This window comes from Corvus kubaryi, unplaced genomic scaffold (genome assembly GCF_017639235.1).
Source record: "Corvus kubaryi isolate FWS band 111438036 unplaced genomic scaffold, C.kubaryi_AGA036_p1.0 37300, whole genome shotgun sequence".
Taxonomy (NCBI): domain Eukaryota; kingdom Metazoa; phylum Chordata; class Aves; order Passeriformes; family Corvidae; genus Corvus; species Corvus kubaryi.
In genome coordinates, this window is record NW_024581093.1 from 12,712,323 (window position 1) to 12,852,525 (window position 140,203).

The 140,203-nt window shown below is 42.4% G+C and overlaps 7 protein-coding genes and 1 long non-coding RNA gene across 16 annotated transcripts in view; 4 read left to right on the forward strand and 4 right to left on the reverse strand.

The window, feature by feature from the left end:
• The window catches only part of GPT2 (glutamic--pyruvic transaminase 2), a 26,906-nt gene extending 23,223 nt beyond the window's left edge, over positions 1 to 3,683 (reverse strand). The window contains exon 1 of the mRNA XM_042027564.1: positions 2,952 to 3,683. Within this exon, the coding sequence (XP_041883498.1) occupies positions 2,952 to 3,278 (327 nt within the window). The 5' untranslated portion in view covers positions 3,279 to 3,683. The remainder of the gene's footprint in view (positions 1 to 2,951) is intronic.
• LOC121664325 lies at positions 802 to 2,932 on the reverse strand. The gene is made up of 2 exons (XR_006015954.1): positions 2,300 to 2,932; positions 802 to 2,195 (listed from the first exon to the last, which is right to left on the reverse strand). It is a non-coding gene; the product is annotated as an uncharacterized LOC121664325 (long non-coding RNA).
• A 6,637-nt stretch (positions 3,684 to 10,320) lies between the features above and the next one.
• Positions 10,321 to 22,539, forward strand: CUNH16orf87 (chromosome unknown C16orf87 homolog). 2 transcript variants are annotated; one of them, XM_042027566.1, is made up of 4 exons: positions 10,321 to 10,508; positions 14,053 to 14,149; positions 16,330 to 16,512; positions 21,981 to 22,539. In XM_042027566.1, exons 1-4 carry the CDS (start codon positions 10,443 to 10,445, stop codon positions 22,097 to 22,099), a joined length of 465 nt encoding a protein of 154 aa, XP_041883500.1. In that variant the 5' UTR covers positions 10,321 to 10,442; the 3' UTR covers positions 22,100 to 22,539. The 2 variants fall into 2 exon arrangements, with proteins under 2 accessions (XP_041883500.1, XP_041883501.1); XM_042027567.1 differs by lacking the exon at positions 10,321 to 10,508 and adding an exon at positions 11,326 to 11,525.
• An 11,732-nt stretch (positions 22,540 to 34,271) lies between these two features.
• Positions 34,272 to 67,711, forward strand: MYLK3 (myosin light chain kinase 3). 3 transcript variants are annotated; one of them, XM_042027560.1, is made up of 14 exons: positions 45,373 to 48,639; positions 50,721 to 50,786; positions 51,766 to 51,856; positions 53,054 to 53,492; positions 55,521 to 56,080; positions 57,294 to 57,399; positions 58,470 to 58,563; positions 58,850 to 58,959; positions 59,586 to 59,727; positions 60,468 to 60,538; positions 61,885 to 62,013; positions 63,059 to 63,211; positions 64,956 to 65,088; positions 66,047 to 67,711. In XM_042027560.1, the coding sequence occupies exons 1-14, from the start codon at positions 48,082 to 48,084 to the stop codon at positions 66,116 to 66,118; spliced, it is 2,724 nt and encodes a 907-aa protein (XP_041883494.1). In that variant the 5' UTR covers positions 45,373 to 48,081; the 3' UTR covers positions 66,119 to 67,711. The 3 variants fall into 3 exon arrangements, with proteins under 3 accessions (XP_041883496.1, XP_041883494.1, XP_041883495.1); XM_042027562.1 differs by lacking the exons at positions 45,373 to 48,639; positions 50,721 to 50,786 and adding an exon at positions 34,272 to 35,580; XM_042027561.1 differs by lacking the exon at positions 50,721 to 50,786 and having other exon boundaries at positions 45,374 to 48,639.
• A 271-nt stretch (positions 67,712 to 67,982) lies between these two features.
• Positions 67,983 to 74,067, reverse strand: ORC6 (origin recognition complex subunit 6). Of its 2 annotated transcripts, none has more exons than XM_042027577.1 (7): positions 73,988 to 74,067; positions 73,426 to 73,555; positions 72,478 to 72,641; positions 71,294 to 71,383; positions 70,381 to 70,493; positions 69,042 to 69,110; positions 67,983 to 68,652 (listed from the first exon to the last, which is right to left on the reverse strand). In XM_042027577.1, exons 1-7 carry the CDS (start codon positions 74,050 to 74,052, stop codon positions 68,486 to 68,488), a joined length of 798 nt encoding a protein of 265 aa, XP_041883511.1. In that variant the 5' UTR covers positions 74,053 to 74,067; the 3' UTR covers positions 67,983 to 68,485. The 2 variants fall into 2 exon arrangements, with proteins under 2 accessions (XP_041883511.1, XP_041883510.1); XM_042027576.1 differs by having other exon boundaries at positions 69,042 to 69,113.
• VPS35 (VPS35 retromer complex component) lies at positions 73,733 to 101,029 on the forward strand. Of its 5 annotated transcripts, none has more exons than XM_042027569.1 (17): positions 73,733 to 73,825; positions 81,125 to 81,223; positions 82,570 to 82,666; positions 83,154 to 83,277; positions 84,682 to 84,864; positions 85,182 to 85,395; positions 86,141 to 86,224; positions 86,667 to 86,776; positions 89,803 to 89,899; positions 89,991 to 90,139; positions 90,638 to 90,845; positions 91,476 to 91,631; positions 93,333 to 93,455; positions 94,951 to 95,130; positions 96,270 to 96,509; positions 97,196 to 97,339; positions 98,634 to 101,029. In XM_042027569.1, the coding sequence occupies exons 1-17, from the start codon at positions 73,748 to 73,750 to the stop codon at positions 98,811 to 98,813; spliced, it is 2,466 nt and encodes an 821-aa protein (XP_041883503.1). In that variant the 5' UTR covers positions 73,733 to 73,747; the 3' UTR covers positions 98,814 to 101,029. The 5 variants fall into 5 exon arrangements, with proteins under 5 accessions (XP_041883503.1, XP_041883504.1, XP_041883508.1 ...); XM_042027570.1 differs by lacking the exon at positions 73,733 to 73,825 and adding an exon at positions 74,199 to 74,255; XM_042027574.1 differs by lacking the exon at positions 73,733 to 73,825 and adding an exon at positions 74,782 to 74,803.
• LOC121664327 (histamine H3 receptor-like) lies at positions 100,558 to 105,703 on the reverse strand. The gene is made up of 3 exons (XM_042027575.1): positions 105,330 to 105,703; positions 105,095 to 105,261; positions 100,558 to 102,878 (listed from the first exon to the last, which is right to left on the reverse strand). The coding sequence occupies exons 1-3, from the start codon at positions 105,553 to 105,555 to the stop codon at positions 101,991 to 101,993; spliced, it is 1,281 nt and encodes a 426-aa protein (XP_041883509.1). The 5' UTR covers positions 105,556 to 105,703; the 3' UTR covers positions 100,558 to 101,990.
• Positions 105,704 to 123,981: 18,278 nt separating this feature from the next.
• Positions 123,982 to 136,780, forward strand: SHCBP1 (SHC binding and spindle associated 1). Its single transcript, XM_042027578.1, has 13 exons — positions 123,982 to 124,112; positions 124,703 to 124,891; positions 125,495 to 125,610; positions 126,260 to 126,468; positions 127,242 to 127,334; positions 128,068 to 128,301; positions 128,408 to 128,573; positions 129,852 to 129,972; positions 133,676 to 133,807; positions 134,677 to 134,795; positions 135,521 to 135,607; positions 135,947 to 136,088; positions 136,325 to 136,780. The coding sequence occupies exons 1-13, from the start codon at positions 124,004 to 124,006 to the stop codon at positions 136,642 to 136,644; spliced, it is 2,037 nt and encodes a 678-aa protein (XP_041883512.1). The 5' UTR covers positions 123,982 to 124,003; the 3' UTR covers positions 136,645 to 136,780.
• Positions 136,781 to 140,203: the final 3,423 nt, after the last annotated feature.

The following is a 140,203-nucleotide window of genomic DNA, read 5'->3' on the forward strand; positions in this document are numbered from 1 at the left end:
TTTTTATTTATTTTTTAAGGAATATCCCTTCAGTTGCCCAGTCAAAGACTTCTTGAGTAACATTTTAGTCCTTATTTCTGTGTTCACTGTGGAGTTAACAGCTCCTGTTGTGATCATTTCGACTTAATATAGAGAAGCAGCAAGTGCCAGATAGAATAATAGAGAAGCTGCTATTTGGGATCTGAACACTAACAAACCTCAAGGTAGATGAAAGCTTACACTGTGCAAACAGCTTCAAGTAGCTGTTTTACAATCTCCATAACAGCTGTGTAAGTTACGCAAGTATGAAGAGTAACCAAATGGAACCAAGTTTAAACAGGGAGAGCCTCTATCACATCTGATTAGACAATGGCTGCATTTAGGGTGCTTTCAGTTTAGAAACAAATTACCTAAAGGCATCTGGGCAGAACAGGATAAATGCAGATTTATTGCCCTTGCTTCACCTCTGCCTGTTCTTATTACCCCCAGTCACTGCAGTGCTTCCACTTCATACTGGGGAACCTCTGCTCTCCAGCCTGTGCAAAGCTCCTTCCCCATCAGAGGCAGAAGAGCTGCTATGGGGCAACTCTTGCTGTTAGTGAAGAGTAGCTGTGGATCTAGAGATACTGTGGGGCATCCCCTTCCTCTGCCAACCACTTCAGCCTCTTCTCTTCATCCAGCAGCGTTAATTCTGCTGGCAGTTGTTGGCCTAACTCTGTGAGCTAAGATTGAGAGGGATGGAAAAAGCTGTCCAACTTAATAAAAAGAAGTGCCACTGACGTGTGAGCACACATAATTAAATTTCAGACACGCACACGCAAAAAATAGACAATTAGATAACCTATATTTCACTTATAAGGAACTTGGGTATTACTCAACACTGTATCCTTTAGCAGACAGCTTGATTAAACAAGGGAATGAATAGCAGTATTTTTATCAGAAGGGCAAAGACGAATGAATAACTTGAGCAGTGTGGAAGAAAGTAAAGTCTTTCTGCTTGCTTGAGTTGATTAGTGTTCTTTGCAGATACACTGTCTCAACTTTTGCAGTAATTCTTCTCCTCTTTCCCTGCCAGCTGGGAGGTTTGTTTGCGTTACTCGTGTTAAAGCATAGTCACCTCTAGGAATGCTGGTAGCCATTATCAATGGCAAACATTATTTCGTGAGTGTGGTTCCTGGGAAAAAAAAAATTAATGGAAAATGCCACATAAGTAGGCACAACGCAAAACTGACATAAAAATCTTTTAATATAGTAATTGGCAGTGACTTGCTCTTAGATTTTTTCATAAGTGCACAGCAGATTATTCTCTCTGCCAGTGACTCAGCTGGTAACTGGAGTAAGCAGGGGAGCTGGGAGGAGTTAGTGAAGGGCCTTTTATATTTGTTTTGTCAAGTAATATCTCCTGCTCTGCGATGTTAACTTGAAAAGAAACATACTCAGTGAGAACACTGGAAGATTTTATACTCTGGAAAATGCACCCACTAGGGAACCTAGTTGCGTAAACACAATGACACCTTTATAAACAAGTTTTAAGGCAAAAATCAAAACAGATGTTCTGAAATTAATTCCCCATCACCACTCTGAAGTTTTTAAGCGAAATTCTAAAAAAAGATGCTGTTTTTAATAATTATTGAATGAGACAAATAGTTGATGTATATACTATAGTGAGCTGAAAACGTTTCACCTTCTAAAACAAGGGGAACCAAGTAACACGAAGACCAGAGAATTAATCTGTTATGGTTAGAACTGCTGTAGCACTTTTTTGTTCAAAGCACTTTTCATTAACTAATGAAAATGGTCTTGCAGTACCTGTAATAAGATATTAGAAAGACTCTCTAAAGCAGCAAAGGCAGTGAATAATAGCTGAAATTACAGAAAAACTACTCTGCCAGATGCTTTATTCAAAACAAAAATAAGCAAGTCCTTGTGATGAGAGGGGAAGCTGTGGTTTGAACAGTAGAAGCAAAAAGACATGTCTGTATTGCTGAGGATTTCTCTTTTTAATCTTTTTTTCAATACTCAAGGAATAAGAAAGAAATTTGAAGAACAAAATGTAAGCGATGACTGATTTGGATGCTTTATTTAGCACATATTGGCCCAGACTCTTAGGATCTGCTTTATTATCTGATCCTCCAAAGAGTACCAACCACCTACAACTTTGGGCAGCGTTACTGAGCGTTTGTGCTCTGAAGTCTTGTCCTCAGGCACCTCAACTTCTGCAATAAAAAAGGAGCACATTATCGGTGATCTCCTTGGACGACCCAGAGCAGTGTTGGATGAGGCTGCGGAGCAGTGCCTGGGATAGCCGGGTCTAGCTCACCTGTCAGAAGGCCGCCGCCGGTTTTGAAGGTGCCTCCCTGCCCCGGCCAAGGCAGTATAGCTAAAATCCTCATGAACGACTTAAACGCTCTATCAGTATGATGAAAGCTGGTCACTCACCTCCTTGTATAACACAAAGGACACGGGATTGCAGCAAAGGGTCAAAGTGGCCGGAGAAATGTAAACACTGCTTTATGGGGGTGTCCCGTATCTGCCTCAGGCAGCCAGTGACACCAGATAAACAGTAGCCGGCCAGCGGCTTCCTTTGTTCCGTGCCTCTGCCGCCTCCCGTGGGAAGGGGCGCGGGGCCGGGGCTGCCGCAGCGGAGCGGGGCCGGGGGCGGCCCGGGCAGGGGCGGGAGACGCAGAGCGCGTCCGGCCACGGCTCGGGGCAGCGAGGGATGAGAGACAGGCTGCTGTACTCCGAGAGTTTTTAACTTGGTAGGAGGCACTGCAGCGGCACTCGCGGTACCTCCCGCTTTCCCGAGGCTTCCACAGGGTCGCGTCTCAGCCCCGCAGGGTGTCATGTCCCCGCCGAGCCCTGCGACATCCCAACCGGGAGCGGCGGCGGAGGAGCGCCCGGGGCAAAGCTGGTACGGGCTGCGGAGAGCGCGCCCTGCCCTGCCCTGCCCCGCCCCGCCGCCTCTGCCTCACCTTCCGCAGCTCCTTTTCGATCTCCCCGGCTTTCAGAACGATGGGGCCCCGCACCGCGTATTCCACCGCCTTCACTTGCGGGTTCATGGACTCCAGCGTCAGGATCTTCTCCCTGCTCGCCTTCTCGTTGATCTTCACGGCGGAGGCCTTGGCAGCGCTGCTCCAGCGCACCGTCCCCTCCCGCCGGGGACCCCGCGGCTGCTGCCCGGCCGCCAGCGAAGCGGCGCAACGCAGAGCCATGTCCGTCCTTCCGCCCCGGCAGACCCCTGGCCCGCGGCCGCACAGCCTTGCCGCAGCTTGCCTGGCAACCAAGACAAACCGATGCATGGTTGCTCGGGTAGTTCCCAAAGCCAAATTAAGGATACAAGTGCTGGGGATCGGTGTATTTTGTAATCGGAACCAGGAGCTAGTCAGATGCACGCGAGCAGGAGATGCAGTCAGAAGAAATGCCGAAGAGCTGGCACAGTTACTCGTATACGCTCGATCCTCTCATGTCCAGATCCCACAAACTTAATTGCAATGGATACAACTGATCTTGCAATGTTGCGATGCCACCACAGGAGCAATAGATCCCACCATTGCATCCGAATAGCGCTGCAGCCCCCTGTCCCCAACAGAAGTGCCCCCGCTAGTGCTCTGGAAGAGTCCCGGGCAAACCCATCCTTCTCCCAGCCGGCGCTGGCCCCGGCCCCGGGACGTGCTAAGGTGTGATTGCACCAGCCAGGCTGCGGGCGCGCTGCCTGATGGGGGATGTAGTCCCGGCTACGCCTGCCCACGGCATCAGGTCGTGGGCAGGGAACTACCGCACCCAGAGGCCTCCCTGGGCCGCTCCCGCATTGTCTGCAGGGCGGGGCGCGCTCCTGCTGCTGGAGATGCTGGGGGAACCGGGGTCAGGGCAAGTGCGCGGGATTTTCCTAAGGGAACGGCAAAGCCAAGTGTTCTCGGTGCCACGGAGGCGTCGCTGCCGCTCAGAGCCCGCGGTGCCGCCGCCTGCCCGCGCACAGAGCGCTCCCTTTGTCTGAGTGTGCTTTTCTGCTCTGGGTGTGGGAAGTGCGGCGTTCCCCACGCCGACTCTCCTCTGTCCGTGGGGAAAAGGCCGCCTGCGCTGGTTTCGCAGCCTGGCGTGGCTCTGGGAATGCGGCGCGGGGTGCGCGGTGGGGTCTGCGGGTGGGTCACCTGTTGCGGGGCTGCTGGAGAGCGGCTCTAGAGTCGGGCAGACAGCGAGGCTGAACGAGCGCCAGAGCCTCGTCCCTCACCCTGTCACTCTGCCAGGGGAGCATTTGCTCCTGATCCTTCCCTCCCGCAGGAACAAGCCGGTCCTCTTTCACAGTTTCCTCATTGTTTCCAGATGATGAAAATGTTTTTATCTCTCGGGTTCAGTTCAGCTTTCATAGCAAATCACTGGAGGTCTGCCATGAAATACAACAGCAGCAGAATTCAGGGAAGAGAGAGGTAAATGCTCTCTCCTTCTTGCTGCCCGTGGGGACGAGAAGGCCCTTTTTACCCGTCCTGCGTGCCCAGAAGAGCCTCCTTGTTTGTGCTCAGAGAGTGGAATAAGGGATCATTCAGTCAGGAATATTCCTATGACCTAATGTTACCTCCCTGAGTAAGAGCCTGGGCTGTAAATCAACCTTATTTGTGAATTGTTTTTGTAGAAGCTTCTTTTTACTTTCTTTTTCGTCACTTAGAGAGACTATGGCAAACCAGCTTCCTAAGTTTAGGTGCCTAAATTAGATGGTTTGAGACTTGGGTTCTGTTCTGTTTTGGTATTTTCCTCGGCTGATGAAGAGCAAGGAAGCTGCTTTTGCTGTGTTTGATTTTATTTCATTACATACAATTATGTCTTGAGCCTTTTTTTGTCTTTACTATTTCTTCTTTCTAACAAGCTTCTGCTTGCCAGAGTGTTTAGTTTCACTAGTAATTTGCTCCAGTCCTTATTCTATTTCAAGTGCAATATTTCTCAGCACTTGCTCTGTGCTAATTTAAAAATAATTGCTGCTTGAGGATTTTAGTCAATTCATAGTTAACAAAATAACAGAGATGGGATGGTTTTTTGTGCTGAAGGAACATTCTTGAGGTAGTGCAGAAAACTCATTTGTTTTTGTTTCCAGTCATTGTACTGATTGTACTAAGAGCTTTTTCTTGTTTACTGTTCAGTTTGTGAAGGCCATGTGGAGTGTTTCTGACCCTGCTTGTCCTCCCTCCAAAATTCTGCCCACAGAATGACCCAATAGAGTGCTCTGTTAGAAATTCAAGTTCCAAGAAGTCCATTTTTGTTTACTTGAAGCTGCAGTAACTGTTGCAGGACATTGTATCTGATTTTTTTTTTCCCATATTTTAAACTTTTTTAACTTTTGAAATGTCAGGTTTTGGAGCCTGTATGTTTTGTCACATTACTTTTAAAGTTGTCATCAGTCATGTACCTGGAAAGCTGAGTGCTCTCTGAATCTGGCAGTTTGATTGATAATTAACAAACAGTGTCTTGGTGCCTTTTCTCTAGGTTTGATAAAAAGTGGTTCAGAAGAAAATATTTCAAGCTGTGGTAAGACATGTCAAGGTTGGATTTACCACAAAACCAGCCTAGATTTTATAGTAAGCTTTAATCAGATTACCTGAAATGTTCAAATTTTAAATTCTAATATTTACATTCAGTGTATACAAGTAGCCTTCCCAGGTATCTTAATTCAAGTGTATTTCATGATTCCTTAGAAATCAAGGTTGAAATGCTACCCAGATTATTAAAAGCAAAGTTTGGATTGTAATTTGGAAACACTAATTTTGCTGGGGGAAGAACACAAGTTAACCTTTGCTCCTGGTCCACACACTGCTGTTCCACCCCCAATCCATCCCCCAGAAACAGCTGGTGTAGCAGAAAGTGTCCAGCTAGCACTGCCCCCGTGTCTCTGATTGATCCCCCACAAGTAAAGGTACAGATCCCCTGACATCTCTGTTTCTGCACTGGTGACAATCCAAGCAAGCCCTCAGACCTTGCTTGCAAATTTTATAAGGCTGCTGGTTAGTGTGTAACACAGGGCAGCCTTGGAATGAGGCTTGACACCTGCAAATGCACTTTGCACAAGCCAAAATGGTTTTAGTAAAACATTGGAATAAATATATGCAAAACTGGAATTCAATAGTCTGGTTAATTTCTTAAGGTTAGAAATGCACACAGGAAACAAATAGGATGAAATAAAGCCTTTCCATGGTAAATGCAATATGAAGTGGTGTTAGAGAAAATTATTTCTCTCTTTACACATGGTAAATGTATCTCCAAAGGTTATTTTAATACAGATGCTTTCCTGAAAGTAAATAGTGTAGGATGAACTTGCAATGTTGAGGCAAAGTTGTTCCTAAACAAATGTGCAAATCGTATGAACCCAAGTTTCAGACAAACCAGACATAGGAGGTGGAGAGTGCTGCTTACCAAGATCCTTTGATCTCCATGTTGCATTCCATCTTTAGTCATAAAGACACAGGCTGGTTTTTTTGCAGTTATAAGAAGCTAAAAGAATGAATTTCATATTGATGGTGCCCGGCTAGAGAACAACAGCAAATGTATAAATACATGGAAAGATAGATGGAGACTTGGAGAAATAAAGGTGATAAACAGACTAACAGCTACTCTCACATGTTTCCATTCTAACAGACCTTCAGCAAGCTGCTTTGCCATGAATAGTTGCATGGTTTAAACCCCATGATTACAATAATGACATGTGGTAACTGAGCATTCATTCTGCTGCTGCTGTTTCATTGAAATAAAGACACTAGATAGAAAACTGCTCTCAATAGCTTAAAATGCCAAAGTATTGTTAATGATATTTAGGAATCTTTGAGCACACTAAGTAGATGGAAACCACATAATGAAAACTAGATTTGTATAGACAAAAAGAGCAAGGTTTTCTGTATTCTGTGTTGTACGAGTAGAGAGGATGTTTTTTTCCTGTGGAGTACTGCTCATGGTAGCAGTTCAGAGTACAAGCAGCATTTTCAGAGAAATTACTGTTCCTACTGTTCTTCAAACTGAACATAAATCTTTAAGATTTGGTGCAAAGCTCAATGCAGTCCACTGCAAAAGTGCCAGTTAAGTGACTTCATATCTTAACGTTTAGCAACTCTCATTATCTCATGATAAGCAAAAAACAAAACAAAATAAAAGCTCAACCTCCTACCCCAAAACCAAATTCAGATGGAATGTTTAAAATAGTCTATTGAATTCTCTTCATAAGAACCAATTGAAAAGACGCTCTATGAAAATGTAAGATTTTTGGTGAAAATAAATTATTTTGTAGAAACCAAATGGTTCTGAACACCATGTGGATTTTAAAAGTTTCCCACAAAAAAGGCCTGATACGTGAGAATAAAATGCTGGAAGCCTTTTTTGGGGGAACAGTAGGTGCTACTGCCATTAAATAGTTTAAGTTATTGGTATTTTAAGAAAAGCTTTTTTTAAAAATCTGGGGCAGTGGCCCTTTATTCTCAGGCAAGCTTTAATATGCTCAGCTGAGCTGGAGGCAGGAGCCAGCCTAAGCCTGGACTTTCTGAAACCAAGAGGCATCAATGCTTAACAACATTTTGTATTAAAAATTGCTTTGTAGCTGGGAAACACTCAATATTTAGCTGTACTTGGACAGCGAAGCCAACATTTGTGCTGCTTAAATGTTGTTCTTACCCAAGTTCAGAGTAATGAAATCTCAAAGGACTTTTTAGGCACGACTTTGATTCCTTATGAAAGGACTCAGAGGGGACTCAGATTACAGCTGCCCTGAAATCTACTGGTGAGAAGCACAGTAACATTATTAAGTATTACAAACTATTGTTATTATCAAAATTACCAAAATCAGAGTAATAAAATAGGATTAAAGCTTGTTTGTATAATCAATGTATTTTTTATATAGTACTTTCTTCTTGCCAGTTGAATATTATCACATTACAACTTCAATGCCTTCATGGTAACATTGCAAATATTATCATCTACCTCTTCCTATTATTTGTAATTTTGCTCTCATACATCCTATTCTTGTATTTTAGCTATAACTTAAGAATTCTCTAGATAGTACTTTGGCCGTGGAAAGAATAAAACCCCTGCTGATTATGGCTTCCTAATTAGGAAGTTGTAACTTAACCAGGATGTGTTTTATAACCTTTTTGACACAAGGTTGCACAGCACTTTAGGAATTTAATTTCTCAGTTTGCTGTCAAAATTTTGTCAGCACTTTGAGGCTGACAGAGCCCAAGGCTGTCAGCTGTCCCAGGGGACACTGCAGGAGAGTAGGATGCTTCCAAATTGCTTGGAGTGGTGAGCAGAAATACAACTCAGGAGTGCATCTCTCTCCCACTCTAAAGTGGATTATATATGTGAATTGTTCCTACTTTTTGTTTCCTTGTAAAATTATAATTGCACACCAAAATACTGCGATGTGCAGGCAGTTGATGTGTCAGGCAGTGACGGGCGAAACATCTCAGGCCGTTCAGCTTAGCTGGAGTCTGTGGTGAAAACAGCCAAGAAAATAAGCCATCAGGTACTTACAAAGTCGTGTGTAGCTTTTGATGGGATAGAGAAATCGCATAATTTTCTTTATTTTCTATTTTAAATTGGTGTAAAACACATTTTGAGTGAGGCTTGGTCTTGCAAAGTGCCTCTCATTGACTCTGTTAAGAGAGAAGGTACCTGTACCCTTAAAAAGGTATTTGTTGTTTTTATCTCAGTGCTGGATTAAACCTCTGAAATTGTGTAAAAGAAATAGTCCTGGACTTTCAGAACTCAAAACTAACGTGTTAAAAAATTAGAGTAACATGAAAAATACGTGTCTGGTAAATCAGTTTTCTAGCTGGGAACTATCTTGTTCGCATTCAATAAGGAAAACATTTTTGTTTGTATGGAGTTGTTGAACAGCTGTTACTGACTATAAAGAAAAACAGGGTATTGTCACAGATCTCTGTGAGCTCTCTTGTATATTGATTGATTTATTTACTAGATATTGTTACTATACTCAGCAGAGCCCCCTGCTGTTTTAAATCCTCCTCAAATACCTTTCTATGTTTTGCTATGTCTGGGGCCTATCAGTTAAGGAAAAAAAATTAAAAATCCAAATGTAAACTCAAGGTCCTGGTTGCATGGATTTGGTGTGGATTCAGGAGTGAAATCTGGATGTTGTGCCTGCATAGAACACATCTGCATTTTGGCGGCAGTCGGAGTTTATATGGAAAATAAACCTGTCTTGTCTTTGTGTATCTCTGGAGAAAGACCTACGCCACTGGACTGGTATAGGCTGGAACCAATATGCAGGGAGAACAGGGAAACAAATCCACCCTCTGAGTCATAACTTAAATACTGAGGAGGAAAGGAAAAGGGCAAATAAGCCAGTCTAGTAACTGTGTACACAGCCAGAAACCACCACACACATGGGGAGCCTCAGCGCTCACAAGGACAGAGCAGGACGTTCTCATGCCCTGTGTGGGAACCAGGCTCAAGGCAGAGACTGGTGGAAGGGGAAGACAAAAAAAACAGGTTGTACTGGCACAGGAGAGGACATTGCAAACGATGTTTGATTCTTTATTCCTCATACTATATGGGAAGTAAGGATGGAGAGTGCTGGCATGACAATCTGGGGGATATTCACTAGGACATAAATGCATCGATGTGTCAGAAATTCAGGCCCTGCTGAGATAGCTGCTCCTGTTGCTCTGGTCCTGATAGTGGTTTGGCAGTAGCATACTGCTGTCTGAGGGCATTGTACTCGAAAACATCCCATTTGTGAGCGTGACCCCACTCAGAGGCATGGCCACACACCCTGTTCTTGGACCACCAGGCTCCCAAAGGCACCAGTGCAGCAGGTGATAAACATTCCCCTCTGCTGCAGCTTGTCTTTTTCTGAATTGAGATGGAGACTAGAGAAATGGTGTTTGGTGCTTCCTGACGGCACGGACATTTCAGTCAGGCTCCCGCCAATGCCGGGCTCCCACATTCCGGCTCCCCTCATCATTCCGGCTCCCCTCATCATTCCGGCTCCCCTCATCATTCGGGGTCCCCTCATCATTGCGGCTCCCCTCATCATTCCGGCTCCCCTCATCGTTCGGGGTCCCCTCATCATTGCGGCTCCCTTCAACCCCCGGGCCGTTCCCAGCGCGGCCGCCAGGGGGCCCCCAGCGCCACCCGCGCGCAGCCAATCCGGCGGCGCGGGCGGGGTCGGCCGCTCGCGCGCGCGGGGATGGGCGGGGCTTGTCTTCTGTCGGGGGCGCGCGGGGCTCCTCAGGCTCCTCCCGCCGCCTCCTGCTCTGGCCGCCTCCTCCTGTTCGCTCCTCCCGCTCCTCTCGGCGGCTCCTCACTCCGCCTCCTTCCCTCCCGCTCCGCTCGCCGGCTTCTCACTCCGCCTCCTTCCTCCCGCTCCTCTCGGCGGCTCCTCACTCCGCCTCCTTCTTCCCGCCGGCTCCTCCCGGGGCGGGCGGTGCTCCGGCCGCGGCCGTGTCAGCCCAGCCACGGCAGCAGCGAGCATGTCCTCCAGTAGGGCCAAGAAAGTGAAGATGGCCACCAAGTCCTGCCCGGAGTGCGACCAGCAGGTGAGCGGCTGCCGGCGGAGCGCTGGGCTGCGGAGGGCGGAGCGGGCAGACCGGCTCCGTGCGGCTGCGAGTCGATGTTTGTGTGAACTAGATGGTTGTTGCCTTTGCAGCTTTTGCATGGAATGTGTGTTGAACACCGCGTCCCTCTGGCAGGGTAGTGGAGTAGTTGTATTGTGCTGAGAGGTTTCTGCGAGGCTGCAGAACCGCTTGTTTATGTGCTGGTGTTGTTTAGTAACTGTGCGATTTGTTAAAAATACAATGAACTGGGGGATTTATATAATGCAGTTTCCCCTTTGGATGACTAATGTGCCCAGGGATGGGCGGGAGGGGGCTCGGAGGTTTTGTTTTCTCATGGGGTGGTTCGGAAGCAGCGAAATCGAGACCTCTGGTGCAATTTGTGCCCTGTTCCCGAGTGCCCGCGTGAGCTGTTGGTGTCCCACTGCGGGTTCCTTGTGGGCACAAAATGGAGCTACTCACACGAGCGGCAGCTGCTTTGCACCGCTGCCGTGTCAGGAGCTTGTCTCCATTTACTGGGAATGATGTGAGTATTAAAAGCAGGCGAGTTCGTTCCAGCGGAGCTCCGAACAATGGCCCGGCGCTGCAGCGGCGGCTGTGGGGCTCGGCCGAGGGGCAGCGCCTGTCACATGCGCTCCTGGGAACCTCGGCTCTGTTATGTGACCCTGGAAAGTCAACCCTATTCACTGGTTTAGCCATACTTAAAAAAAAATTAGAAGTCTCATATAATTTTTCTCTACTTGCATAACTTTTAAAAAAATCACATTATTTGTTCTGACTTGCATAGTTTTTACAGTGTTCCTACTCATCCTGGCACAGTTGGGAGTGCTGAGCTGTGTGTGGGCGTCCTTTCATGTTTTAACCAACAGATCAACCACTGCAAATGCACGTTAAGCACGTCACTGAAATACTATTTCTGAGAAAGAAATCGTGTGCCAAGTTCTGGTTATTCAGTTGATGAAAGGAGAAACGAAAATGAGTGAGAAGTCATATATGAGAGCGGTGGTGTTTTTGTTTGTTTTGGATTTTTTTAATAAGTGTAGTGAATGTCAAACTACTAACAATAAGTAAGCAAACATTGCAGGCTTTTTAAGCTGACGTGAAAACTTTCACTTTGTTCTGCACTTACATGCATATCATGTGTTTTAGTTTTTGTCAATGTAGATTTTCTGTTAGCAACTCTTCTGTGGCTTACATGGATTTAATGTGCATATATGTTCTGCCTTGGCACACATTGCTCATAGGACCTTGTTTTCCACTGCCAAATACTTGAGAGGGAGCAAGGAACTAAAGCCTACAGTACAAATGAATCCTTTGCAGAATGTAAGGAAATTCTCATATAATTCTTAAGTGACTGTGTCCTGTACTGGTGTTTCTTAAATTCCTCCTTAAGCAAGGGCTTAGTATTTGTTAGTGATTTTTTTCACTAGAAGTGGCATGCATGGAAATATTTAGACAGCCACAATTTTGGAGCGAAATATTGAGTAACACTTCTTAGACTTTAAAATATTTTTCTGTTGTAATTTAGATAAAATGCCATATTTCAATATTTTAGCAACCAAAGCATAGCCCCGTTAAACTAGAGAGCTTGAAGTACTTGCAGTCAATCTGAGGAAATAATTATCACTTCTTAATTTAGCATCAGGTAAAATGTCTTGTATGAGAAAATTTCCTTTTTGTTAGGAAAACGTTAAACAGCGTGAAATAGTGTTTACTACGTTAATTATGTTACAGGATGTTACCAGTGTGGGTCTTCAAAGGATAACCGATAGGTTTCAGTGATAAACCCCTTCCCCCAGACCCCCACCCTCAAATGGTGCACACCCCTCCCTACATGCTAAACCTGTAACACTAGAACAGTATTGTTCTGTTAAACACAGCTGAGTTCGTTGAAAAATACTGACTCTGTTCCAATCCCCTGGGGTGGCTTTGCCAAAGTTTTTTTTTACAACAAGCCTGGAAACGTCATTATTGGAGAGACCCAAGTGTTCAAAAACGGATTTAGCTGGAACTCTCTATCACCTTAAGAACACACACAAATTATCTTCTGGATAGTAGGACTTTAGTACTGTTACACTGACGTATGAACAAGGAAACAAGCGTGCACGTGAGTCTGCTAAATTCTGACCTTTAAGGTTCAATAAACCTCTGTTGGACTTGTTTTTATTATGTCAGTGTCTCCATAAAGGGAATTAAAATCTCTAGTTCTGTAAAACCTGTATCAAAAAGTCTATCTGTAAGCTTTTTGTAGGGTGAAGTGCAGGAGTTCAGATGTGCTACAGAAAGCAAAATAATTTATTTATTCTGAGTAGCAGTTAAGTTCCCCTTTACAAATTCACATACAAATTTGGCAGGGTTTTTTGAATCAGTAGAACTTTGGAACTTGGTGCTTCTCCATGTCTGGTTAAATTGAGGAGGCAGTTGTGGTTCTGTGCTCCTGTTTGTTTCAGTGGACATTGGCAAACTTGTAGTGACCTGTCTTAAAGAATTGCATTTGTGAAATTACCTCCTGCCTTTTTTTCCCCCCACTGTCATGCTTCAGCATGACTCCACTTTAATGTGTGTTATTTAATCTCTTCCAGATCTCTGCCTAAACTTGCTTTGATTTGTGTTTTCAGTCTTAAACCTAATCAAAGCAACATGGTGTATTCCTTAATACTCTAAAAGATCTCAAAAGATCTTGGTACTAAGGTAATGACGTTTGTAGTTTATCAGTGTTGCTTTTTTAAAATTGCTAAGTGGATTTTTGTTATTTTTCATACTAAAAGTGGGATTTCTTGTTTTACATTGTCATTTTCTGGGGGAGCATGCTGCTGCTGTCTGCTTAGCTGATCAGAGGCACTGTATTCTCTGAAACTCCTGGGCCTGCAGTCAGTTCTTGTCTGGCTGGGCTGAGTTATTTGCATTTTGAATTAACGAGGTTCTTCTGTACCCACCCGGCCTTATCTGCAGCGCTGTGGCAGTGTGCTACAAATGCATCTGTTTTGCTTCAGGCTCTATTGTGCCTCTAAAGCTTCTCCTGCTCTCTAAAGGAGCTGCTTTCAAATGCTTCTGAAAGTGAATGCATTCACAACGTAGGGTTTAACTCATAATTTTTTTTTTTTCCAAGTAAATAGAGGAAGCAAAACTGGAAATGTCTGACTGATTTGACTGCTGATATTTGAGAGCTCTGAAGAGAAATCGTAATTCTATTTTAATTCAACCTTCCTTTAATGCTCTCTACTTTCCCCCACCCCCTTCCTGCCAGTCTGGGGAAAAGTAGTGCAAAGCAATCACAACAGCTGTACATTTCAAGCTTGATTTTTAACAACTGCATAAAGAAAAAGCTTGGTGAGTGATTTACAGCCAACTCTGGTTTTACTATGTTTAAATACAGTAACAGTACAGGCCATAGTTTGCAGTACAGACTGAGTTTGAAGAGTTATCTCTGAGGACAAAATGTGAGTTACTAAGTGTGTTTTTTCTTCATGGGACAGGAGTTTTGTCATAATTTGCAATTATCTGAAAAATCTGTCTTTTGTTTTCCCAGGTTCCTGTTGCATGTAAGTCATGTCCCTGTGGCTACATATTTATCAGTCGAAAACTCTTGCATGCTAAACGTGCTGAGAGATCACCACCCATCACAGGTAATACTTACAGAGTGGGGGAGAAGGGGGGGCAACAGTTCTTTCCTGGAGGCAGAAGATAGTGTTTTACTTCTCTGTGTAAATTGACTGTTGTCAGTTCACTTTCCCATAAATTTGTGCATGGTAGACTTCGAATATGTTAATTTTTCTTGAATCTTGAGGAGGGGGAAAGCTGGTATTTTCAATCTTCCTTTGTACTTGTGATGTTGGCATTTATTCTGTGTATGTTCTAGGGGCACACATTGATCACTATGCAAAATAACCCCTTAGAGAATGGTTTGTGTTAATCCTGTTTTGAAACTAAATGTGTAGAGGTCCCAAAAGGATCTGATTTCAGAGTACATGCTGATTGAAGCTGGGTTTTCAGAAAATAAAAAATCAGTCATAATGTTTAATCTAAAACTGGGTGGGTCTTGCTTCTCTCTCCATGATTAAATTAAATAGTGCTTTTTTTGTGCCTAACTTGTGTGTCTTTTGTTGATGGACTCAGTAAGAAGTCAGTTGAATGTGCATTGTGGCATGAATAGCATTCTCTTTGTGTTCGTTTTTATCACTTTCTCCAGTAGTAGGAATTAGTCAGAACAAGAGCCTGACAGGGAAGATATATATATTTTAAAAAACCCAAAACAAACAAAAAAAGACAACAAGAAAACCCCCACAAAACCCAACCAAAAAACAAAAAAACAAACAACCAAAAAAAACCCTGACCCAAACCCAACAAATATCTGATCTATAATATCTACTTTTTAAAATCATGTATCAGACCTACAAAATGGAAGTCAGCTATTTGATGTTTTGTATCAATGTTTGGAAGGATAGTTGTAGATTACCACTCGTAGGAATTAGGTGACATTGTGCTGACAACTTTCAAGGTAGAGGAGGTTAAGAAATGTCTGTGGTAGGTTGGAAGTGTTGGTCAATTTTCTTTCCTCTTCCCCCTTTTTTGGTAAAGTAGTTACCAAATAAAGCTGGAGGCCATAATCTGGTTGTATAATTCAACTTTGTACAGAGGAAATGCACCAGTTGAGGCAAAATGAATATATGCTGGGGGCCATCCTGCTGGAAAGCAGCTCTAGAAAGTGCTTTTTACTGTGAGTGTGACCAAGCACTGGCACAGGTTGTCCAAGAGGTTGTGGAGTCTCCATCCTTGGAGGTACTCAAAAGCCTTCTGGATGTGGTCCTGGGCAACTGGCTCTTGGTGTCCTTGTGTGAGTAGGGGTTGGACAGGTTGGTCTGCAGAGGTTTCCCCCTTCTACCTCACCCTGGCTGTGACACTGTGAAATGCAGGTTCTGTATTAGCATTAGTGACTGGACCTTGCTGTCCAGCTTGTACAAGATTAATGGGACAGCTGCAGCCAGAAGAAATCAGTTCCCCAGAGAGATACAGTAGGAGACTGTGTATGTCTATATTGTGCTCCTAAGGTAACCACAAATTCTAGAAAATGTTGTTTCTGTATTTTCAGCAGTATGGCTACTGCAGAGTGGTGCTGCAGCCTTGCAAATGTGCAGCTAATCCATGAGTGTGCTGTGGTGACTGTACTATTTTTGGCACCCAAGCTCATTAATTCATACTTAACTTCAGATAAAACTCATGTAAATACTCTTTTCTTTTAATGACTTTGGTGTTTAGGAAAACAATACACCTGTTCTGCATTGACCATGAGAAGGCCTTGTCATAGGCTGGGTGTGGTGGGACACGTACACTGTGTTTTGTGGCATTTACTGGCAGCACCGTTGACTCACCATTTGATTTGTCTGAGCAGCAGCAATGATTTCATTGTTAGTGTCAAAAGAAGCCCAGGTGCTGTAGTGTTTGCTGTATGATAAACTTTTCCTAGTGGAACAGATACAATGGGCTGTCTTAAAGGCTGTGATGTGTGCAGTTTGTGTTCCCATCTTATTTGGGAAACAGCTTCTTGTGTACCAGCAAACATCTCATGCTGCAAAATGCATTTGAAGTAATTAAAGGCTTGATCCTTGTAACTAAGAAGTGAAGCGTCCTTCTGGATCTGACACCTTAATTTCTGCATGGATATCATGCAGATGCAATTGTTCTGTAAAGGTATAGGCATCTGACCACTTTAAAGGAAAAAGTTAATTTGTGGGGTAAGCATTAAGAATAAATTAAGAACAAAGGTGAAAACAACCCTGGATCATGCCATTTCTGTTCATTTGCACAGAAAACAAGAGTGAGGCCAAAAGGAGGCGGACAGAGAGAGTTAAGCGAGAGAAGATAAATTCTGCAGTAAATAAAGATTTAGAAAACCGAAAAAGATCCAGGTCTAACAGCCATTCAGATCATAGCAGACGAGGAAGAGGAAGACCTAAGAGTGCCTCAGCCAAAAAGCACGAGGAGGAAAGAGGTATGAATGCTGGAGAAATGTTTGTTGGATTTTCTATTTGTATCTTTTTAAAATCAGTAAACCTTTATACCATTCAAACCATTTAACTAGACTAGTTCAGCCAGTACCTGATACCTTAATGTGGGGAAGGAACTGTTTTGCATCTGTAGAGACCTCTGGTTTTATGTTTCAGTGTCTGATAAAACTAACTACAAAGATCTAAATCTGTATTTTTAGCCACTGTATCAAGTTTCAACATGTAGGTTAAAAGCCATTGGATAAGTAGGTTTTTTATTTTGTGTTGGTTTGTTTTTTTTTTTTTTTTTTGTTGAGGTGCTCCTGCTCTATATCACAAGGACAAACCATATAATGGTATCTGTTGTCAGAAAGGGGATTAGGATAACTGGATTACTTTAAAAGTTTCTTGAAACCTTTTGGAGGGTCAAAGTAAAAAAGGCATCTTGAATCACTACTATGACCTGAATTTTGGTCCTGTGTTTCTAGAGGAAAGAATGCCTCCTTGCCTATATAGGGTTCCTTGGTGACCTGCTGTTTTTAATCATTATACACTAAAGAGGCTGTTACATGACTAGAGTAATTCTAGAACCACTCAAGAGTGTGACTGTCGCTTAGGGTTCCTCTTGTTTTAAGAGCCTATTGACATTGCATTTTCTAGCTGTGTTTTTGGAGATAGTAATTTTAGATGTGAATTATGAATCCAAAACTTAGCATGGACTTAAAAAGGAAGACAGATAAAAGGGGAATAACAAGACTTCATACAAATATTCAAAAGATACTGTTCGTAAAAACTCCTGAAGCCTTGAAGTATATGTTAGGGCATACCTCAGAAATGCAATTATTTTTTCCCTTCCACCTTACAAAAAAAAGGGTGTTGATCCATGTTGAAAATTCCTTTAATTTCTGACTTTTCAAAACCAATTTTGTTATCTCTGCTGTTTAATGTAAAACTTCCTTAATGTTTCTTTAATGTAAAAACCAAGTATAAATTTGGATTTGTTGGAGGTTTTTAAGTGTTTTCAATGTGGGAAGAGGAGGTGGAATTTCATTTCTGTATATTGTCCAGATGGCAATTGTTTTACTGTAATAGAAATGTACTTGTAGTACCTAATCTCTTCACTATTGCACAGAATTCAATGATGTGTATAGCTTCCCTATTCGTTACTGACCCAAGCTGGACTTTGTCTGGTAGCTTTAGGATCCTATCTAGGCATTTAATTTCCAGTCTAGTTCACAAACAGCATTGGTTTTAAAATTCCAGCAAGCTTGGGTTGCCCTATAAAAGTGAATGTTCCTTTCTGTCCCCTGACAAAGACCAAAGCAACCTAAGCAACCAAAGGAAAAGATTAATTCTCTTTAGACATGTTTTATAGTTTCCAAAAAGCAAGAGTTTGACAGCAGGAGGGATATTTAGAGAACATATTTTCCTATCCAAAACTAGGCTGAATGTTTCTAACCTCTTGCTGCAGACTCTGAAGTGTGAGCATACACCAATGCTTTGAGGTAGAAAACTCAGGTAGAGATATGGATATAGTGGGATCTTTGCATAAGAGTGTGCGTGGTGTGCCTCTTCTTGGTGTTTTTTTAAAGTTGAATCTCACTTGATAAGGTTGCCTTCCTCTTCTTGTGCTGTTTTTACCATCTCCTTTACTTGATCTTGTGATGGCTGTTTCTTCCTCAGCCTCTTGTGCAGAGCTGGTGCAGGGATTGGCCTCACACCTGTTTGTCATAGTCTTTGCTCCAGTACAGCACATCTTATTGTTCAGGAGAAAGTAGGCTTACAATATTTTCTTACTTCTGAGTTCTGGTTATGTCAGACTATAGTGTGTTTAGACCACCATAGCAATTATCAGGCAGAATTAAAAAAAAATTATATATAAGGCTGTCATGGCTATAAAAACAAATTCAGCAGGGAACTCATCCTTTTGTAAGTAGTTACTAAAATAGGTTTACACTGACCTCTCCCTTTTCAAGTTGCATACAAAATTGATACTACTATGTGTGGAGTAATTAGTGGGAATTGTAGAAATATTATTCCTTTACCACACCTGCTGCTTGATAGCGTTGTGTATATTAAGCAACTGTAATTCTACTAGAGTTAAGGTGGTTTTTGTGTGAGTGGTTGCTAGTCCTTGTAGCAGCGTGTCTAGTGTTGAAAGCCAGCTCTGGAGTGCAAGATGTCAGCTTAGTGTGTTAGACTTTAAGTATCTTATTTCCTTGCCTGTTGTATGTCTCTAGGATATTTTGGGTACATGTTACTTGCCACAGAGGTTGTGCTGTCCTTTTGCCCCAAAGACTTGAAAAGAAGCCACTGCTTGCATGGGTGTTTAAATAGTTGGTTCCTAATGTATTTGTAAATGGAAAAACAGGCAGACAGAAAACACCTCAGTTGTAATAACATGTAAGAACAGATTATCTGTACATTTGAAGACCATCTAGCTCTGAAAATTTCCTTCCTGAAGACCCTCATGACATCTGTAGCTTTGCTTGTCATGCTCCTCCATACACAGTGTGCTTGTTCCCAGTTATGTCTGTGCCTTTGAGTGGTTCTTTTGTGTCCTTTGTGACTGGCTCATATTAGAGCAAAGAGCTGCAGCAATTAAGAAGAATAGAATAATCAAAAAGGCTTTTTTAAACAAGCTGTTTTCCCTGCTATTGCAGATTTAGCAAGAAGGAATGGAGGGGGAGGAAAGAGGAAGCAGATGTAGATTGAGGGGATATGGCAGTACTGGGACCAGAAAATCATCCTGTCATACGTTTCAGAGCCATGTGATGACCCTGGGATGTAGGAACTTCTTCCTTTAGGCTTGGCTTGTCAAAATTGTCACTCAATTTCTTTGTCAGATGTACTACGATGTATTTTGAAAATACAAACACTCCATAATAATTTGACTCTGATTTTGTTGTGGGGGTGTGTTCTTTGTTTTACTGTATGGGACTGTGACACACAGCTAGATTGGTTCCCAGACTGCCTTGTTATCTGGGTAATACCCCTGATTGTATTAAAGCAAACAAAAACACTTGTATGCTGGAGGAAGTGGTCTTGGTTATTCTGAAAGAGGTTACCAGCAAGCAAGTCTCAGTAAGTGTAGTCTGTAGACTTGCTGAAGCAGACTTGTTACTTAGCAAGACAAATCTTCATAAAGGTATATACATACATTTCAGTATCCTGATAAAACTTAAGATGAATACATTTTCTTGATGCAAGTTTTCTTTTTCCAGTAATTTTCAGCTGGATTACTCGAACATTTGCTTGCCCAGTGTGCATATTTGAAGTAACTTGCTATCTTGAAAAATGAATCCATACAAAATTTGTGAAGGGGGAGGTCCATATGTGATTTACACATAGTCACTGTTCTAAGGGCTGTGGTATAAGTGGGTTGCAGGAGATCTGGGGGTGCAAGAGATGTGCTCCAGAAAAACTATTTTTGCCTAAATAGCCTCTCAGTTGTATAACAAACCCCTTAGTATTCAATGTCTTACTATCTTACAGAAACACAATACCATTTTTCTTTTGCTCATAATAGAAAAATGAGTCAGAACTCCTCTCAGATAAGACTAAAGTGGAAAGTTTTCAGAGTGTGTGTCTAAGTTGTGGTATCCTATGACTAGTGTGTGATAAAATGTTATGCAGCTGTGAGCTCTTCACTTGTTACTGATGAGAACTACAATTGTCCTGAGAGTGCATGAAGCTTGCACACCTGTTAATCCCTGATACCAAGATTTGAGTAAACTGAAGTCTCTCAGGATAAGGCTGATCTGAGAGGACAGGGAGGAAGGGAAACTGAGAAGTCCACAGTCTGTTAACAGCAACCAGGGCGTGGTACAGGGGGAGTATTTTTAATTTTGCTGGGTGCTGATATATTCAAGTTGTGGCTGGATTCGTTTGGATCAGGAAGCATGAAACAAGGGGTGGGGCTTAGATATGAAAATAGAAGAGGTTAATGTGGAATAAACAGTGTGTGTAGTGTCTGTGCTCTGAAAACTCCCTGCACTGTTAATTTTTAAATGGTGAGAGGGAGGAAGTGGAGCAACCCAGAGTGTACATACAGAAACTGATTTGTCTTAAACTGTGGGGTAGGACTTGCAGCGAAATTCGGTTTCAAACTCATTTCAAACTCAGTACACTAGAGGATATTGTCTTGCATAGCCAGGAAGTCAGCAAAAAGCTGGTTTCTGCTATTTCTGTATCAGTATTATGTCAGAACACAGTGGCAAAGGATTTTTGAGGTTTTACCACATAGTTGATTAGTACAAGCACTTGTGGAAGGCAGTCTGCTCGAATTCTCTCCATAGCTGTAACACAAATGTTGCCTACTCTAAAACCATTGTTATGAATGTGAGCATTGAAGGCTGTGTGGGTAGGTGGAGATAGGAGATGCTGGTGTCTTTTTTCCTCATGGTGCTTTCCATTATTTTCCGGCACTGCCTTTTCTTTGGCTTTCCCATGCTAGTTTAGGTGTCTTGGTGGAGCAGTTGCCCGAGTGAACATGTGTGACTCTGTGTTAGTGAGACAGGGGGGTAATGAGTCCAGGCCACTGTGGAACCTGGATTGGAGATGGAGTTCCGCAGCTGAAAGCTCTGAACATACTTCTCTCTTCCTTGTGTTTGCAAGTCTGGTATTCTGTTGACAAAACTGTTTCTTTGTTGGCTTTATTTTCTTAACAATGTGTGTCAGCAACTTGTGGCTAGCTAAACTGGGATAGAACTACTCATGATCTGGAGGAGGTGGTATTTATGAAAGTGGCATTTCTCAAATTGTACTATTTTATGAATTTTTGTAGTGCAACGTAGTTTATTTGAGCACTGCAGTATGTAAACTTTTTGATGGCTTCCTGTTGTGTGTCTGTGGCATTGAAGCAAGCCAACATCAGCAGAGGGAACTCACGGGCTTTTACTTGCTCAGTGCGGTGTTAGCATTGTTCTACAGCTGGGATAAGATGGAAAGTCTGTAGTGTAGAAAGTACAGAAATGTGCATGATGATAAATTTGGAGCCTGACTTCGTCCAAGTATCTGCTCTTTGGCCTTTGACACTGCCATTAAACTCTCAGGTTTCTTTCATGTAGTTGTAAAGTAAGGGGGCAAATGTTGTGTTTATTGAGGATATTGTAAAATAACTTTGTTTCTTGGATGGAAGGTGTTCATGTGAAAGAAAAAAACCCAAACCACTAAAACCAAAAAAACCTGAAGGAACACTTGAATACGTGTTTATCTTTATGTTAGCGACTCATTCTTCCTTCATCGTTAAAGAAAAGAAATTAATTCATGGTTGGCTGACTCATTCTGTGGCTCTTCCAGCACCTTTGTGTGCGTCCATTACTTCCTCCTCTTTCTCACTCCCTTTGTGCATAGGAGTTGATTGTCTAACTTCTATTCCACTACTTCACATGATTTATTAATTTCTGTGTAACTTGCATTAACGTCAAATAATGGTAAAAGCTTCTAATAGTGACTTTTTTTTCTTCTACAGAGAAACAAGAAAAAGAAGTTGACATGTATGCTAACCTTTCAGATGAAAAGGCCTTCGTATTTTCTGTGGCCTTGGCGGAAATAAACAGAAAAATTATCAATCAAAGACTTATTCTGTAACTTGTGAGCACAATCTGGTGCAGTTTTATGCAGGATGGCTAGCAGATTTCCAAGGTGCCGTGGACTCTCGGAAAGTGTGTTGTCTGCACCAACAACGACCACAGCATTTCCTGTTAAAATTCTACTCCTGGTCTTGGAAATCAAATTCTGTCTCTACAAGTCAGAAAGAAAGTGGTCACAAGATTGTGCTGTGAAAAATCAGAAAGCAGATATGTTTTACGCCTTGAAGACAAATGCTAGACAAATGCACAGAGAGACTGCACCCATTCCAGAGCACTTCTTTTGAATTCGCTGCCAGAAATGCAATATTTTAAATATTTTCAGAAATAAATGATTTTCCTTTAAAATTATATATTTCAGATTTTTCAACTATATTGCAGTTTACATATGTACAGTTCACATAACTTTTTAATAAATTGATATTCCAATATTTTATTGAACTGAGAATTAAGTGTATTTGTGATACTCAGGGTGTGTTGGTTTTAATCCTCTTACAAATCTGGTATTCATGCTAGGTATGACTTCAGTTTTACATTTTTTAATAGGTGTGATATAATTCTGGTAGGAAGAAAGTTAAAGTGGTTTAATGTGGGGGGATTATTTTGTTAGACAAGTTCATATTATTTATGAATTATCTCTAGAAAATAATTTCTTGCTACATAGAGCTGTTTTTTAAAAATCATATACTTCGGGGGGGTCAGACTCCTGAAGTTTGAGAGCCAAGCACTTGTTTTGTAACAATTACTTGCTGAATGTCTGCCTTGTCCGGCTGGTGTGTTCTTGTCCCATACTCTTTCTTGGCCCATTATTTACTGGAGAGGGAGAGAAGGAGACACCAGAAATGTAGATCTGCAGTTGGCATCTTGTGACGGGTATTTCCAAAACACGAGGATGTGGTGACTCCTTTTATTCCCCATAGCTTTTTATGTCTGTGTTTGAAAAGCGTAGTTCTTATTGGTATTGTGTTTGGATTGCTGACTGTAAATACCAAAGCAAAGTCTACCTGAGTGTGCAAAAATGAGCTGTTTTGATAGAAATAGTTCTGCAGAAGACATTCAACAAAGTAATCTTTCTTAAAGTGGTATAGTGCAATTGGAGCCAAAACTCTTCCTTTAGTAACTATGTGGGGGCTTTGTTATACCGAGAAAAAAACCCAAAGCCTCAAGCTATGTAAACTCCTGAGCTAGGAGGTAATTACATTAATAAAATCTGACACCCTGGGGTTTTGTCACCTTTCATTTGCTCTTTTCTAGGAGGGAGAGTGCAACTAAATGTCTTTTTCTTCAGTATTACTGGTGCTTTTTCAGTATCACATTGAGTAGTGAGAATTGTCTAATGAGGTTCTGCTGCAGAACTGATCTCTGGGTGGAGGCCAAGATGTTTATTAATAAAGCTGGAGTATCAAATACTGGCTATTTATTAGTTAATGATTAACAGAAGGAGCCGTGATAGCTTCAAGTTAAGCCACAAGGCACTGATCACATGCAAACTGTGTGAATAAAAGCAGGAAACATGGAAAGTGGTTTTTCTTTCTTAACTCCTAAGGAATAATTTGCATCCTTATTAACACTGGGTGAGAGAGATGGTGTGGAAATGTGCTTAAGCCATTAATACACATTTGTCTTTATTCCAGTAAATGAGAAATTACAAACACAAGACCTACTTCTCTGCATCATTAAACTTCTGCTTCCCAGAGCTGTAGTCTGTCACAGAAACCAGTAGTAAGGACAGATGAGTGGATCTTAAGGACAGAGAATATGTTTGCATGGTGAGTTGTTAAAGTCACAGTGACAAAAGGGAAGTTCTGACTTAAGGATATGATCAGGCTGGTGTTGCTTCTGTTGCTGGAATGAGATGTGCTGTGTTAGGAAGGGACAGAGGGAGCTGCCAATGCAGTCTCTTTGGTGCTCTGACCTGCTTTCTACAGGTTTCTATCTCTTTATGTTCCTGCATATGGAATTTGTTACCGTCACAGGACCGAAGTTAATGCTGTTGGATGTGACAAAATTGTAAGTTAATTTCTGCATTTAGATTGGTGCTAATCAGTACTTTTGAAAAACATGTTTGTACCTCTCAAACATGCAAGGCCATATTTTCTCCTTCACTGGTGGAGGCTCTCCTGAAACAGTTCCCTTTGTATTCTGCAGGTCTCTTCTGTCAGCTCTTTCCCACATATCGTCATGTTACTTCTCCTGATGGCTTCCAGTTTCTTCGAGAAAGCTGTGGTGGAAGCAGGTGGCCTTGAAAGCACCCTAGGGAGAGAGTGGGTCTTTGCCAGGGGATCTGGCAAAGCAAGAAACGTGACTTTCTCTTCCCACCAACCAGAAACAAGCAATTTTTTCCTATATAGACAGGACATTTCGGCCTCTTCCAAAATCCCTGGTAACTATAGTGTGCCAAGACATAGATTTCTTGGAACATAGTAAGTGAACTGGAAAGTATCTGCTTTGTACAAAATAGGCATCAACATGATGGATCTCAAGAGCTCTTTCTTTGTGTGTTAGAGATGAGCCATGGATGAAACACTGGCAAATCACTGTAGATTATAATTGTAAATTGTATTTGTTCTTGGTCTATGAAACTAAAATAAAGCCAGTGACAGCTGAATGAGGAAAGAGTAAAATTCTATGTACTGCAGCTCTGACTTGCTCGGAAACTGCATAGTTTCTGAGAAGCAAGAATAAATATGGTAAGGCTTCAGGAAGTTGCTTACGTGAAGCTTTTTTTTGTTACTCTAGTTTCAGTGTAAGATTTTAGGCTCTGCCTTTGACTGTCATTGTGGTTCAGGCTGACTTCATTTGTTTCACTGCATTTTTTTGTACCCTGCAACCTTGCACAGAAAAATAGTCTTTCAGAAAAAGTGAATTAGGCTGCAGTTTTTTAATGAACAAAAGATCAAGTGAAATACCACTGCACCTCTGTACATGTTGACTTGCCTGACTGGATAAACTTTTTGTTGTGAACTGAATAGTTTGGGATTTTACTGGGGACTGCCTCTTTGTAAACCACCAGTTAATGAGTGGCTTTCTGCTGCTTCTTTTCCTTTTTTTTCCCCTGAAGATCTGTGCTTCCAGTGTTTATAGCTTTGTGTAATAGCATGTCTGGCCATCAAGTGGGCTCACAGTTCAAATTTTGGCTTGAGATTTCTCTGCATTTCCTCTCCTCTGCTCCTAGGTGGCAGCCGTATTCTAAACAGCTCACTGTTGTTCAGGCATTCTCACCATGGAGACCCGGAAGAGGGTAGCGTTTAATTTTCAGTGAAAGCAACCTGAAAGATTATTTTTCTTTGGAACATCAACTCCTACCTAACACGGGAAATTAAAATGAGTGTTACTGGCTGTCTGCACTGAAACACTGCTTCATCACTTGTGTGGGACATCAGTTCTTAAGGTGTGAGGACTGGTAGAGTTGGATAATTTGTCAGGACCAGAGAATTCTGACCTTTAAATTAGTAATCAAATAGAAAATAGTTTAAGGAAACGCTTCACCTCCCCTGGAAGTCCCATATATGTAAGTTTTCTTTGGTCAAATTTTACGAACATTTTTTAATTTTCCAGTTATTTTTGTTCTGATACTGTTACAGTTGATTAAAAGAAGCTGAAATTGGGACAAGGTATTGGGGAATACTTTGCAGATTATCACTGCCCTGTGGTTGGACGGGATTTATTGAGAGAGAGACTAAAAATGAGATACTGGCTTTGAATATCAGTTCCCAAACAAGGTCTTTAGGTTGGTTTTACATAGTGCTTTTTGATTTTAGTTTTTCTAGGTTTTGGGGTGTTTGAAGCACTGATCATGTAGGCTGTTAGCAGCACTGTGTCTGTTCCTTGTATCTTGGACTCTTGGACTGTACTACCAAGGATATTTAGTATCTTACTGCCTAACAGGACATGGTGCTTCACTTCTGAGAACCTTTAAGGTATTGCCAACCTGTGATTAAACAATGTAACCAGAAAGCTGGGTTAAGCCACAGTTTAGTTTGGGCCTGTTTGAGTTGCTGTTTCTGGGAAGGATCCCTGTTTGTACATGAACACGTGCAGGTGTGTTGTAAGCTCTGGGTGCATCTGTGCAAGTGCATTTGTTTGGGTGGGGAGTGTGTTCCAAGCAAATCCCATGGTACTCTGTACTTCCAGTGCTTAGATTTGCATCATGGAGTAGTCTTGGGGAGCAGGATGGAAATGACTTTTACAGGAAAATTGACCTGGAAGGTTCTTAGCTGTCAGTGGGTGTTTGGTCTGCAGGACCAGGACTACTTGTAGCACATGTTGGGCTCTCAGTACCAACTGTTTAACTCCACAGATCTCCTTTTGTGCCTCACTTCTTGCTTATGGAAATACAGCAGAGCCAGTGTACAGACAACCTTTCAGGTGAGTCTAAAAGCATTTTTTCCTTCAAAGTATTGACAGTGCTGTCAGATTTTTTTTTTGTAGTAGGCTTCTTGCTAATTTTACTGTGGATTCTGGCAAATAACATCTAGCAAATCTAACTGCAGCATTCCAAGGCATTGCTTTCCCCAGTTATTTGCCTATCCTTTATGGAGGTTGCCAGTTTGGTTGCAGTGGTGGTAGGACAGCTCTGTATAATAATGGAATAATTTTATTTCCTCTTTTTTTATGTTATCACTTTTAAAACAAACTATTAGTTACAGAATTTTAAGTCTGGTCGCCCTAGAGTTGTAAATGATTAAGGAGGGTTTTTGGTTGAGATGAAGATGATAGAATTTTCTGTATTATGGCAGATCAGACACTGCATGATTTCTACAGATATTATGAGTTCATAATGAGCTGAAAATATCTGTGGATCAATGTACTAAAGTGTTTGGTTTTTTTTTTTCCCTGCACTTACTTTAAAAGGGTTTCTGACAGCTGCCAGCTGTTGGTTGGGATGTGCCATCTACGTGAGAGGCAAGGAATTGATTAGGATGGAGGCAATGAAAATGGACAAATCTCTGTATTTCCTTTTTTCTGCAGAAGAAAACTTAAACCTGCTTTCATCAAAGTTGTTTAAAATTTCAAGCCCAGAACATGGTTCACAGGAATCATTTGGTGTCATCATGTGGCATTTCCCCAGGAAAAGGTCAGGCACCTCTTCTTCATCTTCCCCTCACTCCACCCCATAAGCTGCTTTTCTTGGTGGTACTTAATTGTACGTCAAACCTGAGCTCTATCTTCGTTTACTGCCTTTGGTCTCCTACTATGTGTTATTTCTCTCAATTAAAACTTACTAATTTTGTTAATTAGAGTTAAGAATTAAATACTATTTTTAATCCTGGACAATGTTGAGGACCATAAAATGCTGTTAAGAACAGTGAGTGTTCCAGATACCAGAAGTACAAATATTAATAGACTGGCAGTTTACCAAGTTTCAGTGGTTTCCCTTTTGTCTTGGAACAAACAACTTTTGAATATTTAATGGCAAATATCCTGCTAATAAAGAGAAATCTTCGGACTGAGGTCAGAGTTGCTTTATATGGAGAAGTTGTGGAGCAAAACGTGTGTGTGTGTGCGTGTGTGTGGCCATGAGGGCAGGTGTAGTGATGAGAGGTTGGAGTCTCTGCTGTGAAGGTGCTCTGGGTCCCAGGTCCTGGTTCTCAGCAACACCAAAGATGCATTTCAGGGTCAGTGAACTTGCTGGGGCAAGAGGTGACCCAGGAGTTCTGGTTTTCAGTAAAATGAATAAATTATTTTACTGGTACAGTTGTGTATTTGAAAGTAGCGTTTATTGGTGACTTCTTCAGCAAATAAAAAATTCTGATGTGTTAAAGGACATTTTTAAGGAATGGCATACAGTTTATTAACAGCAGAGTTCAGAAATCTTTAGATCTAGACTTGTCATAACTTGCATAAAAGTGCACTAGGTATTAAATCTATCTGTGAAACCACACACAGTGTCCTGGAGGTGATACAGGTTTTGTTGTACAGAGTCAGAGGAAAGGCACGAGTGTGAGAAGCTCTGGAAAAGGACAGCTGTTTATTTTGCATGAGCCTTTCGGCTGGGGACTGTTAAAACTGAAATGTTAGTGTGTAACCTCAGGTGAATGAAATTGTAATAAGGCTCAATTTGTATAAGCTCACCAGGGAACTGTGGACTGAGACTTAAGGTATAAGTCCCTTTTACTGTAGCTTTCTGAAACTGTGGAGGATAAAGATTGCTTCCTGTCATCTTGGAAAACTAACAAAGCTCTCTGTTCTTTAGGACAGAGCAATTCCAAAGAAGGAAAAATGGTGCAGTAAGTTAGGAAATGCTTAAGAAAGAGATATAATGAGTCTTGGCCAAGTACTGATTCAGAGCCTGGTCCTGGGGTAGTTTTACCTCTGATTATGTTGACAACGTGCAGTGAAAAAAAAATTTTTTTAAGGTTTTAACTTAGTTTCTTAAGTAGAATTCCCTACCAAACTGTGTGGACAAATCTATCTTAAGATTAGAAGATGAGCATTAGAATTTACTCTTAAGATTTTTTTCCAGTGGCAGGTCTTGACATCCAGTGAAAGGTTTTCAAAAAGGCACTTTTAAAACAAACTTTTTATTTAGCTGAATGATCACAATTATTATTTCTAACACTTACATAGAGCAGTGTTTTGAAAATAATACCTCAAAGCAGTGTATAATGGGCTGAGTGGAAATTGAGCAAGGAGCCTAATTTAGACAAATACTAATAGCTGCATTCTGAAATACAGCCTAAGTGTTCTGATAGGGAAACATTAGGATTACTCATGAATCTGGTCATCTCAAGATCTATTTTTCTTTCATTGTTGCTCACACCCATTTTAAGAAGATTGGGAGTCTCATCCAAAATACTTAGCTTACATTTCTTGATGCTGACTGGATTCCAAACTTGGCAGCTGCCGTGCTGTTGCTTACAACAGTGGCACGGCTGGCTCTGACACAGTTACTTAGCAACAGGGAAGCTCACGTTTGCTTACAGCTCATGCGTGTGCATCTAAATGTAGTTCTAGAAAAAAATAAAAGGTTAAAGGAGTTTGGAAGGGGAAACAGATACTTGAACAATTTGTACTGTTCAGTGGTTGAGACTGATGGCAATAGTACATAGGAAAATGAGTCTCCAAATATTTTGTCTTTTAAAATCTTTAGTAGACTGTTAATGTGTTACAAGAATTTGAAATCCAGATGAACAGGACCCTATTCCTACCAACTACAGAATGATCAAAAATAAAAATACAGCAAATGGTTAAGATCAGGGGACATGTTCTATTTTGAATACCTGTGTTACAAATGGCATTCCTTAAAAACAGGAAGATTCATTATTTGAACATTGGGAATCTGAGAAAGCCATAAAAATTATGCTTTGTGAGACTAAAAAATGGGTTGAGATTATATTAATTAGTTCTGATTGTAGATTGCTGCTTGTCAGTTTACCAGTTCTTTTTTTGCTGATCAAGCTGTGATAGATTAATGGGTTTTTGACAGCTTGCACTCTGTGACTGCAGTAATACTCAAAAGCACAGTGACTTAAAAGGCCACTGTCAGACTGTTACTGTATTATGATTACAGTAATCTCAGTTTCTGGGGTTTCAGGCATGCAGTTTTCCTTATTAGCCAGCATTGGAGCTGCTGTGGGGTTTCCTTATATAGCAAAGGCAGGAAGGTGATTGCGGCTTGCTCCAGACACGAGCGGGAGGCAGGGAGCAGAGAGAGTAAGCCAGGAATGGAGAGGGTAGGAAAAAGACAAGCTGGACTTCGCTAGAGAATGGAGAAAGGTCTGATGATTAGTGTTAACAATGAGTGTGTTCAGGCTGTTTGGGAGAGTGACATGGAAACCTGCAGGGTATCACTGAAGGAAGCAGTGCATTGTATCAGCCCTTGGGAGCTGTGAGGAGCAGCAGGGCAGTTTGGAGAACAAGGAGAGTGGAGAGGTGCTGCATCTGTAGAGGAGTAAGGATACTGCTATTCCAGCTGTTCCCAGAGTTGAGCAGTTCCTTTATACTTAGAAATTAAGTGGTTTGAAAAAGGAGTTCTCCAGAGGCTGTGTTCTTTTGTTCCTGTGTTGGGTCTTCCCCGTCTGTATCCTTAGTTGAGAATTTACTGGGCTTTTCTGTGGGGAACAGATTCAGACATGATAAGGAAGGTGAACAAGATCCCTCCCCCACTGGGGGTGGGATTGAGAGTGTTAATCTGTGTTTTTCAGGACTAAGTCAAAATGGGGAAATATCTTGTGAAGAAGGTTTTTGAGGGCTAGAATGAATCTAGTTAGGGGACACTGATTTAAAGATAGGGGGGGAAAAGTCATCAATCCAGGCTGCCAAAGTTAAAATACAGCTAAAATATTTACCTTTGAATTTCAAATTCAGAATAGAGGATTCTGTAATTCTGATTTCAACATGTATATTCATGTGCTGCATGTGTACTTTATGGGGCTTGCTCACTTAAATGATGTCTCCTCTAGTTAACGAACCATTAAATGAGAGGCTGTAATTACCAACTCTGTGACCGCCTCAGAGTGGGCAAGAGGATATGTGTTAATTCTTTATGAAAACGACAGGATAGTGCATCTACAGGGTAGGAACTTGATAAAAATCTATCATCCCATGCAAGTGACAACCTATTCATCCCATGCTGGGAAACATGCCCGGTCTGCTCCTCTCCCTGCTGAAGGCTTTTCAGAAGGCAAGTAGAAGAATGATGTCAAATAATTTTGGTTCCAGTTACCTGTCCGTGTTTTAAACTAATAGGCTCTTGAACATGAAATCTGCACTACAGCAACTTTTTGTAAAGGTAAAATGAGAAAAGTTTGTCCTTCCTTTTGCTTTTGCTGTTCATTCCTTCACTAGTGGAGACTAGAAGGGTACAGGTGCTGTCAGGTTGACCTGTGTAACAAGGCTCAGTGTTTCACAGAAGGAAGAGAATGCTACCCAAAAATTGGCCCCATCCTTACAATGAAGACTTCAATGTGTTCTCCTTTGGACATTTTTTCTGACCATCAAATCCAGGTTTGCTGTGTAATGTGGTAGTTCTCAATGCAAAATCATCTAAATCACCCACCCGTATTTGCCGGGAGACAAAGTACATGTTGAGTCACTTTGCCTCTTAATCTGGTTTCTTTTTTTGGTGGTTGTAGCTATTTTCAAGTCTTCCCTTGGTAAGTTGTCTTTTGTGAGTTTATTCAGCTGCAAACATTATACACACTTGCTTTGGCAGCTGGAACAAAAGCAGAATAATGAAAGAATAAAAATTTGCTGGCAATTGTATTTGTGCTTTGTAGGCAGGATTCGTTGTAGTGCAAATCTTTGTGGGCTAATGAAGTTAAAGTAGGGCCTTAGATAGTATTCTTTTAAACAAAAGCAGCCTGCCCAAAGCTGTCTCTGCTAGTGTTTTCCTTCTGAAACAATGAGAGCGAATACTGCAGGTTTAAAAATGGAATATAATTTATGAGGCTCCTAGCCTTGGGCATGAGTCCTTCTGTAACTGGAATTTAAAACATAAAATGAATATTAATGAGGTGGGGAGGCTTTCAGACCTGTCCTTTAATACTAATCCATTGTGAGTGGAGTGGCTCTAGAAATGAGCTGATACTGGCACAGAGACAACCAGGAATTGACTGCTCTTAGGAAATGCCTCATCAGTCAAAGTCTTCACAGGCTCCTGAATACTTGTCCTGATCAGACACAGAAGGGCACCTGAACATTTCTGGTATCAATACCCTGCCTGCTGATTCTGTGTGCATTTCCCTGGGGATACTCCTGTATGCTGGCTTCCAGCTCTAGCTTGTTGCATGGATGGAAGCGTAATGAAAGGGTAAGTTATCAGTGCAGTTTGGAAGTGCCTTTGGAAGAGAACTGGGAACCTTCAGTTAGATGTTTAGGGCATAGTCACAGTGACTTAGGCTGGGTGACATCAGTATTAGTAGCTCCCTGTCCCTGATTATTAATGAAAAAAGGTTCTAAAATACTTAAGTGATTTCATAACCCTTAAGTGTGTGTAAAAGAAATGTGCCAAGTGATTAAAGCTTCCCCTCATTTTCAGGAAGAAAGATACTTTGTATTAACCATTTGATCTAAGGAATGTTGTTTAGATTATAAATTTCCTGGAAATGGGATGTTTGTGGGCCAGCACACCTCCTCCTAATTCACAGAGGCTGGTGCTGGGAGATGAGAGAGGTCACCTCAAAAATGCTGAGCCGCTTCGCTTTACTCTGTAGTTAGTGCAGGAATTGGCAAATGTGTCAGCAGCTGGCTGGGAAATCCAGTTCTGATAACCTCTTTACCTCTTCCCTTGTCTTGGTCTGTGCTCCAAATGCACTGATGGGCTGCTAACTTCTCTCGTTTGGAAGAGGAGTTCTGGAGTGTAAGAATAGCAGACTTGAAGAATTCCTCTAAAAGCCAAAGTACTAACCTTGATCTTGATTTCATTTGTTGGATGTTAACGTGCATGATTTTTGGTAAAGTTCTGCATTTATTCTATAAGTAAATGGTGTCTTGTGACACCTACAAAGCCTATACTCAGTGATCACTTTCCTTGCCTCGAGCTCACAGTATTTTAGGTCAAGGCACCAAGCTCTGTATTTCCCTATATGTAAAATGCATTAGACTTTACCCAGGTACTAGAAGAAACTGTAGCTGTGTCCATTGTCACAGCAATACATTTAACTTCGTGAAAAATGGACTATTTCCTCGTGGATTAAAAGTTCTATAGTTGCTACTAATTTGTTGCCTTTAATACTCACAGAATCACGCAGTCCAGAACTGACATTGTGGGACTGGAAATTACACTGGGGGAGAGAGAAGCTCCAAGTTATTTTTCGGAAACTAAATGGGAAAAAAAGCAGTCAGTGAAACTCATCATAATAATTATATTCTTAATATTAATTAATGAAAATACTGCAGGAAGGTGTTGTTTTACACTATGCTTCTGTATTTAGATCTGCTAATGGAAGGTTGCAGGCTGAGCATTGCTCGTTCCAGAGTTCTTGCCAAAGTTTCTAAAGGATTCTCTTTGTCATGCAAGCTTTCCCCCATGGCACAGTGCTTGCATGCTGTACGTGCCTTTGCTGCCACATTAAGTAATACTGTCTCTTTACTAAATCTACACTAACTGCATGGTTATTTGTGCTATTGGAATAAGTCACAAATATATAAAAATACTTCTTTCCCTCCCTTGGGTCTAGGGTCATTGTTAAGTCCTGCACCTCTTGAAAAGCTCTAATATTTGTTCTTTTCTTAGGTACTGGAATGGGGGTGTTTAATTCCCACAGTTATGTGTTAGTAAAAAAGCTGAAGGCCATGTTCAAGAGCTTGATGCCCATGTGGATGGTCTCCTGTTCCACTGAGAGTGGCTGGGTGGTGTTCCCAGTACCAGGAATGCTGCTTCAGGTGCTGCCACAAGGCTGGCAGCATTTGTGCCCTTTCCATGTGGAACGGCTCGGCAGCAGGGGCAGGGCTTTCAACTCAGAGGGCACCAGTGTTCCTGTGCCACTGCATACACCAAGCTCATGTGTCTTAAAAATTTTGGGGCAGTTTTGACCTAGAATTTATGGTTTAGTTTTGCCCTTTTAAAGGGCAGAATGGTAATAATAAATATTAAAGCTATGAAAATATTCTATGAGCTAGGAAAGGTTTAACTCTGTTTTACAGGTGGGAAAGCCAAGGCACAAAAAAGGAGTTAGGAATTATGCAGGGGTCTGACAGTTGAGACTGGTCTCACATTTCTGGAGGTTTAAGTCCAGCATCTGGGGCAGCCTCAGGTTGCCTATATCCCTTAAGCAGAATGTTACACTTTCAGCATCTTGGTAGAACTATCTCGCCTGTATGAGCTGTGCTCAAGTCATCCTGTACTCCAGGCAACCCCTGTTCACTTGTTTGTTGATTAGCCTGAAAAACATTCCCTGCCTGGCAGTAAAAAATGCAGCAGAGCAAGCATGGCCATGTACTCCATGGCTTTGGCCCTGCAAGAGTTCCTCACCTGTTTCTAGTTTTGTCTGTACTTATGTTGGTTTCATTCTGTTTTTTAACAGCATATTTGTTATTTTGCTATACAAACCCAGCTGGAAACACAACACTTGTTTTTGCTGTGAGAGGGGCAGCCAGCTCTGTACCCACACCTCTGGACCTGACATCTCTTAGATCATAATGATTAAGGTACAGTATCTTATCTCCATTGCTCACCTGATTGTTTCAGGGGAGAGTGCACGTGCACCCATCCTGTGGTAGAACGCACTTCTGTTGTGATTGAAGCAGTGAAGCCGTGGCCCATGGCAGGCCCTGGGCCGGCTGCCTGAGGTGCTTGTCCACCTGCTCAAAGGCAGGGCCATAGTGAGAGGCTGTCATTTTGTGTACCCATGCCTCATGGATTCAGCTTAATGTTAGATGGCTTGCAGCTTGTAATCAGAGATAATTCTATTACAGCTTGTTGGCTAAGTGGGAAAGGAAGGCACAGATTAAAACTGAAAACAGATTTGCTTCTACTTCTCTAGAACTTATTTCCTTCTTAGGTCATCCAGCATCTTGGTATCTGTTCTCTTTGTATATTTGTCCTCCATGGACACAAACTTACGGGTCAGAACTCTATTAAAAGAAAATGTATTTTACACAGGGCAAAATAAAAAGGAATTCATTAGCTGAGGACCAAATGCACGAGAAACATAATTTGGGTGCATTGTGGCTGTATATTTAACTGTGTAGGTAGAAAAAAATTAAAAGATCCTAGATCTAGGGCTTCACAAATATGCCTACATGGACTTCATGGCAATGTACACTTGTGTAAGTAGGTAAGGTGTTTTACAGACTGAAGTGAATGGCTCTGTGTGCATAGCATCAGATGTAGAAACAGCGCTTAAGGCATAAATAGGTATGTGAATTCTGATGGAGGATGAACCCTCCTGAATGGTCCTTTTGTGTCCATCCACTGTTCCCTCAATTCCTGTGCTAAAGAAATTGGAAACACAAGAAATTCCCAATGTGTAATATTCCCGTTGTGTTGAAGCAAATAACTTGCAGCAGTTATCAGTGTCACTGAAAAATAGAATAGCACTTGGATAAATGGCAGTCTTGTCATTGCTTGGCTGAAGCCAAGGTGCTGTCCTTAAGTTACAGCTAAAGCAAAGTAAAATTGGATGAAAATCAGCGAAGGAACAAAGAAATGCAAAGAAGGGACTGTTCAGTGATGCCAGAGGTCTGGCTGTCATCTTGTATTGTTTCCGTGCCCTGGAGTATCTGTTATCGGTGATTCAGGAAGTGAACTGCTGGGATATGGATAGAACTTAGTACTGCTGATAAGGCAGTGAAATGATTGAAATGCCTGGTGTAGTGTCAGATAAGATGAAATGCCTGGTTTATCATGCAAGCAGAATTCTAGCAAGATCCAGGGAGACTCTGCAGCTTTATTCAGTAAAAGGCTGCAGGCTACCAGGGTGACCACCAGACAAGCCAAACAGAATGGGGACTTTATATCAAGAATCTGCCCTGCACAGATCCCTACGTTTGAGCATGGGAGGATTTTGTGTTTCTGATTACATAAAGAGATTTACGGTAAGGGACTCCTTAGTGCTTTATTGTAAACCTGGTTTGAAAGTGAAAACTTTCTGGATGGCACAGATTTGGTTTCTGTGCCTTTTATAACATGCTCTGTGTGTCTGACATTCTTGGCCAGGTTGTGCAGCCTGTTGGCTTGCAGAACACCTGCCAGTGTCAAGGAGGTGTTTCTGAAATGATGACTGCGGCTTTGCCTTCGTAAATAAATTTACTTTTCGTGAGAGCCTTGGCATATTAAAACTTTAATTCTGACTGGAATATTTGTTGTATAGGATGGCAGACTGACATTCACGTGATGTGGAGGTTGGTTGTTACAGCTTTTTGCTTTGGTTGTCATATATGTGACATACGTGAGTTTTAAGACAACGACTCTGTTGGGCAGGCTGACACTGAGGTGATTTAATGAGCAGCCAAATTCTGCATTAGCCCATTTGACCTGTGGTAAAAGCAGTGCAATCACCTTGAGCGGTGGGCACTCAGTGCTTCAAAGGGTGCTCTGGGGTAGTCCTGGAAAGCTGTGAGATCAGAACCCCACTGTGCAAAGGTCTGAGGGAACAAAGCAAAAGAGAGCTGTGTCCAAAGCTTTCAGCTGATGGGCAGAGCACAGACCCTGTAAGCGCAGAGAGACGTGCAGACGCCACTGGTGGAAGAGAGAATGGGAATCTGCTTTTCTACCTTTGTAAGCTACTCGTTAAAACCCACTGTATTTTCAAGCTACCTGTGAAGTTCAGTTTTAGTTGCTACCATGGTAGGAAGTCTAGGTTTCAGCAGCTTGTTTGCATTTACCTACTTTTTGAGCTGCTGAAAAGATCAGTAGCAGAAAATGTACTTAAGCAACTTTAAAAAGAATTCCATGTACATATAATAATTTTCAAGAAATTAAAAAAAAATAATTGTAGTAGTTGCATTTTAAATTAGAATAGATCAAATTGCTGTGGGGTTTTTAAAACTGTTCTCTTTCAAAATTTTGAAGAAAGGATTTCTTCATGTATTTTGTTCAATAACAGCTGTAATGGGTTTTCTTAAAGAGCTTGTATTTGTAATTATCTTTGTGTTTTAAAGAGCCAGTGGAGTAAATGAACTAAATCAACAGCAATAAACCAAATTCTGGCTCGGTTGAAGAAAGGACAAAATTTCTACTAATTTCAAAAAGTAAGATATTGTTTCAAAGTCTTAAATTCCTCTAAGGTAATGACATGTAGTGGATTTAATAGCCAAGAGTATAATATGATTTTTTTTTATCATATATTACATAAGAAACAGAATGGCTCAGAAGACCAGACACCTTTCATATCCCAGTGACTGCATGTTTTGTTGTCTATTTATGGCAACATAGCAGAAAAACATTTTGGTCTATTAATTTGAATATACTACTCATCTGTTCCTCATGTTGAAGAGATAATGATGTGTTTAAATTGTTTGTGTTCAGCTTTTTGTTGAAGGTAATAAACAGCCTGAAATACATGCAATTTTCTCTTGCTTTTTTCTGAAGGAGTGCAAATGGAAGATATTTTCAGAAGGACTACAGAAGGTGGCCCTAGAACCATAAAAACAAATGAGCCAGGGTTTTTTGGACTAGTCGTGTCTTGGGGGAAAATAAGTCAGTACTGCAGTTATCTGTCTCCATAGCATTCTCTGGCTTGGCTCTGTGCAGATCAGAGTTAGTGTTTTGCAATGAAGACTATAATGAGATTCAGAATGTCTTGTTTCTCTGTAATTGATCTGTTGGGTGACTGAGTAATTCTTTGATACTCATTACTTCAATTTCCTTTTCCGTAAAATTAGTGATAATGGTGCTTGTCTTCTGGAAGCACATTAAGGTAAAAGTTATCCACAGGTAAAAGTTGTCTTAGATTTAGTTTGATTCATTGGTTTTCCTTGTTCTCAGTGCACTAACAATCAGAACCAACTTTGTTTTGGATGTCTCACATTGGATTACATCGCTCTGGCCAATTTACCGAACTCATTATGTTTATCTCTTGGAAAATCATTCTTTGTTTTGTTCACAAAGCTAGTACTCAAATTCATGGAACATTGCAAAGGGAAGGATGCTTTTGGAGGATGTGACCAGCAGAGAACATATAAGGATGAATAGTCTTGGACCACATGTGCAATTCTCAGTAAAGCTGGTGAGAACTGCTCTAATGTGTAAGTTTAATATTAACCCTAGTGAGAGCTCTCTTCTCCCAGTGCCAGCCTACAGATCAGGTTTGAGACTGTCCCAGCAGGATCTGCTGGGTGTGTGTACAGTTTTGATGTCAGTAGTTGCAGGGGGGAACCTGTTGTTTGCATGTTTGTGGGCTGGAGTCTCCTGGTGCAGTACCTGGGGATCTGCCTGCTGCTGCTCCAACAAGTGGCTGGCTCAGCTGACTGGGCTGTTGTGGAAGGATCACAACCCCAGGCAGCTCTGTAACAGTGCCCTGCATGTTTTTACAGATTGATTGCAACTCTGTTATTGCTCAGAGGTACAGTGGAGGGGGAAATCGGTGCTCAAGCAATAAGATGAGGCATTTTTTGTCTCTGAAATTAATTGGGCTCTTAGGAGAGGCAGTGATAGGAGTGTTCTAACATGTGCCTGAAGATCAAGTCGCCTGTACTTCCTCAAGGCTTTTCCTTTCAGAACTGAACAGCTTTGATGTTCACCTACATCAATCCTTTTAGCCTTGGTGGCAATGCTGTCTTTCTTCTGCTGACTTGCTGGACCTAACTCTTCTTTTAGGACACAGACACTTAATGAGATATTTGAAGTTACCTAGTCATTCACATAAGTTAATCTTGATGCTCCTTTCCTCAGTCATGTTTATGGGGGGGGGGGTATGCATCCCACTCTGTGGGGGTTTTTTGGAGGGGCTAATATCTTGCTGCTTTTCATACTCAGAGTTGTTTTTTCTGAGTCATGTGTAGAATTATTTGGAACTCCTCAGGTAGTGTTGGTTCACATCTTGAACTTCGTGTGATTGTTTTCAAATGTCTTGCACTGTGCAACAATTACCTTTGCTTTAATCTCTTTAAACAGTTGTCTCCCATTTTGTGGATGCTTGGACAGCAGAGCTGCTGATGGAGACCAGGCCTTGGTACCTGCAGTTCAGGCTCCTGTTTACCTGGGAAGTCACTCCTCTCTCTCCTCAGCAGAGCAGCTCTGGGATCCAGGCTCTGGACAGTTCATGTACTGCAGGGCCCAAACAGCCCTCCCAGGGTCCAGATTCTTGGCAGGCTATGTGCACACTGCTGTGGAGAGCTCACAGACAGGCAGACAGACTGAAAGAAATGAATGGAAGAAGGAAGCCATTCTGAAGGTTTGGGACTTTTAGAAAAATACATGATTGAAAACTTTCTGACCAGCTCAGTTGTTAACGCTGTTTCCCCAAGCTTTGTGGGAACTCAAGAGGAAGATGTCACGTGCTCCAATTTAAATTTTGCACCATAGTGGTCTGCAGTCTAAATATACTCTATTGAGTATCCTTTCAGACAGTTCATATCCCAGAAACTAAAGTAGTAAACTATATATAGTCTCTGACATTACAATCCAGGTTTGTTTTCACCTTCTCCATGGCTGAATTGAGACAGCAGGAGCTAACAGGTCCTCCTGCTGTTGTCTTCTATATTTGTGGCTCACCTTTCACTCTCTCATTTGTGTCCTTGTTTTGTTGTTCAGGCTTGAGCAGTCCATATGCTTTCTGACTGACCCATCTTAGGCATACTTCTGATTTCAGGTCCCCAATGCTTCCCTTCAGAGACCTGATTCCTGCCAGCACTGTCATTGCGTGTTCACTGGTATTGTATGGGGCTGGGTAGAGTTGAAAAGAACTGCCCTTTTTCTATAAATGACTCTGTTCTGGAAGTTTTCTTGGTGGGTTCCTGTTCCCAGTTTCAGCTGAAGTCCCCAGGAGCCCAGTGTAGGAAGCTTCAGGGTTCTGGTTAATTCTCAGCACCTCTTTAGGAATCAGCACAGCTTGAATCACATCTTCCTTGACCTGTCTTGCTATAAAAAGAAAACAGTTTGCTACAGATTTGATGACTGACCGACTTTCTTGTTTCTGGGTTTGCTTTATGCAGAATTATCAGGTTTAGGGCCAGAAAACACTGGCACAAGCTACCAAATGGTTGTGGGTCATCCCACTGCATGAGGCAGTTGTCACCATGGCCAGCAGGGATGGCTTGTCTTGGTAAGGCAGGTAGAAAGCTGCCAGTCATTGCTGTGGGCCTCGGAGCTTGTTTTTGTGGGCACTTTTATCTGTGTTATGGTCAGCACAGAATCCACGTTTCACTGGATTCAGTTTAGACAAACTTTGTCAGAATTTTCCCTTTTCTTCTTTTGTGGTGGAACAAGAGCAAGAGGCCCCTGTATTTCACTGTTTTCAGGGACTGTATGAAGAGACTCTTGCCAGCTGTAACTTGCTTAACCTCTCTGCGGAATATTGCTGCAGTATTTTCCAGCATCCAGCCCCGTGTTTTAACTCCTCTCCTAATTTCTTGCACTGAGAGGATCTTGTGCTGTAACTGGATTTCTGGCTGGCACTGCCCTACTACCTGTTAGTGACAAATACTCATGGTATCAACTAATATGAAATCCAAACAATTTATATCCTGGATCTTTTATCAGCACTGTTATTTGCTTGCTTTCCTCTGAGTGATTTTTGGCTTTATGGTGCCAGGACTTGGGGCTGTTTTTGTAGTCTAGCACTGATAATCAGTGTGTCTGCGTTTACACTACAGCTGTCTCTGCAATGCAGCTGGAGATCTAATAGCAGAATTCCAAAATCGATGATTTATTAGTTTTAATTCAGGAGCCTCCTATGAGTGCAGAGAAATGTCTGTGTGGCTGAGGAAAATTCATACTCTGGAGTCTGTAGACAGCTGATTTAAGGTAACAAGGTGATTCAGAAGCAAAACTTCCTGAGTCCTGATAGAAGCCTTGCAGAGAGGCACTGGGGGGGTACTTAGTGTTTTGGGAGTGGAAATGGCTGTACCAAATGTGCTCTGGATTTCTGTTTTTACTGGATATTTGTACTGAGATACTAACCTCAGATGTAAAAATAGATCACTGTGCTAATCATACCCCTGGAGCCCTAATTCAAGGCTTCTCATTCACACCCAGCTGTTCTTAAGCTATCTGCTTTACAGAGATAAACTTTAAAAATTGCTTTCTCATTCCTTGCTCTGAGAAGCTTGATTCCTGTTGTTAGTTGCTTTCTGCAATTCCACTGGCATGTGATATAATGCTCTTATAGGCAAGCTTTTCTGTAGATCACATTCTTTTGTTTGTTTCCTGTATACTTCTTCCAACCTGGTGAAAACTACTGTTAAGTTTAGCTGGAGATGTTTTTGACAGATGGATGCAGCAATTTCTCTGCTTTTTGCCAGACATTGAAACATTCACCTAAAGGAGAGCAAGTGGCTTCTATCTGAGCTTTTAATTACTGAGAAGAGTTTGCAAAACCACTGCTTTTTGTACACAAACTCTTTTATTCTGAATCTTTTTCAAAGTAGTTTGTGTCTAGACTAAGCCTGAACTGATGGTTATTCCTGTCTTTGTGAATGATGTCAAAGCAAAATATCAGCCAGATCTAAATCAGCAGGTGAATACAGCACATAACAGACTTCATTATAGGGCAGATAAGTATTTACTTGATCTAGAATTTCCTTAACATCGTGTTTTGGTTTTTAGTGGGGAGTAGAAATGTCAAAGAGTGTTCTTACTTAAAAAAATCCCTGTGCTGTTAAGGTCCTGTAAAGACCATTATTAGCAAGGAGCAGTGACCACAGTGCTTGGTGCTTGTTGTACCACAGTTGGGAACGTGAGTGAGGGAAAAAATTCAGTGACTGAGGCTCCAGCTTGCACAAGGCCCGACATGATGGCAGCAACTGCTTTTGTAAGCGCCACCTGGGAGGAGTTTCCAAGGGTGTGGGGCAGTAGCCAAGGCATGCTGGAGTCCAGTCGGATGGTTTGGGAGGCTGGAGGCTGCCTATTGCAAGGCTGCCTGTGAACACTTCCATCACTTAATTCCAGTGCAATCCAGCATGATTTGAGGTGCTTGTGTGTTTTACCTGTCAAAGAGCTAAACCACTGCAGTGTAAAATTGTGCTCGAGGTGATGATACCTCAGTCAGTATCCATGAAGGATGGGGGGGGGGGGGCTGGAGGACAGAGTTCTTGCCTTTTAACCATGGGAATTTAAGTGGAGAAGCAAATAAAGTAGTGTAATATATTCTTGCAACAATTGTCAGTCATGGTGGTGGGAAAGGTGAAGTTGGAAATGATGGTTACAACATGGAAATGATTAACAAGTTAGTACAGCTCTGAGTGTGCATTCTTGTTGGTTTTTTTCAGATTTGAAGCTAAAAAGATCTCCTGAAGTAGGAAGGGAGCAGAAGTGCAGAAAGCACAGTGCAGTTAGGGGATTTTCATCTTCTCAAACAAAAGCATGTTGCTGGCAAAGCAGAGGCTTTTCTGAGGGATTTGATTTGAAGCCAGTCAAATTTCAAGTCAGCAAGAACAATTGTACTGGTTTTAATGTGTTTTGGAGCAAACTCTGGATTATGTAAGTTTGTTTTCCAGAAAAGTTGACTGTCTAGTAATAACCCCTTCTTATGCAACAGGTATGTTCCCTATATGTCTATCATGAGAGCCCTATCCCATTGCTTCAGTGACAAGAATTTCCTTTTACTGATTTTATTCCTGTTGGCATTACTGCACAGCCAGGGCTACTCTTCTGTGTTGTGGCAGATCCCTACTGACTTAGAATTACTTGTACCTGAGCAAACTGCCATTGACACAAGAGCATTTGGCAGGTGTCAAGTGGGCCTCAGGGCTCTCTGCTGAGCTCCCAGTAGTACTGAGAAAGCATTTTGTAAATAAGATGCTTCTTGAATCCTAGGGAAGCTTTTGTGGCTTTAAATCAGCAGGCTTTATGAGGAACTGACTGCATTAGATATAAAACTGCTGAAATTCAGAGAAAGCAGGAACAGCATGACTTTTTTGTTCAGTTTTCAGAGGAGAGGTCGTTGTTGGAGGGTGTGGAGGAGTGGGAGCATGAATCCTTACCACTATCCCAGGGAAACATTCTCAGTTGCCACTCTTCTGCTCCAAGTTAGTTAAATAGTTTAATAGCTGCTTAAAAAGAAAATAAATTGAAAGGATGAAAATTCAAAGTAATGAGCTTCTTAATGTAGTTTCTGTGAGTAACAGACTTGGTGGTGAGAATAAGCTCTGGGGTCAAGTGAGTGAATGTGGATGGACAACAGGTGCACTTTTGGCCTCCTGAGAGGCAGAGTAACCTGGTGGAAGGACTGCAGGCAAATGGTAAACAGTGTTATCTAGAAATCTCATCACTTTGATGTAAATGAAATGTCATAATTGATCTGTTCAGCTCTCTGCTGTCAGCTGCCTGACTGAGATGCATTACAGTAGTGCACATGATCTGGGGTTCAGTAACCTATCCTTAGCTGTGCTGCTGCCTGGAGATTTTTCCTTAGATTCAGTTGTCTGAAAAATAATGAAATGGAAGTGGGGGAGGAAGTCAGGACTTGCAAGGGTATTTCCTAATCTACTGTGTTATCAGCTTTCTGTCATTAAATACATAGAAACCCCAAGTTTCTACAGTGGTGGCTAAGATTGAGTGTACCTGGCACCACAGTCATGTTGTGACAGAGATAATATTGAATTGTATCATGCCAGGGTCACTTGGGGATACCAATAGTGTTCCACAGATCCTTTTACTCGGCAGGTGGATTTCAACCAACAGTGACATGAGTGGTACATTAAACGTGGGTTTCTTGGCCTTCTAAAGCTGGTATGGCCCAGTTCCCGGGGTGATCTGGTCCCAGCAGGAAAGCCAACCATTGGACTAGATGGATTTATCCAGGCTGTATGGCATATCCTGCCTTTGGAAGTTATTCCTCTGAGTTAGAGCCAATGCCTCTTTTGTATTTGCCATTGTGAGAACTGGTCTGTTGCTGCACCATTACCCTGTGGATATAAAAAGTTTACCTTCTGTGCTGTTCATGAGAAACTAGGTTTAATGTTTCAAAAATTTAGGTACCCTAGAAAGGTTCAGTTACCCTTTCATCTGCTGGGGGGAAAAGTAGGAAATTTATGTTAATGAGCTGCAGCAATTAGATGTAGATTAAGTAGATTTTCATTATAACTTGAAAAAGCTGAAATCTGGTTTCTAAATATGTAAAAGATATTTGCTAGGTTTTTTGTTGTGTTTTTTTTTTTTTTTTCTGCCTGAGCAGTGTTTATCAGATGTAGCCAGATTGCTCTGAGCTTATTTGCTTTGGCTATTCCTTTTGTGAGCTCCTGATGTTTTGCCACATTGAGTTCTCCATCTTCTTAGAACTCTGTTGCACTGCAAACTTTCCCCAAAGCCTTTAAGTTCTCTATTAAGTTTTGGCTTTTTATAGGCCATATAAAAAGTTATTTTTTCATTTTCCTATGTATTGTCAGCCATCTCCAGTTTTACAATGTTGTTGGAAGCAATGCAACAATCTAATGAGATGATCTGTTTGAGCAGCTGGTTTTAACCTCTGTGACATTTCTTGTTTGGGGTATAAGTCTCTGCTGTCACTTCAGTACATGGTGTAGATTTTTTTTTTTTTTTTACTTCTTGTTTTCTATTCACTCCATGTCTGAGGATTTTTTCCTTCCTTTGGGTCAGACTTAGCAGGGAGGAACTGTAACTAAACCGCCATATGATAGATTTTCTATGGTTAAATGTGACTTTTTCTCTTGTTTTCTGACACCTCTCTCTCACAACTGGGAGAGTGTGTGTGAGGTGAGAGCCAAAGAGGAATAAACTCTTCTCCCCCTTGAGAATAGAAGTCTCTTTGGCATCATTGGTTCAAGGTCACTTGTAGTTCTGTTTCTCCAGCATGTGTGTTCCTTTTCTCTGCATTCCTGAGATACCTGATACCTTGGAGGTGTTCTAAAGGGATCAGAGTTCAGTTCAGCAGACAATGGAATCAAGGCAGTTGCCTGCGCACTTCAGATCCCAGAGCTCGTTTTTTGTTACCTGGAAGAAATGAACAGGAAGCCTCAGGAGACCAATGGTCACCAGAAACTTTGTTCAAGTTACATCCAGACTGGGATGGAGTCTTGTGGGTCACCAACCAGTTTTGGCAATGCCAGCTGGGGTGACTGAGCATAGCTCTGCTCTCTGCAGAAGTCCTGCAGCATTCCCTGGTATTTGTTGTTTATACAACACACTGTGAAATTTGGGGGTTGAAGATGAAGCACCGTGTGTTGTGGTATCTAAGTGCAAAATGTCATTATAAGCAGTAGCTCCTCACAAAGAAAAAGTGAGTTTAATAGGCTGTGGCACTTGTCACAACAGCTGTGCTTTTTTGTGATGTCGGGCATTTTAGGATTTTTCCCTTATTTTTTGGTAACTGTTGAAAGGCTTGGGACTGGCAATGGAAATAAATACTCTCTCCAGGCTGCTCAAGCAAGATCTGAACACTGGGCACTAAATCAATGTTCTGAACAACAATTGCCTGCTATTGTAATTCAAAGCAAAAGGAATAAAAGGGTTTTTGCCAGTATTTGAGCATATTATTGTTACAGTGGGGATACTGCCAACACGTGTATCAGACAACGAGCCCCGTGGAAAAGAAATATCTATGGACAGATTCTTGCTAGATGTTTCAGAGATGTTTATTTCCCCAGCCGCATGGCTGAGGATCTGCTGAGGAACTGCTGCAATCCCGGGACTGAGGGTCCTTGCCCACGCAGGGGAACACAAAAAACCAATGGGGAACGAGGCTGAGCGGGGGCAGGGAAACACCGTGCCTCCCCCCAGGGCCCCTCTCCCCGGACCACATGGCAGGGGGGGAGACCCCAACATATTATCGTCCTGAAGGCAAGACAAACTGTTAGACCTGCCAGAGCCGTTTTTTCTGTTTGTGTTTGCCAGCAGTGCAAAAGGGGAGAGTGTGGAGGAGAAAATGAAAACAAAAAAGAAAAGCTGACCTTAACTTTGTGACAGATGTTTAAAACTTTTCACTTTGGTCCAAATGAGGTTTCTTTCTCTGTCCTTCACCCATCTGTAATTTTGCAGTTGTTTATGGATGTACAGTTTGATGTAAGTAGTGTAATAAGTCAAACAGCTGTATCTGAGTAGGAGGCAGTTGTGGCAGGATATTCCCTGTTCCTCAGACAACACTGGCAAGGAATATTTGCTGCATATTTTTAGCAAGAATTCTCTGTAGAGCATTATCTCAAACATCTCTAAGTGCGCTGTGTGAGCAGTTATTGGGTGGTGACATCTGGTCCATGTAGCTGGAATACACAGTGCGTGTGGCTGAATCCAGAGGAGAAAGGGATGGGATTTTTTTTTTGAAGCCCCATTTTTTGCTTTACACAACATTTACCACTAGTCCATTGCATGTGAGGAGGATTAAATCAGCAGTTACATGAATAATAACACTAGTTAATAACAATTGGGCAGCATTCATGCTTTTTGCTCTCAATTGTTAAATAACTAAGAAGGCAGTTCCAGGTTTTGAAGGAGTCCTGTTTGCCCCCAAGCATGCCCAGAGGCCAGTTGTGCTCGATGGTTGTACTTGCATTGTTTCCTGGCCGTGAGCTGTGCCTGGAATAGCACATTGGTGGTGGCAAGTTGAGTTCTGAGTGTGCAGTTGGGGATGACTTTCTGTGGCTGTTTCCTTGTTGAAGTATTTGCTCTGCATTGTCTGACTTTAAATACAACACTCTAATGACTCTACCACTTTCTTTTTGTTCCTAAGAGGACAACATTCAACAGGTACTCTAGATTTAGTGAATTATATTGGTTGTTTCTATCTTTTGTCATCAAGCATGTTTATAGGCTTGAAAGAATTAATTACTTGGAGGTATTTGGCTAAAAACTCTGATTATTTAAACGCAGTAGTAGAGTTGCAAGGCATTCATTGCCAGTGTCCTTCAAGATAGAGCTGTATATTTTACTGTGTTGTATGGGATATCACAAAACTTACACCATTCTATCCCCACCACCAGTGACTTTAAAATACCTTTTTGGTCAGGAGAAGTGATATGGCATGAAATGCCAATTTTTCTTCTAAAGTCATTGCTTGGTATTCAAACTTTCCCGTGAAGGTGATGAATAGTCCAAGTCTCACAGCTTTTGCTGTGTTTGGTAAAGCTGGTTATTGGCCTCTAAATGTCACAGAACCACCAGGTTGGCTATAATTATATGATGGCCTTGGTAGATTTAACACTTTTTTTACTGTAAAGGTAAAAATTCTTGTCTTATGGAAGTGGCAAGGACTCAGCATTGTCTTGAGAGGGTAATTTTAATGCTGCTGCTACTCTGTGGGAAGGATTTTAATGTCTAGGATGTCCTATCTCATACAGGAAATTCACTTTAAGAGTGACATTTTCTTTCCATATGCCCCTTACAAAAAATGAGGAAGGGACTGGAGACAGAGGGATGCTCAGTATCCCAAAGGCCGGGGCTTTGCTGTTGTTTGCTGTCAGACTCCTGTGGCAGCAGGGTTTCCCCACTGTTCTCCTCCCTGCTCTACAAACGGACCCGGGAAAACCAGACATTGTCGTGTTACAGTGTCACATCTGGCATGGGACAGACTGCTCTCTCTTGATGCCACAGTTCATCCTCTGTGGCAGGGAACTGACTCCCCTTCTGTGTGGTATTGTAAGGGTGCATTCATTAATGTTTCTAAAGCATTCAGAGCTGTGGCAGTCGAGCCTGTGCAGTGTGAAGTGACTCTTTCTGTTCTCTAGGGAATGTAATTTGTGTAGCAGATATGTTGTGATTCAGAAGTGAAAAGCAAGTCAGTAACAAATCGTTTAAGATTTATGATTTAATGATTTCATTGCTAATAGTTTGACTAATTCTGCTGTGCCTTCATAATGATTTTTTTTTTTTAACTTGGTTCATTTTTATAACCGGGGAGAAAGATTTAATTTTAGAAGTTTCAGTTGACAAAGACATGCTGGTGCTAGATACGTATTTCAGATCATTGTCATTGTACTCTATTTTTAAATTCAACTGCCAGCCAACTGAAAGAGCACCCTGTGTTGATGCTGGGTGTTCTGCATCCATGCTACAAAGCTGAATTCTTCTAAGCTGAAGCACAAGGCCAGCCAATTTACTTTTATGTTTTTCCTGTTTAATGAAGGGAAATGTTCTAGCACCTTTTCATTATCACAGAACTAAAATCGGTCATGAAAACAATTCCCCTCCCTCCAGAGGCCTGTGCAGGCATTGGCCGTTGTTAAGATGCTTGCCTATCAACAGCCACTCGAGAAAGAATTTTAAATGGTTTTGTGACGTCAAGGAGGCACAAGAAAACATAGTCTGGTGCCAAGTTGCCTCCATCATTGAAAGCCCACAGTAAGAAATAGATAACACAGAAATAAATCTTTTGTGCAGTAGCTATCTCATGATACGTTCTAGTGACTCCAGTAAGTGAGCTTGTCTGGTATAGGAATAGCTGAAGAAGATGAACTTTCAGAGCCTCATTTTCTAATTTATGCTTAATGAAAACCAGCCTAATCTGTTTGACTTCCTGCTGTCTGGACACAATGTCTGCGGGGAGCTTGGACCTCGCAGAGGGAAACGCCCTGACAAAGTTTCAGCCTACAAAAGTGAGCAGTTTAAGTACGGTGGACAAAAAACTGTATCTCTTGAATGAAAAGATGGACAAACTGTTGCATTTCCAAGAAGACCTGACAGGCAAACTGCAGCAAGTTGACAGAAGCATTGCTGATGTAGGAAATGGCAGTAACAAGTTCACAGTATCCCGAGCAGCTCCTGATGACACAGATGCAATGCAAAAGGGCCTGAAGGTACCGGACAGTGCTGCCCAAGCTGACGTCCAGAGCATATGCTCAGAAGTGTTGAATTTGATGAAAGCTGCCCAGCTAGATGCCTCCAAGCATAAGGAGAGGCTGGCAAAGATAGAGAAAAGGGTTGATACCCTGGATAAAGTTATTACATTTGTGGGAGAAGTATTAAAAAATTCTAAAGTAGTGGATTTCATTCTCAAAGGCATTGTGCCCTGGAAGAAGGGGAGTCTGCTGGAAATCCCTGTTGAGGTTGGTTTAGTTTTACTGTTCTTCATTTCACTTTATGACATAGCAGGGCTTTAGGCTCTCCTGTCAATCTCTTGCATGATGTTTAATTCAAGATTTCCTTTCTGTGTTGCTGCTACAGGTTACTGCTGGGACCTTCAAATTGCAAGGCTCTTAAGGCAGGGAGCAAGCTCAAAACATTGTCTGAGGTTCCTGAAGGGTGCTGGGCAGTCCTGTAATGAGTGTGAGAAGGAGATTGCTACTGTAAAGGAAAATTCAGCTTCTACCAGTGCTCAGAGCTCAGCAATGTCACCCAAATTAGTGACTGAATTGAGGCCCCAGAGAAAAGAATGAGTAACATACTAGAAGTTTGGGTTGTTTTTTTTTTTTTTTGAGAGAAGCTTCTATTTCTTTGTTCATTCACAAATTCTGAATCCACACCAGTTCCTGAAACCTGTGCTGACTTATGGTCATGTTACTGAGAAATTTATGTTGTCCTTAGACATCTTAGTTGTCCTTAGCTACATTTTTTTGATGCAGCTGTGACTTCGTCAACTCCATTGACATCGTTCACTCCTGAAAACAAGTAGTTCTTGTGTTTGCAAGTTCCCAGACATCCGTTCCTAAGCATTTCTTAATTATTGAGGACAGGGAGGGAGAAACAGCAAGGCCAATACTTAACTGATACGGTATTTTGAAATAGATTAGCCTTGTTTTTTAAAAGTTACAGGCATCTGGAATTAGTTCTTTATAATGGGAGTTTCCATTTTTCACTATGGCTTCTATCCCACCATGGGGACAAAAGGGAGGAAAACTGCAAGAGCTGGAATATTTTTATTGATTCCAAGAATCTGGTTGTATGTAGAGATGTGATTACAGTAAGGAGAATTTAGCTCAAATGAAAATGTCCATTTCTATCTTAATCCAAATATTTTTTACCAAAACTAAAATGTTTTGATGGGAAGGTACATCTAACCCTTTAGAAGAACAGGGCAGTGCTTGATGCCAGTGTAACTTTTCAGGGTTTCAGTGCTCTCCCTTTTTTAAGTGCCAGCGGCTAAAGTGAGCTGGCTGTTAGGAGACAGAAGAACTTATAAAGTGCTTCAATGAGTGTTGAGAGCAATAAATCATGCATTAGTTATCAACCTTAAATCTGGATAAAGCTCATACTTCCAGTTCCAACTTCAGTTCTACAGGTTTTTGGAGAAATGGAAAAGTCTCATATGTTTTGGGTAAAGCTGTGTTGTTACAGTCACTGTCTGCAGTCACTGCAAAATGCCTGGAGACAGATACTGTCCTTTGCTTGATTTTGTGCATGGGCAGATAGAAATTGAGAGGTGAGATGACCTGCTGGTGACAACCTGGTGGGCTGGGATGGGGTGGAGGTCTGTGTCCCAGGCTCTAACCTGTGCCTTGGTTGGAGAACAGTCAGGGTGTACTGGGTGAGCAGTTTTATGGCAAACTGCAATATGACCATCATTGTCCTCCTTTTTTGTTTCTGGTCATGAACACTTTTTGAAATTGGAGCGTAAGGTCAGTTATAAGACCTTAAGATAAGTCTGTGCTTTGATCACAGACTGCTGAGTGATATCTGAACTAGGCTCGAATTAGTGAAGCTCTGTGTGTGTGTACGTGACCTGGCTGGAAAATGTGGAGCAAAGCATAGGTGAACTTAAGAACAAATTACCTTGTGCTGAGCCATGTGCTAACTTGGGTCTGGTTTTTGCAGCCTGCTGTGTGGTAGCAGCACAGACATGGCCAAAGAGCTCCACAGTTGCAGGGGGAGCACAGAAAAAGAACTTGCTGCCTGCTTGTTCCTGCTTTCCAGCCTTTGCTGTTTGTAACAGGGCGCTGCTTATCACAGGCTGGCTTGGGATGGGCTGGGAGTGGGGAGGCTGTGTTTGCATTTCTGGGTGAAGCTGTTTGTTGACAGCATTCCAGGGATGCCGTGGGAATGCTTATGGAAAAGTTTTATGGGGTTGGAGTTAACAAAAGACTATGAATTGAGCTTCTTATGTTCCAAACCTCTAACTTCTTACTTAAAAACCAGAGAAAAACACACTGGCATTAAACTGTCACTTACCCAAGGCTTTCTTTGCATGTAGGATTGTGCAAGAATAATGTTCACCCTGGTCATTGTTGCAGGTTTGCTTAGAGCTGTAATAAAAAGGGTAATGATTTTTTCCTACTTTTACTCTTTGGGTGTTTTGAGGTTTTTTTGGGAAGGGGGAGATGGGGAGGCTCTGTGCAATTTGTAGGGTTGGTGCATGAAATCCTTAACTGCTTTTACTAACAGGTGAAGGGCTGATGTGCAGCTGTCTTGTAATCAGTTACCTGCAGAAATACTTTACATGGTGCTTATTTGCTTGTACAAATCAGGATAGGAGGCTGCTCATCACTAGATTTTTTAACTATATGCCAACCACAGGAAATACTATGCCTTTTCCTAATTTTGTGGAATGCTTTTTGCTAAATAGTGTTCGGTTGTAATTTGATTTCACATGTATTCCTGTGTGAAGTCTTTAGTGGTCCTATAACAAAATACCTCTCAAACTAATTGGGGGAAAAACACTGCTTAAAAATAAAAATCTGCTTCCGTTTTTAATCTGTTTTTAATCATTCTAAAGGTGACATGTGAAATGTCAAGTACATACACAAGAGTTACCATAAAGCTAGAGGCTCTTTTTTGGTATCACCTCTATCAGGTCAAATAATAAATTTTTAGATACCTTGAGACAAATATGTTTTGACAAATACATTCAGAAACATTACTTTTCATCCTGTCTCTAGCTAAAAAGCTACAGAAATACAGTGTCATTTCTTTTTCTACTGTGTCAGTTTCACATGTCATACTTGTTAATCAATAGGAATAAAGATGACAGGAGGCAAAAACTACGACAGTGAAAATTTTGGAAGGCAGTGAGCTAATGTATTAATCTGTGTTATGTTGTCTTAAAAGGATGCCTGCCTGCAAGGGCAGGGGGAGATTGGAAGAAGGAAGTGAACACAGCAGTGACTAATAATTCATAAGTTAAGAGATGTTACTTTCCAAGTTACAGAGTCTGAATGCCTACATAGTTGGAGGAACCTGGTGGGAAATAGACACTCTCGGCTGTAACTGTTATTTCTGTGTTCCCCTGTCATTTTTAGGCCAAAGATAAGTCTGAGGAGAGTGGTGCAAAACCTAAGCATGTGCTTAGTAACAGAGGAACCCAGACTGAAAGCAAGAAGCCTCTGGAAGGTATGTATCCCTCCAGGCATGCTACAAGCTTTGACTCTAGAATGTACAGCAGACAAACTGGAAATTAATAGCCTACTATTTCCCACTACCTGAATTACTCAAATGGAACTGAGTAACTTTGCCCCTCAGTACTGGGAAAATAGAATTGTTCTCACCACCTTCACATGATGATTTATCCCCAGGATCAGGCACCACAAAAAGCTAGAAGACACAGAAATTAAAAGGAGCACCTTTGTTTAGCTGAAGAGGTGGGGGTTTTTGAGTTGGGTTTTGGTGAGCTGAATTCAGAGAGCAGAGCTTGTTTGGAGATACTGTGAAGATAGTGGCCATATCACATAGCAAACCTAGTAAGTTCTTTTCCATTAATATATCTGAAGCAGCCCCCCTCTTCACCCTCTCTGTAAAAGGGACGTGTTGACACTGGGAATATCTTTTTTTGATCAGCAAGTTTCATTGGCATGTCAGGGCCAGGTTCCTATTTAGGGTGCATCTCTCAGGGCATTGCCCTGTTGCATCCATTATTAATGCCTGTGGAGTTGCAACAGGGGTGAATGTGATGTTGAGCAGGCCCTGTCATGCCGTTGTCTTCACAAATTGTCAGTGAATCCTTTGCATTATGGGCAATCTCCTTTTTAGCTTCATCGCTTTGGAAGTGACAAAAACAAAGCAAATGGTCACAATTCTGACTCAAAAGCTACACAGAGTTGTGAGCAAACCTTGGTTGCTGGTGGTCTGGGCATGCTGAATGTTAATAGTCACAGCCATTGTCATGGGAAGGTGATGAATGCTGGGTGTGTCTCTACCCCTCTAAAAGGGTAGAGGGTGTATTGGAATCAGGAGGGGTCCTGCAGGATCTACAATGCCTTAACTACCCGTTATATTTGCCCATGGAGTGATTTCAGATTTTAGATACAAGGAGCTTGAGCCTTGCAGGTTTTCGTTTGCTTTAAGGAATCCAAGTTCAATCTGTGACACTGCTGGAAAGCCACAGAGCAGGTAAATCTCTGGTTTTAAGCCATGAGCATTAGTAGTATCTCGAGCTTGAGGGTGTAAGGATTTTAAACCTTTTGGAGGGTTTCTTGCTATCTTTTCAGGTGTAACTCTGTAGATTATTTTGAGACGTGTGTTGCTTTATTCTTTCTATGTTTTACCATCACATTTGCCAAGGATAGTTTAGTAATGGATTATTTTATTCAGAGACAAAAAGCGTGCAAAAGCTGGATGAAAACAAGGGAGCATGTGAGAAGGTGAACTCTTCTAGTGCTATAGCCCACAAAGCTGATTCCAAACCACAGCTTAAAGAGAGGGCAGCACAGCAGCAAGGAGTAGAAAGTGCTGGCAACATACAGAGCTCTAAGAGCTCTCCACAGCAAAAGGACGTCGGTGTCAAAGCTTTGAATCAACGCAATGGTCTTCCCTTCGTACATCAAGATCATGCAGGCAGCCAAAATGCTCCTGCTAAAGCACAGAACGTGGATAGAGCCCCACGCCTTGATGAGTGCCACAGGCAGCTTGTTCATCAGAAACCGGGGAAGAATGAAAACAAACCTCCAGCACCGAGTGCGGCATCCCGGGAAGCTGTGCCCTCCACATCCCGGGCCATATCTGACACGGGGTGTGAAGTGACACATACCAGGTAATGGCCTTGTTGGTAGCTTTCTGTGTGACCTGAAACCTTTTCATGTGTTAGAAGGGAAAGAAGGAAAGCCAGGCCATTAAAGGAGGCAGCTCCTGCATGAGGGGATAGGAGTGGGGAGACTTTACGAGGATTAAGGCAGAAGGCTCAAGGGGCCCTGTGTAAAGTTCTGTGCAACCCAGGAGTCAGATGGGAGGGAGGGGTTTGACGTATCAGCATTCTGTGTACTGACATAGAAAGGTGACCACAACAGAGGAGCTCAAGTAGTTATAAACCACTTAGTCCTTCCTTTATTGCTGGGGGTGAAAGGAATTTGAGATATTTATTAGTATATGACAAAACCAAAGAACTTGTGTTTGTTGTCCTCAGTGTTTTCAGTGTCTTGGTCATCTAAAGATTGTTCATTTTTTCATATAGGTGTTTCATAGTCCATTTTCCTTGGAATTCTTTATCTAGAATTTTATTTTAATCCCATTTATTTAAATTTTTAAAAACCCACACAACATAAAACAACAAAACCCCTCAACCAAAAGACTCCTGCCAACTAAACCCCAATAAATGTAACTTCTGTAGCAGATTGTAACTGCCAATGCCTTCTCTGTCTGGGTGGGTGGCTATAAAGTGGTTTATATATGTGTGTGGGGGGGTGATAGACACACTCATCCGTACACACCTACGTGTGTATGTATGATGTTGGGTGGGGAATTTCTCTGTGTTTCATGTGTACAAATTTGGTGTCTGAGCCCCAGATTTTGGCTGGGGGATGAGGGAGGTCAGCAGGTAACTGGAAGGCAGAAGCTGGAGTAAACCCCAGGGGCAGCTGCAGCCATCCTGCCCAGGGTACTGTCACGGTTTGGAGTGTGAAGTCACATGAGAATGGTAAACGCCTCTCTAAAATGGATGCAACTTCTAATGAAGTTTGTAAGCCCACACAGAGGCGTCAAAGGAACATTGTGTTCCCCAGCTTGGAGAAATGCCCGAGAGTCCCACTGAGTTCAGGCTTGTCTAGATAGCAGAGGAAGTGTTTGCTCAGAGCTGCGTTCAGCTGCTCTCATAGCTCACACCAGAGCAGCTTAGATCCACAGCACAGCGCAAGGGTGTTAAAGGTGCAGAAAATGAGACATTTCAGACTCTTGTTTTACGAAAGCAGAAACATTTTCTTTTATAACGTCTTTTGTAGTGAGGTTGCTCCACTGAAAGAGGCAATAACAACCTCTGTGAAAATGAGATACATTCTCTCCCAGACATCAGAAACTGTCTTCATTTGCCATTGTATAAAATCTACTTTACAACTTCAAAAGTTTCAATTCAGCCTCGGTAAAATCAGACTGTTCATGACGGTTGGAGCAGTAGCAGTTGACTCAAACATTATCACACAAATGCCTTTGATGGACTTTAGGAGCACAGAGAATTGGTTCTAACACAAGAGGGAAAAAAATCATTAAACTTTTCCAATAGTTAAAATGCCAAGGAAAATTGTATTGATAGAGTTAGAAAGTTTATCAAAGTTAGATTTTTAAGAGAAAGCTGTGGAAAGAATGCTATCACATCAGAAGACCCAAACCCAGCTGGCTGAGTGTGCAGGTCAGCCAGCTGGAAGGGGATGCAAACCATCAGATTTGTAGAGCCATATGAGCAGCCAGCTATTTAGATAATCAGCCTGTAATTTGGGAAGGCAATCACTATCTCTGCCCAGATGAGTGGTGTTTTATTAGACCAACTGTAATAATTGCAAAAAGTGCTAAGTTTTCAAATGTGGGATTAACCCTTTGCAGGGTGAGACATTTTGTTCAGCAGAAGGGCAGACATGTAGAGAGATGAGGACACAGAAGAAGAATCAGTATGCTTTTTGGTGCTCTCCCCTTAGTGTTTGTGAGTCTTTCCCAGCAAGACTGGTACAGTTAGGTTTTATCAATGCTGTAGAAATTTGTGGGTTTGGAAACTTACAGATTTTTCTTCCTCCACAAAGTTACAAAAACCAGGCTGGCCACCTGCATCAATATCAAATTTCTCCTGTTTGTTCTGCAGGATATCCATCAGTGTACATATGACTGACATGAAAGAAAAGATTGAGATGGCCAAGGAGGGAAACATAAGTGACAACAAAGGTAAAGGTCCCAAAGTGAAATCCACAGCAGCAGACTTGAAAGGAGTCAAACAGATGCCTGACAAATTAAAACTTCAACAGAGCCCTAAAAACATCAGCTCCGAGCCAAATTCAGAAGTTAAAGGGGACAATAAGCAAAATGAACTTGCACCTCAAACAGGGAAGCAACAGCCATTCCTGAGCAAGCCCAAACCAGGTAAAAAGGCTGAAGAGAAATCGGAATTAAAATGCAAGCCCATAACCTCACAGAATACCTCTGCAAAGGAGCCTGTGAAAGGTGCAGGGGTAGAAGTGAAAATCCATCAAGAAACAGCAAAAGCAGAAAAATCTTCAACAGATACCAAGCCTGAGAGGAGAGAATCTGAGTCTGCATCTCCGGGGGGAAGCGGGCACGATACTCAGCAGTGTACAGGAGAGGCACCGGGGAAGACCAAAGCTCTGGAAGCTGGCAGAGCTCTTCCCACTCAGGGAGAAATTATCGGTGAGTTGTTCACAGTTACTCTTGAAACTTGTACATTGAGGATTTTGTGCTATATATTTTGTGCCTGTTGTATAGACAATAAGAGCAGGAGTATTGCTCAGTAGAGCCCCCATGTCTTACACTTCAAGAGCATTTTCCCTTGGGTACCTTTGACTATGTAAATAACAATTCACAGATTCTTTAAATAGTAACTTTCCTTTTAAAGTGTGTTTTGGGGAAAAAAATTTAAAATAAAATAGGGTGAAGTGTATGTGTGATCAGAAGATGAGAATTTTGAAATTTTGAATTTTGAAAAAATCCGTTTTCTTTAGATGAAGCGTTTTTTCCTTCAGATAGAGTGTGCAAACCAGGCGCATGTTAGCAACTCTGGACTGGAGATCCAGAGCACCGAAAAGTACTGCAGGAAATGTTTCTTACCATGGCCTATTTTGTTATTGGCCATGGATCTCTTGGTTCCTGAGGGACACTTGGTTGCAGTGTCTCAGGGAGTGCTCTCTCCTGGCAGCATATACATGTGTATGTTCCAGAATGTACAGACATGGGCAGATGACCTGACTGCTCTGGCGTTCTGAACAGTGGCTGCAGATGAGTTGAAAACATGTTAACTTGTAGCCTGACATACCTGGAGATTAATTATAAAATTGCTTTCAATGGGGGACATCAAAAATTGGTTTAATGAAGATTTATCCTAGAAAATCTTGGACATTAAGTAATCGCAGTTAACTAATTTAGCTTACCACAAACAGACTAAACTTAATAGTTGTAATGCTAATAATTGCAGCTTTAATTTGGAAATTGTCTCCAAAATTCTTGCTGCTAAGAGGAACCTCATGATTTTATCAGTCACTGTCCCCATTCCTCAGTGCTGTGTATTTTTGCTGGTTTTTCTGGCTGTCATGTAACGATTAAAAGATGATCGAGTATAATTTTTTCAAGCTTTCAGATAATTTTTTCAAGTGATCCTTTCTGTTAATGCATAAACTAAGATGCTGGTCTCCTAAGGGTGTCCAGTGGGTTTACTGTGTTAAAAGCAGAGAGGAGATTCAGGAGGTGGGATCCTGATCTCAGTTCTGGGACTTTATTCCTCATTTGTAAAAGGGAGTTAGCAGTGAAAGCCCCTCACATCCAGTGGGGTGAAATCCGTGGTGTGAGGAGGTGACACAGGGCAGTGATGTGTGCAGAGGTGTCAGTGACCAGCCTGTCCCCTGTGCAGATGACAGCCCCTCTCCTCCGGCTCCTTTCGAGCACCGCATCGTGAGCGTCAAGCAAGCAGAGGTGACCGCGTGCTACTCCGTGTGTCGTCACGAGGTCCTGGGGGGGTAAGTGTGGCTGTCCCCATGCTGTGCTGCTGCTGCTGCTGGGGAAATGCAGGGAGCTGCAGAGCTCCACAGCTGCCCCCAGGGTGTGCGTGTGAGCGGCACAGACAGCTCCCTGCAGCCAGAGGGAGGGGGTTCATCCTGGAGCCCTTCGGGCCATCACAGCTGCTCCTACATCAAGGGTGTGCCCTAGATGGCTGGTTTCTGCCCCAGCTCCATTTTCAGATGCCTGACTGCCATCTTGGATGACTGTTTTTTTCATTTGTTACAATAATCCTGGCCTCAGTGTTGTGAGAAAAACCTGTACCCTTAAGGCAGACAGATTCAGAGCATCTGATATCAACAAAGCCCATTAAGTCAGGCAACTTCCAAAATCTTTTTTTTTTTTTTTGCTATGCTGAGCTGCATATTAAAGAAAACTGAGGAAGAGTTATAATTATTTTGACCTTATGTTTAGTTTTCACTCATAGGAAGTCTGCAGCTGCTTCAGCTTTTGTATTCTTGTATCCTTACTTATGTGACAAGAAGGCTTGATTTACACATTGATCCACATACAAATATGGCTTAATAAGTGTAAGCAATGTGATGCAACAGCAGGGAAGATGGTGTTTAGAAATCATCCCAAGGGGCATTAACGTATCTGCGTGACATGGGGTAGAATTTACAGCACGCCAGAAATGCAGTCTGCGGAGTGGCTACAGTTACTGGTCTTATGCTCATTTAAAAAGTTCTGAGATCAGGACAGAAATATCCTTGTTAATATACCCACTACCACATCCCTGAAGGACAGCGAGGGGGTCCAGTTACAGAAGGGAGCCAGAGCATGGCCAGGCCATCATACCTCAGCAGGACCAAGGGGGCTTAATATTTTAATGTAAGCACTGAACAACTGGCTGGAAAGATAAAACTAATCCTTCATAAGCTGAGAGAAAGAGGAGCTCCATGCTGCTGGCCACCCGACTCCGTTCACTTTGTACCGGGCTATTTTTGCTCATGATAAGAATAGTCGTAGGAGAGGTTTCTGTGCTGAGCTCTGCTGAGCTGGTTTCCCATCTTTTCCTTGGCATCCACAGGGGGCGTTTTGGGCAAGTTCACAAGTGCACGGAAATATCGACGGGGCTCAACCTGGCAGCCAAAATCATAAAAGTGAAAGGAGCCAAGGAGAAGGTAACCACACTGCTGGGAGCCCTGACCCTGCCCTCCCTGCCAGACCCAACGCCACTGCCCCAAGCTGCCCTGGGAGGGGCAGCTCATCCTTGAGTACCATCAAATACTGCAAAATCTTGGGCTTGGTGTCAATCTTCATCATCTCCTGTATTCATGATGAAACGTCCAATCCCTGTGAGATCTGTGATGTAGCTGTTGTTGGACTTTACAAATAATTCTGTTTTGGTATGTTGAAATTTAAGGAGTGCATTTTGCTCATTTTTTGTCCCTTTGTTATTTTTTTCAGGAGGAAGTAAAAAATGAAATTAACATCATGAACCAGTTAAATCACGTGAATCTGATCCAGCTTTATGATGCTTTTGAAGCCAAAAATAATATCACTTTGATCATGGAATAGTAAGTTTAAATGATCTCGGGAATTGTCAGATGTTTGGGTTTTCTCAGGTCACTAAAGGAAATAGGGAATGATAATTCTGAGCTGTGAAGAGGTGAGTAGTTTCCCAGCCTGAGAGAGAGTTGATCTCACTTTCAGAAGGAAATAACAATGTTTTAAAGGTAGTTTCTTGTCAGAGCTCTATCTCTGACTAATTTTCTCTTAAGTTCCATGCAGAATTAAGTTCAGTTGTCAGCTCGTGTAAAACAGCTTTCAGTTTGAGAAGTTCCATTTAGTAAATTTTGTAGGTTGAAGACTTTTTTTGCCTTGACTAATAAGATGAGTGAATAACATATAGTTTAGTACTCCCTGTAGATTCTCCCAGTCCCATAGGATCACCAGGTCATGTGGCTTTGGGTTTGACATGTATCCCCTCAAATATTAGTGACAACATTTCCATTTTCAAATTTAGATTGATACTTAATTTCAAGAGAAATAAGTCTCTTGAAGTCGTTGAGGCTACTGATACACTTAATATTGGATGTTTCGTTAGGACCCTCGATTACAGAGCCTAATTCCCAATTTGGAAATACATTGGGCTAATGCAAGATTTTAGGGTTTTTAATGCTTTTCTATGTCAAAATTTTAGTCTTGATGGTGGGGAATTATTTGACCGGATCACAGATGAAAACTACCATCTGACTGAGCTGGATGCCATCCTGTTCACCAAACAGATTTGTGAAGGAGTCCACTACTTGCACCAGCATTATATACTCCACTTAGATCTGAAGGTCAGTTGTTCGTGCTTTAGTGGTGCTGGTTTACAGAGTCTCTAATTACTGAGGAGTAATTTCTCATTTCATGGACTCACGTCATAAAGGAATAGACTTAATAGCTACAATGAATGGAGCTCTAGAGATTCATTACTTTTTTCCAATGTCTGTTCAGTAGCTTGCTTGGAATAGTAAAATGATCAGGATTCTGGGCTTTTGCCTTTCTTAAATCAGAAGCTTTTCATTCTCTGTAAGATTAAGCAATCCCCTTTTGTCATCAGTGACAAAAAGCCCCACCCAAAACCTCCTTGGCTAGAAGTGCCCACAGTCTTCCCTCCATTTCCCCTGTCCCTTTGTAACCGTGTTCAAATACCTGTTCAATCATCTTCCATAGTTTGTGCTTTTTACTGCCTGGAACCAACCTGCAGCAAAATTGCAATGTTTTCCTAATGGTCCCTTAATAACTGATAATTTTTAAACAGAAATACAAACTGTTTTTTTCCCGCTTGTTTACACAGCACCTTACACAAATGATATTAGACCAGGTTGACTTGTAGACAGTTCTGCAGTTGTAATACATTTGGATCCCATCAACCCCTCATCCCCACCTTGAAAAATATTCTCATTGGGAAAAAAAACCTTGGGTGCATTTGATCTGTTTTGTGTGGCTTTTTATGGAGGGACATCTATACTATCCATCTTTTGCTAGATCTCTGTCTCAAACATTTAACTCAAAATACCATCTTCTCTTTTTGTAGCCTGAAAACATACTATGTGTAAATCACACAGGAAACCAGATTAAAATCATTGACTTTGGATTAGCAAGGAGGTAAGAAAGTTCAGTTGTGAATTTATTTTAAAAAACAAAACCAAATCAAACCCACAAACCTCTGACATGTTTCTGGTAGTTCTTTGGTGGGGGGTTGTGTTTTGATGGCTTTGTAATAATTCTGTGTGAGAGAGCTGAGCATTATGCTTTTGCAGGCATGAGTCTTCTGCTGTGTGCATTAATTATCTAATTACTTTTTCAAATAACATTTCTCTTGGATAAGGCTATACTACTGTTCTAATTATCTCAAAATTATTCCCCATGTAGAGCTTTTACTCCAGGGACACTGTGAGGGCTCCCAGAGACTTCTTGACTGCAGGGTTTCATGGTGCAGGTTCTAATTGTAGAAATTATCTGCTAAACTCTTTAAGTAGCTAAGTTGATTGAAGGAAAAAAAAAAGAAAAAAAATCCCCATGTTTGAGCCATCCCATGTGAAACAGGAAACCCTCAGAGAAATAGGAACTTTTCTCCATTCTTTTATTTTGCTTGCATGAGTTTGTTAAAGAAAAGCTGTGAGAGCATGAGTCCATTGCCCTAGAATAAAAAGGAATTATTTCTGTTACTATGACAGTAAGACAATAACATTTATCTATTTATTTTTAAACCCTTTGAGGTTTTTCTTAAGCTAAAAGCTGGTACATTCATGCCTATATATATATATATATATATATGTGTTTGTATATAAGTATCTGTTCAAGGACTTTGTTTCCATAAAATACTTCAGAAAGAAAAAAAAAAGTACGTTGAGTTTGGGGTTTTGTTTGTTTGTTTTTTTAAATTGGGAGGGTAAAGATACAAACTTCTGCTGAAGCAGTTTTGCGAAAAAGATCCTCCAGGAGAAAGAGATTTAAAAGCAGTGCTTTAGTGGCTTGTTCTGCCTGAACACAGATGTTACTCCAACTGCCATCAGTGTCAATTGTTACTGGTTCAGCTTCATAACCTTTCCCTGTTAAGCAATAGAACAGAGTCATTTCCCCTATATGGGGTCACTCTAATCCTCTCCAGTTCCACCTTAGTAGCTGTATTGTGTTCATATCTGTGATGCAGATGTCTATCCTGAGCTGTAGTTGAGTACATCCCACTAATCAAATGCTCTCCAAATCCTGTATAAACAAATATGCTTTGTTTTATATTTTATGGATTTTGGACAACATCTGCTGGAAGGTATCCTGTGGTGCCTGGCAGAGATAAAGCTGCTACCACTCTTTGGGAGAGCCCTTCGCAAGGTTTAGTGTCCTTGGTCTTCCTCCTGGCTCTGCTCCGCTGCCACGCTCCCAAAAACCTTGCTCTTCCTTGGTGAGATGAACTCCCCAGCTCCTCACTTGTGGCTCTTTTCCTGGTACAGGTACAAACCCTGTGAGAAGCTGAAGGTGAATTTCGGGACACCGGAGTTCCTGGCTCCCGAAGTGGTGAACTACGACTTTGTTTCCTTCCCCACGGACATGTGGAGCGTGGGTGTCATCACGTACATGCTGTGAGTGGCCCTGCCAGGGGTCGTGTGGTGGCTCTGAGGGCCCTGCAGGGCAGGAATGCAGCAGCCACTGAGCCCATCTGGCTGTGACTCCTCCTAATTAATTCTGTTCAACCCCCCAGCTTTTCATACAGAGGCACCTCGCTGTGTGTCCAGAGTGTCTAAACAGCAAATGATCCTTTTGATAAATATGTAAATGTTCTTCTCCCTTATCATCTTATTCAGCAAAGTAAAATGGGTCAGGTCTTTTTTTTTAACCCTGAAAAGTTGCCCAAAATATGTGAGAATTTAAATTTTGATTGTGTTTTTGAGGACTTGAATTAATTTTTAAATTTGTAATCTGATAATTTTATGATCTTAGACTTGGTGTGCATCTGCACAGGAGAATTAATATTGTCTGTGTTAGGCCATGGGTCTAAGAAATGACCTGTCATGAACAGGGCTAAAACTTTTCTCTGATATCTGGATGGCAACCATGGACAGCTTGTCTGTCCAAAGTCTCCACCTTTTGATAAGCTTGTTTTGCATCCCAGAATCTTTCACATATGTTTTCTGTGAACTAGATAAATTTCTGGTTTAAATTTGTATGTTAGCCAAAACCCAACTGAATGAAGTAATAGATGATGGAAGCAATAAATCTGGGCTTAGAGGCTAATTGTAAAAAGTAATCTATTGTTCAGAATTCTGTTTAATTCAACCCACATATGGGTACGGGCCCTGATTTGGGAAAGCTCTTGAGTCCCTCTAGCTTTTCTAGCTGGGAAGACACTGAAGGATGTACCTAAATCCTCACTGAATCCATTCCTTGGGGTTCTATTAATGTTGCTCCCTGACCTGAGTGAACTGCTAGGGGGTAATGCTGAATTTATTGCCCCAGACTGTTGCCTTATCATGGCAGGGACTGAGAAGTGGAATCCTCCATAGCTGAGAGGAGCCTTTCCCCCCCATAACATAACAACAGTAATAAAGCAGAGGATTCATAGAAGGAAAAAACACATCTTGCATATGATAATTGCTCTTCTCCCCTCCCCTTCTTTCTTTTTTTAAGGCTTAGTGGCCTGTCCCCATTCCTGGGAGAGACTGATGCAGAGACAATGAATTATGTAGTCAATTGCAGCTGGGATTTTGATGCAGAAGCATTTGAACAGCTCTCGGAGGAAGCCAAAGACTTTATTTCCAGACTACTTGTGAAGGAGAAAAGGTACCGCTGTGTCTGATTGTGGGGACAGTAGCACCAATGATACTAAATTCCTACCAAGCAGCTGTTTGGATTGTAGCCAACAATGACAACTTACTATGTGACATTTTTGTGTGCTGTCTCCGGGCTTGCTGGGCAGTTCCTCAGTGATTCAGAAGCCCTTGTTTTAAAGGAAAGTGTCCATGTACCCTGACTGAGGAAAGCTGCTTTTCACAGTAGCATCAATACAGGCAGAACACTGAGAATCTGGAAGAATTTGCAGTATGGGAATCGGTCTCTAAAGCTCTTGCTTCTCTGAGCAAAAACTATTTCTATTGTTAGCTTGGACTGTCACAAATTGCAAAAATGCCGCTTGAATGCCATGGAGGATAAATGGAAGCTGCAGCTGTGAGAATGTGCATTGTTCTCTTCTTAAGTGGTCTACAGGCTTTTGGGAGATATTAGGGAGTGTTTGGGACTTAACTCTGCATGTGGCTTCTCATTCTTGGCTCCACTGTTAGAAAAAGTGATTGCACATATGAAACACAGAAGAGAATGAGGATGATATTGATGTCAGACCACGACTGGGGGGTTGGCTGGGTGGAGAAATTTTTCTCTTGCTGAGTACTGACACAAAACTAATCAAACCAGGAAATGATGCATACAGTAAAACAGATTGTGTGTTTGAGGGGAATTCAAAGGAGTGCTTAGAATATTAACAACTTTCTGATCATTGCCTAAATCAGACAAATCAGTTCTAGTACTAATTACATTTTAAACAATAGGTTCCTATGAAAAGCAAAGAATTAACTGAAATTTAGCATATTGCCAGCAGGAGAAATGTAAAGATTTATTCTCAGACTGTGATGATGATTTGCTGTGATACTGTAAACTTTGCTTTGGAGTCTTCAATTTTTCTGTGCAATGGGATTAGGGTCTCCAGAGGGACACTCTGCAAGGTCTGGTTAGAAGCTGTGAATGAAACGAGCATGTGAGAGAAGAGTGTTATCAGTGAGTTGCAGAGAGCAGTGATTAGTTGGCCCAGTTGTTCACAAAGTGTGGCAGCCCCTGCTCTCCTGCGGACCAGGCACCTTTGCCCCACTGGGACAGTGGGTCTGGCCTTGTGCAAGATCTGCAGCCCCCTCCCCTGACTGCTGAAATCGGGGTGAGCAGGCAGGAGTTGTCTTCTCATCATCTCAGTGACAGCTCAGACAGAGCTCAGGAGTTGGGCATAGGCTTTTGATTTGAAAAAAGGCAAATTAAACTTCTTTCTCAACATCTGTACCTCAAGATTTCTACTATTACCGTATATTTCTCAAAGCTTTTAGGATAGCCTCTGGCATTTTGGCCCATTTTTGGATGTCAGGATATAAAGTATGCTTAGCTTCATCCAAGTTTAGGGTGAATAGACAATTGTGCTTTTTAAATATGAGGCACAGAATGGGCTTGTGCTGTCAGGGCAGACAGGTAACACCACAAACGTTATTCTTCTGTTAGCAAAGTTCTGAATTTGCATCATAAAATGATACATTACCTCATGAACTTAACCACAGCTCAACCAAGCCACTGCAGAGCCACCAGCATCCCACTCGCCCCTCCTGCTGGAGAGTGCAGGATGCCATTAGGATCCCATGCACGGGCATGAACAGCATTTTCACTGTGTTCATTCATTTGAGGCAGTTTCCTTACCACTAATAAAGAGGGGCTCAGGGCAGTGAGGAAATGAGCAAAGGGGGCTGGGTTTTCACGGCAGATCCCTCCCCTGCAGCTGCCGGATGAGCGCGACGCAGTGTCTGAAGCACGAGTGGCTCAACAACCTCCCTGCCAAGGCCCAGAAGTCCAAGCTCCGCCTGAAGTCCCAGCTGCTGCTGCAGAGTTACATGGCCCACAGGAAATGGAAGGTAAATACACAAAGGCTGGCAAATCTGCTTCCACAGGGAACATCAGCACAACACAGGCAGAGCCATTCCCTCCCCTTGTGTGTGGGCTCACTGTGCCCACAGGCTTCTTGATTGTAAATACCAGTTGTGAAGTCTATTTTTACCTGGAAGTTGTTTTGTCCTGCGGAAGGATATTGCTTCTGTTTCTAGCAAGTTTGGTTTCAATTTTCACTCTTTCTGATTGGTGTTTAGAAGTTTAGAAAGATATACTTTCTTTCTACATGTTCAGAGGCTTCTGATGCTGCCTTATATTAAATGTTCATTCTCTTTATACTCTTTCCATTGGTAACAGTTGCATGGATCTGTTGTGACTATGGAGTAGGGATACAACTTTAGGCAGTTTGTGCCTCCCACTGCAGAATAGAAGTGTGGGAGAGAGAAAAAAAAATTAGGCTTACACCCATTGAGAGAACTCTTCAGGATCTTTCTGATGACCCCAGGCTCCTTCTGAACTAAGTTTTTATGAAGTGAAAGATAATAATTTGTGTTTGAATCTCTATTTGATTGTAGATAATTGATCCTAAAAGGTGAACACAGTGATCTTGTTAAAAAGAATTGTAAGGCAAACTCAGTGACGATCATTTCCTTCTCTTCTGTCATTGGGAAGTTGCAATTCCTTGCCAAGGAGTTAAACCAGAGGCTTACACTTCATTCAGTCCTGCACTGCAACTGCTTGGTGGCAAAGTTCTGCACTTGCATTTTAAAGATGACATAATCTAAAGACCTATCACTATACAATTCCTAATACAACTGAAGAACCTCACAGCCCCAGCTGCTGTGCAGGAACCACTGCAACCCACACAAGCTGGGGGTCACTAGAAGGAAATGGATTTACCTGGAAGAAAAATCCCTGTCAGCTGCAGCAAAGTTCCTTTGCCTCGGTTGTGCTCACACTTGGACTGTTCTGTTCTGTTCACAGAAACACTTCTATGTGGTGGCTGCTGCTAACAGGCTGAAGAGATTTCAGAGTATGTCTGTCAAGCTCGCGTGAGCTTGTGTGACAGCTCCACTGCTCTTGGAGATGGACATGAAGCTGTGGAAGGAGGACTCAAGTGTCTCCAGTGATTTCTATCCCTGTTTTATAACATAAAGTTTTGGGACTGTCTTCCTCAATTATCTGGTGTGTTAGTGCTACGGTTCCAGAAGTGCCTTAAGGAAGAGGCACAAGATTTCTAAAAGCAGAAGCTACTTTGTTTGTTTTTACAAGTTTTTAGTTGTTCTATATAGTGGAGGAAAATCGTGGCTGTTACAGGGGCTGACTTCTTGCTGAAGGCTTTGATTCTGCAGAGTATTGGTGTGTTTATAGCAGAAAACCCCTGGCAGTTTTCTGGTCTCACACCAAGCATGGGATCTCTAAAGACTTTCTTCCTGACTGATGTATGTATGTTACCAGCTTTAGAGAACTGCCACAAGAGTGGCACAACTTGTCCCTCAGGTGTTTGTTACTTAAAACAAAAGATACAAGCATTGTTATCTTATCTACTTCTTTCAAAAAGGTAATTTCCCCACAACATGAAGATGCTTCAGTGCAACTCCAGCTTGGATGGTTTTGGTTTTGTTTTGCTACTGTTCTACTCTCTCCTTTAAAAAATAGTCACTGCATAGTTAGGAACTGGTTTGAAGCAAATTAATTTGGTCCTTTGCTGCTGTTTGTTATGGCAAGTTGAATTGAGATAAACTGATTGAACTTCTGGAAGGAGATATGTGAAACTGCCATGAATACAAATCACCTAATGACTGTTGGGTCTATGCAGAAAGATCTCATGTTGTAGAGAAAAGGAGATTTCCAGAGATTTTATGTTTTTAAAACTTGTAAGTGCTTTTCATTGTCTGTGACTGCAGCACTTAAGTTGCTAAGCTTTAGTTTGAGGATTTGTTTCTCCTCTCTGGAAATTTTAGTGAAGTCTAAGAAGCTGGTATGGTGTGACATGCAAAACAGGTGTCATTTCTAATAGGTTCAGTGACAGGGAAACAGTGTTGCCAGACTCTGCCTTTAGTCCAGTTAGGAGGTTGAAGCCCTTTTTTCCCCCCTCACCTTGCTCTTGAACATTAAACCTTTTCTTCACAATATTAACTTATTTTGGATTTTAAACTCTTCTGTGTAGAGTGGGAGCCACTTACCATCTCTCAGATAAAAGTATAACATTATTTATTAAACCTGTGGTTTCCTGTTCTGGATTCTGCAAAACTCAGTGTGAACTGGATGCCTTCTAGGAAAAATGGAAACTAATACTACTAGAAGTAGCTTTCCATCAAAGGCACCTATAAAGCTCCTTTGAACTTTAAGGACTTTAACATCCCTTGAATTTACAGAAGTGTTGGTTGCTAATGATGAGGTTTGTAAGACTGGCTTACCCCAGTCTAGCTATCTTTTCCACTCAAGTGCTTCTCACTTTGCATAGTCCCGACTTCTGCAGCATTTCCAGAATTGGGACAGAGAAGAATCTTGATAATTTATCACCTTCTATGAAGGCCCATTTTTGTTCATGTTTTCCTTCCACAGTGTTTCTGCATGCTGAATGTCATTGTATTCATTGGTCTGTATATTTCTGAATTAATACTAATAAATTTCATGAAAGTGGAACAAGCCTATTCATCAACTTTGGTTTAAGCCCTGCTGCCAAACACACCTGAAAGTATTTCTGGGTAGGTCCAGAGATACAGCCCAGGCAGAAAATATGCAAGAGAAAGGAACACAGACCTCTTCTCTAAGCTTATGACTGCAAGGCACAAAAAAACCTGTTACCCAGTCCTTTTCCCCTGGAGATCTTCCTTAAGGCACAGGCATCTCCTTCGTGTTTTCTATTTTGCATTCCAACTATGTGTGCGAAGAACATGATATCATAAGACAAAGCTTTTCCTTCCAGTACTTTTATTGTTTCTTGGAATATTTGGGACCTCTTACAAAAGCACAAGAGACTTTGTTCCTATACACATGAAAATAAGTCAAATTCAATGACTAAACAATATTTATTAAAAAAAAACCTTTTAAAAATAAGGCTTCATTTCTCTGCTGGCATTGCAGTTTAACAAGGCACTGTTAGTCCCCTCCCTCTTATTTCACTGACTGGTTCCAGCCAGGGGCCCAATGGCCTGTAACTTATAACTTATTTACACTTAAAGTAGCATTAGAATGTTACCTGCTTCTTGCAGCAAGAGAATGAAGCTATTCTACCCCTAATGCCACAGCCTGCTGAATAGTCAGACAGGCTTCCTGTAAATTCCTATCAATCCGTGGTGTCATTTATTACAAATAACGTTCTTAAATACTTAAAACCTAAATAAAATCAGCTGTCTGCCAGGCAGCCATCACTCATATGCTACTGGATCTCTTGTTAGAGCAGAGGGAGAGTTAAAATTAAGAGCAAGCAGCAGTTGCATTACTGGGTGGCATTACAGAGTCAGTACTCCTTGTCCCTTGTGCCTTAGCAGCGTTTTCCAGGATTTTCTTTTTCCATTCTTCATAGTCCTGCTTTGTTTCAGTCTTTGGTCGTTTACATGGCATCTCCTCATCCTCTTCAGAGCCTGTGAGGAAACATGAAAGCCCATGAGAAGCCACCATGGGCAACATGCTGCTGGGGATAACAGGCAGTGAGCAAATGTTCAGACACCAGCAGGGGCCTGTCCCTGTTATCTCATCCTGTGGTCACTGCTCCCCTCACCTGCTGGGACAGTCACCTCCTCACCTCTGTGTCTGAACACAACAGCTGTCCTGAATTCTAGGACTACTCAGTATAAACTCCACTGTCCTGCTAGGTTCTCTCTGTGCTTCCACAGCCCATGGTTTGCAGGATGTAGAGAGCTGCTGTGAACTGCAGCATCATGGCCCATCACACAACTAAAACACGGAGCAGCAAGAAAGCTCAGAACTACTCCAGTGAGGTGATTTTCATTCACAGATAAACACAACTTACCCTCTTCCTGCTCACACTGCTCCAGGGCAGTCTGCAAGCTGTCAGGTGTCTCTGCAGCCAGTGGAACATCTTCTAAAAAAACAAGTAAGTTGCTTTACTTTTGAATGGTATTTGGGGCTCCAAGGGTGGCCACATGTAATTCTTTGACAGCAGTGCCACCTTCCACAAGTAGTGCTGTCCAGTCAGAGCAGTTCCCTGGTCCAGACTGATACTTGAGCTCTACAAGAGGTGCCAGCACTTCAAGTATGGCATGGACTGACTGGCTGCTTTAATTAGCAGGCTGCTAATTAGCTGCTGCTGCATTGGTAACCACAATGATCCACCGTGTTCATTGCCCAAAACCACACTGCTACCCTTCTAGGTAACTCAGGCAGGATTATCAATTATTTCTTTCCCATTGATTCCATTCTCACAATTTTTATAGATACCCACAACATGCAGGGAGCTGTCCAGGTATGCAGATGCACACTCTTCCCTGAATTCATATGGCAATTCCCAGTTGCCTTTAGTTGCTTTAGTGCTGGGGTATTGTTCGGGTTTTTATAGGGCACACACCTAGGAGAAAGTAGCAGCTTTTGGGTTAGATTCAGGCAGCATGTTGCAGAAAACATCAGGGGATGAAGACATAGTGAGGCGGGGTAACTTTCAGTGGGAAAGTAAGAATGAAAGCCTGAGAAAGGAAAAAGGAGAAAGAGGAAGCAACAGAAATACAAGGACATTAGTGCATGTATTGTTTTTCAGGCTTTCTCCCCCATAAAGAGGAGCAGAGAGAGCTGCAGGCTCAACAATGGGCAAGAAATATTCCTGACATCTGCCCAATGTATGAGGAGAGGTGGTGTCAGGAAATGGCTGAGTTGGTACCAGAACAGCAAGGCTTATGCTTGTTAATCTTGCAGTGGGGGAAAGGAAAGCACAGGAGTGAGTCAGTCTGAGGAAGATGTTTGTGATAATTCGTGTGTCAGGTTGCCATGTTAACAGGATGCAGAAACCAAGCAAGCAGGAGGAATCCAAGATAGGTCAGGTAGTATGGGAGAAGCAAGGAATAAATTGCAGCAGCAGAGACTGTAAAGAGCAGTGAGCATTCAAGAAGAGAGGAAAATATTTTTGTCCTTGCCACTTTTTTCCTATTTTCGTCCTTGCTAAGCTATTGCAACTTCTCCAGAAGCAAGGACTGTGAGTGGGAACTGGGCTGCAGGAAACATGTTGGAATGGAGGGCAGATTTGGCTAAAAGGGGACAGCTGAAAGTGATCAGACTGAAATCACCAGTGGAACAGGATGGGGCACTGTGAGGCCATGGGATGAGTGTGCTGTCTTACAGGGATAAAGCCAAACACTTACTGCTGAGTTGCTGGCTTATCTTCTCCAGCTGATTGCACAGCCGGTCAAATATTGCTTTTTTCACTCCAGATGTAGCCAACATTTTAGTTCTGTCCACTTTTTGTTTCAAACACCTACAAGAGAAAGTTATCTCTGTACAAAGCAACATTCCAGCAACTATCACTTAGGTGAGGTGATAATTACTGTACCAACACTGCCTGTGACATGAGCAAGGCAGGCCTTTTTGTCCTACCTATCCTTGTCTCCCACAGAAACAAATCTGCTTAAAAACCAGACCCCTACACTACTCAGTTAATAGAGCTCAACTGAAACTCAGGGTGAGTTCAACTTACATAAGGAATTGTATAAGGAAGAGGTAACTTTTCAGATTTTCAGGGAACCAGGATAAAATGCCATTACAGCAAAAAGCTGAATGTCACTCTGTCAAGAGAGCCCTTGTCAGGAGCTGTGCAACTACACAGCACCTGTGCTGCTGAATAAGACTGTCACAAGGTGTAATGCTGAGGGAGGAAGATCTTTGCATATAAGCAAATTCTTCCCAAGTGCTGGCTGAGTCACACACCTCTCTTAGCTGACACAGGCCTACAGTTATCAGAGCCATCTCCCAAAGGCTAGAGCACCAGGACATGATGGCGTAGGGCTTGGAGTTTTTCCTTCTTCATAATGGCTGCTTCTTGGTGCTCAGAAGCCCTTCTTGCATCTTGAGCAGTATTTCACCAAAAGCCATAGAAGTTTTTGCTTTGTGCAGTGCACGTTCCAGACTTCGCTATGAGGAAAGGCTTGGTTTGCTCCAGCTGTCTCCATTTTCAGAAGCAGGGCAGCGGGACATGCTAAGCAAGACCCTGAATGCTGGCACTGGTTGGAGTCTCAGCAGGCATTTCAGCCTGTCAAAAGTCTCCCAGGCTACACTCACCTGCATGCAGTGCACAGCGCAGCTGTTATAAACAGGGGTTTGGAGAAATCCAGGTCCACTCGCTGTGCTTCAGAGAGGCTGCATTCATACCTGAGGAACAGCAAGTGAGAATTGGACAGTGTATTTGCCTCACTGAAGCTGCTGAAATCCATCTGTTGCATGGCAGTTGGCAGCTGAACAGGTCTATTGGAGCACCTGGGCCTTTGTAAGCCAGTCAAACAGAGAAGCTGCTATTGGCTCAGAGGAGCAAAAGAGATGAGGGAAAAGAAGGCAGTTGAGATGATCTCCTCTTCTGGAATTAGAGGTATTTTAAACTGGGGATGTGGATCAAGGCATGTCATAAAATCTGCTTCTTGTGCTCCTGATCCACACACCACTTTTAGCTCTTCCTAAGATCTAAAATTTACAACGAGATGCTTTGCATAAATCCATCCCTACAATAGAAGGTAGCATTACCGTTTCTTTGATTCCTGCAGTATGTATGTTACACAGAGGAAGGCTTAAATATGGAAAATGACACAGTGGATGTGCAGCACTGAAGAATGTCATTTTTTGTTGTCCACCTGCCCCAGGCTATTTTTTTTCCAGTTTGTATTAAGCACCACCAAGCAAGCACAGCCTTTGTGCTCTGACCTAACAGCATTTGAACATGTGCTGTCAGGGTGACAGCACTGCAGAACAGAGCTCTTCAGGGACTGCTCTGGTTAAAGCAGATGATACAGAATGGAAAATTATAGTTAACTCTGTTGAATCTCCACTGAAGTGTTCTACCTATTGGTTTTACAGATCAAGTGATGTGCATTTTAAGAGATCTGTGTCCCCAAAAGGGAGGATTTATTTCCACTGAGCATTACTTCTGAACTGTGCCATGATCAGCAGTTAAATGAATGACAGTGTGATTCTATGGGCAAATACAAGGATTAGGAGTCCTTTTTTTTTACGCTATTCCTAGATGAAGAATTCATGGTTGGACAATGACTTGCTGAGATTCACAGACTAAATCTTTTTAACAGGTCTTCTAAAAAGTGGCCCAGCTCATGGCTGGATCATCAGTGCTGAGAACTCACCTCATTGCTCCAATCAGTAGGAGATATCTGACCCTTTCAAACATCAAGCTCTTTATACATCTAAAGAACAGAGAACCTTACTTGTGGTTCCCAGTGTATTCATGAGAGCTTCCTCACCTCTGCAGGATTTCTGAAGCCATGTTCACTGCCTCTAAGCAGCAAAACTGCACAGCCAAGTCTCGCATCCCCAGCCTTTGGTTCACCTCTAGCAAACATTCCAAAGACTTCATGGAGCTCTGGTAGGTGGTCTTGTTCAAACCAGAGAGTTTAACACAATAGCTCTGTCAAGAAGTCAAAGACAAACCCCAAGAATTAGCAAGATTCCTTCCTGACATCTTAATAAGGCAACCAACACAACACCATAAAGTTCAGTTGCTACATTAAACAAGTTTGTGCAATGAATAATGTATGTTTTGACTGCACACAAAAAGATTAACCACCTAGGAATGCCACACCTTTTAATGCAGTGATATTTTTAGACTGTTTCACTGGAAGTGAGGTTTGACATGTCCATATATGGCCCCTTTATCACAAGGTAGGTAGCGACAAAATTACCAAAATCTGGGCAAGTTGAAGACATAAGCAACATCTTCATGGGGTTAGGCCCAATTAAATTCTCCTCTGCTGTAAATGGACAATCATGAATATGTTGTATCAGGCATTATTTTGACAGCTCACTGCTATTCACCTGACAGATTTGCAGATGGAGGTTTACAGGTACCCCCACAGTGACAGATTCCTTGGAGCAACTGCTTTCTTCTCACAGTAAAAGGAGAGATCTTAAATTTAACATCCTTGCTGGTAATTTATTTGTTACTACAAGAGTAGAAATTAAGCTGAAATTATACCAAAGCAAGCTCAATTTGTGAAGGGACTATGACACTGATCTCAATTTGTGCTGTTTCAAACTCTGAACAGTGAAAGGTCTAACACAGCAAACTGCGGGATCTAGGGGAAAGTTAGTTGTTATATCCCATTCCTGCTCCCAACACACACTACAGAACAACGGTTTTGTGGAGTCAGGCAGAATGCACCAACCAGCCAAGCCACACGCTCTTATCTTACTTTGTCAACCGGTTGTTTCATGAAACTCGCCGCCAGGTCCAGGCACATCACAGCACTGCTTGTCGCCGTCATTTGAGCCATTAACCCCGTGCATTTCACCTGGGACAGCCGCAGATACTCCTCAGCTTTTCTGCAAAACACCCAGAACACAAAGCCCTCGTCAGCAAAACGACAGCTACAAGACAGAATGCCCGACAGGACTCGAGCCAAGGAGTCGCAGTCCGGCTGCAGCACGGCCTGAGGGCCCGGGGTGCTGGAGGGGCAACGCCGCCCCTTCTCTGATGATGTGCAGCAGCAGCAGCTCAGCACTGCAGGGCTGGCGATGGCTGTTTCATCGAGCCCACGGCTCTGGGACTTCTACCACATCCACCAGACCCAAGGCGGGCACGGCTGTCCCGGGGTGCGGTGGCGCTGCTGCGGTGCCGGGCACAGTCAGCGCGGGGGAGAGCGGGCCGGGGGGGGGGGGGCGCGCCCGGGCGGACCCGCTGACCCGGGCGGGAATAGCGCAGGGGCGGCTGTGGGCACGGGAGCGCGGAGCGCCTCGCGGCAGGGCCGGCGGTACCTGAGCACGGCGGGCTCGGCCAGGCCCAGCCGAGCCGCCATGGCCCGCACGGCCCCGCACTCCATCGCCCGCCGCGCCTGGCGCGCACGCAGCCCATTGGCCGCCCGCGCCGCCAATCACCGCCCGCTCCGCCAATGGGCGCGCAGCGCGGCTCTTCCTCGGAGCGGGCCAATGGACGGTGCGCGGCGCGGCGGCGGGGTGGGGCGGCGCGCGCGGCGCAGTCACATGACGGGGCGGCGCTGGCGGGGGCGGCGGCAGCGCGACCATGGTGAGGGGCACCGGCCGAGGGGCCGCGGGGAGCCGCAGCCGCGGGCAGGGGTGCGGCGGGATGGAGGGGTCCGGTGGCCGAGGGACAGGCCCGGCCTGGGCCCGGGGCAGCGCCTTGAGCGGCCGCTCTGGGCCGGCGGCGCGGCGGGCCCGGCCGGGTGCGGGGCTGCAGCGGGCGCGGAGGCCTCACCGTCCGGCCCGGGCGGGGCTGAGGTGCGGGCTGGGCCCGTCGTGTCGGTGGTAACGCTGCCCGCGGCCTGGGCCGGGTCACCGCCTCGCTGCGTTTAGCCCATTTGCTCGTAGGGCGCAGAGGAAAGTGGTGTTTTTACTGGGGAAACGCGGCCGTACCAGCGGTCAGTTTCGGTCTGTTTTGCTGTGCTGCCCCTATGCTAAACCCGGGCTTGTGTCATTGCTGGTGCTGTGCACGTGTGCCGTGGCTGTCCGCCTTGCAGCCTGTGCTCCAGTCCCTCCCGACCTTCCAAGACTGCTGTCGTAGGCTTCCCGAGTAAACTTCCTTTCTTTTCCGGCAGAAGAGGTGGTTTCGCATTGGTAAGCGCAGCTCATTAGCGCTCTTTGCCGCAAATGTTGGTGTTTGTTAGGCAGGGAGGCAGCGAGGTGAGGGTCAGCCTCTTCTCCCAGGCGGTTAGCAATAGGTCAAGAGGGTAGGGTCTTAAGATGTGCCAAGGGCGGTTCAAGTTGGACATTTGGAGGAATTTATTCACAAAAGGGGTGATTGGACATTGGAATGGACTGCCCAGGGAGGTGGTGGAGTCGCGGTCCCTGGAGGTGCTTAAGGAAAGACTGGACTCTGGACGTGGCACTCAGTGCCATGGTCTGGTTGACAAGGTGGTGTTCGGCCGTAGGTTGGACTCGATCTCAGATGTCCTTTCCAACCTCATTCATTCTGTGAAACCTGAAATTTCCACATGGAAATAATGTGTATTGAGAAATGCTTTTCAATCAAATGAAAATAAGGGGACAGTCAGGTTTCCTAGTAAAACACAAATATCTTTAATGTGCCTTCAGCGGTGTGTAATATTCAACAAAATTTTAAGTAGCACTTGCTGTAACCACCATCATGTGTAATTAGCCTAAGTGTGGAGTGTAAACAGTACTAGTAGTATATAGTGAGGCAGAAAATAGCTGAATGCTTTATAAAGAAGGGATTGCACAGTTCTTAGGCTTTTAGAAGAGACTTGCTTTTTAAAGTTATATGTATGTTGATGTCTGTATCTTTGGGAGTGGGTAAAACCTGTAGTGTTACTTGAAAGACTGGTAAATACTGAATTGGGTGATGAAAAATTCTAAATCTATATAGCCCTCAGTCTCTGTCCCCCACACAAATATTGTGTGATAGTCATTAATTCAGAAATGAAACTGCTTTTCTCTGCCTGTCATTTCCATGGGAACTGGCTGGAGACTTGTCTGGTCTTGTGGCTTCTTTCTAAGAGTAGCTGTTGTCAGGTGATTCAGAAAAATTAAAGTTACAGATGTTGAACATGGGATAATCACAGGTGTTGAACATGGGATAATTCCCTCTACCAGATTAAGCTCCCCTGTGATTTCCTGTGGCTGAGCTTGGTTTAAACCCTGAAGCTGAATGCTTAAGTACCTTTAACATGACTTGTTTTAAGAGGGCTCTGGCTGGTTTTGATCATACCCTGAATAAAAAGTCCATCTCTTTAATACTTAATAGTGTCTTGTGGCTTCCTGTGGTAGTAAGTACCAGTTTCAACATGTGAAAAATGCTTTTATCTCTCTGGTTTATCTCTGAGCTCCTATACTGTGAGATATAATAGAAGTTCTGAAGCCCACAGTGTTGCAGAGAAAAGCTTCCTGTATGGTATCAAATGCTTATGCCTTTTTTTTGGGTAATTCCCTCAATATGTTACCCAGCAGTGCACTGTGTGCATCCAGGCTTCAGCTGTAGGCTGGCAGTGTCCTGACCCGCTGCTGTAGCTCACCCATCCTCTCTTTTGGGTAGCAGTAATTTGAAATGTCTCAACAGTGATGTTTTGGTAGGTGGTCTTAATAATATCCAGCTGGGAGGAGGCAGGAAAACCTCCTTGGGTAAATGTCATTTGTTGTGGTATTCAGTACAGGCATGGCAGCAAATACAAGGAAGTGCCATGTGGAATAGGCTGTAAGCACATCAGTTAGCTAAAGAAAAGGACTTCTGGAGATTAGATGAAAATGCACTTTAGAATGGAATGGAAGCAAAACCTTTTACTCATTATTATTTATACTTTGCATGTAGCTTAAGGTACCTGTGTGTCAGAACGTGAGCTTTTAGGCTTGAACAAGCTCCCTTGAACTCTGCTCTCAGTACTGTGTCATTCTTGAGTACTGCAAGGTACCAGATTTTCAAGTGAAATACGTCAGCACATTGGTTATTATTTTGGGCCATCTCTAGAGTGCAGCTTAGTGTCAAATACAGAGCTAAAAATGAGTCTCATGGAACTGAGTGTTGGAAAATGAGTAAATCTTACACAGTAGGTGCAATGTTTGGTTTGTATGTTCAGGAGTAATTGCTGTTATGAGGATAGGCATGATCCAGAATAATGTTTGCTGCTGCAATAATACATTTCCCTAATAGTTATCTGCAGGATAACTTGTATTAAGTACTCTGGTCAGCTGGTTTGAAGCTGTCTTGGGTTTAAAACAATTGTTTTCCAAGGCAGCTTACAGTTTACTTAACAATTTACCTTTTTATTAAAAAAAAAAAGCACCAAAGAAACAAAACCTGAAAGGAACAAAAAAAGCACACCAAAAAGCTCAAAAACCCAAAAGCCAGATTTCCCCCCTCCTCCAGATTCATCCGCTGTGAGTTTTGACTTCCATAACTTGCATGTGGTAACTTATGCTAGCCTTATCTTCAAAGTTAGCAAAAGGCTTTTGTCTCTTGTGCAGAAACTGCTGGTGCAGCTGGGAGAGGCAGTCCTCTGTCCCTTCTGCATTGCTCACTTGCATCCTTGTTGCTTCAGAGGAAAAAATGAGTAAAGCAAAACTCTTCTCATCAACTGTATTTTTTTTCTTCAACATTTGCCGTGTATGTGGTGTGGGTATAGCTCAGACATTTTGTGTAATCGTTGTAAATTGCTTCTCTTGTGTTCATGCAGGGGTTTATACCTTGTTGTGCATGTAGTTGACAAGTCAGGATATTTTGTGCCTCAGTTACAGAGTACTGCTGCTTTTGCCCAGTGTCAAAGCATCTTCCACTTCAAAAGCTTATGTTCAAGATTATTTTTGTAGATGTGCCTAGGACTCCATGGTTGCTTTTTTTATAAAATGATACTTGGAAATACCATCTTGTGTTACTAGGTTGGTAATTTAAGTGGAAAATACAGAACATAAACAGCTTTACTCAACATGGAATCTGACAGAGCTGTGTTCTGATTCAGTGTGTGCCCGGCTGGATGTCACTGGTAGGCTTTTGCTGTATGTTCTCTTTCCTTCACTTGCCTTTTGTCACCACATCCTCAAACTTCAGGCATGTGTTAGCAGGATATACGTGTCTTGATGTGGTCTTGTGTATCACTTGATAATAACCAGATTATTTTTGGGAACCCCTACAGTTCTAAAGCTGAAAGAGTTCGCCTTCTGAAGTTGGAAGAAAGGGGTAAGCTGATGAATATTCAGACTTTGAAAAGTAAGAGAAAGAGTTGGAACTTGTTCAGTAGTGCTGCTGTTAAGATGTTTTCTATTCCTACAGAAGTAAAGCTGATACAAACAACCCTTCAAATAACACGACTGCTCCCGTTGTATGCTTTTGACAGTAGTGTAGGTTATTTTGCTACGGGTGCCACTTCAGACATGAAATGTAGTGTCCTTGTAGTAAAGACATCTTTGTTTAGACTGATGGCCTTCTCAGTCTTCAAATGAGCACTGATACAAATTGAACTTCCCTCTTTCTTAATTCTCTATATCTTGAAGAGATACTGAAGAAATAAGTTAATATCTCCTGTTAACATGAAAATGCTTCTGTTGATGAATTCAGTACTTAGTGTTGAATAGAGTGTGGGCCCCGACTGTTCAAATTCAGAGCAGAAATGGAAGTATTCTGTCTTCTGTTAATGCAGACAGAGTTTGATGTAAAGCTGACACTATAAATGAACGAAACTCCCAATTTTTCCCCAGCTGCTGCTAAACTACAGCGGTTAAAGTTCTGTAAGAAGATACAGATGTATCTGCTGCGCTCATAGCTGGTATCATGAAAGCAGTAATCCCAAACTTGTAGCCATGATTCCATAACCAGCATGTTTGCACACCAAAAATAAGGAAACCAATGCACATGGACTCAACCAAATACTTCTTGGGGTTGTAGCAAGTAAGTGTATGTTTCAATGAATGCTTTGGCTCGGTGTTGCTGTTAAAAAGCCCTCTTTTCACAGCCCCGCTTGCAGTGTTTGGTGTGGTTTTAGGCTGAACTAGGTGAATGGTAATCTATTAATCAGCTGGGCTTGTCTTACAGCTTATTTGATGGTTTATAGCCTTAACTGCTCTCCAAGCACTACCTGGCCCCGTGGACAGCTGGGGATGGAAGAGCAGGGCTGGTAGCTATGTAAACTTAATGCCCATCAGGAGAAGAGGGCTTAGGAAGTTGTGGTCAGTGTTAGCATTGCTGCATTGTTGCTAGCTGTGCTTTCATAGAGATTTGATGTGGTTGGAACGTAGGGCATTCAGCTCAGTAGTGATTCATTTTCTCTAAAGCACTGGTATGGGTTCAGGGGGCTGTAGAGTGTAGCCAACATTCTGGTATAGACATAATTCAGCAAGTCTGTTATGTGATGTTCTGGTATTGATTACTGCACGTGAGTCCCAGCACTGTCATTTGACGTTCCTTAAAAGTCTGATCTTCCATTGAATAATTAAAGCTTAGCAATTACAGCAAACTTCTGCTGGCAGAACATACTTGTTTCACAGTTTGAGGTTGTCTGAGGATTTGTAGCTATTGAATTGCCCGGGAAATAGGATCATCTAGCCATGGTTACTGCTTTTTCCTTATGCTTAAATCATTTTCAGAAGACCTGCACATAGATTAATTATATGTAGAGAGAGCTTTGTAAGAGGTGCAGTTAGCACCTCTAACTAGCAGAGATGGCTTTTTCTGTGGACGAAGTACACTTCTTAGTTGGTTGTTGTCCATAGTTGGAATATTACTGAGGCACAGAGTCACAGAAGCGTTGGTTGGAAGGAATCTTTATCTCATATAACCTCCTTGAAGCAGGTTTGTCACCAGTGTTGGATCAGATCCGCCTTGGTTTTGTCCACCTGGGTGATTGCAGAGCTTCAAGAGCGGAGTTTCACTGCCTGTTAGGGCATGGTCAAGGCAAGAACAGGATTGCAGAGCACTCTCTGTTTTCTGTATGTGGAAGAGGATAGTGGGGAGATTTCAACTGCAGAACAAGAACTCAATTAAATATGGGAAATAAGAGGGGTATGAAATGTTTCGTAACCATTAAATTGGTGTTAAAGTAAAACTGTGTTTTAATGAAGGCCTCGATTTTAATCTCAGTCCTCAACAGATACTTCTGGGGACTCCACGCATGGGGCATGTGGGAGTTGGTACTGAAGACAGAGTTTTTAAAAACATTAGGGTGATGTAATTCATGGCTTTCCAGCTTGTTTCTGAAATGCAGTTAAAAAGAGGAGACCAGGGACCTTCTGAGCACAGTGGATGAAGGGAACAAGTATAAATAGCTGAGAATTTGCTGTAGGCTCAGAGAACCTGCTGTGCTAAATCACTATGTGCTTGGTATTTGTCAAGACTAGAGAAGATGTAGCTGAGATACCACATCAGTGCTTTTATCTCCCACAGTATTTCATCTGAAAACAAACGGCAAGATTGAGAGAAGTGGAGATGCTCTAATGAGGTGTTGAAGGCTGATCCCGAACAAGAGGTGGATGGCAGTGTTTCCTTGTAAAGTCTTAGGAAGAAGGCTGGGTGCAGGTGGGGACAGCAGTAGGGGTTCTGATCTGTGTCAGTTCGGACATCTTGGCAAATAGCTTAAAGATGCTTGTAGAAACTGATCTCATTATTCGGGTAGAGGGAAGGGAGCAGCTGCAGAAGGAGAAGGCCTGTTGTAGCTGGATTGAGGGGAAATCTAAGGATGTAAGCAATGGATTTATTTAATATTTTAAGAAAGTGCAGTATGAACCTTGGAAAGTCAGAAGGTGGTGAAAACTTCAGTTGAAGGCCTAGAATGTGCCTCTCCGAGGGGAAACGAGAGTCACTCTGACAATGTGACAGAGTGACTGGGACAAGGAGATATGAAGAGTTGCTGTTTCTCTTCAGCTTTCTGTTCCTGTCTGCAAGTAGTTTCTACCTTCTGGAATGCACTAACTGTACTTTATCCTTTGCTTATCTGAAACTTGTCCTGAATGGAATGACATGGCTCAGATAGCAGTTGAGAACTTGTGACTTGTGAGCGCAGAAAGCATCTGTGCAGTTGCAGTATGTGGTCTGGGCATTGCTTTGAAGCTCTGTGGACAGAAGTAATAACAGTGCTTCCTCTCAGCATAGTCATGTCTCTGCATTCTCTTGGAGCTTTTCTTCTCATGTACTTGCACTGGATTCTTGACCTCTAAATGTCGGAAAGGAAAAGTTGGCCCTGCTCTGTCCCCATGGCTTTGCTCTCCAGGAAGCAGGGGTGCTCACAGGCTACCTGTAACCTCCCCTCAGGTTTTTGCAGAGCACTTGAACTTTCTCCCTTACATGTCACACAACCATTTCTGACAACTCTTGAGTGGTCACACTGCAGTGTCACTTGCAGTGCATTCTAAAGTGTGGGAATCCAGTTTTAGTCAAGTCATAAACAGCTTAATAAAAATAATTGAATTCAGTTTTGTTTGGTTTCTTTTTTCCTCCAGCCAACAACACAGCAATCTCCTCAGGATGAACAGGAAAAGCTCCTGGATGAAGCCATTCAGGCTGTGAAGGTGCAGTCGTTCCAGATGAAGAGATGCTTGGTAAGAATGTGACTTAAAAATGCAATGAAGCTTCTTGTCTGCTAGGAATAAAATAGTAAATCAATACCAACCTCTAGTGCTGTGAGGAAAATTAACCCTTTATGCATCTTTGTGCCAGACCCTTTTCCAATAAGTGAGGCAGCTGCCCATTGAGAATGAGCCTTGGGTATTCTTTGAATATGTCTTCCTGATTTTGCTCCAGTATTTGACTAGATAACTTAAAGATGTACCCTTATAATTTATGTGCTTGCATTTAAATAAACCTAAGATGAACTTTACTATGAGATTGTTTATGTCCACCATTCTGTTGTTCATTTCATGTAGCCTTTTCTTGGTGTGACTGTCAGACTGAGAGGCTGCTGATGAATTACCTGCTGCATAGGATCAATTTTGTAGTGATTAACTGTAGAGGGACGTGTGAATTCTTCTGTGACTGGAAAACACCACTGGCTAGTGGTGTGTTGAGATTTTTATCTTGGAATTGTAGCCAATTCAGGCAGATTATGTAATCATACATAGCTTTCTTGTGTTTGAGAAGCCTCTGTTTTTATTAGGAGAAACTGCTTAAAGTTGTATTGAAAACTTAAATACTCCTCTTTTCATGTGGGAACTTTGTTTGCAGCCAAATGACAGTAGGAAGAAATTTAACACCTCTTCCACTTTTGTACTCAATGGAATGCTTTGGAAATTTTTAAGTAGCTGCAGCTGAACTTTTCACTGCTATCTGTCATTAAGTGACAGTATAAATACACTAAGTGGGTCACACTAGCAATTCTTTTTTGTTCTCCCTCAAAACTTACTGCTATTGCATGTGATGGGTTGCTCAAGTCTGTATAGGTGGTAGAGTAGAGGTCTGTGGTTGTATCCTGTGATGCCAGGTGACTAAATGCATCAGAAGTGTAAGTTAGATGCAGACTAGTAAGCGGTGCCTTTCAGGGAGGTGTTTTTTGTGGTGAGAAGTAGGGGAGGGTGTTGATGGGAGTGTGTATTGTCTGTCTCCTAGGGGTTTCTAGGAGATCTGTGAGATCTGAGCAAATGACAGACCAGATTTGGGGGAAGGGAACCCTTTCCTTTTTGCTTACTCGATAGAATCTGAGTATTGGGTGGAGATTGCTGCATAAGCAGAATGATTTTAGATTTTTCTACCATTAGTATTGCAGTTTATTACTGTAGCTCTGTCTTCAGATGCATCATCTTATTGCCTTCAGGTAAAATGTTCACTTAGCGTGGGTGGTGTAGTACAAACTAGATACTAAATCACTTGATTTTTTTTTTTTTAATAGGTAAAAAATCCTGCAGTTGCCTAGTTTCATTTCTAACAGACTTTTCTCTTTCTTCCTCTGAAGGACAAGAACAAGCTCATGGATGCTCTGAAACATGCTTCCAACATGCTTGGGGAGCTGCGGACTTCTATGTTATCTCCAAAGAGCTATTATGAGCTCTGTATCCTTTCAAGAGGAAACTAATAGTTGAAATGTTGAATTTGGAATGGGATGTTCATCTGCTTTTTTTGGTATAATGGTATCCTGTGTCAGATATTTATTAGCACTTTTCTCCTCAGTATTCAATTACGTGTATATATCGCAGGAGAATATACACCTTGCTCACTGTGTAAGTTCATTTTTTCTATCTGGTAAAAGCAAGTCTTTTTTGTCTTTAATATCTTCCTCTGGGAAATTTCAGGAGTCTAGTTCTAAAAAAATTATCAGCTCTGTGAAACAACTCTTTTATTCCCTTTTCTAATATGCCAAAAATTGATTGAAGGCTTGGGTTAATCTTGCACACTTATCCCAATAGTGATTACTGGTTCAGGAGTACTGCCTGCTTGGGCATGTTTGTATTTGGTACAGCATCTTTCTTCCTGGGTGTGCAGATTACTATGAAAATGTTGTAGACATTCTAATTTAAAATCCTTAACTATGAAAAAAAGACATGGCAATTTCTGATGAGCTGCACTACTTGGAAGTCTACCTGACAGATGAATTTGCCAAAGGCAGGAAAGTGGCAGACCTTTATGAGCTAGTACAGTACGCTGGAAATATCATTCCAAGACTGTAAGTGTGTATATGTTGGTGTCTGGCTTTGTTTGCTTTTTCTTTTTTAAACTGGTGAGTAGTTGTCCAACTCTGGGTTCAGAAAATGATTGACTTCTCAATCAGTTTACAATGGTCAATAGTATTTCTGCTTGTCTTAAGAGTGGATTACTGTGAAACTTCTGGGATTAGGCCAAGAGTGCAGGTGCAGAAGGGCAGTTGTTCCTGTCAGTGTGTTAATTTTGCACATGACCAAAATGAAAGCACTTTAATCTTGGAGTCAAGTTGGATTTGGGGTAAAAAACTGGTCAGTGGAAGATTAACCAAGTACCACACTCTGATCAGGGAGATTGACTATGCATTTATTAACTGTTTGTGTTACCTGAGGATTAGATCTTGGCATCTCCCACACAGTAGTTACTTAATAGCCTTCTGCCTTTTTAGAGAATGAGAAATGGGAAGAAGCTGAAAGTTTGTGACTTCACTCTTAGAGTCTGTGTTTCTGAATATTTTTTTTTTTGCAAAGTGATAGCATGCCAGAAATGATGCTGAAGGCCTGTAAGGCTTATCTTTAAATATGTGACCGTTGGGCTGCAGTACATCTTCGACATAGTCAGATTTAGATTTTGCTTGGTGCTGAAGTTTTTCATTCCTGACCTTGTGTTCCTGCCAGGAAGAGGCTCTGGACACACTAGGCTGCATCTTCATGCAATTTCTGGAGTTGGCTGATGGCTACCACAATGTCTTTCCCCCTGTGTGTAACCATCAGAGTCATCTTCCTGTCTACTTGTAGACTCTGGTTCTCTCTGGTGAAACTTGGGGTGCTTTCTTGGAGGTCCTATGCATGAGGCTGAGGAGCATGCAGGGAGGGGGTGAGGCCTCTAAACCTGTAGGTTCTGAGTATTGTAGTTTTTGTCTTCTAAGCTGAAGGGGAGTCCAAATGTTCTGGAGCACCAGTCTTCTGCATCTCACATATTCCTGCTGCCTGTTACCTGATGCAGAGGTGCTGAGGGAATGAGTACAAAGCGAGTAGTTCCTATCCTGCTAGAGTACAGTGTGAAAGAGGTTTAACTACTTCCCCATCATAGGTTACTAATCTGTGTGTGCCAGTGCTGTTTTCCAGCGTGGTGGGATGCTGGAAGTATAAATGAGCTAGTCTGAGAGCATTCAGAGCTTTGTGAGCATTTACACATTCAGTGTATCAAGCATTGTAATGAGGTTTAGTGGCTGTTCAGACTTGCTGTGCTCTGTAGCAGAGAATAGGAGTTGAAAGCTGACTAAATATGCAAAATTATGGGACCCAGGTGATAATTTTATTGCTTTTTTTTGTGCTTTGTTAATCCTGCCATAATGGACAAAAGGAACTGTTGCCTTTAAGTGTGATGTTGTTACTTAATAATTTGTTTGACTCTGTGCCTTTTGCAGGTATCTGCTGATAACAGTAGGTGTTGTCTATGTCAAGTCGTTTCCACAGTCCAGGAAAGATATTTTGAAAGACCTGGTGGAGATGTGCCGTGGAGTGCAGCATCCTCTTAGAGGCCTCTTTCTTAGAAACTATCTCCTGCAGTGTACCAGGAATATCTTACCAGATGAAGGCGAGCAAGCAGAGTAAGAAGGATGGGCTATAACTTGATAAAATTACTGTTAATAGAGCTTATTTAAACTTTCTGTTGACTTTCTTCAGATATGGGAGAAGTAGATATGCTAGAACTCCATAGACTTGACAGGTGTTTTGTCCATTAAGAATTCCCTTCCAGCACTAAAGCTTCTCACAAGTGAGGATATGAACCTTTCTTATGAACCCAGAAATCCCACCCCACACTTCCCCACCCTCTAATCTTCTTAAAACTTGTATGTTCACCAGTGGCTGGAAGGATGAATACCTCTGACAAGCTTTTCTGTTCTTAATCTCTCACCAATTGCAGTGAAGAAACCACTGGAGACATCAGTGACTCGATGGATTTTGTGCTGCTGAACTTTGCTGAGATGAACAAACTCTGGGTGCGAATGCAGCACCAGGGCCACAGTCGGGACAGAGAGAAAAGGGAGCGTGAGAGGCAGGAGCTGAGGATCCTCGTGGGAACAAACCTGGTTCGCCTCAGTCAGCTGGAAGGGGTTAATGTGGAGCGATACAAGCAGGTGGGATGGCTGTCCATTCTTTCTGACTTCTGCCAACGTTTTTGCAACTAAACTAGTTTGGACTTCCAGATGAGCAGCTGGAAGTGTTATAGCTTTGCTAAAAGTTCAGTAATCCAAGTGCTCCTCAAACTCTTCATCTGAGGAAAAGTTCTGAATACTGTATACAGTGTGTTCTCAGGCCAAGGACATGATTCACGCGTTCTCCTGTAAGTCTGTCTGTAACAGTGACAAGAAGCTCTAAAGGTTTCCTTCCCAATTCCCATTTTCCTTGCAGAATAATGGGTTGGTCTAAGGGATGTGTACACATCCAGTGTTCTTAGGTAGACTTCACAAGTTGTGAGGCTGTCCTTCCCAAAGCATTCAAGAGAACTGTTATTTTGTGAAATGACAGTGAAGGAAATGTATTATTTAAGTCTGTCCCTTGTAAGTTCTACAGTACAGCTGCTGAAAATGACTTTGAGTGGTGCTGCTGAGACCCTGAGTTTGTGCCAGCAAAGTCAGTAGCACTGACTTATGAAATCAGAGCTTGCATAATGTATGAAAAGGACAGACTTCTGACATCAGTAGATTTTTTTTCTCCAAAGGATGGAACTGCAGAAAAATGGGACATTTTATCAGAAAGCTTTTATTTAGAGAATCAGCTGAGAACTGTTAGAAATTCTGCTCTGCTTCGATTAAATGCATGTGTGAATATAAGCCTAGAAGGTAATTGTAAGATCACTGCAAGACTTTCCCCCCATTCCAGATTGTTCTGCCTGGAATACTGGAGCAAGTTGTGAACTGTAGAGATGCTTTAGCTCAGGAGTACCTCATGGAGTGCATCATACAGGTGAGCTGCTTAAATTCAATTGCAGTGATGGGACACAGGGACACTTCTATACGCGTAGGCAGATTCAGGCAGCTTTCACATCTTCCTCATGGACTGGAAAACTTCATCACTGGGACTTGTGCACAGTGGCTTGTCCTATATTTTTTACCAGATGGGCAGAGTGGAGATGGGTCCATTTTATGCTCCTTCTGTTGCAGTAGCTTGTAAGCATCTGAGCAGCAGTGCCTGTGTTGTGAGTTGTAATAGATAGGCGGGCCCTCAAGTTACCCATTTGTCTTACATCTCTTGATTCATGCATTTACCCAGTCAAGGTCAGCTTCATAGGCCAGAGTGTATTTACTATGTGGCTATCTGCTTTAGAATTATTCTGTTGCATTTTACTTCTGTGTAACAATGGGCAAATTCAGTTTATAACTTGATGACTATTGATCTAAAACTTCAGGTTTTCCCAGATGAATTTCACCTCCAAACCCTGAACCCATTTCTCAGAGCCTGTGCTGAGCTGCACCAAAATGTGAATGTGAAAAATATAATTATTGCTTTAATTGACAGGTGAGTGACCAAGGGGGTGGAAATTGGCTCAAAATTAAGTTTGTGTTGTTCACAAGCAGATGATAATTCTTCTGTCATTTGAATATGTTTAATTTCTGATACCACTTCACTGTTTCAATGTCTTTCTATCAGCTGTAATTAAAGCTGTGAAGAATATTATTTCTGTAGCTTCTACTCTCTGGACTCTGCTTTTACAGCTTCCAATGAATCCTGCTTTATGGACTGATTAAAACTCGTAAACAGATTAAGCCAGGAAACAGCCCATTTGGTATTGAGCAGTTTCATGCTTCTAAACTGAAGTGACAGCAGTGCCCTGCTTTGACAGCCCTATCACTCATAGGTACCTCTTGAAAACTTGAAGATCCTAATGGATAAATTATATATTAGGGATACTTTACTTTGCAGGTTTGATCAGAGACCATAACAGTGCTTCTTCAGAGAAGAGCTAGTAGGAAATGGAACTACCTTCTTAATTCTTAGCTTGCCGCTAGCATCTTGACTGTTCTTCCAAAAGCACGTTTTTCCTATGGAGGAACTGCTTAAAACTGCTTGCACTGAGGTCAGATTTGGGGGAGAAATCATAGAATTCTTTAGGCTGGAAAAAACTGTTAAGGTCAAACTGAAGTTTTAATTTGTATGCTGAAAGGAAATACAGATTTTCAGTGAGTACCTGCACTTTCTTGCTGCAGAAAGGAAGTGTGCTTGCATGGCTTGTCTCAGCCTCAAGAAAAGCCTTGTCCTTTGCCTTTGCACACAAACATGTACCTTCATGTATCTGGTCCATATACTGGTGTATGGGCTTCAGTTACTCCAGGGACCGTGGGTCCCCTGGCATTCGGCATTGGGTGGATTACTGTATCATCCCTAATGCCTGGAGAGGACTTGTGTGTATTGGGCATGACTGGTATAACTTAGGATCTTGAATTGTTTATTTACCAAGTCTGTGGTTTGTTTTCTCCAGGTTATGTCAGATTGATTTGTTCGAGACTTGGTTTTTATTGGAATATCTTTCAGTATTTGTGCATTTGTCAGAGACAGCATGCTGCCTTCATACTTCATATAGAGATGTTCACAGGAGTTGATTGGTTTCCCACACTTCCATGCTGTGGCTCAGATTTTTCATAGTTTTGTTAGCTTAAAAAAAAAACCCCAAAACTGTAAATCCCAAACACCACAAAACCCCCAAATCCCAAGAAATGTTGCCTGTAACTGATTTTTGAGACTCTCTTGATTACTTTTAAAAGAGGTCGTGGGATCTTTAGCTAGGCTCTTACATTGGAGTGTGGCAGTGTCCTTCTTGTGAGAAGGCTTTCCTTGTGTAGCTTTTGCTGTCGTGTTAAACTTCGGTATTACCTCCACAGTAAGTTTTTTGTGTTCTTACTATTACAAACACCAGTAAGTGACTGACCAGTAGTGACCCTCTGTCCTCCCAGATGTACCACCACTGTGGTTTGTTGGGCCACTGAAGGCTTCCAGAGCCCTCTCTTTGGACTGTGCAACAAGGACAGAAGGGTGGCAGCATGATGATCTTTGTAGTATGGCAGCTTGAGATTTTGACTGTGATGTTACTGCAAGTGTTGGAGCATATGAGTGGATCTGTCCTTGGAATCCATGCATGTAGGGAGGATGTTGCTCTTGTGTTTGTGTTGGAGCTGGTAGCAGCAATGGCCAAGAATTTCAGCATTGTGTAGTACAGATGTGAAGCAGCCTGGTAAAGGTTGTGCCTCTTGTCATTTCTCATCTTCGTTTCAGCTGGCATTGAGTAATTGAATGTGAACATCAGTGACTGCTGAAGAAGCTTGTGAAAATTTTATCCTTATTCCTGTGGGGCTTTCCTGCTAAAGGAATCTCTGCGAGTAGTCTTGCTGCTTTGGGATCTTTGTTGCCTTACTAAACTATTCATGGCTTTTAATTATGCTGCCATCTGCCTGCAGCTTGTTCATACCTTGTAGTGTTGCTGGCTTTACACCCAGCTGTTGCCAAGGAAATCTGCTGTGTGCCTCTGAGAAAAGGCAGTGATTGTTCCTGGCTTTAGAAAGTCTGCTTCTTACCACCCTAATCAAATATAAGAGTAGTTCAATGTCTTATTTTTCTTGGCACTGAAGTTTTTTGGGCTTTTCTTATCTATCTCTTTATTTTAGACCCAGAGTTCATTCAGAATCAAAATTTAGAAACCCTGTAGAAAGAATTTTAAAAATTCTAATATGATGCCTTTTCCTAAATATTTTTGTAGTTCTTTCTCTAATTCAGAGTAGAATAATCTCAATAATTAGAAAGTCAAGGTAGCAGTGCTGAGCTTCTTAAGCTGCAACTTAGGTAAGGTGTTAGTGTTCTGATAGTGATGCTTTTTGTCTTGTGTCTCATTTTTGCAGAAATGATGGCTGGCATGACTTTGTCCTCTTACAGATAGAAATACCTGTTATCTCCTGAATGCTTGCTGGATAGCAATTTTGTGCTCCTCACCCCCCCCTTCCCCCCAAAAGTATTCTTCACTTATCTGTTCTTCTCAGTTCTCTTTGTATTTTGTTATCTGCGAATAGTGTAAGTTCCAAACATGTTGGTGTGTCTTTAGAGACAAAGAACAGTTAAGTCAGCGTATTTCTTCTGTGTGGGTTTTTTTTTTTTTTCTGGAGGCTGTTTTGTAGAGAATGCTATTGGGCGTCTAATTTCAGTGATATCACTGAGTAAATGCAGGATATTTGCTCTTCTGTCAGCCTACTCTATACCTCTTTATCTGCTGGAAAAAACAGAGCACTTGCTTCTAGCTGAAGAACATCAATTGTGGAGTGTCTTTCCTGTTCCTTCTTCACCTTGGCTTTTCTGTCAGCACTCTTTTCCAGGACCGATAGTTACCAGGCTCAGTTGCTCATAAGGCTTCTGACTTCCATTAATTTTCTTTTTGCTTGTAATAGAGCTTCCAAATATACCTAAAGGACTTGCTTTTTCTACCAGTACCTCTTTCTGGTCTGTATTTGAGGAATAGAAAAGCTATCCTGACCCAGCTACTTTCCTTGCTCTGTCACCAGGTTAGCTTTATTTGCACATCGTGAAGATGGACCTGGTATCCCAGCAGATATCAAACTGTTTGACATCTTTTCACAGCAGGTTGCTACTGTTATACAGGTATGTTTAGTATCCCTGCATGCAGTTTTGAGGGTGTTTTTTTGCCAAGTCCTGTGCTTTAGTAACAACTTCATGCTGTCTTAAATTTCAGTCTCGGCAGGATATGCCCTCAGAGGATGTGGTGTCTTTGCAAGTTTCTCTCATTAACCTGGCTATGAAATGCTACCCAGATCGAGTGGACTATGTTGACAAGGTGTTGGAGACTACTGTGGAAATATTCAACAAACTTAATCTGGAACAGTAAGTGTCTCTTGCATTTTCTTCGGCATGGCAATTAATACCCTAAAATCAGGCCTTCTGCATTTCACCATGTTTGGTAAGATAGCAGAGCCATGCTCTGGATGTGTAAGGTCACTGCTTTTGGACCGAGCTGCAGCAGTCCTGATAAACTCCTGACTAACCACGACTTGTTTCCCTGTGCATAAGTTGTGCTGTACAGCCACACAATGTGTGTGCATTGTGTAGGCATCCCTTCCAGCACACTAGAGTTCTGCTATTGCTGCATTTGCAGCCACAGTCTCTTCTTCTGCTGGCAGCAACTTAAAACATGCATTTGTCACTGTATGTCCCAAAGAGCAAGATCTGACTTGTTTTGATACTTGTTTCCTTTCTCCCTAGCAGCAGGTTGCTTAGTTGTTGTTGTATACCTCAGAATTGATATTCTGAAGCAGACTTTAAACCTGTCTACATGTGTGAACTATTGATTAATTGTGGGTTTTTGCATATATTTTCTTTTAGTATTGCAACAAGCAGTGCTGTTTCAAAGGAGCTGACTAGACTTTTGAAAATCCCTGTTGATACTTACAACAACATCCTGACAGTTCTGAAACTAAAACATTTTCACCCGCTCTTTGAATACTTTGATTATGAGTCCAGGAAGAGCATGAGTTGTTATGTGCTTAGCAACGTATTGGATTATAACACAGAAATTGTGTCCCAAGAACAGGTATGATATAAGTTAACTTATATGTGAATGTGAAAAATATAATTATTGCTTTAATTGACAGGTGAGTGACCAAGGGGGTGGAAATTGGCTCAAAATTAAGTTTGTGTTGTTCACAAGCAGATGATAATTCTTCTGTCATTTGAATATGTTTAATTTCTGATATCACTTCACTGAAATGACTGTTCAAAGACCTGAAAACGCACACTGAGTGACTTCATGCAGTGCATGCTTTGTTTCCTAGCCTGCATGCTCCTGCCTCCCCTGGCACAGGCTTTATCCCACTTGGTGATTGTTCCTCCTGTGTTCCTAAATGCCTTTGCACCTAACCTCATCCTGGAGGTTACTGCTGATTTACCACACCTCAGCCTAGACAGTAATCTGTTAGGTGTGAACAAAGATCCTGAATCCCTTTAAAACTGGATCTATTACCTAAAGAAGGCTGCACAGCCTTTGGAATCTGAATTTCCTCTGCACTGCTGTGCTGCCCTTTCCCACTTGTGCTAAGGGGGACCCTGCTTCAGGGTATAAGGCACATAAAGTGTAAAGTGGCTGTAAAGATGTTCCCAACTGCTGTCAATTTATGCTTACGGACTGCTGTAGTCTAAACAGAACTTATATTGCCTTTAACAGGTTGATGCCATCATGAATTTGGTATCCACCCTGATCCAGGATCAACCAGATCAGCCTACTGAAGATCCTGACCCTGAGGACTTTGCTGATGAGCAGAGTCTTGTGGGAAGATTTATTCATCTCCTGCGTTCTGATGACCCTGACCAACAGTACCTGGTTGGTGACTGCTGCTTCTCAATGTCTGTGCTCTCTGAACTGTCACAGTTCTTGCATTATTGACTATACAAGACTTGAGTGAAACTGGGAGCTGGGGTGTTGCTGCTCTGGCACTACAAACTCGGTAGAGAACATTATGTATGACACCTCTAATGGTAGGATGATACCTTGTTTATTTAGAAAAAGCAGGTGAGGACTTAAGGATTTGTTGATTTAAAGTTTCCATCCCATGAGGTGGCAACTATCTGAATTAGTTTGTGGAACTTTTAATGTCCTGACAACTTCATATAACCCTCTATTGAAAATACAGCAAGTGCTATTTGGTGTACTCTGCTATTTGTGTATTTTAATACCAAGAGAATGCAAAACCCGCAGAAAATACAGCCTAGTGTGTTTGGCCTCAGGGATTTAAATTTCTGTAAGGATGGGGTCTTCATACAGCATGTAGTGTCCTGCTGCTTGGTTCCAAATGCTTTTCCTTTCTGTTTGGTCTGTCTCTAACAGTAGATTTGTCATGTCCTTGAAACTTCTGCATTATGGTACTTGTAATGGTTTGAGTTGACCTATGGCAGCTTTATGTAGGTCTCTGTTGTTAATCTGCTGTATCTGGTAGTTTATTTCAAGTTTAAATTACCTCCCTATCTTGAGAAGTGTGTTAGGGTAGAAGGCTGGGTTCTGTCTGTGCCAAGTCCACTGGAGAAGCTCGCAGGAGCTGTGCTGAAGTTGGATGCTGCTGCAAATGGCACAGTTAGCTCAAGTCAGACCTGCTTTAGGGACTACTGTGAAGTTACAGTTAGTGCCTGAAATAAAATTGACTCTTTCCTGAAGCTGCAGCAGCATCACACTGTATAAACAGTGAGAATAGAGCAAGAGAATAAAGTGCAAGCTATGCATAAGACAACTAGCACTGATCTAGCTTGGCTTTAAGGTCTGGTATAAAAAAGTCTTGCTTGAAGTGTAATAAAACTTGTGTAATGGGGAGAAGCATAGCTTTACAGGAATTGGAGACAGTTGTGTTTCAGGACCTTGTGGTCACTGCCTGCATTGTTCCTGAATATTGCTGGAGTAAAGCAGGAAGGTTTTTTTGGTGGGCTTTTTTTTTTTTTCTTACAGAGAGCAAAGCTTCCCTCAAAGGAATGCTGGCACCAAGGAAATTGATGTTTCTACCCCAAAAGACTTTACATAGCTAGAGATGTTGAAGCTGTTTCTGCAAAGATTTTGAATGTCAGTCTGTCTTTCTCATCTAGCAGTGCTTTGCTTTAATCAGATTGACCACCTTTAAATGCCATCAAAGGACTTGTCACATTATCTTTTGGGTACAATTCTGTGAGCTACTTAACACCTCCAAGTAAAAATGCTTAATAGCTCCCTCAGCATCACAAATGCTCGCATCAAATTTTTCTACAATACAGCAGCAGCAGGAAAAAATCCAAGGCTATGGGATTTTCACAGTATCTCACTTTAAATTATGTATGCTATATGGAAGAGATATGAGATGTAAATTCAAACACCCTAGTCCAAGTATATTAGCCAGTGTGGCTAGCGCAGTGTATAATGGGTGATTACAGGCTTCTGTAAATTCAGGTTATTTACATGAATTCTACATCTAATCTAAAAATACATGTAGAGTTGGGCACTGAGGTTCACTTGAGTGCTTGTTTCTGTGAAGAACTCTCTGAGCTCACAGTGCTTCTGTTCTAGATCCTCAACACTGCCCGGAAGCACTTCGGGGCAGGGGGGAACCAGCGCATTCGTTTCACACTGCCACCCTTGGTTTTTGCTGCCTACCAGCTCGCTTTTCGCTACAAAGAGAACTCCAAAGTGGTAAGTTCCCCTCTAGCTTGCTCTTGTATGCTTGCTTGGCTTTATTTTCTTAAAAATGCATTTTGTCTGGCTACATAAGTATGCTCAGACTTGATACAGAAGGCAAGTTTTGGTTTTGGGGTTTTTTTTCTCAAGGCAGATTTTTGCTTGAGGTTTGAATGCTTTCTAATTTAATGAAGATTTTTATCAAGTCATAGTAAATTACTGTCTCGGGTTTTGGAGACAAAATTTTAGGAGGAAGTGCTTTGGAATGAGCACCTCCTCCAAAGGGAGAAGGGCCTCTCCATCTCCACCAATGAGATAAATGGGTCACAGCAAGTGAAAGTGGAAAAAACACTGTTTATTAACACAAAACGAAACAGGGTAGAACAGGGGGAAAAAAAAAAATCAAACCTCAAAATACAACAAATTGCCAGAGAGGGAACAGACACACGGGCTTGGACCAGCTGGGCCACCCCGCAGGCCCCCCAGACCCACGAGGAAGGAAGAGAGGCAGTGAGGCAAGGGGGGAGGGAAAGGAAAAGACCAAGGAAAAAACCAACAGAACCTTTTTCCAGCTAGTGGAACACAGAAGAAACCCAAAAAGCAGCGGAGCGCTCCCGGCACACTCCCTCCCGAGTCGCCGGAGCCCCGAGCCTTGGGCTGAGCCATTGAACCGACCCGCACTTGCCCCGTGGCTCCAGCCCCGCCCCCCGGGTCCATCTTAAGGGCACAGCGTCCTTGGGCATTGAGCGGGTGGTTAAGGAATAAAGCGGCTTCATAACATCACCCCAGGACAGTTACTGTAGCACTTGAGAAGTGATGAAGCAGAAATCAGCTAGTTTTGTTTATTCATTGAGGTGACTGATTATGTGCCTTTACTGGAGACCAGAACTGATGGCATGAAAGTGATTTAAATCTGGCTATTGAAATTCATCGATTTCTAAATTGTAGCTACAGTATTTTAATGTTTCTAAACCTACAAAAGAAAAGCACTTACTTTGAACTTACACAGTAGTAGTAAAAGTGTATGTTAAAATAATGACTGATCCATTTTGGCTCTTTAATGCTTTCTGATTGAGATAGTTACCTTAAATATATATTTCCATTATTGTGGGGAAATAAGTTTAAATGCTGTTTGTTAAAATACTCTTCAAAATGAAGGTTTTAAAATTCTCTTCCACTTCTGATTGCTCTAAACTGAACAGAATTTTTCTCCCTTTGGCTCATTAGGCTTTTGCTTAGTTATGTGCTAAGCACAGCTGTCCTAACTGCAGTTCAGTGTAGGCTTCTGAGGAAGGCTCCTATGAGCTGGTAGGAGAAATGGATGTGAAATTTTTGTAAGTCAAATAAATACTTTGTGCAGACCCACTGAAGCCAACACTGTGCTGCTGGGCACTGCAGTGGCATCAGAGGGCAACAGACTGGAGCACTTAACAGATCTTAGTACAGTTCAGATTCCCTTTTCCTTGTAGCAATACTTTTGTTCAAGGTCTTACTTGTTTTTCTCGTCTAGGATGACAAATGGGAAAAGAAGTGCCAGAAGATCTTCTCATTTGCTCATCAGACCATCAGTGCTCTGATCAAAGCAGAACTGGCAGAGCTGCCTCTCCGACTCTTCCTGCAGGGAGCACTGGCTGCGGGAGAGATTGGCTTTGAGAATCATGAAACTGTGGCCTATGAGTTCATGTCCCAGGTGAGTGTTCAGCTGTTGGAGTTGGTGTCCTTTGCTGCCTTTAAGTTGACCTGGGTAGGTTTGCTGAACACTGAACCATCCGGTGTGATTAAAGCACCAGAAGTGATGGACAGCCAATGCTACTAGGTAGAAACTCCTCATTTCATTCTTGCTTCCCAGGCTGCTGTGGAATTAAGCTCCATTGCTACTGATCTGAATACTCAGTCTGACAACATGTGGTATGTTGCAACGCTGCCTCCTGCTCGTGTAGTTGGCTCACTGGAGGAGTGTAGTTTTCTCAGCATAAAATGCTCTTTCACTGCTTCTGTCTCCAGCACCTGATATCCAGCTGGTATTGCCCTGACCACAAGCACTCTTCGGAAGTTTTTTAAAATTTGCAGTGTTCACAACTGCTATGCTGGGCTTTCCCAATTAGAATCCTTGTTATTATAAACCACTCTGAAAATCTACTTGAATTTTTAACTTGGTCTTAAGCCTTACTTGTTGCAACAACCTTTTCCTCCTACCCATCAGATAAAGAACCAATGTATTTCATTTTATCCGTGTTGTAAGCTTTGTCCTAACCTTTCCTCTAATATTGCTACTAAATGCATGTTTTTAAACAGAGTTGCTGATAAGCTCAGTGTTCTCACTGTGTTGTATCAGGTGCTGTTGTAGCACAGTTCTGATGATGAGAGCAGCATGGCAATTATGTACTTTCCATTAGAGATATGGTTCAAGCTTTTCTATTCTCTGAAGATTCTTCATCCATGTAGCAGCAGTGCAAGTGCTTTTCTTGCCTACTCACCAACTTCTGCTCTGCTGTTTCGTGTGTTTCAAAGAACCAAATCTTCAAGGACTATTTCTGCTGCTGAAGTTCTGTGTTTGAACAGGTGCTTGAAATGAGGAAGAATCCAATCTTCAGATTATATGTGGGATCACACTTGTTTGCTATGACCACTTGAATACTATTTCTTTTAAGACTTATTTCTGGTCTGTGGGTTTAACTTGATTTTGACACTCTAAATGAAAGATCTTTTTTCCTGCCTGAAGCTTTTAACAAATGTAAAATGGGATAGTTTTCTGCTGTGTTAGTAGCAGGTGTGATTTTTTGTTTTTCTGATGTGTTCTGATTGAGTCTTGCTCTCTCTATTATCTAGGCCTTCTCTCTGTATGAAGATGAAATCAGTGACTCAAAAGCACAGCTGGCTGCAATCACCTTGATAATTGGGACATTTGAGAGGATGAAGTGCTTCAGTGAGGAGAACCACGAGCCTTTGAGGACTCAGTGTGCACTGGCAGCCTCCAAACTCCTGAAGAAGCCAGACCAGTGCAGAGCTGTGAGCACTTGTGCCCATCTGTTCTGGTCTGGCCGAAACACTGACAAGAATGGAGAGGAGGTAAGAATGAAGTGACAACAGTAGGACACATCCTGCCTCAGTTACAGTTCTGCCTTTCTTCTTTAGACACTTCTAAAGTAGGTACATCAGTGAAGTAGATTTGGTTGGAATTTATTCTAATAACTTGAAAACTTGTGAAACCTCTAAAACTCACTGCAGTGTAAACTGCATAAATAAAAAATGGAGAAAACGCTAACTTAAGGATGGAAGTACCAGGCAAGCTTTTGGGTGTCAGCTAGTTAAAGGCTAGTTGACTGGGCTGCACTTTGCTTGTATTTATTACATTAGTGTAGTTTGCATGTGAACTACTAAACTTCCAAATTAAATATACAAGTTGTTGAAGTAAAGATCAAAAAATCCTGTGTGTTTTTCAGGGCTTGCCACATAAGCTGTTGTCATTTTAAAGAGCAGTGTTTGAAACAAGTATGCATTATAGTACATGTTACAAAATTGAGTTGATTGAGCTCATAATTGAAGGCTTTCAACAACTGTTTGAGTTACTGTGTGATTTAACAAAATCTAATATTGGTGGCAGTCAGGCAGGGTGGGCTTTCAGTGACAGCTTGCTCTTTGCAGTTTGTGTAGTTTTGTGTTTCTGTGGCAGACCCCAGGAAATGCTCTGTGTGAGATACTGGAGCTCCCTACGGTTCTTTTATTTCTTGTAACTTTGGGGTTTTTTCTTCTAGCTTCACGGAGGAAAAAGAGTGATGGAATGCCTAAAGAAGGCTCTGAAGATAGCAAATCAGTGCATGGACCCTTCTCTGCAAGTCCAGCTTTTCATAGAAATTCTGAATAGATACATCTATTTTTATGAAAAAGAGAATGAGGCGGTGAGTGGAAATCCATTCTCTGTTGCATCTTTTTTAAGGACCATTTCTTTAAACTCTTCATTCACACCTATGCCACAAATTCTCTTCAACTTGCCCTGTAGTCTCTCATGAGATGCACAAGTTCTTGTGATAACAGAGGAGTCAAGTCTTGATGTGCTAGTAAAGCTGTTGGATTAAATTTCGCTCTTCTTACATGGGGGAAAAATGTTTGCAGTTTAGTTATGAACTTAAATATTGTGAGACTTGTATACCTGAAATATTTTTAGATTAAAATGTACTGGAACTCAGATGAGAAAGTAGTAAGAGTCTAACTTTAGAGGTACCTAACTTAATGTGTACATAAGGGAAAGAAAATTCTTTACAGGTATTCGTGGTCACTGCTGACTATGCCAGGTTGGTGTAAGCTTTAATTTCACAAAATAGGTATGACACCACATGTATTCAGCTTAAATTGCATGTGTATAATCTGAGATAGTTACCTGATCCATTTTCTGTTAGCAGGTAACTAGGAAAATTACACAGTCTGAAAAACGTGCTTGGTCAAGTAGAGATCAGTGTCTCCTCTGATGTCATTGATTGAGAGCAGACATGAAAGAATACCCTGTAGTTCTGAGAGAATTCCTAAGGAAATTCGAGGAATTTTCTGACTTTCCAACAACTCAACTGGCTTCTTACTATAGGAGTGGTCTAGTATAGGAGATGCTGTATCTGATGGAGATGAAAATAAAGCTTTGAATTTCAAAGCACTTGGCAGATGTAAAAATACTCTCAGGATACTCTGGTGGTCTGCAGTGCATTTTGTGCCATGGTGTTCTGTGTAGTGCTGAACTTCAGCCTGTAGGCAGCCATGACTTGTTCTCTAAGAGGAACTTTAAATCTGATATTACCATCCTGACTGACTTCTGTAAGAAACAATTATCTTACAGTGCATATACTGATTGTGATAATGCAGATACAATCTGATTGTGTATGCCATTTGTTTGAAGCTTTTAAAATTTGTATTGAATACACTGGAGAGAAATGCTGTTGTAAGAGTTACAAAGCTATCAGGCTAATGACAAGTTTTTCACATTTTCTGGGGAGGGTGAATTTCCACAGAACTCTGAAATTGGAAGGGTCCTGTGAGGAACCAGAGGAGGCAGTTACCAGCAGTTTGTCTGCATACAGTCTTATCAGCATTTTGAAGGACTGTCCAAATACAAATAGCTCGAAGACAAGTCAGATAAAACTAATGTCTATGCACTTGTTAGTGCAACACAGGTGGTGTTGATGACTTTGGTTTTATGTTCTGTAGGTGACAATTCAGGTTTTGAATCAGCTTATACAGAAGATCAGAGAAGATCTCCCAAACCTTGAGTCTACTGAAGAAACAGAACAAATTAACAAACACTTTCACAACACACTGGAGCACTTGCGTCTGAGGAGGGAATCACCGGAATCTGAGGGGCCAATTTATGAAGGTCTTGTTCTTTAGAAAGACACTCACTGTACCTGTTTTCATTTACATACCATATGTTTTTTTTAAGATAGGTTCCTAGGTTGTGCCTTTCAGAAATGTCAAGTTAAGTTAACATTCATGTGTTCAGTCTGGCACTTCAAACACTTGTGTTGGGTACTCTTAACAAATTTGAAAGGGTGGACCAGCAACTACAGGTTTCATCAGTTAGCATGGCTGAGACTTTCTTTGAAATCCATGTGACATGGTAGGGCTCTTCAGTTCTGATTTCTCTCCTGTCTATTCACTGTTGCTTCTGTAGCACTAGAGCTCTAAACTGGCAGTGACTGTCAGCTGAAACTGTGTCCGATCCTTACAGAGCATCAGATTTTTGGGATTACTGTATGTCAAATTCTGCTTGTGCTTTTCTTTTAATGCAAGTTAAGACTAAGTGTAATATTTTTCCCTAAAACTAGAATATATTAATGCATGTTTGGAGAGTTTTAAAGTACCATGTTCAAAAACAGAAGTTATATTTTGCATATTAAGGCTCTGTGACATTCAGTGAGGGCCAGTACTGTGCACAGGGCATATTTATCAAGATAATTTTGTTCCAAATAGTATAAAAAAAATAGAGAAATTGCAATCTATATAGATATGTATAACCTTCGTTACTGTAAATTTAGGGGAAAATGCATTACACAAGTTTATTCAGTATCATGATTTTGCACCAGTGAAACAATAAAGTTGCTATTAACACCTGTTGTTTCATGTCTCTTCAGAGCCCACTGTTGAACCCAAAGCTAATGTTGAACCTTCTGATAAAAGCAAAAGAACTTTTCTTTTGTAGGGACAGAAAATCAAGGCATAGTTAACCCTGCCGAGCTGGGTGGCTGCTGGCATTTCTAATGTAGGAGTTTGTGATACAAACCCAGTGCTTCTCCACATGATGCTGAGGTGATGTGTGCTCCCATTTCAGAATGCTTTTATGATGTACCTGGAGTGAGGAAGAATCCTACTGGATTGTGTGCCAGAGAGTTGAGTGCCAATGAAATGACAATGCTGTAGGAAACTGAGCAGTAGAGCGTGGCCAGTGGCAGCTCCTGTGAAACTGGTCCAGTCCATGGGTTAATGCCAGCTGCTGAAAGTTTTGACCTGTCTGGTTTGCCTTTACTGAATGTGGTGTTCTAAAGATAACTGATTGAATTGCATTACTCTTTGAGTGACCACTGTTTTCTGAAAATGTGTCCTGGCTTGATTGGATAGTAAATTTGACTTTGGTGGGATTGTTCAATAGTTTAGTGCTACCTGTTTTCTGAAAAAGGCAAATACAATCCTAGGAAACAATTGCAGAGCAGACAACAATTAGATCATTAATATACTAATGAATAGTCTGGTTTGGAGGGGAGGAGGAATGAATGGGGAGATAATTTAAAGGCTTTACTTCCCCAGGGATATAATTAATGCTAATTCAAAAATCTTAACGTTCCTCTGTATCTGTTGATGCTGTTCCTTGTAGAACTGTTAAGCTGTTTTGTTATAGCACATCCATAGGAGAATGTGATGATGATGTTCATGTGGATACGTTCATAGTGTAGGGATCTGCCTTCCTGGTTTACAGTATTTGCTAACCATGTTTGTTTAGTCCTCAGTGTCAGTCCTTGTAACTTAGGAAGTGTCTTTGAAATAAGTTTTGCAGTTTCAGCTGCAGTCACCCAAATGTTGTAGACTGGTGCTTTTTCCCCCTCTCCCACTTGTTAGGGCTACACAGTTAAGACTCTTCCACAGCTCTTAATTACTTTTATTGAAAGTTTACAAAGTAAACAATTTCAAAATACTGCCTGTAAACTTTAAGATCAATTGTATTACCATGCATTTTGACTGTGGCAATAGACAAGTAGAGCTGTACAGTAACTATCACTTGTCAGCAAAGGAAAGCGTCTGTTAGGTTATGTAGTTAGTGCTAGTGATGGTGGAACAAACTTGTATCATTAGTGATGCTCAATGTGACACCTTGTGGGACAAATATACTCCAAACTCAGGATCAGTTTATGTGAGCTGCTCCTGTGGACAGCACAATAGCAGAAACACTCTTGGGCAGTAGCAAGGCTGTAAATTGTAACAGACTTTGAGTCATGCCAGTTATGATGCATAACCTGGGAAATAGCTAAACACTTCAAGTGATACTTTCTTGACCACTAACGACTTGCTGGATGGAAAGATTCAATGGGTGGGGCAGGGGAAAACAACACCTTTTTTTTTTTTTTTTTTTTTTTTTTAAATCTAGCCGGAAGTAGTAAAAGTCCAACTGTAAATGTTTTAAAAATTCCTGGAAGTTTACCTAAAGCTCTGTCATGGGTCTCATACACTACTTAGGCTTACTCTATCTGTACAGCAAAACATTGAGTAATACCTTCAGCCCTGTAAGGAGTAGAGTTTTGACTTCAGTAAATTCCTGCCCATGCAGGATCCTGGTGGGGGGCAGGAAGTCAGTGCTAATGCCTAGTGAAACTCTTCCAGTGGATAAGTTACCAGTTCTTGTATCTCCTATTACAAAGCTCAAAACCCTTTTATACTTCTGTTCCTGGACTTTTTTTCAACTAAATATTCCACTCTCTTTTGTCTCCATCACCTTTTTCACTCAAATCAGTTCTCCCTTACCTGCTACAGCTGCTTAGCTTTTCTGGTAACATCACTGTTGTGCTGCCTCCTGTCTCATGCTTTTCCTGTATTTACTTTTTTTCATTGGTCATGTCTTGTCTGGCTTGCCACTAAGTGGGGAGGGGAAAGCATCCTAGACTTAACAACTGAGACTCTTGGTGTCTTAGAGTGGGTTTGGGATAAGATGTAGCAGATCCAAGATTAATGCTTTATGAAATCCCAGTAATATTTACAGTTATTAAAAGTGACAGAGCCTGAACTCTAATTATTAGCAATGAAAGTTATGTTTTGTTTTTAGCACTTCAACACTAGTGCCCCATTACCAGAAAATATACTGTTGGTGTTATTTTTCCCAAAGAGCTTTAAGAAATGACCTTTCTTTTAATTGCTGTGATTTTTCCAGCTATGTGGATGACTGTATTTTTACATATTCATAAATATCTACATTTGTGCCTACTTACCAGTATTCCATAAACATTTGCAGGTATTGCAATACTTGCTTTTTGGTGCTCCCACCAAAATACAAAATGTACTACTTTTCAGCCTGCCTACTTTTCACATCAAAATGTCAGGATGAATTTTGGCCTTTCGTGGACACAGGAGTTTTATAAAGGCTTTCCTAAAGCTCATGTGACACAGTGGGTAGAGAATAGGGTTAATGGCCGAGTTCACCCACAGAAGCCAGAATGAGATCTCATAGAGGGAATAGTGCACACAGTGCCCATGGCAGGCTGCCCTGATGATCATCAGGAGTGTGTATGGAGCCCAGCACAACCCAAACACACAGACAATAACAGCTAAAGACTTTGCTACTCTTCTATCCCGGGAAAGTCTAAATCTGTTTGCCATAGTGTTAGCAGTGTCCACTTTGCTGCTGGGGTGGCAAAGGCTTTCTGTTGCTTTGAAGAAGCCTTTTGTGGGATGCCTGGTATTTACATCCACCTGGAGGGGTGGAAGGTCATGACTGACATTCAGATTTGATGGCTGATTGCCAAGCTCAGCTGTGGCCTGAAGCCTTGGAGCGTTTCTTGGGGGAAGAAGGCTGCTTGCTCTCTTCTCGTGTTTGTCTCTGTTAGCTGGCTTTACAAAAAATATAGTGTGCTCCCTTTTTCCCCCCTGGAAATGCATTTCACAGTCCTCTTGAGCAGGTGAGAGGTTTTCATTTCTGAGCAATGTGCGTTTCCTGATGTTGAGGTAAATGCTTAAGTTAAAGTACATAACAGTGATGAAAGGTGTAAAGAATTCAATAGTAGAGGCAATCATTAGGAAATACCAGTTGTAGAAGAATTCTGCATGACATTCTCCCTCAGGGAGGATGCTCTTTTGTGCAATGTGCTCCCAGCTGAGAATGGCTGGCCCATAGAGGAGAAAAGCAGCAATCCATACAGTCATCATCTTCAGTCCTGCATTTCTGGTCATCCCTTGCTGAGCCCTGTAGCTGACCTGAGGGACAAAAGTCACATACATTACACGCATCTCAGAAAGTTATGTGGCTGCTTTGGAACATGGCCCTCAGTCACTTGTGAGGGTTGGTGAGAGACTGGTTTTGGGATGAGGGTTGTACCAAGCTTACTGGTAGCACAGAAAAGTTATTTCTGAAATATGCCTTCCAAGAAACCTTATCAAGGTGACTGAGTAAGTTCTGAGAATGGTGCTCAGATCTTAAAAGCTAGCAAACCAAGTCTCCTTCAAAGCAAATAACCACTGCTCTTCCTAGAATTGGTTGTCACCAGTTGCTTCATATTTAATTGCATTACCTGTGATACCTGTTTACAGGATGGTTGGAAAAGTGACCCTTTATTTGGACTTTTTAAATCATTTGAAATACGTAAAACAGTTTGAATTCACAGAACATCATGCAAGCTTTTTGCTTTCTACTTTGTAGAGAGACTTTTTTTCTTAATGCGAAAATCACACAAAAAAATTTTAATATACAATATCTTTTTCTGTTTGATATACTTAATTTCATTCTTTCATGAAGTACTTGCAGTATTGCTATTTGCAGTTAAGGTGTATAGATGGAGTTGTGGTCTGCAAAGTACTTTACAGAAGAATAACTGATTTCCATTATTTGGAAAATAGAGAAGCTAAGGTGCAAAAACAGTAAGTGTGTCAGTAATACTGAGTCAGTAAGCCATATGAGCAACAGCATTCATCAGAATCTTAGTCATGATCTCCTACTTCTCTGTTCTGATTCCCTGGGGTACTGGACTCAAGCAGTGGCTTGGAATTCACCCTTCACATCTCCGCAGTGTTGTCGCACAGTGTTTGGAATATGAAATCCTCAGCCTGAAATTCTGTACAGGATTCGTATTTACTGCCCCCATCTGTGGGCCTTGATCTCCACAGCCAGTGCTGTTCTGGCAGAGGAGCCACAAAGCTGAGGAAACCTGAGTGTGTCTGAATTGGGTCTGATTTTGGAGTCCTTAACAAAAATACAAGTGATTTCAGGAGCAGTCTTGGAGGAAGTTACTATATTCATTGAGATGGAGAATAATTTGGAACTTCAGATATTCCTGTTCATATGTTCTCATATTGCCCTAACCCAACAGTCATTTTCTGTACTCTTGCTTGGGGAGGGATTTTTACATGAGGGATTAATTTGAAGTATTTTAAAGTGGATGATTTTTTTCATTTATTATGACCAGTTTCTGTTTCTGAAACCATCTAGTTTATATATTTATACTATGTGCATAGTCATGAGAGACTGGTTTATGAAAGAAAAATTCATGGCTAATTCAGAACCTAGACAATAAAGGAATTCTGAGTGTTGACTGTTTAAGAATTAATCTGTTCATTTCTCCCTCTTCGAAAAGAAGTTGGTAAAACACCAAGGTGCATATAAACTGCTGAATTGATTCTCCAGCCTCTTTGTACTGTTTGTGATATACAATGAGCAACGAAACTAAATGCGCATTTTAAGAAAATGTGGGTGGAACATAATCAGGAAGTGTGTGTAGAAGTGTGAAACCTATTAACAGGTAAAATGTGTTATTTTGACATCATCCAAAATACTTTTAGGCCTTATGGTCTAGGTGAAAATGAAGTGCAAAGTCTAATCTTCCCTTCTTAATAACTGGCATGCTGCAGGCATGGCTTGAGCTATTTCTGTGTCTCTTACATCGAAATAGCATTTGCATCCTGTGAAAGATGTTAATTTATAATCTGCCACTTTTGACCCAGACACGGCTGTACACATGGAATTCCCCTGACAGTTTGATACCCACTGCAAGGAGGTCTCCGCCTTGTGCCACGGCTGGGCTGTGGCTCGGCTGCCGTGGGCTATCAGCTGCCAACAGGGGCACGGCCATGTTCTGAGGGAGCAGATCTGGTTCAGCTGGGTAATACTTTTAAAGCTTATTCGAGGAGGAAATAAGTACACCTTGTTCCCTCTGCAGACACAGCCTCTGCCTGTTTCTAAAGTAGAGTACCTTTCCCAGCGTAAAAGTGAGAAGGAAATGCATTTTCTGGCAAAGCCGATCACTCCCAGAACTATTTTCAGGACTGAGGGGAGCTCCTCGATCACCCCTGTCTCATGTGCTGTTTGAGAGAGGGTCAAGGCCGTTGAAAGCCAGGCGACCTAAGCAAACCACCCTGCCTGGAAGGGCATCCCCTGGAGCCGCTACCGCCCCCGCTGGCACCCCTTGTTCAGCCCTTACCGCTCTGGTGACGCAGATGAACCTGTCGAAGCTGATCAGGACGATGTTGAAGACGGAGGCGGTGCACACCAGGTAGTCCATCACCAGCCACAGCTTACACAAGCCCCTGCCGAGCCTCCACTCGCCCGTCAGCACGTAGGGGATGTAGAGGGGGATGCAGAAGCCGCCTGCGGACAGAGCTCGGCGGTGACACGGGCGGAGCGCAGCCCCCTTCCCGCGGCGCCCCGGCACTCACCCACTAGCAGGTCGGCGACGGCCAGGTTCAGGAAGAAGAAGTTTCCCTGCGTGCGGAGGCTCCGGTCCACCACGAACGCCAGAATGACCAGAGCATTGCCCAGCACCGTGGCCAGCACCAGCAGCCCCATGAGCGCGGCCAGCAGCGCGGCGGTGCCGGCGGGGAAGGGCCCGCCCGCCGCACAGGCGCTGCCGGACAGGTTGAGCCACAGCCCGTCCCAGCCCATGGTGCCGGCGGACAGCCCGCGCTGCTACCCGGACCTGGCTCTCGGCTGTAGCACCGCCCCGCCCCGCTCAGGCCCGCCGGGCGGAGCGAGGGGCCGGGCGGTTCTGCCCAGCCCAGCCCAGCCCGAGCCACCTGCTGCTGGGGACGGCGCCGGGTCTGCAAAACTTTCCGGAGTCTGGTGGCGCCGCTGGGGGAGGGGACTGCGCCACTGAACTCTTGCCCACGGCTGAAACCCGGGGCTCTGGGGCTCGGCGGGAGCGCCCCGTGCCCGCTGCCCGCCCCTCCCCAGCCTGGCCGTGACGCTCCCAGCGTCTCTCCCGGTCTCTCCCCAGTCCGTTCGCAGGTGCAGCCGGGGAAGCCGCGGTTGCCTGTCTTGTTCCTGTGACTCATTTCCTACGCCGTACCTCAGCTCGTCCCCGTGGCCCGCGGGGCTCTCAGATGGTCTCTGCTCTCTGCCATTCCGGGCGGGCTCTGCCCTCTCGCCCTCAGGGGATCCATCCTCTGCCTCTGCTGAGCTCTGCCTCCGGCTGCCTCAGCCTTCCCCTCCGTGGCAGCGCTAACAAGGGCTCAGTGCTCTGCCTGGCGACTCGTTTTCACAAAATTTGCTGGAATGAGGTATTTCTGAGACGTCTCTTTTAAAAAGGGACTTGGACAATGTTTAAAGTGCATTGTAGCAGTGATGTCAGCCAGTTTTACTACAGAAGGCAGGTGTGTTCCAAAAACTGAACCCAGGAGCGGCCAGGAAAGGGCCAGGGCCTCCCTCAGCCGCTGGCAAGGTGGCTTAGGCGGCCTGGGGAGCACGAGGGGGACACAGTCACCCTTGAAAGAGCTGCTCAGGCTGCTGAGGTTTGTTTACTTGAAGGGTAATTCAGAAGAGGAAATACAGCTTTACCTCTACTCTCCTGATTTGACCCACTGGATCTTCATCTGCCCTAAAATACGTGGCCATTGAGGGATGGGCTTTGCCTCCCTTTCCATGAGAGTTCCGTGGAGGCTGTAAGCACTTTGGGATTTGCTGCCTTCAGTAGGGCCCCTTTATCACTAAAAGACAACAGAACTTGCTCAGTACCAACGCATAATCTTCCCTTAATTCAGCCAGTGTTTCTCATGTGGTAAACTCCTCTTTTATAAAAGATTTGCATAAATCAGCAGTTTGAAATAAATTTAGAAGCAATTACAGCAGCTTTCTGAAGAGAACTATTCCAATGGGCATCAGGTAAGACAAGAGCAGCTGAATAACTTCTCTATTATTTGTCTGGGTTGGAGCTTGTGTTCTCAGGGTAACAGTGGACCGGCCTTCTACTGAGGGGAAAAGATCAAGTCTTTTTCAATGCTAGAAGTAAAATTCCAGGCCAGTTAATCCCTGGAAATCAGGAACTCCACTGAGGATATTTTGCAATTTACACTGCTTATGATACGGCCAGTCCATAGACAGAAACGGCATCTGCATATCTAACGTGTGTGAGCAAAATACTCTTTTTACATGCCCCCACATCATTATCTCCCTAAAGCAAATAAGTAAAGCCATGCAAAACAAAAGTGAAAGGAGCAATGAAGCTTGTTACCACAGTTATTTTTATTAACCTCTAGTTTGGGGACTCATTTTCTCTACCGTTTGAGCTCAACTGGGCAGTTTTCCATTCGCTTCAGTTTGGACAAGATCAAGTTTGTAATATTTATTGCTCTCTGATTGTGTTGTGGTATATAAAAGATAAGGAGTCAGCCAAGAGACTCAAAAGAGAAAAATATCTCAAGCACCAGGAAAACATGGGAGAATTTATTCTTTCATGAATAACTGCTATACTCTTTAACTCCTCTAATGTAAAGTAATTTTACAGTAGCTCAGTGAGTTTGCAGCATGTAAACTTGTGTTCTTTATGTGAAGTAGCTTTCGTAGTGTTTTACCTCCTTGCAGATTGTGAGATTCTCAGTAAGTCCCATAATTACCTTTATTGCCTTTTAATGCTCATTTATTATTGCTGCTTTGGCAAGGGTGATGTCTTAACTCTGTTCCTAAGAACATGAACCATCAGTCCATAACTCTGCATTTTGGAGACTTCTTGCTGAAGACTGTGCTAGTGCTGTCCAGAGACCAAGTGTGCATTAGGTGGGTAGCACTTTCAGAACAGCAGGTTATAAAATCCAGACTTCAAGCGTTTTCTTTTACTCTGAAAAAGCATTTTTTTAATGTCCTTTGAGCTACTGTCTTTTTCTGAAAACATGTTTTGTTCTTTATCTTTCTCTAATCCTCAGAGCAAGAAACATAAATTATTAGAGTCAGTAAAGAGAAATGACAATAGCCCAAGAAAATAATGAAAAATGTAGTGTTCTTTTCCAAGTCATATCAATACTGATGTGTTCTGAAATTTTAACTTTTGTTTCCTGTGATTTCCTGATAAGTGTTTTCACTTCCAAAGACATCCTTCAGTAATTTCTGAGAGCTGTCTGAATAATGCCATTTCCCATGACTCGAGCATATGTGGGTGAATATATCCAGAGCAATGACAGAAAAACAGAATGATTTTCCCACGCCACAGACAGATTAACACTTTTCCCAGAACAGGCCAAAATCAGCTTCCAAAAAGTCTTGGGAAACCACGTGGAGGGGGGGTTACACTCCAGCTGGCTGGAGAGCCTGTTGGGCCACAGGGTGCTGAAGACCTTCTCAGCTAGTATCTTCTTTGCAGACAGTTAAGTAAGGTAATAAATACATTTACATTGGGTCTTTGCTTGAATCTGAACCCAAGGCTAAATCATTGTGCCTTTTGCCAAATAGCACAGTGTACATAATGTTCTTCTTGTTGTTCTTTACAGAGATACTTCGTTTCAGTCCGAAGATTTCACATGCAGGGCAGTTTTCTCAGTATGCCACAAGCTCTCTGGTACCAAAGCTTTACTGAAGCTTTGCTCTGTACTGAACTGAAGGGCAATTATTGCAGATTTCAAGAGTGGGATGCCATAGCTGGAACCTTCACTTCTTTAAAAGGAACTATACATTAGTAGTTTTGCAAATCTTGTAGAAATATTTGCTTGTTAACAGCCCCATTTAGTATTTAGAGGTTGTTGTCAACTATCCTCTTGCTATAAGTGATTGGTATTTTGGCCAGGAAAAAAGAATGATTTTTAGACTCTCTGAGAAAATGCATATAAGGCTTTATCACCTGGGAAATCAAATCCTGCTGTTGGAGCTGATCCTAGTTAAATGAATGGCAAAAACTAAATTCTGCCATGAGCATTTCCTATTAGTCTTATACCCTTTGCCAGCCAGGGTTTTGCTTGCATACTGATTCCCTTCATCTTTTTTTAATGTTTTGTAGAAGTCTTCCTGCATATGATACAGTTCACATTTTCTACCTGTTCCCACACATGCAGAGGAAAGTCAACTGTTTGATGCGTGCCAGTGGAAAGGCATCTGCTTCAGAGTACACAATGTTACCTACCATTTACTAAAGAGGTATTTTCCTTGGTGAGGAAACATCCCCTAGAACTTAGTCCTGTGAATGATGTGGCTGTGGGATAGGGATGTTGGTGAAGGTGTCAGTAGCAGCAGCTGGTTGGAGTTATCCCAGCCCAGTTTTAAGGCACTTGGAAGGGAATGGCTCTAGCACAAAAAAAGCAGACTGCAACCCTTTTGGTTTGAGAGGCCTTGTCACCTGCTCAGACATCAAGAAACTGGTTTCCATCCTCTTCTAGTGTGAGTTGCTGCTTAATGAAACCCTGTTGTGCTCACACGTGGAAGAGAGGCAGAATCAGGGAGGTAAGAAGAGCCAGCCTGCGGTGATTGGGGTCTGCTCTGTGTTGTGCACTCCAGGGGAGGCCATGATTGCCATGTCCCATTCCGTGGGAATTCACCCAAATATCACAAGCCTGAGACCCCCTTGATGTCTGGCTTTATTGTCTTAATAAAAATTTGTCAAGAAATAGGACTTATGATTTTGATGAATACAGATGAGAGATTTGAAATATGATTTAACTAATGGACATGGATAATTAGGCTGCAACAAGTAGAAATAGTCATCCCATAGGCAATTTGCCTTAAGGTTACACCAGAATTTTATTCTCACTGAGAAGCATGGTAACAAAACATAGGCACTACAAGTAGCTTTATTTCCTTTTGCTCCTTCTGGATTCATTCACCAGTTTCACCTGTTATTCCTGGTACCCTGTATTACCAGTGCAGCAGTCTGGCATGTTTGGCATTGGTGTGCTTCCCATCCTGGATACTTCATGCATCAGTATTTCACTTAGGCAATTTCATTTATGTTGCCAGCATCAAAGGATGTCATCACAGTTTTGGCTGCAAGTACATTACAGAGGACCAAATGTTCTCTGGTTACACTCAATGAGAGCTGGACAGACTTCCAAAATATCTCTTAACAATGTATTGGTGATGAGAGCATTGCAAAAATCAGAGGTACCCAGACTGCAGCTTATTTCACATTTTTAGTTCCTTCTTCCTTAATCCTTGGAAAAGTTCCGTTTCCCCCGGCTTGTCACCTCTTTCATTTGCACTGACAATGTCCAGATACATAATCTTGCTAACCTGGCAATTCTAGCCAGAGTGATACTCAAGTTCTAGGCAACGGTGTTTCTACCATTTGAATGTATTTGCACAACACCTTCTTTTCCACCAGGAGATGGCATTCCTCAGGAATAAGTGGGAAGCATGGCTGCTTTCTGTGTCTCCTACTGGTCCAGCATTCCCCAGGAATAAGCTGGAAGCACATCTGCCTTCTGTATCTCCCCTGGCCCCAGCCAGGAAGGTATTTCCATAGCAAGCTGATAATAAGCACAGATTTATAATATTCTCCCCAGCATCTCTAAACATGCATTTTATCATTGTATCAGAAGTCCCTGGGCATAGTGGGTACTGAAAGTTCATGTAAATTCTGACCATAATTCATCCATTGAGGGTAATTGAACACAAACCTGCAACTTCATTCTCAAGAATTGCCTGTGCTGCAAATCCTTGGAGACTAGGAGGGTGTTCTGGGGAAGTTTCATTATGTGATTGCTTTGTTTTCATGCTCTTTTCCCAGCAAAGCTTTCTGTGGGAGACAGGATTTAAGGCCTGATCTGTTTGGAGGTTCTTATGTTAGCCTATGGTTTTCACAATCTCTGCCTTGATCATAACCAGAGCCAGATGATGAATGCATGCATCAAAGGGGAACATAATTAGGGGTTTGCTGTTGAGAGCAGCCTGCATCTAGCAGGACAATGCAAGATTAAATAATAAATGACCATCAATTCTGAAAACATTCATAAGGTGATAAACTGAGATACCTGGTGTGTTGGAGGAAAGGATATCAGAAACATTTTCTGAAATTAAAGAGAGTATCAGAATTAGCCATTTGAGTTGGAAAGCAGTGCGCAGACCTGGCCTGATGTCAGACCATTCAAAGCCAAAAAGGCAAAGTGTTTGAGTTACATGGGTGAAATTTGGTTATATTGCAACATATCTTAGGCTCATGTTTCCTTCTGTGATGTGCCAGAGGTAGAACCATTTAGTCCTCTCTTCATTCACGTGTTCAGGATGGAAGCTGAAAGACTGAGGAGAAAACTGAACTTGAGTTCCCCACATCTCTAGAGGTGCTGCAGTGACAGCTATTGCAGGGAGAAGAGGGACTTGAAACCTGTTTATTTGGACATGTGCTTTGGTTTTTGATGAATAACCCCTGGCCTTTTTTTTATTCCCCAGGAGAGTGCTCTAGTTGTAGAATTCCAGCATATACACGACTCCTTGCAAAAGAGATTTTGCCATCTAAAATTGAGAAAAGAAGTAATTAAAGTCTGTTTCTTTGAGAGTTTCCCTTTGGCTAGTTTTTGTGGCTTCCCTCTCAGTGTGCTGCATGTTGGTGGACCTTTTTTTTAAAATGCCACATACAGTGTGACACCCGAAGCTCCTCACTCTGTGTAGTGGTGGGAGTATCACACGGGGAGAGGAGCATCTGAGAGGCATCAGAGTGCATAGGAGGTGTTACAACATAAATGTAGTTGTACAGGTTTCTAGGTGTCTCTTCTTGAGGGGAAAAAATACAACTTTGTGAAAGGGTACTATTTAACAGAGCTACAGAGCTGGTATCTATGGAAACTTAAAAACTACTCTTGAGAGACAGTCAAGGAATAGCAGGATAATTAGCATTAAATACCTCTTAATGACAAATGTTCGAGTAGACGTGTCTCACAGGAGACTTGCAAACTTCAGAATTATAAATGAAAGAAATGCTTGATCATAAGGATACTCTTCCACACTGTCAGAATAGCACAGAAGTGTGTAACTTATCAGTCTACAAAGGATTCTCTGAAGCCATGGGCTGGCTGCATAGGAGGATGTCACCTAGGGAGGAGATAAAGATGATGTCAGAGGTGAAGGCCTGGAAAACTCAGCACATGATATGTGTAATATATGAAGGCTCAGCTCACAGTGTGGCTGGGAACCAGAGACTGGCACAGGATGACAACTAAAGAATGAGCTGTCAGATCATGAAGACTTCATTAACAGATGGTAACTGACAGCAGAATAATAGGGGATTTTAATGGGTAATAACATTTCTGCTAGGTACATCTGTAATAATAAAAATGCCTTTTTCTTGCTAACACCTGGTAATTATTGTCAGGGGGATTGTCTTGCCCTTAGATTTGCACTGTATTTTATAGTCATTGAACCAGCCTTCAGTGTCAGTTCAGGAATGGGAATTCCATCCCTTTTATCTTCCTTCAGCTGTTAATATTAGCATTTTGATATAACTTGTGATTTCATTTATACTTCCTTCCATGTTCCAAGTGACCTCATCCTGTTTATAAAAAAACTTCATGTTTTCTCCCTAAGCCTTTCCCTAAAGTTTTGACCTTTCAACCAAGAAATTCAAGGATTTCAATGTGTGTGTATTATGTCTGACTAATAAAAAAACAGCTTCTGACATCGCTCTGCATTTTTGTAGCTTTCAAACTGTCACCACAACAACCCGTGTATGCTGTCAAAGAGAGTCAAAATCCAGATTTCAGTGGAATATTTGTTTGGTCCTGATCATGAAATATTTAAGAGATGGTCAGAAGAAGACACTGATCTGGGATTTATAGAAAGCAATGAGACTCTTCTGCATTTTTTCATGCAGGTTCACATCCCAGTCTAAATTTTAAGTGAATTACATGTCTTTTCATTTGTTGCTCTGCCGGGGTATTGGTGTAAATCAACCAGATTCTGCTGAGTTTGTAAAGTAGTTGCCTCCCAGCGTTAATCAAGACACCAATGTTTGGGGTCTGTGCTTCCCAAAGACTATCCAGAGTGACCTTGGCTTTGAACACTGGAACTTGACTTAGATGCCTGAAGTTCCTGTGAATACTCATTCATGCATGTCTGTCTGATGGGACATAGTGTAGATTCATCAAATTAATTTTTCATCTTGCTTGTAAGAAGGAAAATAAAAAATCTGCTGTATTAAAATTTGATACTCATCCTTTGATGATGAGTTCAGTTTTATTATTTGTACAAAGAATACAATTGAAATGGAGTAGAAGCACGGGTGCTGCACTTCTAGCTAGGTGGTGAACTTGTCATCTCATCATAGAGATTAATGAGTTTTCTTCCACCAGATCAACCTTCAGATTTTCTCTGATGCAGCAATAGCTTTATTTATTCCATGGACAGGGTGAAGAATTTTTTTAAAATTTTAAGCTGAAAAGGGTATAACATTTCTCAAATACTCAAAGGTATTAGCCCCTACACTGATCATGACTGATCCATGCTGGTTTTTCTGAGAGGTGACACTATGGTAAATGACAAATGATAGTACAATTACTAATGATAGATATTTTTGGCATTTTTCTCTTCATCTGTGTAGCTTTTCAAGGGCTCCTTACAGTTAGAATCAAGCTCTGATGCATCTGTTCAGGCTGTGACCACCCTTTTGAGTCCAGCCCTAATGGGAACACTTAAACAATAAGAGGTTATTGGCTAAGAAGAATCTACTACATAAGAAAAAGCTCCCATTGCCTTCCTATGAAATACATCAATGTCTGTGGAAGTTGCTTGTGTGTCTCTTCAGGACCTTTTGGTTTGTTGGGTTTTGTTGGTTTTTTCCCTCCTAGGATTCTCTTCTTCAGTGATCATGCAGAGGTTGTGGCTGCACAGGAACTTTTCATAGAAGCAGAGATGCACAATGGATGGGATTCTTGGCAATCAGCAGGTCAGTGGTATAAAACCAACCAGAAGGTGTAATCTTAAAATGTTTTTCTACATAGTCATCTGTGACATGAAACTAAGAAAATAAGGGTTGTTTTGTTCTCTATGGCCATAGTCTTTGCTTTAACTAGCTATCACAATTTGATAAGCTGTTAGCAGCTTCATTTTCTTATTCAGAATCTTGTACAGACTTTGCTCCTAAGCCAGTGTCAGGAGGGATGCTCCCTGAACAGCCTGTGTTTTTCTCAGCTGCAGAGGCAGCAGAATAGGACATTCATCACCACATCCTGAGCAGTCTCCACTCCAGTTCCAGTTTGCTGACAAGACTACCTAAACCCAGCAGAGCTGCTGCCTGCTTCAAATGAACCAGCTGCCTTTTCCAGCTGCTGCTTCAGTAGGCTGTGTGTCTCCATCTGTTTTGGTTGCAACAAAACCTTCATGTTTTGAAGGATCTGCTTCTATCCCCAGATAACCATATGAGACCAGGATCCCAACAAACTATGCAAACAAATTATTTGGGCAAGGTTTCCTGTTTCTGAGCAGGAATTCTCAGTTACAGTTCATGGCTCTGCAGTAACTGTTAAGGGTGTTAAGCCTGCAACAAGGGCCATGCCAAGTAGCTGCTTTGGAGGGAGATGCTTTAGAAGAGAGCAGTGGTGCCAGGCTGAGCTCTCTTACCTTAGACTAAGATGATATGATATATGATATGATATGATGTTATTTGTATCCAGGGCCTCAGAAAGCTTAAATGAATAATATCATGAGTAAAGTATAAGAACATCCCATATATCTACGGTATTTAGGCTAACCTGATTTCACTAGAAGTCAGTCCCTTTTCTAGTCACAGGTAAAATATTTGCTGTACTTCCCCTTCTAGTACCTAGGAGAGGGGTTTTGTATCACTTGTGCATTTTTTGGGTGCAGCTATAATCTGCTCTATTACTGATTTCATGCTGTCTTTTCCTAGACTGAGTAAGGTTTCTCTGTGCATGTTTATATGCATAGGTACAGACACACCTCAGATACATTTTCTGTCCTCTCTTAAAACTCACTGCTTTGGCTGGGATTTCTGCTACTGTTTTGGTCTTTCAGCCCCTACTTTTATGCTTTATCTTTGAGTTTTGTCCTGGCTATGCAAGTTTCTGGAGGACGTTTTGGTTCTCATGCAGTACAACAGCTCAATGTAAGTGTGATTAACACTGAAAATAACCAGATTTGGTCCTGCCCTTTTATTAAGAGCTACTGGTTTTTATCATTCCCAAGTATGTATCAATTCTGGCAAGGAGTTGTGACAAGTTGTTTTTCCCAGGCTAATTGGACAAGTGATGAGTGCAGTAACTCCTTTCAATCTTTCCAGTGCAATATCTGGGACATTTCATTTTCACCTATTATATACTTTGAAAAGCCAGGCTGTGTGTTGGTATTAGCAGAGTTCTATAAAGAATAATGTTTGATAAACTCAAGGAAATTGCTACAGATCAGGATGGATGAGGCACATAGAAAGTAAATGTATGTAAACATGGGATATTCCCGTTTGGACCAGGTTTGTTTGATAGTTAGAGAAAACCACTTGCTGTTATCTTCCTGTTATCAGTAGCAGAGCTCTGAACAAAAACATTGTCTCTCCCTGCCCCTCTCAGCCTTATCTTCTCAGAGGTGAAAGATCTGGCTCAGTACCAGTGTTAACTCCTGGACAGCAACACCTTTTTGTGATATGGGGAATGAGGACTGTGCCATTTCTTGGCAGCTTTTGAGAGTAGTCTGTCTGCTGCCTTGTCAAAAGCAGGATCTCTCACTGGGCACATTTGTTAGAAGCATATTGATGATATTCCTGTGAAGGCTTTTCAGGTCGTCTGCTGTATTTCAATGCCTGCTCACTCCTCCAGACTTCAGCAGGAAAACAGGAGCTGGTGTGTCATGCAGGGTGCTGTGGTAGGGATGACTGATGTATTGTTGCCACTGACAACATGGGAACCTCTGCATTTTTGTACTTGGAATGGAGTTAATGAATGGAGGGAATCTGGGATGGAAAAGTCAGTGATGAGCACATGGCAGGGATGTGGTTACAAGTGCTGCAGAATGCTTGATACCAAGAGAAGGGTGTTAGTAAAAGATGCTTTTTATGAACAAGATTTGGAATAGTGGAGTTTTATCTGTCTAGCAGGAGGCTGCATATTTAGTATGTTACAGATGAGATAGGAGGTGAGTCAGCCTTTATTCATCAGCACTGTCATGAACACACAGAAATTGTTGTCATCCCCTGGGAATACCACCCACCTGAGCACATCCATGCTTCCATGTGACACCAGCTCCTGGAACAGGTGCTGAGTGTACCACAGCAATAGTGCCTGGGAGCTGTGGGAATTAGGCCACCCTCTACTGCCTATGCTTTAATGCAGCTTTAACTGGATTTTTATTGCTTGCTTCCCCCAAGCTTTGTTCCAGTAACAGGTGGGGTCACTGTCCTGCCATGTATGGGGCTGAGCTTTCTACCTCAGGAATACTCTTTGCTTTTAAGTTGCCCTTTATTTCAAACACCATGACAGGTATCCTATTCAGAGAACAAGGGTATCAGAGGAGGGAGTCTAAAAGGATGTAGTAAAAGAAAAAGCAATAAAATATAATTTTTTTTCTGTGTTGGAAAGCAAGGAGGGAAGCTGGCAAGGGAGAGAGCTCATTAGCAGCAGTCCCGTTTTAAGGACAATCTCTAGTTTGTGAAGAAGCCCGACCGTACAGACAGAGCAATGGATTCTCATCAGCACACAGTGCTTTGCTTTGCTCCCAACAAAAAGGTTTATCTAAAAAAAGAGCATAAAAACAACATTAAGAACTTGGAAATTATTTAATTTAATTTAATTTAATTTTGTTTTCTTTTTAGCTGGCCAAGATCCTTTTTCCATCTCAGTGGAATGTATTCTACATTATAGACAGTCTTCCAGGGTGGGGATATGTACAAAGGAAAGAAATGCAGTGGCTTCATATACTTTAAGATCTTTTTTTTTTTTAAATAAATAGGGGTCTCATTTTGAAGGGTAAGATTTGCAGCTAATTAAAGGGCCACCAGAGAGGAAAATGGTTTGGATAAAATGAAAGGGTTTTTTTAAAGAGAAAAAGAATACTTTGTTTTACACTACTTAATAATTATTTTATTTATTTATTTGGGTATAATTTAAAGATAGTGTATATGGGTAGAAATGCATCTTTTCATTGTCATTTTTGAATTAAAGCATTTCACTAAATAACCAAAATATGTTTTTGAAGGAAAAAAAAAGCTGCTTTTTTGATACAAGCTGTTCTGTTAATTAAATAGATTGCAGTTGTTGGGGATCACTGGGTCACATATTCTATTGTTTTATAAACCACAGACCTTAGAATGTACCCCAGTACCTGCTGTACTGAACAGAAAACATGTATTTTGTCTGAAACTTTTTTTTTCCTGAAAGGCCTTCAATATGTTTTTATAATTCCCAAATATCTTAAGAATTCTGTTAGAACAAGAATTGGCTTTATCATGTAAGTGTGTGTGTAGTTAAATGTTGTGTCATTATTGGAGCATGTAATAAGATTATTGTGATCATGCACAAATTGCTAAGCAGATTGCAGAAAACCAAATCAACACCAGAAAAGCAAATCCACAAGTGTTGGAAAAAAGAAAAAAGTCCGTGGACTCCGGGGGGGGCCGCCCCAGAAATTGCTGACCCAGCCAATGTGGTTGATAAAAGCAAGCTCCATTTATTAGCAATCCAAAGGCACTTATATAGTATACCAGCTTGTTTACTCTTAAGTGGCTTAAAACCTATCAAAGCGAATTTCTGCTTCTACCTAATTGGACTTACATTGGCAAGCTTCTACAGCTATGTTATGATTAAAAGAATTCAGAGTTCAGCCTTCCTTCTCTCCCGGTTAGCACATCTTATCAGCACAGCTGCATCGCTTCAAAACTCCCTCTTTGTTTCTCAGGCTTGTTTCTCACACAGGGATTTTTCTCATGCAGACAGTTTTTCTCACACAGGCCTTTTGCTTGCAGGCCTATTGCCTGTATAGTTCTTTTATTGATCCCATAATTCCCAACACACAAGTCCATTGTACTCTGCATTCCTTATTCTGGCTTCTGTTGCCCAGACTGAAGTGTCTGTCTCTGCTCTAACTGGCACTGGAGGGAGCACACTGAGATAGCTCCAACTTCCCAAACCGCCATCTGCTAAGACAATCATAAACCCACTGACAAGTGTTTGTCAGAAATCACTTCAGGCTAATTTATCTCTTTTCTGACACACTTTAGTAGCTAATTTTTAAAACCTAAATCTGTCATTACTACACATTAGTTGTCATGATAACAACACAGCTGTCCTCTGGAAAAAAAGCTGAAATACTTGAACTATCACAAAATTATAGGAGAATTGCTTTTAAATGGCCATGTTCAAAATTTTAACTGAGATGAAAGGAAGCACAGATTAAAACATATCCCATCTCCAACAGCTGCATTCTGTTGCATCATTAGTAAATTTAATTTTGTTTTGTTTACAATGAATGAAGAGGTGCAGTGATCATGCAAAATCACTAGTGCAAGTGATTTCCATTCTCTTCAACCATGCCTTCTTCCTAATTGTGCCTAACAGTTTATTGCATTCTGCATCTGGTGTTATCATGATTTCATCCTCACATTTAGTCACTGCATCTTAGCTATTCTTTCAAAGATACGGTCAGCAGCTCTAGAGCAGCAGAAAGTTAAGGGGCCAGTAATGGCAATGATACCAGTGAAAATTTTGACAGTAATAAAGCAAAACAAAGCATTCACTCTGTTATACAATGCTAAATGCCTGATATATGAAGCTCACAGCATTAGTCATAAAGCTGAAGCCTGTCTACAGTTTCTGGTTTTGCCCAAAGTCTCTATTTAATCCTGTCAATTCTTAATTTCAATTTTAACATCTGTTGGAAAAATCTGCCTGCCTATTGTCTATCTCCAAACAAAGAAAACGTTTTGTTGTGGGCTGTGTTCCTATTGTACCTCTGCAGTCAGTTGAGGAACACCTTGCATGAGGCTTGTTTTATGCCTCTGGTGCTCCTGAAAACTTTGAAGCATCTCAAAAAGAGCTTCCTGGCTCTTTAAGGCATTTCTCCAGAGAGATGAGTACCTGAAGAAGGGATCTACCCAGTTCCTAGGGAGCATGATCGATAGCTCTTCTGTTGTAAATGAGTCTTAGTCAAGCACTCAGCATGAACTTGACCTTTCCATCATAATGTAGAGTCCTTCTGTAAATCAATATCTAGATTGAAAGTTCTCTCAGATGAGAGCAAGGTTGAGTAGCTGTAGTATCAGCTACGTAGCTGAGTAGCTGATATGTCTCAATATATGTAAAATAAGGAAAGGAAAAAAAGAGGAAAAAAAAGGAATGCCTCACCTATATTAGATCAGTTCTCAGCTGCATCCAGTTCTACTGAAGCATTTTCACAGCATCACAGAATGGGTAAGGTTGGAAGGGACCACTGGAGGTCATTAATCCAATCTCCCTGCTCAAAGCAGGGTTTCCTAGAACATTACTTTGCCTGCTCTTCAGTGGATCTTGAAAACAGAACTGCAGTATCCCCTTCAGTGAGCAAAAGGGCTAAAATCTGTTTTACCACCTTCTTGATAAGAGGACACAAGATTCAGTTTGCAAGGTCAGTCAGCTGAAACTTGCATTTCTGAAAATTAAGTGGTTGGCAGTACTGGGTATGTTTGTGATTAAGAAAAACTCAATGCCCAGCAGGGAAAACAGTAAGAATTTTGGAAGCAGTTAAAGTGAATTGCAAGAGAAGAATGGTCTATAAACATGAAAATCCAAATAAGCAATGCTGTTACTGGATTTTTTTTTAAAATATAAAGTGGCTGTTAGAACAATCCTAAAGCCAGCCAGTATCTTCCTGAAAAGCCAATATTGAGAAGATGCTGAAAAAAATTGAGAACAGGTTTTCAAAATTCAATTGCTTTCCTAGTGAGAATCAATGCATTTAGGTTTACAATGGTTTAAGTTTATACTGCTACAAAAGAAAATATAAAGACTGAAGAGATACCTGTCAAAGGACATCAGTTATCTAACCCAATGTGTAATAAGCCATCTAATTAACAACAATCTGCAGTTTTGTGACACCATCCATCCCCTGCCGTAAAAGTGGTTTGCAAATGAATTACTGAAACATATGCAGTAAAAAATATTATCTGCATTTTATAGTGCAGAAATGGAGGCCTAGAAAGACTACAATGATTGCCATGGCAACAAAGAAAATGTGTGCCAAAACGAGGAGAATACACAGGAATGTTTTACTGTCGCACATAGCAATCTCTTTCTGGATTTTTTCTTTTGTGCATACTTGTTTCTTTCCCATCACTATCACATCTCTGCTGGTTTGTCTCAGCTGTTTATTCCACATATTTCATAGATATTTTCTGATTTGTAAGCCTTATATTAACAAACAATTTTTTTCATTGCATGTAATTAAATAATTTGATCTTTGGATTTGATTTGTAATTTAAGGTTGCCTTGTAATGAGACATGGTTAAGAAGACACTATTTTAAGACATCTTAAAGCAGAAATAGTCTGTGCTCTCGAATGATATATATGTATGTCCACAAAAGAGAGCTAGTAGAAGCAGCAAATTAGAATAAAGAGATTTTTTTTATTTTGGGTAAGAACACTGCCTAAAACACTCTACTGTTTTTCTTCAGGTTTTTAACTCTGGATCAAATTTTCAGTGGGCATGAACAGACATTGCTCCAGTGAAATCAGTGGCACAATGAAGTTCTGGTTGAGAGTGACCAGGTGAGTTTGTTCTCCTATGTACACTCCTGCAGATGAATGGATTTTTTCATAAGCACACATACAGAAGGCAGGGATGTCCTGGCCCTGTTGGCTGCATGCTCTTACCTATAATAACTGGAGCCACCACACACCTGCACTGTGGACAGCTGAGGCTCCTCTTACCCAGGGGGGTGTGCTACCACCAGGCTTTGAGCTGCCACAGCCTCACTGATGCCTTTGTGGCACCTGCATTGGAACTACTGTGATTTGACTGCTCGTGATGTGTCTGGGACACCCAGATGAGCCAAATCCCACATGTGGGATCTGTTTTACCATTGTGTTTCTTCAGTTAAAATTACTGAAATACCAAAAGACCATTATCTTTCAGTAGTAAGACACTAGTTCCTCTCTGCATTTCCTTAGGTTTATGTAGTGGCTCTTGCACTAATTTCTGTAAAGCAGTGAATGACCTTTTGTGATTTTCAACTCTATTTGCTGTGTCAAGTTTTGAAGTGAAGGCCTGTTTCAGATTTCAAAAGACAAACTTCTGCATATGAGCACTCCTCACTGTTTTAATATTTCAAGGGAAACAGCAGGTGAAAAAATCTATTTGGGGCCTAAGATAAGGCTGGGGGTTTTAGAAACATCTCAGTGACTCATTCACAGGAGCAACAGCAGTCAGACTTCATTCAAAAGTGTGAGAGCTGAGAACAGAATGTGAGGGCAGCCACTTTCTCTCCATCCTCTCAAACTTGAGTGTCAATGTTCCATGTACAATATTGCCAGTCCTCTGCACTGCACAAAGACCTGGTCAGTCTTACACAAGAAAAAAACTAAGCATGGGAAAAAGTGCAAAATAGAGCAGCTGAGGTAAATGGAAAGCGTGCTGTGCAAAAGGAGACAGACTGTGACTTGCCCAGTGAGGTTCAGGAAAGTACTAATTCATGCTCAATAATAAATTGGATCAATAAACATTGTAGGGAGAAAAATAACTGTTTGAGCTCAAGAAAATAACTGATGGTTTGTGCTCTGCATGCACATGCAAGCTGGAAAGTGGAAGGTTTCCAACAATAAGAAGACTGTTTCTATTTCCAGTATGAGGGGAAGCAAACCAACTGCAGTGGAGGTTTTTGACCAAATGGAGCTTGATATGTCCATGACACTTGCAGCAGCAATCACTGCCAGGGCTGTGTTTGTTTGAAGTAAAAGAGCTCTTTTACAGGGATTGGGGATAGTTAACCGAATGGTGTGTAAGTCTTACAAAATGGAACACAGTCTGCTGCCAGTTATTCTGTAAACAAAAGAGATAGGGGTAAATGGGTTGTCCTGATCACAGTGTTGTGCCGGTGTTTCACCTTGGTTTGGAAGAACTCATCTTCCCATTGTAAGCCCTGAGGAGTCCCTGAATTCATTGTACTTATTTAGAGAAAAAAATCCTAAACATCTAAATAATATGGAAACCTCCATACCCATAACTTTATGGTTATATAGTTACTCATCCACCAACACCCCCAAGTTTTTCTCCCTAGGAATAGTCTCAGTCCATTCTCTGTCCAGCCTGTACCTGTGCTTGGGATTGCCCCAACCCAGGTGCAGAACCTTACTTGGCTTCATAGAACTGCATGAATTTCGCCAAGAGCCCCCTTTCAGCCTGTGAAAATCCCACTGGATGGCATCCCTTCCCTCCATTTAATCAAGTTAAAATGTGCCAATTTAAAGACACTTTATTTACAAACACGCTGCACTGAAAGCCTGAGCTTGCCAAAAAATAAGCTTTTGCTTAGGTGTTTAACTGTAATTTTGTAACTAATTTTGATAGAACAAAACTACAAGTGGATGGTTAAACACCCATGCCCACTATCATGGTTAAAGTCTGACAGCGTATGACAGAAAAGTCTTGGGGACTAAGCCATTCTCTTCCTGGGGTTATGATGGGCAAGGGTTGGTTTCAGTGGACCTACGGCAGTTCCAACTCCGGTAATGTCGGGATGATTTGTGTAATAAATGAATTTGTTTCAGGGCGTTGATTGTTACTGTTCATGAGAAGTAAAAGAGGGGAGTTGATAGTTAAATAGATGAACATGTTAATTGAGGATATTGCGAAACTGTACGGGTGTAATATCAAAGTGTGAACACTAGGTGGGATGTAATTGAGGTGTGATGATGTGATAGACTAGAAGATTACCTCATGCAGGTGATGTCAACAGCTTAGACCGCTACTGGATGAAGAATCATCCAATCGTCGACGCCCTCAAGAAATGATTGGACAAAAATGCGTATTGATAAAGAGCAGTAGAAGCCCTGGAAATGAGCCAATCAGAGGAAAGATCCAAAACACACCAATCATGAACTGACAGAGGGCATAAGAATTGTCCTGGGACTCTGTCCCGGGTCCTTCTGTAGAACTTAAGTGTCCAAGGGAGTACCCCGTGGGTCACAGTTTTTTGTGTGTTGTTTGACTGTGGCTTGTCACGCGGAGCCTGGGCTTGGGTCCCCGCTCTCAGTTGTTAATAAATAAACGGGCTGGCTTTTCTTTCCAAAAAGTCTCAGCCTCGTTTACAACAATTTGGGCTGTTGGCGTACTCCGAACGTGAGATGCTGCGGTCACGGTGCTGCTGCTGCAGAACAAGCGATATTTGGAAAGTGAACACAAGCGGCTCTGACGTGGGAGCTGCTCCATCGCCTTGTCAGAAATCCAAGGCAGCCCTCTCGTGGCCACGGCTGTTTCGGAGCAATTGCTTTGGCTTTAATCCCTATCGGTGCTTGTGGTCACAGCTCGAAACACACGGGGTGGTGTCAGGAGAAGGGCTGGGGCATGAAACAGACCCGTGTTTTACGTTTTGATCAGGTGCTTTTTGTGTACGAACCGGCCAGGGCTGAAAGCAAAGCGGGGCTACCCGGCGCTCCAGAGAATTCCGTTCCTTTTGTCGTGGGCTGGGGTCTTAGTTCGTTTATTTGGTGTTGAATTTTGGTGGTTTTTTTTATTTTATTGTTTGTCTTGTTTGCTTTTTTTGAGGGTGCTGATTATTGGGTGCTTTTACATTTTTTGCGGCTTGTCTGCTCCTTCTCTCCGGGCGCTGTGCATCCACTCTGGGCAGGGATGGCAGCATCCCCGGCCGCCAGGCTGTGTGTGGAACGCCCGTCCCCGCCGGCAGCGCGGCCCCTTGCCTGCCAGGACCGCACCAGTCCGTGGGCTCGGTTGGCCCTGATGGGGAAGGCTCCGGCCGCTCTGCGCTGTTCCCGCCCTGCTGCAGAGCGAGCCCGGCCAGGCACGGGACAGCGGCGGCTGCTGAGGAACCCGCGCTCCAACGGCCGCCGCTGCCGCCAGCCAATCAGGGCGGGGCGCTCTCTGCCGCCAGCCAATAAAGACGGGGCGCTGTCTGCCGCCAGCCAATGAGGGCGCGGCGCTGGTCGCCGGCTGCTCCCCAGGCGTGCGCCGGCGCGGCCGTTGGCGGCCCGGGCGGTTTGAAGCCGAGCAGGCGGAATGGCGGAGCCGCGGCCGCCGGGACCGCAGGGGGATGGCCGGGACTCGCCGGTTGCCGGTGCCGGCGCCGGCGCCGGCCCGCGGGACCGCGCCGAGCAGGCCGAGAGAGGTATGGGCTGCGTGTGCCCGCGGGCGGGGAGGGCCGCGGGCAGCCGGGAGGGCCGCGGGCAGCCTGCGCCCCGCGCTCGGGCGGTGCCCGAGGGATGCAGCTGGATGGTGTGGAGGCGAGGAGCGGCCAGGTCAGGCTGTGCTGTCCGGGCTGCTCCGGCTGGGGTTCGGATCCACCACGGGCCGCCCCCTGGGCAGGGTAACGCCTGCTTGGCTGAGCGTCCCTCGTACCCGGCCGGCCCCGCAGCCGCCCCCGCAGCCGCCCCCCGGCTCGGGGCGTGGGCACCGGCCTGGAAACGAGGGAGCGCACGTAGGGATGGCTCTGGAAATCAACACTAAAATGTGGTGGGGTTTCTTTCCTTTTAATCGTAAAGTTCTGGTATGTTTGTCAGTGCCTACTACGGGCGCTGAAATGGGCGTCGAGGAATGTGTATGGGTTTGAAACGCTTCATCAAGGATAATTTTAAGACGTGCCGTAGAAAGCAGGTTCGTGATAGGCCTTGGGCTGAACAGGAGTTCTCTGGGAATAGACCAGTGAGTGGCTGAACTGACAGCTCGTGGGGTTTGCTTTACTCCCGCTCCTCTTCCCAGATCTGCACCGGGAAGATGCTGAGAGTGATTCGAGTGCTGACTCCTGGAGTGACTATGGCAGTCGTGACAAACCAGGGACTACTTTAGGAAGAACAGTGCCAGACGGGAACGTGCTTTTTCCAGATATTTTTCACACCGATCATCTTTTGTTTTACGAGCGATTCAGAGCTTACCAGGATTACATCTTGGGTAAGTAATTTTTTCATAGGCAAATAAGGTGGTGTCAGTTTTCTTGTAGTGACTTTAAACGATCTAGTTTAAATGGAGTCACTTGTATATTAAGGTGCGAGATGCCTTTAATAATGGGGGCTGGAAAATATACAGTGTCCTGTCATCACTTATGCTGTAACCTCAGCTGCTCTAGCTGGTGGACCAGGAGGCAGTAATTTTAATATAAGTAAATAAAATCTGAGTGATGGAAAGGCAGAGGTGTTAATAGTGGATTCTGTGCCTTCTTTTACCTGGTCTTCCTAGAATTTTTTTGTGTATTGTAAACCTGTTTAAGATAAGGCAGAGGTTATGTGCTTAATACGATTGGCACTGAAACCTTCAGTGACTGGAATGTTGAGTCCTGGATGTCTTTCAGAGGAGCACAAACCAGATGGTCTCCAGCTCTCTCAATACTAAGAAAACTAGCAAAAATGCTTATGGTTATCACGAGCAAAACAAAATGAAGTCCAACATGACAGGTGGTAGAGGAACATTTCAATTGTGTTGACTTTCATTTTCCAGTGATGCGGAGGACTTTTCATCCATTCCTTGCATAAATGTATGTCTTCAATTTCTTTTTAGCTGACTGCAAAGCTTCTGAGGTGAAGCAGTTCATAGCCGAATACCTGGGGAAGGTCCTTGAGCCCTCTGGCTGGCAGGCAATCTGGCGCACTGATGTGTTTGAGGTCCTTGTTGGGGTGAGCGGATCGCTGCTGCTCAGGCATTTGTCTCCAGTTTACATAATTTACCTCTGCAACAGACTTTTCTAGGTCTCTCTATGTCCAGGTCATACACCCCTGTTGCAAACCTTGGATGTTCAAACTTGCAGTTTTATCACATGGTTGAGGAGGGAAAAACTCTGTAGCCTCTCAGCTCTTCTGTCCAGTTAGTGACAAAAATGGCTGTCACTGGCCCAGACTAAGAAGAAACTTGGATTGTTTGTATCCTGTGGGCACTTTGAAAAATGAGCCTCAAAGGGGTCCCAAAGAGCTGTGAAGTATTGGTTTGTTTGAGTCTGAGGATACTGCTTTTGCCATTTTTTTAAAACAGCAAAACAAAACAAAACAAAAAAAAAGAGAGCAACTTACTGGCCTTGCTATGAGCATTATGAGGGATTTGAATGAAGTTTTGGATGTGGGAAAGGCTCTCTAGCATTGTGGATGTGAGAAGCTTAACTCCCGGTCATCATTCAGCTGTCGAGATGGCCTTGGCTGTACTGTGCCATTTGTGTTGGTTTGTGTGGATCAGTTGGGACCCAGAATGGCCATGACTGAGGCACATCATGTTCCCCTCCCTCAGCTGGATCTGCAGTTCCGAGGGAATCTGCAGAGCTGTTTGTTCCCACAGGTGGTTGGTGTGAATTTCTTGGCTCTGAAGGCAGTTGTGCAGCTCAGTGAGCCGTTCCTGTGCGAGTCCCAGGATGGCAGCTTTACCCTGGAATGCATGCAGGAGCTCCTGGAGCTGAAGGAACATCAGATCCTGCTGCAGGAGCTGTGGGTTGTGTATGATGAGTCAGGAGAGTTTGACCAGACAGCACTAGCCATAGAGCATGTCAGGTAGGACAATTACGCCCTGCTAGTACCCCGTGCGTCCTGTCCTGAATTCTTGGGCCATGCTGGCAGCTCCACAAGCCAAGTTTTCCAAAGTAAATCTGATGACTGGTACTCTGAGGAGACTGCTTTCCCTCTCTTTTTCACCCCAGAGTGACTGTGTCACTTGCAGCCTAATACACTATTCTTTCTCTTTAATAACATTTTGGTGGATTTTTAATTTTTTTGGTCCTGTTCTTCTTTCTGCATTTTGCCTCCTCCCCTAAATTTGCTCTTTATTCTTTAGGTGTCTCTTTACATATTCTGTATATTTTTTCTTCTTTTCCATCTTCCTTTCTTTCAGGCACTACATGCTGTTTGAAATCTCTATACAAAATTGGCTGTTAGGAGTGGACAAAAAAGCTAAAATAGGAGGAATGACCTACATTGTCAGAAAGAAAGCTTAGCTGAAGGGCGATTGGCCGAAACCAAACAACCAAAAAGCCTCAGAATATGAAGAGTGTCAGTCTTGCTTTTCAAATCCAGCTTTTAGCTGTTCACTCCCTTTTGAGGAAGTAGGAAATTATTATGAATTTTAAACTTAGAGACAAAGTAAAACTCTTTATGCAGGTAAGCAACAGGAGAGGTGACTTCTGTGTGTACTAAGCAGCTTAGGGGACAGTAGCATGAATTTAGAGAAAGGTGATGCTTTGAGGTGAATTCTCACATTGGTTACATTGGTGTTTCCAGTGCTCTTGACTCTGCTCTCCTCTGTATGATTTCACACTTGGCTTCCAAAGGTTCTTCTACCAGTGCATCTGGAGGACGTGGGACGAGGAGGAGGAGGATGAGTTTGATTACTTCGTTCGATGTGTTGAGCCTCGACTGAGACTGTGAGTGCAACACCTTTGCTGTTCTTAGGGCAGAACCACTGGAATGTGCCATGTGGGAATAGTGACTCAAAATTAGGTGTAAAAAAAACCCTGTTGACTCGTAAACCAAAGCAAGTTTGTTGTAACAGCATTCACTGTCAGCTGGTCAAAATTTTGTATGGAAAGAGAGCACAACTGAGGCTGCCACTTGATTTCTGAGCCCTCAGTTTTTCCCTGTAGTCTTTGGCATTCCATCAGATGGTGCCCTAAATTCAGCAATAGTCACCCTCACACTGGTACAAGTTGTAATCCTAATAAAGGCTGGCATAGGATACTCCATTCTTTACCTCTGGGCATAAAATAAAAACCAGAATGGAGCTGAATGTAAACAAAAACTTGTAAGTCGGTCATTCTGCAGGAAGAATGTGTGTGAATCTTTCTTAGTTTTTCTAATAAAGGCTTAGATACTACCTTCTAAATTGTTACCCTTTTTTTATGGCTGTGCTTATGCCTTTATTTTAGAGTGAGTTTCTGATAGTTGTATACAATCTTTCAAGGCGGATGGGCAGCTATTTAGAAAGTAAAATGTTCTGATTTTCTCGTTTTGCTGCTTGCAAATAAAGTGGAGCAGTGTTGATGCAGACTGCAGAGAACTTTGACTTAAGCACTGATGCAGAACTCCTCAGGTTCTCTCCAGTCTCATGTTTGGTCTTTGAGGATTGTGAATGTGCTGACCCCTTGCTCTGAATTGCAGGCACTATGATGTCCTGGAACACCGGGTGCCTTCTGGGCTGGTAGCTGATTATCAGAACTTGTTGGCTAAATGTGAAGAACTTTATGAGAAGTTTTTAAATGTGAGGAACAGCATATCAAGCAATGATTCGGACTCAGAAGCAGAAAATGTTTCCATTGTGGAAGGACTAAAATTGTATGACAAAGTGGAGCACTTAAAACAAAAGCTAAAACTAATTGAGAATCCTCTGCTGAGGTAATTGGTAGGTTTGTGCGGGGAGGAGGCTCCTAAGGGCAATCACATAACTTAGAGGAGGTGTTTACTGAAGGAAGAGCTGTTGGCTGTGTTGCTCTTGTTGCAGGTACGTGTTTGGTTACCAGAAGTATGGCAGCCTCCAGGCTAAAGGACTGAGACCAACGGGTGCCAAGGTCACTCATGTTGTGCCCTGGACCATGACAGCAAGTCTGCTTCATCTGTTGGCAAGGGATAAACTTTGCCCAGAATCTTGTGAAGGCCTAGAAATACAGGTGCAGTGACAGGAATTGTCTGCTAATAGTTTTTCCTCTCAAGAAACGATGTGGAAGAATAAGTTAATTTACCATGTGCAAGATACGAAGATACTACATTTGCAACATACTACACTACAGGGCTGGGATTTTTTTGTCAGTTCAAAACAAAAAAGTCACTGTAATTTAAACAATAAGTGGTAAAACTGGATGATACAAATAATTTCTTTTTATTCATTTGTGCCTATTGAGTACTCTATACAAGCAACTTACTTCCTGTGTGTAGGAAATGAGATGAACCTGTAATAATTCTACAGTGAAACATGGTAAGGTGTAACACTTGAATTTAGGTTTGAAATGCCCATGTCTCTTGATGCCGCTGATCATGATCTAGAGTTTGAAGGAAGAAATGTCATTTTCTTGCTTCGGTACTGTGTAGGAAATAATTTATTTCAGGAGCAGCTATGTTTAGTTTCAGTGAACTCAGACAAGACTTGCTACTTCAGCAGTTAAGAACAGGCTGAATTCCTTGCACCCAGATGAAATGGTTTGCTGTATTCTGATCATGTTCATGAATTACACTTTGCCAAGATGGAGCCATGGGGAAGGTCCTGGAATAACTTCCAGGCTATAAATCTGATTTTCTGACTTGGCAACTGAAAAAATGCTCTTATTATGTTTACCTTGGAATTTGCTGGGATGCAATAAAGGTGTAGTTTTTCTGTGCTGTCATCCTTCAGTATAGAATTCCTCAGTAATGTTTGTGAAGGATATCAGCCTGCCCTCTTTATCAAGGAAAAGGACCATGTGGACCTATTTACCACTGTGGTATTGGAACTATGTTTGGGGGTGACTCATACCACGAGCAAACACAGGAGTATTCAGACCAGCTCTGATCTACTTGCTGAATTGTTTGGTTTTTATTTTCTTTACCTTCTGTCATCCATTTCTTTGTGGTAAATTCATGGCAAATCACTTAGGCTCAGTTGAAATGTTGGCTCCAGGCAGTGGTGAAGTTTGCTTTGGGGTGAATGTGTTGCTTGATCTGTGTGTCCACAGTTTTCTCTTGGGGGAATGGGCATGACACAAACATCAAAGGCATGTGTTAAGGCTGGTTTTGTCCACAGAGGGCTACAATTCTTGAATTCAAAGTAGAAATTTTGTATTATTGGTGCCATTAAAAGGGTTTCTTTTAAGCAAAAGCAGCAGCACTTAATTGAAAGCAAGCTCTAAGGGCATAAAAGCATCCATTTTTACAGCATTCTTTGGGATCTGATTGTATTTTTTTGTCTATTGCAGTTTCACTGTGATCCATTGGCAGCTGTAAATGCCTGTTATGAAGGAGACAGAGTCATCATCTGTCCTGGTCATTATGTTGTCGATGGCGTCTTCTGCATTGCTGATTCCGTTGAGATAGAAGGTAGAAGGTTTGCTAGTCTAAAGGTCCTTAAACAAGTAAATGGAATGCCTTAAACTAGCTCTGTGTAAGGATTTACTCTCTGCAGAGTTTGCCAGGAGCGTTTGCTTTTTTCTGCAAAGTATTCCTGTTTGTGCTGCAGAGCTGTGCCTAATGCAGGGTGGAGTGAGCTGTTTTGTTAGCCATAGTGCAGATAAACTGCAGATTTTGTTAATTGGTAGAAACTCATAATTTCCTCCTCTTTGTCTGCATAAGTGGTGATTATGCAGGTAATAGACAGGATTCAACAGAAACCTAAGGGACTTACTTGTTGTAATAGTGGAAACAGAGAAGTTATTCTGAGAGGCTTCTACTAACTTAAGAGTACTTGAGAAATGTCTTTGTGGTTCTTTGCATGTCTGAATGGGCCTCGGGCAGCCTCTGAGCCCCACTGCTGCTACAGCCCCAGTGAGAGCAGGAGGAAGGAGCCAGGAGGTGCTCTTAGGATTTAGTGATGGCACTTGGAGCATGTCAGTGATGGGGAGCAGGGGCTGCCAACCTGACTGCACTTGTGGGAGGCATGCAGGTGGAGGAGGAAGCTTTTGATTAACACATTTTTTCTTTCGAAACAGACACAACAGATGTGATTTTAGAATTTTTCTTGCAAAATATTTGTGTTTTAAATACTTCTGCTTTGCCTAGGATATGTTGCTGTCTCACCACTCTTGATTTCTCAGTGTATTCCTGTGCTTTAGGCAGGCGCACTCTGTTGCAGTGTTACAGTCTGTTTATCACTGGGGCTTCTGCAGCTGTTCATACGCTTATTTAGTTGCATTTTTGTCTTGTCAAAGCTTCTTAATGAGAAGAAGGCTGAGAGTTTAATTTCCTGATGTTCTGGACTTTTATTTTTCTCGCCCTTCTTGTTTTATGAGTGTCATTTTCTTTCTTGCCCATCTCCTGTGTGTGTTTGATTTATAAAGATACACATTGTGATAACCAGTGCACCTGCAGGACAAGGGACCTCGATAAAGTGCTTTATTTATCTCAAGAATGACATTGTTCTAAAATGTGTGTGGTGCTATTTATTGCTTTTCTAGCTTTGAGGAAACTGAAATACAAATAGTGCAGTACCACACATTAAAGGATGAGCTGCTCTATTTTAAGGAGCAAGGCACATAAATATGTATTTTTAGTACAAACCATGCTCTGAATAACAAGTACTTGTCAGGTATTTAATCTTCTTATATGGACTCCTGTTAGATAAGGTATTATAGCAGTAGGAGCAGCCAGGAACGTTTGAAGTAGGAGCATCAAGACAAACTTTGCTGGCACTAATCTGAGCAGCTGGCTGCTTTGGTGGCTTTTTTGGGATGAAGGGGTGACTCATGGAAGATATGTGACTTTGCTTCATAGAGCTTTTATTTTTTCCCAGCCTCTGTGCAAGTCAGTACCAGGGTTGAAAGTATGAAGATTAGTAAGTCAGGGATAAATAAAAACTTTCAGGAACTAAATAAGGCTAAAGCAGTAGCTGTTGCAGGAAGTCATGGTAAAGATAACTTCCATGCTGGACAAAAAGGTGTTGCAAAGGCACCTGAGAACTTCCCTTCTGCTTGTGCCATAGTTGTTCAAGCTGGCTGGGAACCTGCAGCATCAGCCCTTCTCTGTCTGTGCTCCGTGTCAGTGGATGACAGTGGCCTTGGGCTGCCTGTGGAGCCCCTCAGCCTCAGGCAGGGGCACAGCCCTGCTGGGGAGTGAACACCCCTGGGCAGCAGGTGAACCTTCCTTTGTTCTAGGGCTGCTGCTTCAGAGGTGAAGTGTAAAGCAAGCTAAAGGCACAGTCAGAAAACTGCAGGCACTCTGTAGGACAGTCATTCCTAAACTCCTGCTTTGGATAATAACCTCGTTCTGTAGTGGTGAGAAGTTAAGCTACATCTGACTTTTGCTGTCCTGTGGTGTTTTCCATGCTGGAACTGTCCCATGCCCCCTCCTTTCCAGGGGTGACCTTAAATCTACATAGCAGTGGGAAAAGGTTTCTGGGTAATACCATGTGTTGAAATATCAATCACTTAACTTTGCATTAAATTGCCTGTCTTCAAAACTTTCTGCCAACTCTTGTTCAAAGGTTGGTTGTTTGGGTTTTGGTTTTTGTGTCGCACTGACGGCTCGCTCCTCTGCTCGGCTACTCCCTGTGGTGTGTGACAGGAGTGGGGAGCAACCAGAGGCTCTCGGCTTTAAAGCTGCTCCTCTGGAGTTCAGCTCTGCCCAGGGGAGCTGAAGCTCCAGGCACAGCAGCCCACACGAGGGAGAGGATAAAAAGTAGTGAGGAGGCTTGCCACAGGAGGTAATCCAACTTTATTGGAGGGTATCTGGATCAGAGCTGAACAATTTATAAAGGGAGGTGTTACAACGGGGATGAATTGTCAGGGGACCAATAGGGATCTCTAAGGGAGGGATATGGACAGGGATAGACGTTCACATAAACCAACAGTCTTGAGGGGTGGAGGGAAAGGGATCACAGGCCCCTATGGGGCGTGGTGGTTCAGGGGATTTCCAAGAGGGGAGGTATCTGAGGGGGCAGGATCTCGGGGGATTGACGGGGACCATATTTGGGTAATTAGGGGGGGCTCTGGTGACAGGCACAGAACTTTCAGGAATAACAGGAGGGGTTTGGGTGATTGATGCGGAACAAGGGGAGGAGAACAACAATATAGGGAACACCGGGGGAGCGGCTTGGGTCTGGGGCAAGCCAACTGGGAATAGAAGTGGGGAAGGTAGGGATGAACCATCGGGGTACAGAGAACATATGAAAATACAGTAAAAGTATCGCATCACCACAGGTTTTGGGGTGTTTTTTTTGGTTTTTTGGGGTTTTTTTGTTTGTTTTTAACCTTTCTACTTGCACGTGGCAGTATTTATTAATTTATGTACTTGGGTAAAAGCTGGCATTCTGCTTGGGCCCTTCTTATCTTGTGTGTGCTTTCAGAAAATGATAGGACTCATGCTGCTTTAATGGATGTTGCATTATTGCTTTCCTTATCATGATTCTTGTCAGTGACAAGCAATAAAAGCTTTACATGCTCATAAATTTTCCTGTAAGTGCTTAAATGCTGACAACTGTGGATGGCTTAGTAAATCAATGTTGGCATGTGCTTGTGAAAGCTTCTTTTTAAACCGAATTAATTGGGGAGCCTGTGCAACACAGGAACGCTGAATTTCTCCCCAAATTCCAGGCAAATAGGGAAGTTGAGTGAGGCATACTAACAGTATCAAGCCCTTTCCACTTTTTTTTCTGGTGTTGTGGTGTGGCTGCTGTTCCCCGCTGTGTTCTTTGGAAGCTTTGCATGTTCTAGTGAACTTCTGTCCTTGGAGAGCAGACTGGAGGTGCCTGTGTGTCCTCAATTCCTGCATCCCCCCTTCTCTGTTGTAACTTTTGGGAGTGAGAACTTCGGCCTTGGCAAATGTGAGCTCAGTTACCCATTTGTTCAACTTTCTCAAATAACCTTGCATTTTGTTGTGTGCCATTCAAGTAAGGTAACTTTTTGGAGTGCCCGTACCTTGGCACAGAGGGGGTGTAACGTGTAGCCTGGCCACTTGGTGAAAATCCTATTCAAGGTATTAAAACATCAAGCTTTAAACTTCTTTCATTAATTTAAGAGTCTGTTACGTACTGAACACCTCATTGTCACCAGATATTCTCCAAACTTGCATCTTTCATCTCTGCTCTTAGGCTATGGCCTGCCAGATGATGTCGTGATAGAAAAACAAGGTAAAGGAGACAACTTCTTTGACTGTACAGGAGCCAATATAAAGATCTCCAATTTGAAGTTAGTACAACATGATGCTGTGGAGGGGATTTTAAGTAAGTGTAAAAGCATCTTGACCTTTTTGTGACTCTTCTATAAATAGTGTTAGAATTAAAGCAGGGGACCCAGTGTTGCAGTTTGACAAAATATTGTAGAGAGGAGCCCTACAGGTATAAGTATCAAGTCTTCCCCCTCTTTTTTTTAACTTGCTCATAATGTGGACATCAAAATAACTTCTGTTTGTACTTTCAAGCTATTGTGGCTCTTACAGTTTATTCTTATACTGGGATAAGATCTTTTGACTTGATCTGCTGTGTCTCTGAGTGCTGTGCCGCCTGTGTCAGGCTGAGTGGAAAAGGAAAAAATTCCACTTTCCATAGAAAAGCCTCCATGGCAATATGCAGCTGCAGCTGACCTCAGCCAGTGCTCCACTGAGGAACAGCATGTGCTGTAGGAGTCCTGTAGGGCTTTGTTTCCAGCACCTTCAAACTGACACTCAACTAAGTCTAAATTGTATCCAATGAGTTTATTGGGCGTGGCCTTGTCTTTGCAGAAGATGCTAATTAATATTTTGCCTCAACAGAAATTTGGGTTTTAAACATGTTGAAAAGTTTATTAACACTTGTATGCATGTATTTAATATCTTTTGAGTCCAGAAGTCTCTTAGGAATGTAATGAAAAGAATTACTGCTGTCATAAAAAAAAAAAGACAAAAAAACTTTAAGACAAATCTTCAACCAGTTTGTCCCTGCTTAGACCACAAAAACAGCATGAGTTCAAACCACACATGAACAAATCAGTGAATTGAATCTGAAGTGGATGAAATGAAAATATCACACTGCAAAGCTGCTCTAAGGCTGTGTGTTGGAGGCGTTTGTCTTTGCAGAACTGGTTCATCCAGCAGTAACTGTTTCTGTGTATGTAGATGTCCATCATGGGAAAACCACGCTGGAGAATTGTGTGTTACAGTGTGAAACCACAGGAATAACAGTGAGGACGTCAGCTGAGCTACTGATGAAAAACTCAGATCTTTATGGGGCCAAGGTACACACTCATTCTTAACTTTGACTTATTGCCTAATTGAAAATAAAGGTTTCTCTTTCGAAATAGTGCAGTCAGTCACAGAGTGGCTTCTGTCGCTCTGGAGAGAACTTTACAAATTCATTTTGGACAGCTACCTGTTACTGAATCAAGATTGGTCCCAGGGGTCTTGTAGCCTCTAGTGAAACGTGTCAGGCTGGTCTGTGTGTGATGATAGCAAAGTGATGCAGTAACAGGGGACATCTGTGAAATAATCATTGCTTGCATTGCTGATTCATGTCCTGCAGTACTTTTAAAGTGATTTCCTGGTTTCTCTGCCCATAACTAGTTTTCTCATTTCCATTTGTTATGCAAGTGAAATGCCCTTTTTGGCACCTTTGATTCTTACAGAGGGATGATAAACACAAAAATGGACTCTGATTTGGATATTTTGTAGAATGATGGGGCTTGAGGTATTGAGAGGGATGACTGAAAAACAAGCAAGTAATTCAAAGCTGTGCATCTACTCTTCAGCAGGCCTTCATGGACTGGTGCCAGTAATACTGGGAGGCCTCAGCCTTGAGTAATGCTGCTTGAGCTGGGTAGCAAAGCTGTGAAGCTGGAGGGGTAACAAGAGGTTTGCATTGTGCAAACTGGTAGATGAACACAAAGATCTGCCATGGAGTGGTCAAGTTCCATTGTAAATGTGCCTGAACTGTTTGTGAACTGCTACCACCTGTATCTTGTAGGGTGCTGGTGTGGAAATCTATCCAGGAAGTGCGTGCACCCTGCTGCACAATGGGATCCACCACTGCAAGGAGGGAATACTGGTCAAGGTCAGTCCCAGCCACAAGGTACTGGTTTGCCAAAAGCTTATCACTGCATCCATTAGTGCCAGTAGGTTTGGGTTGGCTTAAAACCTGCTGTGCTGTGCTGGAACTTGTACACGTCACACATGATGACAATGGGACTTGCTTGCTTTGGCCTGACCACCAAAGCCGTCACCTGGTTTTATTTCTTATCTGCCAGAAGGAGAAAATACCTTTTGCAATGCTGCTTGTGTAGGCAAATAATTGTGCTCTAGCCAATGCAGAGATCTGATTCTACCTAAAACTGGAAGGTTTTTTATCCCTTTAGCTGGACGTGACATGTTGGATTTCTGTTTTGTTCTGTAGAACTTCTTAGATGAGGATTATGAGGCTCCCAAGATAACCATGGTTAATAATATGATCCATAATAATGAAGGATATGGTGTGGTCCTGGTTAGACCAGTGATGGCCTCTGAAATGAAGGATGCTTCAGCACAGGGAACTAAAGGTATTTTTCTTTTCCTTGAAGAAACTTGTAAAACTAGTAAGTCTAGTATACCCAGGTTTTTGGATTGCATAATTCATAACTTTTATTTGAAATTTGTGGCTGTCATGAAGTGCTTAACCAAAGAGTGAGTGGGATGAGGTGACAATGCTAAGATTGAAGAAAATTAATTCCAGGATTTCTTAATGATGTGGCTGTTTTGCATGACTGTTGGTGACATTGACTCTTTCCTGCCTTAGGGAATACACAACCTACCCAGGCAGGTGATGAAACAGCCTGTGCCGAGGGCTCCAGACAAGAACAACCTGGATGTGTAACTGATGAGTTGGAGCTTTATAAGCGAGCTGGGATTTCTGAACAAACTGAAAACAACTCTGAAATTGCAAATGTACTTGGGGCTACTTCTGCGAAGAAGTGCCAGATGCACAAGAAAAGACTGAGTGAACTGGGCTTTACAGAAGCTGATGACAACTTAATGTCACAGAAAATGTTTGTCTCTGTTGAGGGCAATCAGTTCAAATGGAATGGGAAAGGAAGCTTTGGTATCTTTCTTTTCTGACTGTCCTGACTCTTGCTGGCATTGCAGTAGGATTTGTACAGTTACTGGTCAGATCACATGCCAGGAGTTGTGCTGTGTTGTTACACTTTTATTTCCCAAGTGTAATCCTTATTAAAGGACTGGGGCTAAAAACTCACTTGGTTCTTTTGTCTCATGTTTTCCAAACCTTAAATCTCCTTGGTGAGCTGCCTTTGTGATGCTCACATAGCACTTCTTTCCCTTGCACTTCATTTTAAGCCTGGCTTATCTCTTGATAATGTCTTGTTTTTAAAATCAGCTTTGTTATCAAATGGCAGAATGGGTCAGGTTGGAAGGGAACACAGTAGGTCGTCTGGTCCCACCTCCCTGCTCAGGCAGGGCCATACCAGAGGTCACAGCACAGGATTGCATCCAGACTACTGTGGAATGTCCCCAGTGAGGGAGACTCCACACCCTCTCTGGGCAGCCTGTTCTGTGCTTGGTCACTGCAGAGCAAATAAATCCTCATGTTCAGGTGGAACTTCCTGGGCATCAATTCCTGCCTATAGCCTCTTGTCCCACTGCTGGGCTCCACGGAGCAGAGCCTGGTCCCTGCTCTGACACCTCCCTTTGGACACTGACAGACAAGGATGAGGTCCCCTCTCAGTCATCTCTTTTCGAGGCTGAGCAAGCCCAGCTCCCTCAGCCTTTCCTCATCAGAGAGATGCTCCAGTCCCTTCAATATCTTTGTCACCCTCTGCTGGCCGCGCTCCAGGAGTCCTGTGTCTTTCCTGCGCTGAGGATCTGAGAGCTGGACACAGCATTCCAGGTGATCCTCCCCAGGGCTGAGTAGAGGGGCAGGGTCACCTCCCTGAGCTGCTCCAATGCTCTTCCTAAAGGCCCCCACGATCCCATTGGCCTTATGGTCACAAGGACACGGTGCTGGCTCATGGACAGCCTGGCTGTCACCAGGACCCCCAGGCCCTTTCTCCTCAGAGCTGTTCCAGGTCACCCCCAGCTCGTGCAGGTGCTGGGGTTGTTCCTCCCAGGTGCAGGACCCTGCATTGCCTTCGAACTTAATCAAGTTCTTCCCTGCCATCCTGTCAGCCTGTTGAGGCCCTTCTGAAGGGCTGCACAGCACTCAGGGGCATTGGCTGCTCCTCCCAGCTTTGTGTCTTCAGTGAACTTGTTGATGAGGCCTCTGCTCCCTCATCCATGCCATTGATGAGTAAGTTAAACAATAGCATGTCCAGTATTGAGCCCTGGAGGACACACTGGTTAAAAATAAATAGTGGAAGGAAAGGAGGATGAGGAAGGCGAGTTAAATAAAACATTGCATCACCACAACAATGGAAGTGGAGTGGATGGAAATGGAAACTAATATATGTGTTTAGTAGGTATTTCAATGCAGCTTCTACCATCGCTGCCCAAATATTTGTAATATTACAAATGCCTGGGAAGACAAAGCTCCCATCACTGAAATGTGTAACAGGCCAATCTTGACAGACACTGAGGCTACTCAGTAATGCTTGTTTTGATGTGCGTGTGAAGGGTGCAGGTCAGACCTCCGTGAGAGCTTGGCTTTCTGAAAAGCTCCTCAACTCGGGGTTCCTCCTTAGGCCCACAGACAAGCAGATTTCTTAGCTTACTTCGTGAATGATCATCCAGTTCTAGCAGAAATAGTTGCCCTTTCCTCCTTTTTACAAATGCTTTCATTCCAGTGGCTCATACAGAAACTATTCTAGCTGCTTTATTGTGCCTGTTAGTAGTTGATCGTGCCTGACTGCTGTGGTTGGGTGCTGCTCTGGGTAGGTCCACCCGCGTGTTTTGTGCTCTGCAGACTGCACTTGAGTCATTCCCACAGTAGGATGCACTTGTGTAATTGTTGGTAAATCACTGGGTGGTCTTAACCCACTCTAATAAGGCCTTAATCTCTCAGCAGAAAATTAAAACATGGAAGCAGCAGTGTAACCAAGTACCGCGTTACTTGAGAGTCCTCAAAGAGTCTTTCAGAGCTTTTCTTCAAATGCATTTTAAAATGTGCCCTTTTGTTCAAATGCTTTTCTCCAGGTTTGGTGTGCTTGTTTAATGGTGTGAATGTTTAGTAGTGTGAAGCATGGTTTTCACAGGTATTTTTCACATTAGCACATTCTTAGTCCTCACAAAGTCACCTGTAAGGACTTACAAGGAAGTGCTATTCATTGATGTGCTACTGCAGTTTGGGAGAGAAATACTACAGGTTAAAGCTGGTGTTTGCCTGGCAGACCACCTTTGAAATGGCTGATGCTCAGTGCCTCCAAGGCTTTCCAACCGTTTTATTGCTCTGAAACTGAAATGAGGTCACAAATGCAATATTGGTTCCATAATTATATTTAAACTATCAATAGTGTTTTGTGACTTGAGGGAAGTATTTCCAATACCTGACCCTACTTTGCTCCTATCCATGTCTCTGTAGATTTGTGCATAGCTGTGTTTGTCAAGCTGTTAAGACACTTTGCAGCCTGCAAATACCTTTCCTTTTTACTCCATGATGCTACACCACCACATTGGAGTGTTGTTGCCTTGTTCAAAGGTGTCTTTCAGTTTGTCCTATTTTCTACACTTTATAACAGTAGCAGACAATAATTCTTAGTGTCATTAGGGCCTTGTATAAATGGAGAAATCAGTATCTGAAAGTGCAATGCACTCACTTGTAAAACATGCTTGATGCACTTTTTTTTTTCTCTTGTGAGGTACAAAGTGTTGCAGCATCTTCCCTTTTCCTGTGGTTATCATTCCCCTATCTACAAGCTTCTGGATTTTTGGACTTCCTTAGTTTGATACAAGTCCTTTTAGAGATACTTTCTAAGATGAGATTTGGGTTCTGTTTTCAGGAAGTCTCAAACACATTATTTAAATCTGAACCCAACTGCAATTAATGTTTGTACCTGGTGAATATTCTATATGGGACAAAAGGCATCTTCTTGCATCACTTAGATTTGTCTGTGTTTATAGAGAGAGGAAGGTAACAGGGAAATGTGGGTGATTTACTTAAAGGTATGATGGTGATACATGACTTGCTTCTTGTTTAAGCTCTCTGAGGGTCTGTACCAGTGCTTTTAATGCTATTCCCAGGTCTTGGTACTCGTTTGCAAACTCATGTTCATTGCTGGGATTCCTGACCACCTCACACCTACAGCTTTTGGACTATGCTACTCTTTTCTTCTTTGAATTCCAAAAGTCTGCTTTATGCTGATGATGACACAGAAGGCAAGATAAGGCATGCCAGAAAGAATAAGGTTTTGCAAGATTAGATCTTGATTTACAAAGCAGCCTGGGAGGGTGTGCCATCCTTTCCCTGCTGCTGGGTGTTGGTGTTTTGAGGGCAGACAGAGCTCCAGGTTACTTTTGTCTTTTTAAATACAGAAGAATCTCTTCCTTTTTCGACTTGTTTGAAATATAGGAAGAAACAGCAGAAACTTTTTAGCCTTAAGATGGGATGACAGGAGGCGTGAAAGCCTTTGTCTTGCTGGCATCTCACCACTTCTCGAGTCTTTGAAGTCATTCCCTTCTGCACCCTGATTTAGTGGAAACATACCATAAACCATGACTGCCTCGAATA

Bases quoted from the DNA above. Each gene is read 5' to 3' on its own strand.
- SHCBP1 (XM_042027578.1), top strand. From the start codon at position 124,004: ATGGCGGAGCCGCGGCCGCCGGGACCGCAGGGGGATGGCCGGGACTCG. The intron at 125,611-126,259 runs GTGAGCGGATCG...TTGTTCCCACAG, and splicing joins TGTTTGAGGTCCTTGTTGGG to GTGGTTGGTGTGAATTTCTT. The intron at 135,608-135,946 runs GTCAGTCCCAGC...TTTGTTCTGTAG, and splicing joins AGGAGGGAATACTGGTCAAG to AACTTCTTAGATGAGGATTA.
- MYLK3 (XM_042027560.1), top strand. From the start codon at position 48,082: ATGAAAACCAGCCTAATCTGTTTGACTTCCTGCTGTCTGGACACAATG. The intron at 48,640-50,720 runs GTTGGTTTAGTT...CTTTGCATGTAG, and splicing joins TGCTGGAAATCCCTGTTGAG to GATTGTGCAAGAATAATGTT. The intron at 51,857-53,053 runs GTATGTATCCCT...TATTTTATTCAG, and splicing joins AAGCAAGAAGCCTCTGGAAG to AGACAAAAAGCGTGCAAAAG.
- CUNH16orf87 (XM_042027566.1), top strand. From the start codon at position 10,443: ATGTCCTCCAGTAGGGCCAAGAAAGTGAAGATGGCCACCAAGTCCTGC. The intron at 10,509-14,052 runs GTGAGCGGCTGC...TTGTTTTCCCAG, and splicing joins GCCCGGAGTGCGACCAGCAG to GTTCCTGTTGCATGTAAGTC. The intron at 16,513-21,980 runs GTATGAATGCTG...TTTCTTCTACAG, and splicing joins AAAGCACGAGGAGGAAAGAG to AGAAACAAGAAAAAGAAGTT.
- VPS35 (XM_042027569.1), top strand. From the start codon at position 73,748: ATGGCTGTTTCATCGAGCCCACGGCTCTGGGACTTCTACCACATCCAC. The intron at 86,225-86,666 runs GTGAGCTGCTTA...CTAAAACTTCAG, and splicing joins TCATGGAGTGCATCATACAG to GTTTTCCCAGATGAATTTCA. The intron at 97,340-98,633 runs GTGAGTGGAAAT...TATGTTCTGTAG, and splicing joins ATGAAAAAGAGAATGAGGCG to GTGACAATTCAGGTTTTGAA.
- ORC6 (XM_042027576.1), bottom strand. From the start codon at position 74,052: ATGGAGTGCGGGGCCGTGCGGGCCATGGCGGCTCGGCTGGGCCTGGCC. The intron at 72,642-73,425 runs GTAAGATAAGAG...ACTTCTTGACAG, and splicing joins TGAAACAACCGGTTGACAAA to AGCTATTGTGTTAAACTCTC. The intron at 71,384-72,477 runs GTGAGGAAGCTC...GCTGTTCCTCAG, and splicing joins GCTTCAGAAATCCTGCAGAG to GTATGAATGCAGCCTCTCTG.
- LOC121664327 (XM_042027575.1), bottom strand. From the start codon at position 105,555: ATGGGCTGGGACGGGCTGTGGCTCAACCTGTCCGGCAGCGCCTGTGCG. The intron at 105,262-105,329 runs GTGAGTGCCGGG...CTCTGTCCGCAG, and splicing joins CGTCGCCGACCTGCTAGTGG to GCGGCTTCTGCATCCCCCTC. The intron at 102,879-105,094 runs GTAAGGGCTGAA...TTTGTCCCTCAG, and splicing joins TCATCTGCGTCACCAGAGCG to GTCAGCTACAGGGCTCAGCA.